This window comes from Rhinolophus ferrumequinum, chromosome 2, assembly GCF_004115265.2.
Source record: "Rhinolophus ferrumequinum isolate MPI-CBG mRhiFer1 chromosome 2, mRhiFer1_v1.p, whole genome shotgun sequence".
In the NCBI taxonomy this organism is placed as follows: domain Eukaryota; kingdom Metazoa; phylum Chordata; class Mammalia; order Chiroptera; family Rhinolophidae; genus Rhinolophus; species Rhinolophus ferrumequinum.
The window spans coordinates 21,714,660-21,858,838 of NC_046285.1; positions in this window are offsets into that span (position 1 = coordinate 21,714,660).

Sequence of the window (144,179 nt, forward strand, 5' to 3'; positions counted from 1 at the left end):
CTGACATTTTCACACAGTCTGCAGTGACATCTGCTTGTTGCGGTGGTAACAGTGGTTCCCGAACTGATCAGTTAAATTGCACAAGCCAGGCATGGCTTTCATTCACTTTCAAGTAACCCAGCGGGAGTCAGGTGGGACTGACGTGAGATTGCTGTTGTTACTACAATTATCATTACCACTATTTTATGCTAAAAGTCGTATCTTTCAAAGGCTATGCACAGAACACGCAAGCTGAATGCCATCTGGACTAGAATAATGCAGCAGGCTTTCATTTTTTTCCTCATATTTTAACCTTGCTTAAGTATTCATATTTCTGACTTAAAGCTTTTCTGAATTATTTGTTTTTACACTTTTTAAAAAATATACATTATGGAGAAATTTGACAAGCCAGAAGCACAGAGGAAGAAAATCATTGCTAATCTCACCACCCAGAGATAGGCACAGCAGTTTTTATTTTATTTCTAGCCTTTCAAATCTTTTAACCAAACATGGTTTTTCAGCTTGGACTTTATTATTATTATTATTATTATTATTATTATTATTTAAAGAAACATATTTGAAACTTCTGTATTATGCAGATAATTTAGTATATTTGGTAAAGAGTGGGAATTTTGGAACATACTAAGTAGGATAATAATTATAATAACATCAGAAGCTTTTCTTAATAAGGCATTTTACCTATAATGCAGCCCCCAGCACTGATAACAATTCTCCATAGCTTTGTAGTTTTGTGAGCTATTTTACTCTATATATGATAAAATGTCCATCTCTTTTTTTCTTCTTTATGATAAGGCTACATACGATTATACTGAATAATCCTTATATCACTACATTAATAACAAGACATAGCCTTCAAACAATCTCACTCCCTTGACAGCTATTTCTATTTCTTTTCTTTGCTTCTCTCCCATAAAAAGGAAGCAGTCTCCACATGTGAAAAGGAGGATTCTACAAGCAACACGGACTCTCATGAACAAGGTGCCTCATCTATTTTTGGTAGTAGGACTTCTGGGCGCTTACAGGGAAATTAAACAACAACAACAAAAATCCAAAAATCCCTGAGGTGTGCTGAAGGAAAGGAAGGGTCCCTGTGTGAGCTCAGGTCTTGCTTGGCAGGTCACCTTCTCCCAGCCTACTGTAAAATCCAAACTGAAGCTTCCAGTACCAGTAAACAGCTATCCACTGAGCTAAGACGATAACAAAGATGGGCAGCTTGGGGACGCCTCTTCCAAAGGCTGCAGACCTACATATATTCTTCAGAAATCATCATCATCCCAACAAATCAGGTCCACAGTCCCTGAAGGTTTAGCATTTGCAGCTCTCTCTTCCTGGAGCACTCCCTGAGATTCACATTTTCCCTCTCTTACTTCCTCCAGGTCTCTATTCGAATGTCACCTTCTCAAGTTTTTCCAGAATCCCTACCTAAATTTTGCTCCCCCCACCTTGCTATGTCATGTCCTATCAATCATCCTTGTTATGTTGTCTCCTAATGACTTAAAAATCTATCTACCCTACACTATATTTATTTATGTCTTTCTTCAAGAAAAATCTCTCAGGGCAAAGATTTTTGTTTATTTTTGTTTAGTGCTGTATGCTCAAAATTTAGAAAAATATCTAACACAAAGTAGCTACTCAATAAATAGTTGTAGAATCAATTAATAAGTAAATTGGATTTTATGCCTCACTCTTCTGAATGCATACCTATAGTTAATTTGGTAACTGCCACAAAAGTGCTATAGCTAAAATTTTTCTTTTCTTTTTAGTTTTTTTTAGTAAAATTAAGATTAACTAAGGAATTAGTAATGAGTGCCATTTGTCATAAGCTCTTTTTATACCATAAATCGTATAAAAAGTTCTAAAACAGTCTCCATTTTTGTTATTGCCTTTCAAGGTCTAAGGCATATATTTGGGTAATTACTCAATAATCCAAAATTACTACTACTTAAAAATAATTTTATTGTGAAATTTCAAGTATTCATCCTAAATATTAATTTTGTATCCCCCCAATACTCATCATTAACTTATCAGAAAAAAAGACTTACTTTTTTCCTCCTAAAACTTAAATATGAACTGCCAATCCAGTCATTTAATCTCATTATTATCAAATAAATCATAGGAATGAAAATAACCTACCAACAATGATTATGGAATAAAAGCTAACCTGAGTTGAGTGTTACGGTGTGCTACTCACTGTGGTTCTCTCTCTCTCTCTCTCTCTCCCTTTAATCCACACCACAAAACACCATATTAGGTGATGTTATTATTAACCCCATTTCACAGCCGAGGAAACTGGAGATGAGAGAGATTAAGTGACTTTCCCCAAATGACCAAATGCACAAGAAGCAGACTGATGATTTGAATCTAAATGTCTCATTCCTGAAATTCACACTGGCTCACTAGGAACTGTATTAAGTGATTAATATTCATTAATTCGTTTAATAAGCCCATCATTCCTAGGATGTAGGTATATTACAGATGAAATTGAGAATTTGGAGACATTTATTAATTTGTACAAAATTACATAAATGACTCTGCTTTAGATCTGTGTTCTTTCCATTGCACCACACTAACTCTAAAGGGAAGAGCAGATTTCTAACACAGTCACAACTTAGTGCCCTTAATTGGGTTTTGCAAAGCTCTCTACCCCTGCCCCACTGGTGTTTCCCTACCATTTTGTTACGTGACACTAGTTCTATCAAAATGTCAGCATGGCACATAATATCTACCTTTCACAATTGTTGTGAAACATCATAGATGTGAGGGTGATGTCCCAGGAACAAGTACTTTGTTTCCCTTCCACAAGAGTTGTGTCCAGAAATCACCATTTTATCCCTAACGTCCAGAGAGAAAAGAAATACTTTTTTCTGACGTAGATGCAATCATACTGTTTTTCACAGGTAGATTTGTATTTATAGAATCATGTATTATGAATGCTTAACTGATCTCAGGTAGTTGTTCAAAATTTTGGTGAGTTAGAAATATTCCATGAGTTCATGCAGCTCTGGGCAGCAGTGAATAATTCATGCTTTGTTTTAAGAATTCTCATTTTAGCACGAATATTCATGATGTATATGATGGAAAAAAAGAATCAGACTAATTCAGACTCTCGGGAGAAGTCGATAAGGTGAATGTTAGAAAGAGGAAGTAAAGTATTAATTTCTCAATTATTTGAAAGAATCACATAGGTTTAAATTTTGGTGAAATTATCAATACTGTAAATCAGGATATCTGTCATTGTCATTGACTGGTTGTACTTTCATTGTTATCAACCTTAACTTTTTTACTTAAAGGGAATACTAAATGTTTTTAAAGTATTTTATCTAGCTCCTTAAAATAATTTCCTGAAATAAAGTGTTGTGAGAATATCATTTTAAATATTTGCAATTTCTATAAATAACAAATAAATAGTAAGGAAATTGTGTATTTATATATTTTTGTAAACACATGCACATGCACACATTCACAGAGAGATACATTCTAAAAACTCTTACTTATAAAGAGTTAAATGTTCACTGGTCACTATCACAAGTGTGGATTTATTGAACAAAATAAAAATTCGCATGTGATTTGATCAGCATTTAATAATGGAACAAATGTTTTGATTCATAACTTGAATAAACAGAAATTCATTGACTACTTACTAACTGTAAAGTATTTTGTGAAACACTAAGGAGAACACATACGTAAATAACAAATACTGCCTATCCCAAAGCAGCTAATATCAATGACTAGTCATTTATTCAGTTGAGAAGATCATTCACTAAAACTGGAAAGGGACATAGATAGATGGATTTACTGCAGTCTAGTTCCAAATAACCAATTCAATATTGGCCACACATTCTATAGTTCTTTTCTTGTAGATTCAAGGAGCTTGCTCGTTTTTTGTCCTTGGGCTTAAAAAGCCCTTCAACTTTTTGCCTTTGTGATGTTTCATCCTCTCCAGAATCACAGGGAAAACTATCTCAGACAAAAGATTTAAGTGACATGGTGACATCTTGGTCTCATAACTCCTTTTATGAAACTTAAATGCTATCTTTTATTTTCATTCAAATACTCTTGCTAACTTTATTCTAGTTTGATTGATCCTTATAAAATTTATTTCAAAGCTCATGTTGTCACTATTGTATCTTTTGTTGCTCTTAAACCAATTTTTTTTACATGAAAACACTTTGATCCCAATGTAGGTTTCTTATCACTCATTATTATGAACATTGCATGATTATAAAAAATATGCATGAGATTCTAAATAAATGCTAAGTAAAATTATAATGAATAGTTACATTTAAACAATGCAGGCCTTAAATAAAACAACAAAATATGACTGTGGTGAATTTTAGATTCTTAAAGATACAATGAAAAGGGTATAATTTCCTTTTGTCTAACAGTAGAATTGCCAGACAGAATTAAGAATACTGAATTCTCTAAAAGTTACAGAAATCACTGTATCTGACAGTATTTATGGAATGACCTTTTTGTACTGAGCACCTAAATATAGTATTCATGTTAAAAAGCATTCAACCAAAACTAATCTGAAAATCTATTCAATGGCGCACAAAGCGTCTGTGCTCATTTTTCATGTTTTGCTTTGAAATTCCGTTGAGGGAAACTTATTTAAGCAACATTGGAACCAGGAGAGACTGAGGAGAAAGCCGGATAAGGATAGATGGATGGGATCCTTATTATTTTTAAGTGGGACCTCCACTCTACATTGTATCTGTGTTCTGAAACATTTGCCTGTGTATCAATTACATAATGTTTTCTTTTCTTTAGTGAATATGTGTAAAATGTATACAACATACTATTCCAAGATTTTTTTTAACCTAAGTATTTTATAAACTCTGCTATCCTGATATCTTATTAGCCTACACCATCTGGTCCCCTGGCAGGTCTGCTCAGGGTTTACCCCATTTCAACCTGAGTAAATCCTCCTCGATTATGTATTGTCAGCTAACTCATCTGGAAACATAGAAACCGAAGTGGCAGACAAGTAAATATTCTTCCACAGAATGGGGGCAAGCTTTGGACATGTTGGATAGAAGACAAGAGAATGAGTAAAGAACAATGAACAAATCCATTAATTATTAAAGGTTCAATAATTCAGGCGGTAGAGTAAACAAGTTGAGATATATAAGCCATTTGATATGTCTACAAAAGTACTCATTGACAGTTTGTTGTTAAAAAAAAAAAAAAAAAAAAAAAACCTCACTTAGCTACAAGGTTTGAAAAGATATATTTCACCAGTGAAAACAATTGAGAAATAAATGGCACCATTGGGAATTCTATACACTCCTTAAAATTTTCTTGCAATTTCTTACCATCTAGACGTGTCATGTATAATCATTTGAAGGACCTCTGGGTGTCAGTCTCCCCAAAGTCCAGTTTCCCAATTGTGTTTTCTCGACTGAGTAATTTGGATGTTTGGTTTTTTTTTTTTTTTCCTCAAAAAGTAAAGCATTTTTTATAAATGCCTCAAAGCTTGGCAAAGAATGATGAGAAAGCTCGTATTCTTCCAGAAATTTATTTCATTTTTCTTTTCACCTGGGTTACTGGCCCAAGGTCTGTAAAAATGATTTTGTTCTTTTGTTTGGATGTAGTTAAAAAAAAATTGACAGAAAGCAAGGATCAGGAAACAAAAATTATATGCATCTAAATGAGCATATAGTGCTATATCAAAACTATATATATGCACATAGTTTCATTCATATTTAATTCATGTAGTCCAGGGAGATTAGAATTTTGATACATGTTTTTAATGTAGTTGTCCCTAATCAGAATATTTATACTAGAACCACTGAATTCAGGTGATTTATTTTCTGGATGACTTTCAACCTGGGTTGTGGGGGGAAAAAAAAAGTCTAGTACCATTTTCTGTACAATTGCCTTTACTAAGAATTAAAATTTCCAAAGAAATTTTTAGTTATAAAATAATATTATGGGGTGGCCGGATGGCTCAGTTGGTTAGAGCGCATGCTCTTGGCAACAGGGTTGCTGGTTCGATTCCCAAATGGGCCAGTGAGCTGTGCCCTCCACAACTAGATTTAAGGACAACGACTTGGAGCTGATGGTCCCTGGAGAAAACACACTGTTCCCCCATATTCCCCAATAAAAAATTTTAAAATACTACTACTACTACTAATATGACATCATTTATGCTTTTATTTTGTCTCACTTTTATGTATTTTGTTTCCCAGGCCTGTGAAACAGTGAATTTAAGGGTATTTTTTTTTATTCTATAATTAGCAAGAAATCACTTCTCTTTGGGGAAAAATCCCAAGTATGTCTTATTTGTTATTGTAGAGCCAAACCTTCTAAATTAAATGTCCTCCACTGGTTTATCTTTCATGCTTAATGTGAAACAATGTCAATGACATCATAGTAGGATGCAAACTCCATACTGGCCAGGAATTCTGTTTCTAAGTTTCTATCCCAACACCAACAACAGACTGTGCACATAGACAACTTATGACAAATACTTGTTATATGATTGAATCAACCTTTAGAACAAAAAGCTGTATTGTTTAGAGGGAAAAAAAATGAAACAAGAATCAATGTGTTGCTCAAATTTTCAAATTTCTTCATTTTTTTTTGTCAAATGGTGTGTGTGTGTGTGTATACTGAGTGTTTTCAATTTCTACTTGCTAGTGAAAGAAATCAGACATCTGCTGTAATCTCACAACTTCCTTCATAATCTTCAGTATTTTTACTTCTTGCACTAGACTCCTTTTACATATCCATTAATTCTATCTACATCAAAATAGTTTAACTACTCTTTCTGACCTTAGAATCTTGCTTCTGTGTGTCAAAACATCTTCCTAAAATAAAAACTTTAAGGACAGAAATTTCCTCATTAAAAACATTTTCTTATTCTCCAATGACCACAGTATTACATCCAAACTGCAGATCATTTTTGGACTGAATATGATCTCTTTTCAGATTGTCCTCCTATCTTTCTCATCCCAGAGTCCAATGAGAGATGACTAATTATAGTTTCTGGATGTGCCATGCACGTTCCAGTGTTTCTGTACTTGACCACATGGAGTTCTACTAGCTAAGCTTTAAATCCTCAGTTCTGACGTCACCTTATCTGTGATGTCGTCTCTGACCATCATTCTTCTGACTTTCTCAAATACTTTTAGATTCTCTCTGCCAGTACACTTCGCAATGCCCTGTGTTGCTCCTTTACAAATCTCTCTGTGTATCAGATTGTGTGGTGGGTCCTCTGGGAAACCTTCCTATTACCAGGTCTCATAGCTTATAGATGCGATATATTTGTGGAATGAATGAAAATATAAATATGTATTATAATATATATTCATAAACATAAAATATACATGAATGAATTATGTGTTTGCATATTACTTATAATGCATCCAATCTATTTATATAAAATATAAACACGTTTTATGAAACCATCATGAATGATTTATAGTGGTGACAGTTTGTTAATTTGGTTAAATAAAGTCATAAAGAGAAGACTAAGAAAAGTCACCCACTCCTTTGTCAATGAGGCAAATTGTGTTATTCCAGACTGCTTCCTTTCAAAAATGTGCATGCTGAGGACTGTTTAAAGTTACCAAAGTAATATTTCCAGTACATCCTCTGGGATGTGTTTTTAAGACCAAAGGTATTACTGTCTTGGTAGCAATAGGGAGAAAATTTATGATTTTAATTTTCCACTTTAAGCAGCAGGCAGGGAAAATGTGCATGGGTCTATAGTGTGTAAGGTGGGGAAACAAGGTAAACAAGTAGGGAAGCAGAGGTATTTGTTGTGAGATATTTGTTTTAAGAAGTTTGTAGTTTTTTTGTTTTTCTTTAAATGCCTACAAATACACACAGGGGTGTACACACACACACACACACACACACACGCACGCACGCGCGCACGAGTTAAATAGCTTTATCTGAAATGGATTGGGAGTTAGATTAAATATTCAGCTCTATTTTCCTTTTGTTTAGAGATACTAAATGCACCATTAGTTACTATTACCCTCTGCCCCTTCTCAACACAGACTGAGCAAAATTATCTTATGCCACAGTGGTTCCTGAGTTGCTAGCCTCCGCGGATTAAAAGGGAGCAGATGCAGGGCATGGTCTGAAACAAAGTGAGGCAAAATAATTACCTTACAACAGCGATGATTCAGTCCTCCTGCATATACACTGAGAGGGGCTAACCCTGAGCATTCATCTATTACAGTAGCCATTCCTTGGAAAGCTCATTCTGTAGCCATCTTAATATTCTTCCCTAAGGGCAGAAGAAGTCTATGCGGCTAAGGAGGAGAAGGAAGCTTTAGGGAGGACAGAATCTGATCAATTCCTCTTTCAAGAAATTGTTCACCATTTCTCTAAAATTACCACCTCATAGACTGTGCTCATTTTAAATAAAGTACTTGACATTTTACTAAAAGACAGATTTCCTAAAGACGTATTATTCGGTATGGATACAAATTTACTTTTCTGTCACCACAATGATATTTATTCATGGAAAGTGGATGAAGTTCCTTAATTTCAATGAGTAAATTCTCCCTGGTAAACCTTGTCCTGTATGTTTAAAGTCCTTGAAAGTATTTTTGGAATATTAATTTCATGTGATTATACTTTAGAGATTACTATAAAAATTCATATAAATTATTTAAAATAATTCAAGAGAACTCAGCTTACATGTAAGCATGCATGAATGGCATGTTAATATACATTCATGTCGATATCTACATGTGGTTATACTCTTAATTATATATATAGACAGATATAGATATAGATTTATATATATTTATGTATATATATGTATGTGTATATATATATGTATGTGTATATATTTATAGCCATATACCCAATTGTTATCTAAATAGTCAGCAGGTCACGACGCTGAGCATGAAAATAAGCAGCCTGAGAGAAGAGGTAAGCGGGGAGCTGGTTGTTAAACACTTGCTGGCATACCACCACTAAGTGTGTCCTATTGAGGCGAGTTCCCAAGTTGAGAATCACTCCATATTATGCTTTATTATATATTGTCATATTTTGTTACATATTATTTTAACTGTGCCGTTTCAAACCACATATTCCCACAGCCTTCTTAAATGTCCTTGATAACCACTTTTTTGAAGGATCCAAGCCAACGGCAACTAACAGGAATTTTTGAAGTACCAGACACAGTCTAGGCCTTGGAGACACAAATTTTTGTACTTGTTCATAAGCACTTGACAGCTTAGTGAGCAACTCCAATTTACTTCAGGATTCTAATAAATTCACCAGGTACCTATTTGGCGAAGGGTGAGATCTCTAAATTCAGAGAGCTGAGAAAAAAATTGATCCACCCAAATCCCAACAATGATGTATAGATCTGATAACTCCATTTCGAGAAGGATTATGTGCTGGCAACTGGGATTTTGACTGAAGACTGAAACTTGGTTTGACAGCTATAAGCCAGTATTTTCTATTTGCTAATTAATAATACAAAGTGTTTTACTTTATAATTACACATACAATATAGAAATAGTGTCTTAAGATGTTTTAAACTCGCCTTTCATGGGTAGCTTTCCAGATAAATATGGAATAAATCGACCTGACATTCAATACAACAGCATCACTTGGACTTCAGCAAAGAATGATTGAAGTACTAATACCAGCTGCATTCTTTAAGTAAGATAAATCACTGACGACATCACACGAATGTTCAACTACTTCTGTTCTAAATCTCTTCAATGTTTTCTAAAAGTATGTCTTTAGTATTGCATTTAATATTTAAAAGCTATATTATTTTTAAACAAATTAGGATTGAAAATCAAAATGCAAACAACTTCTTATAATGTCTAAATACCTCTGTTCTTGTAAATTTTTTTCATATTAAAAGCTTACATTTATTTGGTGTTTATTTTGTTCTTGTAATTTTGGGTCTAATATTTTATTCTATAACTATGTTTTAACTTTATCTTTAAATACATGGACAACAGATCTGTCCTTTGGCATGCTGGCAGAATTGCCTTGGACAAAAGGTTAAAGAATTAGGATCAGCACTTTAAAACCATATTCCTAAGCATTACCAGACCCCTGAGAGCACTGATCTTGGGCACATAAGCCATATATATATATATATATATATATATATATATATATATATATATATATATATATTAAATTGTAAGACTGGCACTTCAGTATAAATGAGGCAAACTGAATTCATTAACGGAAAGCACCAAAATACATTTGAAACCCTGATCCCGTTGTTCTTTTGAACCTGAAACAATAGGAGGAGCATCCTTCAAGTTTCCTAGGTACAATAATGATCTAAAGTACAGGGGCGGGGGGACTCAGTATTTCCATCACAGACAGAACGTATGCATAGGTATTTCCTTATTTTTATTTTTAGGAGAAAAAAATTATAAAAATAAATGCTCAAGATGTCCCTATTAGTTATGGGTCCAACATGGAAAACAGCAGGCGGGGCGGGGGTGGGGAGACGGTCTGGAGGAAGAGAAAACATTTAATTCATGCAAGCTACCCTTGTGAGGATAAAAAGAAAATTGATTGTGGTTTATTAGTCTTTTCCAATAAACACGCAAGAGTTCAACTGACTGAAAGCAATCGAGACCAGTGGAATCAATGGTGCAGTAGAATACCCTAATGGGTATTGTTGGAACTTTTAATTCTCATTAAGCGGTTTATTTTTTCAAGGGTTATTTGATGGAATTCTTGTTGATGAGTATCTCAGAAGCTTTGCTGCTTAAAGAATTGGCTTATTGAATAGCATTGCCCTATTTTAGATCAATTTACAGATATCTGCACTGCAATTAATGCAAAAATATAAGCGTAGAAAAAAATGAAAAAGTCACAGAACCTACAGTGCTTATATTCCTTCCATTCCTTTCTAATTGATGGAATACATCCAAACTCCAATGACCATGTTTCATTTAAAGTGATTATAATGAAGAATTTCAGTAGGTCAACTTATGATTGAATCACTCAATGAGGTGAGTATGTGGCACACAAGATTCAATCCAAACTGTATTTAATCGTACATTTCTTATTTGCATTTGCATTGCCAGTTCTTTAAAATGAATTAGAAACACAGTTACCTTTCATAATTCACATACACATATCCAAACCTGGTCTTTCTGTTTTGAAACAACTGCAATTTTAGGAAAGGATTCTGTGCAGGGGAAAAGCATTTCTGTATCATAGTAGGAAAGAGGATAAATTGCAGGAGCAGCAAACTGCTTGCACTAACCACAGCATGCAAGGGAAAGGGCCAGTCAGCAATCACTGAGTTAGACTAGCCCCTCTTCTTTTCTCTTCTCTTCTCTCCTCTCCTCTCCTCTCCTCTCCTCTCCCCTCCCCTCCCCTCCTCTCCTCTCCTCTCCTTCTCTTGTCTTCCCTTCCCTTCCCTTCCCTTCCTTTCCCTTCTCTCCCCTCCCCTCCCCGCCTTCGCCCTCTTCTCCCTCTTCTCCTTCTCCTTCTCTCTCTCTCTCTCTCTCTCTCTCTCTCTCTCTCTCTCTCTCTCTCTCTCTCTCTCTCTTTCCTGTTTGCTTGTTTGCTTTTCTTTCCTCCCTCCCCTAGACTAGCAATATAATTCTCATGTCGCCTTAGTCTATTTTCAGGAATTATCAAGTCCTAGGCCACTAAGCATTTATTGTATGTGTGACCTGGTCCCTCCCTCCTTGGACTAATGACGCATAATTTCTTTAAACACTACTTTGCACCTACATTAATTTATTTACTTCCCCCCATCTTTCTGACAAACACATATACACACACGCTGACATGTATAGGCATGTATTGCCTCGCTTAAGACAAACTTTTACCCTAAGAACATATTTCTGAACTTACCTCTGTAAAGCAAATAAATACTAAAAGTTCTAATTTTCTGTGCTCATAACTATAGTCTTCATAACTTTAGGGAAATCCAAAGATATGCATAATTTACTCTCTCAATATACTTTTGTATCAAAGTAAATATGTGTATATACCAATGTGTGTGTGTGTGTGTGTGTGTGTATTTTCAAATAAATATTAGAAATATAATCATTTTAACAATTGTTAAGGATATAAGTGACTGTAGCAATTTAATCTCATATATTTGTGCATTCTTACTATGCACCCATTAATTCAAAGATAATCTGAGACTATGCATCCACCTACAGGTATCCTTTGGAGAAGACTAATTAAGTTTGTAGTTTCATTAAGACTGTCCTTTCTGAGATTTATTTTCCACCAAGAAAATGAAGTCCCCTGCGCCTGGCCTAATGTGAAACCAAGGTTCCCATTTCATAGGGAAATTGGAAGTAACATGGCATACAGGAAAGAAACTCAGGAAGGGAATTAGAAGATAGGGGTTCTCATGTGAGCTGCACTGGTTATTGCCTGTTCAACTCTGGGCCACTCACTTACCCGAGAAAGCACCTGAATACTGGGAATCACTGATTTCTTATGAGGATCAAATAAAATAATAAATAAAAGTGTCTTAAAATTATTTAATTTTTATTAAATATTATTTTGTTATTATTAATATTATTAATAATTTACAAGGAGAATAAAAATGAGATTTCTGAAATGTGACTAATGATCTGCTCTTAAAATATAATAACATGAATTCTAATATGTCATCCCTCATTTGGCCTCATTTTATTTTCTGCAAACTTAACTTGTCGTCTAGGTTCCAGTATGTTGTGAATACAATTCACCTAGTTTAAATTAAGAAGATCATATAATGAAGATCACACTTCTAAGAAGCATTTGGGTACATCCAATAATTAAAATAAATATTTCTAATGTGTTAAAACAAGCTCAGTATTTAACAAGAGAGGTATTTATTGATCGTCATAGCTAACATTTACTGAGTAGTGACCACATGCAAAGCACTGTGGTGACCACTTATGTAAATTCTTTCATTTAATTTTCATATCCCGGAGAGGCATGTAGTATCATTGCATATTACCTCATTTAATATTTGCATTAGCTCTATGAATTTGATGGTATTATTAACCCAATTTAATAATTATTCAACTATGACTTAAAGAGGCTAAGTAATTTTCCCAAGGTTATGAGTCAAAGTTTATTTTGTGTGTAAGTATTTATAATCCAAAAACTCCTAATAGCTTCTAGAACTAAGGCCATGGGCACTTGTCATAAAAAACAAGTAACCAGATTTAAGTTAGGATAAACTTGGGAGAAAACATAGATAGATTTCAGATATTTCACCTTATTTTCTGTGACCTCTACATTGCAAGTGTCAATTGACTTTACCATTCAAGAACTCATTTGGGAGAAGGGAAGTAGGATAAAAAGATATTCTTTTTTAAACTTCTAGTATCCTAATATTCAAAAATAGTAATGAGACAAAGTAGCAACATTAAATATGTTAAAATATATCTTTTTAAATGCCTTAGTATAACCAAGCAAATGTGGTATTGGACAAAGAATGGACAGATAGATCATTGAAACAGAAGAGAGAGCCTAGAAATAGACTCACATAAGTATAGTCAACTGACCTTTGACAAAAGAGCAAAAGCAATAGATAAAATGGAGCAAAGGTGTTCTCTTCAACAAATAGTACTGGAACTGGACATCCACATGCAAAAGAATGAATCCAGACACTGACCTTTCACCGTTCACAAAAATTAACTCAAAATGGATTATAGACCTAAATGTAAAATGCAAAACTATAAAACTCCTAGAAGATAATGTGGGAGAAAACCCTGGTTATGATGATGACTTTTTTAGATAGAACACCAAAGATAAAACACCAAAGGGACAATCCATGAAAGCTGAACTTCATCAAAATGTAAAACATCTGCTCTGCAAAAGACACTGTCAATAGAAAGAGAAAACAAGCCACAGATTGGGAGAAAATATTTGCAAAAGATACATCTGATATAGCACTGTTATGTAAAATATACAAGGAACTCTTATAACTCAACAATGAGAAAACAAAAAACCTGATTAAAAAATGGACCACAGACTTTAAGAGATACCTCAGCAAAGATATACAGATGGCAAGTAAACATATGTAAAGATTCTGCACATCTTATGTCATCAGGGAAACACCAATTAAAACAACAAGGAGATATCACTATATATCTATGAGAATGGTTCAAATCCAGAATAGTGACAACATCAAATGCTGACAAGGATGTGGAAGAATAGAAACTCTCGTTCTCTGTTGGTGGGAATGCCTAATGGTGGAGCCACTGTGGAAAATAGTTTATTTTCATAAAACAAAACAAAAAACAAAGAAAACAGAGATTTGGGAGGGATATCTCAGTTGTGGAGGTCCCCACTGAGAAACAAGGAGTCTCAGCCCCACACTTGGATCCCCATCCTGGAGCACCAGTGACAGGAAGAACAACTGGTTGTGAAACTCAGCAGGGACTCAGCCTAGGTGAGAAGGAGGGTTGCTATAGACCTAGGTATCCTCTTAAAGGTCCTCAGCACAGACTCACTCACAAACCCTCACCCTAATCTCCAGAGAAGGGACAGCAGCTCAAAAAGCACCAGGGACTTATGGGAAGAAACCAAATTATTTGGCTTCAGAGCAAGAGCTGGAGAGGCAGCTCTCTCCAGGACTAAAGTGTCAGCAGGCACCATTGTTCTTTTGTTGAGCCTGCTCCCAACTCAGCCTGAAAGTGAATGTGAGCACCAAATCTGAGTTTCCATCAATCTGGCTAACACTGCTCTTGCCCTACCCTGGTGATTCTCTGAGACTCTGCCCAACCCAATTTAACCGCCTGTCCTGAACCTTTCTCAGAGGATAATCCACACAGCAAAAGACCTGGACCCAGACTTTCCTACAACCTCTGAAATGTTCACAAACCACAAACAAGCAGCTGCTGGCCTCAGTGAGCCCTGTACCTCTTGCTAAGTGGCCCGGAGACCACCACTAGTGGAAGTTCACCTCTGTTCACAACATAACAACACCCAGGTGCCTACAAGCTCAGAATAGGCAACTACAAACTGAAGACCATTGTGTAGCTCCTACCAGGTAGACCTGGGCTGGATACAGGCAGTGGCTGACCATGGCCTGCTTTAGAGCCCCTCTCAAGAAACCTTAGAACCAACATACCTGACCAGATTCAGATCACACAAAGCACTAACTAACCACCAAACAACACACCCTCCAAGAAGGGTGGACTTGGCATGCACTAAAGCTCCACTAAATCATATACCAGGTGTCAACCCCTGCATAACAGCTTGTCTGCTTTAGTCACAGCCAGTCCTCAGAGCCAGTTGGTCTGAGGGTCAATCCCACCCACAGACACGCTAACAGCAATCAAAGCTCAACTGCAAGAGGAAAGCACACACAACCCACAGAAGGGACACCCCTGGAGAACTTGGCTCATATGAACAGAGAGACTGTGCCACTGATCCCTGAAGAACACACACTAGATAAGGCCACTCTGTCAAGACTAGAAGACAGAACAGATCTACCTAATACATAGAAACAAACCCAGAGAAACAGGCAAAATGAAGACACAAAGAAAAATATAAAAAAAAAAACAGGACAAAACTTCAGAAAAAGAACTAAACAAAATTGAGGCAAGCAATCTACCAGATATAGAATTCAAAACACTGGCTATAAGGATGTTCAATGCTCTCAATGATAACTTCAACAAAGAGACAGAAAACATAATAAAGACAGTAGAAAACATAAAAAAGAACCAGTCAGAAATAAAGAATATAATAACTGAAAATGAAAAATACATTAGATGAAATCAACAACAGACCAAATGAAGTGGAGGATCAAATCAGTGATTTGGAAGATAAGGTAGTGGAAAATGCCCAAGCAGAACAGCAAAAAGAAAAAAGAATTAAAAAAAAAAAAAAGTAGGATAATTTGAGGGACCTAAGGGCAACATCAATGGTAACAACATTAGCATCATAAGGAGATAACATTAGCACCAGAAGGAGAAGAGCGAGAGCCAGGAATTGGAAAATTATTTGAAGAAATAATAACTAAAAATTTTCATAACCTGCGAAAGGAAACAGACGTACGAGTCCAGGAAGTGCAGAGAATCCCAAACAAGATGAACCCAGCTGCCCACACCAAAACACATCATAATTAAAACACCAAAGGTTAAAGAGAAAGATAATCTTAAAAGCAGCAAGAGAAAAGCAGTTAGTTACCTAGAAGGGAGTTCCCATAAGATTGTCAGCTGACTTCTCCACAGAAACTTTGCAGGCCAGAAGGGGTTTGCAGGAAATATTCAAAGTGATGAAAAGCAATGACCTACAATCAATATTGCTCTACCCAGCAAGGCTATCATTTACAATCAAAAGAAAGATAAAGAGCTTCTCAGAAAAAAAAAGCTAAAGGAGTTCATGACTACCAAGACAGTATTATATAAAATGTTAAAGGAATTCCTTTAAGAAGAAAAAGAAAAACAACCAAAAATATGAATAAGAAAATATCACAAAGAAAAATAATTCTTACTGACAAAGGCAAACACATAATAAAAGCAGTGGATCAATAGACACTAAAGCTAGTACAAAGGTTAAACAGCAAAAGTGGGAAGATCATGTGCTACTAGAACAGTAAATTAAGTGACACACACACACCCACTCCCATACACAAGAAGTAAAAACTAATGACAAATACATAAACATGGAGGGATAAGTAAAAATGGCCGTTATTTTAGAATGTTATTGAATGTAAGTGATCATCAACTTAAAATAGACTGCTATAAACATAGCTTGGTACATATTAAGTACATGGTAACCAAAAACCAAAAATCTACAAGAGATATACAAGAAATAAAGAAAAGGGAATCTAAGCACAACACTACAGAAAGTCATCAACATACAAGAGAACAAGAAAATAAGAGTAGAGAAGAACTACAAAAACAATCAGAAAACAATAAAACTGCAATAGCTACATGCCTATCAATAATTACTTTCAGTGTATGTGGATTAAAGGCTCTAATCAAAAGATGAATAGATAAAGAATAGGTGGTACATATCTACAATGGATTATTACTAGGCCATAAAAAAGCATGAAATCTTACCATCTGCAAAATTATGGATTGACTTCGAAAGTACTATGCTAAATGAAATAACTCAGACAAAGACAAATACCATACAATTTCACTTAGATGTGGAACCTGAAAACCAGAAAAAACACAAAAACAAAACAGAAACAAACTTACAGATGCAACTGAAGCTTTCCAGATGGGAGGGGTGATGGGGGTATGGATGAAGGAATTAAAAAGTAGAAATTGGCAGTTATAAAATGGTCATAGGGATGTAAGTACAGCATAATAAATATAGTCAATAAAGTAATAACTCAAATGGCATGAGGTGGTCGCAAGAATTATTGGGGGGATCACTTCAGGAGTTATTTAAAGGTCTAACCACTATGCTGTACACCTGAAACTAATATAACATTGAATATCAACTATAATTGAAAATTTTAAAAAAGTTTTTAAAAGTAATAACCAAATACTTTGGGAGGTGAGAGGTTTGGGGTTCGGGGAAGCAGTCATACTAGTTGAGTACATACTACAAACTGTGCTAAAAGCTTCTTATCTGTCATGTCATTTTTATCTCTTGCCCATTTATATGGCAGGCCTCATATCTTTATTATAGACGAGGAACCAAACAAATATCTACTCAAGCAATGGCTCTCGTGGCATTTAGCAAAGACGTTGAAAACTTATGTTCAGACAAAAATCTGCACACAGATGTTTATGGCAGCTTTCTTCATAATTGCCCAAACTTGGAAGCAACCAAGATGTCCATCAATAGGTGAATTGATAAACTGTAATACACACAGACAATTGAATATTATTCAGTGCTAAAGAGAAGTGAGCTATCAAGCTATGGTAAGATATGGAGAAAACCTTAAATGCATGTTATTAAATGAAAGAAGCCAATCTGAAAATGCCACATACTGTATGAATTATATGACATTCTAGAAAAGGAAAAACAGTGGAGACAAAAGAAGCAGGGATTGCCAAGGGTTAGGGATGAAGAGGGATGAAACTCAGAATTTCTAGGGCAGTGAAAATACTGTCTGATGCCATAATAGAATGTAGCCATGTTACATACATTTGTCCAAATCCATAGAAATAACAACACCAATGAATGAATGAACCATAATGTAAACTGTGAACTTCAGGTGATTATGATGTGTAAATGTTGGTTATCAATTATAACAAATATACCACTCTGGTGGGGGAGGGGTACTGATGATGGGGGAGGCCATGGATGTGTGTGGGTTGGGGGGAGATAGGAAATCTCTATCTTCCCCTCAAATTTGCTATAAACTTTAAACTGATCTAAAAAACTTAAGTCAATTTAAACATATTTTAGTGAACGTAATTATATAGCATGTATCACATGAGAAAGAAAATCTAAAATTTGACTAGTTGACCCTTTTTCAAGATAGTTTCACACTGAGTAATTTTATTATACTGAACTTCTCAGCAATGTTTGTATCTATGCAAGAAAGGCTTGAAACAATATCAAAGCCAAGTTCTAACATTTTTATTACATCTCAAATTAGATTCCAATTCTCTGCATTTTACCCGATTTTAATCTTCTGGGACTCCATTTTGGATGCACATGTAAAACAAGACAGAATTTGTTGCCAAAACTTTTCTTGTTTATCTAATCAGTAACCAGCTTATCCTGGGAGGCAATGTGCACTTAATCCACTATCTATATCTTACATTTTTTGGTTTATGGCTGGCATCCACAGAATTCTAAAAATTGGTTCAGAAGTGCTACACTGAAATGAAATTATATATAAGTAAAATAATGTTATCCAGATAACAAACAACCCTAAAATCTCCTCTAGGCCAATTCTGAAAACCTGGAAAACAGAAAATTTGGTGATGCCACACCCCTATTTGTTCTGTGTCTCTCAGGTATCAATGCTCCCTTATCAATGGGGAGGTTGGTTGGTTGGTCAGTGGTTATAGATGACAATTATTTCAAGGGAAGAGAAGAGTCCAGAAGAGAAATATGCGTATGTGAAAAGCTGTAATTAATTGATGTCTCTTTGGCCTCATATTCTGTTCTCCCTCTGGCTTCCTCGCTGTAGCCACAATAGCTTTCTTTCGGCCCCTTGAACACACCAGGCCCACTCCTGCCTAAGGGACTTTGTACTTGCTTTCTTCCTAAAATATACTTACCCCAGAAATACATACAAGGAAGGTCTGACAATTAAGTCCACAAGCTCATCCTAGAAAAAGTGCTACATAACTCATTGCTGAATATCACTATGGTCACCTTCAAAGTACTCCCCTTAGGAAGCTATGCACCAACGCCAGTGCCTAGTCCACCCTTCAAAGCAATTTTGGAACTCTTTATGGAATGGCCATCAGAGCTGTCATCGTTTTACACTTGATGTCCTGAATGTCATCAAAATGTCTTCCTTTAAATATTTCCTTTATCTTTGGGTAAAGAAAGAAGTCACTGGGAGCCAGATCAGGTGAGTAGGGAGGGTGTTCCAATACAGTTATTTGTTTACTGGCTAAAAACTCCCTCACAGACAGTGTCGTGTGAGCTGGTGCATTGTTGTGATGCAAGAGCCACGAATTGTTGGTGAAAAGTTCAGGCCATCCAAATTTTTCACACAGCCTTTTCAGCACTTCCAAATAGTAAACTTGGTGAACTGTTTGTCCAGTTGGTACTCTCTCTGATAGCAAAAAGGTTAGCAACATTGTTGCAACAAGTTCATGAACGTAATTGTCAGACCTTGTATGAATCTTACACCTCTTTTAGGTGTTCATCACTATTATCTTGACCATTCTGTTTCAAATATATCTCACATAATTCCTACACTTCCTATACTTTTTCTTCTCCCTAATGTCTCCTCTTATCACCACATTATATATCATACATTCTCCTAATGCATTTGTTTATAGCTGACTTCCTCCACTAGAGTGCAACCTCCATTAGGGCAGGGCTTGTTCCCGGTTGTATTCCCTGAGCTATCCTCCTCACCACCATGAAAGCAACTGGGACTTCTTATGCTTTTATAAACATGTACTGAGTGATTGGATGGTTAATTTTCTAAACATACAGAAGAAAATTTGAATGGATCTTTATTTATTTATTTATTTATTTATTTATTTATTTATTTATTTATTTATTTATTGTAAGTTTGATACCATATTTAATGAACTGGCTCTCTTTGCTATAGATGTGAAACATGATATTCTGAGTTATATCTTCCTTCTCGCTCTCCTTAACTTGTACCTAAAATACAGATTTTAAAAAATAGACAACTCAAATACAATTAAAATCCTAGAAATGTTTATAACAAATTATCAAGCCATCCAATATTTTAAAAATGACTTCTCAATTTCTGGTATCAAGAATATGTCAAATGTTACCAAAAGTTTATACATGTACATATATATACATATACATATATACATACATATATATGTATTTGAAGTTCATAAATATTCTCTTAAAGAGCACTAAAATAATGTTATGTTTTACATAAAAAATATATAAACATTTTATGTATTCAAGTTGATAAATATTCTTTTTAAGAGCACAAAACTTGGAGTCAGTACACTTGTTATCTACTTATGACTTTGCCACAAATTAAATATCCTCTGACAAGTCACTTAGCCTCGCTGGATTTCAATTGTCTCATGTAAAAAATATAGGAGCAGGAGAAGATTAATTTATGAAATCTTCCAGCCTAAGATGCTTTGGGCTATCTGATGATTTGTGAATGACTGTATCTTATAAGCCCTTATTTTTGAGCAAGAAAATAAAATTTAATATAAAGCATTATCGTTTAATACATCTTAAACAAATATATACTAAAATGCAGAATCAAGTATCTATGCTGCTTTTGTTGTTGTTTATTTTGGTTTAATTTATATTTATCATTCTGAAAAGAAACTTTAAGTACTTTATTGATTACATTTTGAAAAGACTTTCCAGAGTAGAAATGATCAAATTGCAATGATCATTGTAGAGTAGGAATTTGGAGCTGGATATGGACCATTTTGTATTCAATATGAAACTGTTCTTTCAATGTGATATAATGTATTTACCTTCCTAAACCATGTTCACAAAGCAAGCAAGAGGATAAGAAGTCTTAAAATACTCATGAGTAAAAAAAAAATAAGCAAAGGCAACAACTAAAACCCAGAAATACTGCTATCTACATAGTTATGGAAAGATAAAATTATTGTTATGGCTTATGTTATGTCTGATCAGGATGTCAAAGGAATGCATGAGTCAATATGACAGACTGTATTTTCTACTACTTTCCAGGTCCCAAACAATCATTTCCAATTCTTTATCTGAATTTTGTTGCTAATTAATAGCTCTCAAACGGTTATATGACAAACTTCTTCATTCATTTGCACAGATAAGTCAATAAATAACTGACTTAAAGTGACAGATTCTGAATCTTTATCAGCTGTTTAACTCAGCTTGAAGTTTTGTAAAAAATAATTATGGAAGAGCACAAATCAACTCAACCTGCAAATTTCAAATATATAAAAAATTACTTTCTTATTAAACCCACAAAAAAATCCCAATTAGTATCAGCAGAAGTTTCATACCCTATACCTGGAAGCAAAATTAAAAAAAAAAACAAAAAACTGGTATCCTGTCAATAATGTTCAGCAGTGTTATAGCCATGGCCCATTTATGTCACAAAACAAACCCGCTCCCCACAGAAACATCAGTGGTTTGAATAGTGGATGTTGAATCTTCAAGGGCATCAGAATCATGTGAAGAGCTTGTTAAAACACAGATCACTGTGCCTTCCCTAGAGTTGCTGTTTCAGAAGCTCTGGAAGAGGGCCCGATGTTTGCTTTCCGAGCCAATTCTTAGGTGATGTTGATGCTGCTGGTCCAGGAATCACACTTAGGTTGTAAATAATGTGCCAGGCAACTATGGCTTTGCAAAGACTTCCAGGTGTTTAATATATGTATCTGATGCACGTTTGAATCATCCTTGATGGTGAATTCATTATTAAATTTGAGCAACTACCATGTGTTAGTCATTGAGCTAGATGTTGGCTATATACTATATATATGGTTAACAATCCCCCTCAGGGGACTCATGGTCTTCCATAGAAAGACATGTGCTAAAATAATGATTATGGAATGTTTTATAGGAGGACACACAGAGAATTTAGACTCTGAAGATCTAAGAACTACATAACAGCAGAGCAACTTGGTCATGACTGAAATTTAAATTTATCTCTCTGGTCTGACAAGAAGCAGGCAAGTGAGTTAGAAGATGATTGCAAAAATCCAAGTCAGTAACAGAACTTAAAAACACATCCAGTTTTCCATATTGCTGTTAGCATAAATTGTCAATGGCTTAAAATTTGAAAAATAATTCTGAATGACTTGGGTACTTAGTTACTTCTACAACCTTGTGTCTTCACTTTTGCCATCCCCATCCCCACTTAAGAAAAATACAGTGTAAAAAATTTAGTCCTGCTGAATTTCTTTTGGTCCTCCAAACTCAACAATGGTTTCTCACACCTGTAAATATTTACACATTCTTTTTTTTTTTCCCCTCAAACAACTCTTCACTGTCTACCTCACCTAGTTAATCCCTACTATTTTTCTCTCATGGCCGTATTACTTTCTCTATCCTTCTTATCTCCCTACCCATCCCCCAGTTTGCGCAACTTGCTCTTTCTCATTTGTGTTCATTTCTCCATATATTTCACCAAAGAAGTGACCTTTCGAGAATGGAGACTGGGATCTTTATCAGTGTATTTATCAGAAAGCCCAGCTCACAGTCAATACAAATGAACATGGGCAGTTTTAGTGAAGCAATGAGAGCCTGTGAAGGAGTAGACGGAGCTATAAGAGAAAAACCAGCAGATTGCAAGGGCATAGTAGCTAACAGTTGGGTGGAATAATTAACAGGTTCAGAAAAATGTGACTTAAACAAGTCCAGTGGTGTTTAGCTGGGAATATTGTTGGTGACTTTACAGACAGTGGTGTCAACAGGGTAATATAGACAGAGCAAATACTAGGAATTGGAGACTCCTATACATTTCCATACAATATTAAATATAATCTTCATAATAGCTGTATGAGATAAAACCATTAGTACCATTTTACAGATGAAGTAACTAAAGCAGATAAATATTAAGTAACTGGACGAAGTTTACAAAGCTAGAAAATGGCAGAGCTCAACCTGGAAAATCTGACTCTGAGAAGCAAATTTCAGTGTAATTTGTATAATCTCCTCTCCCACTTCATAACTGAATAAAGAAAACAAAGGAGAAACTATTAATCCTGAGTCTGCTACCATGTTTCCCAGAAAATAAGCCCTAGCATGATTTTTCAGGGTGACATCCACTGAACATAAGCCCTAATGCATCTTTTGGAGCAAAAATTAATATAAGACCCGGTCTTATTTTCGGGGAAACACGGTATATAGCATGCCTGTGGTATCTACTGGTTCCCATCTTCTGTTTCCTGCTCCTTTTCATGTGCATTGATTTAAACTTATTAAATATTACTTACATTTTTGAAACATAGCCTGTTTTACTGAATTCAATTTTGATTACAACATTTTTGGTTGTTTTTGTTGAAATTTCTATTGTTTTCACCTGTCCGCAATATGACATCATACAAATTTAATGAGGATGCTTTCTTTATCCAAACCACTATTGATTGTATTATACAATAAGGATGAGGTCCAAGAAAAAATCTGACTCATGTTTGATGTCTGCATACATGCTTGTTTGTGGACAAGGAGGTCATTCCACCTTGGATGTGTTCAACATGTGTATTAAGAGGGCTATACTTTAAATTATTAAGTTATTTGATCTCATACTTGAAATTAAATAAAGTGTGATGTATATCACACAACTTTTGTATTATTAGCAAGGTTCTAGAGTCACATGATAAAATAGGATTTCTTAAATAGACCCACATTTTTTAGAAATAAAATGTCCACTGTGGGTGTTAGAATCAGAAGCATGTTCTTTCCTTCTTTCCTCGTTTTTTATGTGGCAGGTAAAACAAGCAAACAAACAAACAAAAAAATCTAAACTTACAAAGTTTTTCAGGCTCTACCTGTTGACATGATTTTAGATAATCCTATTCACACATGAGCGGGAGAGCGTTCAGGAAGAAGTTGGGGGAAAATGTGAGACACCCTGAAGGCCTTTTTGTACTGTGATCTTTCAGCTAGAATTCCAGGGATAATAGAAAATGGAGACTTGTTTAAAAATAATTTTGATAAGAATTTTTTTGTTTTGTTTTATTTTGTTTTGTTTTGTTTTAATAGGTAGATGGGGATAGCTGAGAATAAAATTATAAACCACTTGAAAAACTACTGACTCTTGGTGGAGGTTGGGACAAATATAATCAGTGACCAGAACACAACAGATACCAGTAATATTAAGACCCTGAAAGCAGAGGATGCAGCCCATGGAGCTCTGGAAGATGAAAGATTTACTCTAATCCCCTTCATGAAAGCAGACTTTCTACAGAGAAGAGAATTTAGTCCTAGGAGCATGATACTTATAAAGAAAGGAGGGTGTTATTTCCCTTTATTTTCTTCCATACCATCCTCCCCCACTGTACCCTGAAGATAGATAAGATCTCTGAGAATCCAGTGAGAAGACCGATAATATCTGGCATGATACAGGAGAGTGATAAAGGGAACTAACATCTCTGCTTTACATTTAAAATAAACGTTTTGCAAAGATAGGTTTAATCATGCCACCATTTTATGAGTTGTTGAATAATAAATAAGGCTAGTAAGAGAGAATTGCTAAAAATAGTACATTCCAGCATCTGTTTTTAACAATCCTTTGCAAACTTAATTTCCCACGGCTCTCTATGTGAGCAATATTCACAAGTTAAGACTACACCACTTACTGTCCCTCAGATAAAATTTGGCACAATTTCGTTTGCATAATTTCCTGTTTCTTATATTTTTAATAATACTTTTTTCAAATCAGTCTTTACTCTTCCAATTATTTTTGCAATCACAAAGACTTAGTATTTTCTTTCTCTAAAACTCATGCCATTCACTGCCAAAACCAGTCATTGGGAAAGTAGACCACAGGCGTGGTGTTATAGTTACCTTTCAATGTACATATCGCACATTCTAGTGAAAAATCCTTAACCCCCAACTTACTAGATGGTTAGTAATTTACAATTAAGGATTAATGAACTATTACTTCACTTTTAATTTGAATAAGAAATCTTTCCTTTGCTAAATTTCTTTCTCTTCCTGCCCTAAAGTGAGAATCTGCTATAGACTGAATGTTTGTGTTCCCCTAAACTTTATACATTGAAACCTAATCCCTGATGTGAAGGCATTTGGAGGTGGGGTCTTTGGGAGTGAATAGGTTATAAGGGTGGAGCCCTCATTAATGAGATTAGTGCCTTCATAAAAAAGAAGGGCCCCTGGCCCTTCCATCATATGAGAACAGTCTATGAATTAGGAAGTATGCCCTCACCAGACACTGAATCTACTATCACCTTGATCTTGGACTTCCCAGCTTCCAGAACTGTGAAAAATACATTTTTGTTTTTTATATATAAGCCACCCACTCTGTTGTATTCTGTCATAACAGCCCAAATGGACTATGACAGATTCTAAAGAATGATTTCTTAACTTTATTTATTTATTTATAATTTTTTGTTGTTGTTTTTTTTAATTTTACATTGTCTGCTACAGAAAGCGGGCTTCAGTTCTTATTTTAGTGTTAAGATCCAACAACCTAAAGAACATTTCTTTTTGGTACTAGACTATCACCTTAAACTCAACTTGTTTAAAACCATCTCTTATTTTTTGTAATGTCCTTGCCAAGTATTGTTATTTCTATTATGTTGGCCTCATAAACTAAATTGAAAAACATGCCACATTTTTTATTCCCTGAGAGAATTTGCCTGTATTTTAAGTTATTCTTAATTAAATGATTGGTCAGATTTATTAGCAAAGCCAGTTGATCATGGTTTTACTTGTGAAAGGTTTTAAACTAAAAATTTAATGTCTTGTATAGATTTAAGACTATTTAGATTTTTAAATATCTTCTTGCATCATTTTGGGTGAGTTGAGATTTTTAAAGATTTTTTTGCATTAATTTGTGGCATTAAGTTGCTCGTTATGTCTCATTATTGTATTTTTAGCATGTAGATTATATAGTAATGTTCCTGTTTTTCATTTCCAATATGGCTTTTGTATATTATAGTATGTCTTCTCTTTATTTGTGATCAGTTTTGATAGAATTTATAAATTTTTTAGCTTTTCAAGAATAAAAGTTACTGTTTACCTCTATTTTTATTCTCTGTGTGTTGATTTACGTGCAGTTTTATGAAATAATGCAGAAAGGACCCTTTTATCTTTCACTCAGTTTTCCCTAGTAGTAATAGCTTGCATCATAACAGCATAATACTAAAATTTAGCAACTGATGTTGTTATTGTCTACTGACTTTATTTGGATTTTGTCAAGTTTACATGCACTCATTTACATGTGCATATGCGTATATGTGAGTGTGTGTGCATTTATTTCTATGCAAATTTATCACATATGTAGATTGACTCTATCACTGGAGTCAAGATATAGAACTAACTATTCCAATACCACAAGGACCCTTTTTGATAGTTATATCCTTCCTTCCCTTCTACCCCTCGGCTGTTAATTTCTGGCAACCACTAATCTTTTTAACATCTCTATAATTTTGTCAGTTTGAGAATGTTGTATCAATGGAATCAGTATGACCTTTTAAAATTGGCTTTTTTCTCTCTGCATAATGCTGTTGAGATCACCAGGTCATTGCATGTATTGGTAGTACTCTCACTTATTACCCAAAATTAACTCAGAATTGATCACAGACAAATACAAAATGTCAAACTATATAACTTTGAGGAAAAAAGGTACACAGAAAATTCTGAGGAATTCAGGCTAATTGAAGCGACCTTAGACTTGATAACAAAATTATGATCCATTAAAGGAAAACTAAAAGATAATTTGGTCATCATTAAAATTTTAAACTTCTGCTAAGCAAAAGACCTTATTAAGAGAGTGAAGAGACAAGCTACAGACTGGGAGAAAATATTTACAAAGCACGTAATTGACAAAGATCTTCTATTTAGGAATTATAACGAATTCTCAAAACCCAACAGTAAAGAAACGATCCAATTAGAAAATAGCAAATTACATGAACAGATACTTCAATGACTAGGATACACAGATGGCAAATAAATACATGAAAAGATATTCAAAAGCAGTAATCATTAGGGAAATAAAAATTAAAGCAACAATGAAATATCACTATATACTTAAGAGAAGGCAAAAGTAAAAAATAGTGAAAACACCAAATGCTGACAAGGATGGGAGACACTGAGTCACTCATACACTGATGGTGCGAATATAAAATGGTAAAGCCACTCTTTAAAATAGTGTACTAGCTTGTCATTTAATATTTTTTAAACAACATAAGACATTAATAGTATTCTTTAGCATTGATATTTAGTTAATATTCTTTTATATTTACTCTCTTATTTACTCTATTGCTTTTCATTTATCCCTGTAAATTCCATTTTGCTATGAAATAATTTTCCTTCTGCCCAAAAAACTACATGCATAGAGTATACAGATATCAAATTGTAATGTACACCTGAAATTTATATAATGTTATTCACTGGTGCTACCTCAATAAAATAATTATAGTAACAATAATAATAAAAAATAAACAATTAATAAAATAACTAAAATTAGTATTTCCTTTAGTGCTTATCAACTGGTTAAAAAGTCCTCAGATTTTTAATTTGTTTCTGAATATGTATTTATTATTTTTTTAATTTTTGAAAGCTATTTTTTTAAGCTGGTTGTTACTTTGCTTTTGCACTTTAAGAGATCTAACAAGCTTCTTAAAACTATCAATACTTTAGACAATTTTCCCAAATTCTTAGCCTTTATCTCTTCAAATATTGAGTCTGCCTCTGTCACTTTCTCTGTCTCTCTGTCTTTGTGTGTTTCTCTCTTCAATGGATCCATTTTTGCTTGAGAATTGCAGCCAAGGAAGCTATTTCCTCTGGTGCTCACAGAGTAGCTGCAGTAGTGATGGTTTCCTCAAAGTCCAGTTTTTAGATTTTGCTTCATGAAGCTTTGACTTGGATCTAATTCTTCAGTCCTCCCAACAATTCTGTGAGCTGCACCCTAACATTTTAATAAACTCCTGATTAATCAGCTAGTTTGTTTTGTGGCGTCAAATAAAAACCCTTGTTAATTAGCCTCAAAATTTTATTAGTCTTTTTTTTTCCTCTTGAACTATCTGTTTTCCATCCCTGCCTCTTTAATCTTACCATGCAGCATCTCAGTTAAGACCAACCTGGAGTTCAGAGCATGGTTATGCGACATTCATTTGACGATCCGTCACTTTATTGGTTTTCCTTTCTCCAATGCGTACCATAGTCACCTTTATGGCATTTTAACAGTACTTTGATCAAATTATTTAACCTCTCAATAACTGTCAATATCTCCTTGGTAATTACCAGGTATATTTTCTACCACATGATTTTTTTCCGATATTAAAATTTTCATAATTTCAAGTATGTTGGATTTTTTTTTAACTCCCTAGTATATTTTTCTGGATTTTATTAGGTAATTTGTAGCACTTTTCCTCAAGGCACACTCTGCTTTTTCTCCTGTTATTCTTGTACTTGCTCTAAATTCTATGAGCTCATTACTTCCTCCCTTCTATCTACTGACTATGCAAATGTATCCAAGTTTTAAAGTGGAAGCCTAATCATCAACATTTCTAAAATTTATATTATTGGTTTATACAGTCTAGAGCAAAGAATCTTAAAGGTATCACATCAAACATTAAAAGAGTCTAGAAAAATGACAACATGCTTTCCTGAATCCTTTCTCAATTAATTTCACTTATAATAATTATAAATATTCCTATTTGACTATCAATATCAATACCATTAAGAAGTTTATTAGAGAAACAATTTACGTATAAAAATATAGTAATTATAGAGATTTAATAACAGAAATTATACAATATATTTTGAGTTTATTTTCAAATGATTTGAAATAAGTTCTGCTCTCTTTATGACCCTTATTACTCTACATCTCTGAATTTTTTGTACATAGGCTAACCAATACCACAAAACTTAGCACTTGATTATGTATTGTTTTATTTGTAGTAGTTTTACATGTAATGATCGCATTAGACTAATGATTTGAGGACATAGAAAACAAGCTATTTTCCTTCAGTAACTCCAAAATAACTTGAGCTAAAACCAAATTTGTAGTAGGAGTTCAGTAAATGCTTGCTGATTTCAAAACAAACAAAGAAAAAAAATGATGAGAAAGCTAATTAGGGAAATTTCCTTAAAAGTATCAGTATTCTACAAGTAAGGCTGTATTACTTAATTATAACCTTTGGAACAGTAGGCAAATGAATATAGAAAATGAGTAAACAGTGTTTGAACAGAGAGGCAAAGGATTTATGAAGGAAAATAATTAGAGATCACGAAATTGTTATCTCTAGTAAAAATGCTTGGGATTAGTAGCAAACATTAAAAAAGACCAAGAAGATTAAGGTGGTAAGAACAACGCAAGGCAATTTACAACACAGAAAAGGTACATGAAATAGATGACCAAAAAAGGAAAATTCTGATGAGATGAACAATGTTAGAGAGAGCATACAAAGAGCAGAATTAAAAGAAGCTCATACAAAGAGATACTAGGACAAATTGAAGGTCAAGCACTAAATAATGCTTTACCAATAGATATGCTATGATTTGAAAGGAGATGGAAAAACAACAACGATGAAAGATCACTGCATCCTCAAAGGCAAAGGAGCCAATTAGAAATAAAACAGTAGAAAAGTCATAAGTAATAGACATGTTTTCATATTAATAAAAATTATAGTCAGGAAACAATGAGAAAATATTTCAATATTCCCTTAAGATATTATTAATAAAAAAGTGTGTCTTTGTTATTCAAATAATCACAAAGAACAGAAAATATACCATGATATTCAGTGTTTCTGACTAAATGATTTTTTTCAATTAAAAAAAAAAGTTTAAATGATCCCAACATTGAGATTTTAAAGTAAGAAAAAAGTGTCTATATTTTTATATTCTTAGAAGTACTAAAAGTACTTTTTCAATAGTGGCATATTATTTCATCAACATTATATTTATAGGTAATCTTTTTAATTAAGATGTCTGTTTTCCACTTACAGAATTTTCTAGATACTCTGTAATTTTTATTGTTTTTAAAGCAAATAATTTCACTGCGTATATAGTTTTTTTAGTACATGTTTATAATTCTTACACAAATGTACCACAGGATATGATAAAGAGCTAGGGTGGTTATAGCAGCCTAATCTGTAGTAGCTTCAACTTTTAAAAATGGCATTCTGTGGTAGTCCACTAGATGTCACTCAGGATAAGGTTTCCCTCTTCTACACTGTGGACGACCCTTCAACTTTTAAAGAAATGACTAAGTAGACTCTTAATTAACTCTGGTTCACTATTCTTATTTGGCAAACTATACATATGTTTGTAACCATTTAAATGTCACTATTTCCTGCTGTGAAGCTTCAGATGGATGTTTCCTGCATATAGAATTAAAAACAACTCTAGGATTAATAATAATCTTGATTGCATATGAAGTACTTGAAACATTGTAGAAAAAGTCATGTGGAAGTCTCTGTTAAAGTGAACCTTCTACGAACTATGGAATTATCTGGAGTATAGTTTTTAATTTCCAGGTAGGTTTATGCAATTGGCAGAAATCTGTTTTAAAAAATTATTTTGTATTGATGGACACTTTTATCGTTGCATACTTCAATATTTCATGTGTTAGCTGGTTTGTGTTTTTAGGTAGAGATACCTAACCCCAAGAGAGATATTTTATATTTTGAAGCAAGTACAGAATTGATGTATATTTTTACTCTATTCTTCTAAAATGTACTTATAAGGTTGTTCCGTTCGTGTTACACAAGGTCTTCACTTTCTGATCACAGTAGAGTGTGTGTGTTGGTGTGCAGCAAGGAGGGTTGGAGTAATAGGGAAATTTTGTATTTTATTTTAACTGTCCTCTATACTAAAATTGCATACTTTTTTTTCACTTATAGCTTACAAAAAGTATTTTTATCACTAAGTGTGAACTAGCCCTAGAGCACATCATAATTGATATGTTTGTCACTATTATTCAACAAATATCCCTTACAAAATAAGAAATACTTTGTCTAGACTCTAAACTTTAGAGGGAACATTTTATTTCTGTTTTTCATAAAGTTATTATTTCCCTATTATGCCCTAATACTAAGACTTTTTTTTATTTTATTTTTTATTGAAGTACATTCTCCTAAAACATGACCTAATATCTGAGATTAAATTTGGCTCTTAAGAAACATATTAATTCTTCAAGTCACCAGGGCATCAAGCCAAGTGAGTGTTTCATTGTGTGAAATGGTACTCTGGGGACTCAGTTAGCCCTCCACACTGCATAGCCCAAGGAAAAGCCTGCGGCATTATTATTAATTGTAAATATACAGGGTCAAGTTTTACTAGGGAAATAAAAATTGAGCAAGTATTCTGTTTTTACTTATAAACTTTGGATACACAACTCCAGTGATAAAGCAGCTCAAGAGGAAAGAACAGATCATAGTCAACAGCCAATCTGGGAAAAACACTTTGACACACATGAGACAATAACTCTGTTCAATAAATAAAATCTTCCAAGGCCAATAGTAAAATTATAATATAGAACAGTGAACAAAAGATGAAGAATAAATTGCACTTAAATTTAGGAATAACCATCTAAGGCTTATGGTGCATTAACCTGTCAAAATTTTAAAACTTTTACTGTACCCAGCACTTTTGAATACTAAAGTAAATGTGTTCATGGGCCTCTTTAAAAAAATAAAATAAAATAAAGAGCTGCCACAACCAATAATAATTATTAGCACATTGATTACTGGTCTGAAATAGAGTTTTCCTTAATGCAACACGGAGGCCAAAGGTTGATAATTATGTAAATTAGAGGTTTCATTATCGTGTTACTTTTTGATCTTCCTTCTACTTGTCCTATGGAGTGAGAGTTTTTCTTATATTGGTAAGTTATTGTTTCTGTACTTGATGAGATATAGAGCAGTGGAGTTAGGGATCAATTTTAGAAAAAAAGGTAAGGAGTGTGTCTTTCTGCGCTAGTATTCCTCCCTATTCAGATACCACTGTTCTATGTTTTGTTGTTCGGTTTACTTTGGTTTGGTTTGGTTTCACCTTAGATCCTACCCAGGAAGACATGCACCTCTTTGGCTGCCTGATCCCTTCAGTCACTTAAAGTGATTAATCCAATGAACTCAGGTACACAGAATTGTTGAGGAAAGAGTGTGTCATTATTCTTTTATGTAACCATTCATTTCACAATGGTGGAATTTTGGTTTCCACAGGGGAATATATCTGGGGACAGATGGGTATTCAAAAGCTCTCTAGTACTTCAACATAGGCTATCCTACATCTATTTTTCTTCAAAGGCGTTAAATTATTTATGTCAAGCGCACTTTCAAAAAGGATTTGAGATGGTTTATGTGAAATGGTTTCAAGAGTAAAACTCTTAAAATGTGGATGAGAATATAAGAATCATATAAGAAAAAAGAAAAATTTTATCTTGAAAAAATTCTGATACCTATGTAACTTTACCAACAGTTGTCACCCCAATAAACTGTAATTAAAAAAAGAAAAATCTGAACCGGAAAAGAATGGAGAATACAATTTAGCTTTAGGACACCTCACAGCTGGGTAAAATGGAAGGCAGAACAACATAGCTTCTAATTTATGAAGAGAGTCGATGTGTTTTTCTGGCTCCAAACTTTCAGAGGAATTTTCACTCAGGGACAAGACATACGTGCCAGGCCAGCCATAATGAAGGAAGAGGAACCAATATTTCTGGCTTCAGCACTAGATAGTTCAGGTGAAATGAAGAAACAGCAGAGGATGTTAGAATCGTTAACCCATGGATGACATCACCGCAGTCTACATATGCAAAGGATGAGTTAGAATTGCTTTTACTTTTCCACCTTTACTGAAAAGGTAAAGAATGGCATTGATTAAATATATTTGATTAAAGTGCTAAAAAAAACCTTATTATTGAAGCATACTATCGAAGCATTATATTTTAAAATGAAATTGAAAATAGTCATTTGAATTTCCTTACTCCTGTTTTGTTTTGTTTTGTTTTTCAGTTTAAAGATTTGCTTTCTTCCATTGTAGAGTTAAGTCAGGATTTTTAGGCTTTTCCAATGATTTTGTACATCAAGCAATACAGTATTTGTGAGTTTTGGACTAACATGTTTTAATGAATTTGAGATGCTATTTGAAAGGGTCTGGGAAGGTCCAATATTTTCTGAAAGTATGTATAGCTATCTTCTAAAATTGTTTGATTTTCTCAGATTTTGCAGAATGATACATTGCTGAAGTGCAGTAACACAAATGTTTGAGGAACATTCATCAAGGGGAGGCAAACCCAGGCTCAGCTCTTGGCATTATTAGGATCTTTAAGAAATACATCACTTCCAACTTGTAGCTATAAATGGCCTCAGTAGAGGCAATTTCAGCAACATCAGTCAAGCTTTTGTCTTGACACATAATGGTAGGGGATTAGAAATAATGCATTACCTCAGTAAACCATTCTACTTGGTTTAATTAATGACAACAATTCTCTATAAAGCAATTTCCCAGTGTTACACAAACACCTAAAACCCCCATGAACTAGGATGGGAAAACAAATCTAAGTGACATGAAATCAGATTTACTATGCTAAGCCTTGAAAATAGAGTAAAGGAGAGAATTGGGGGTAAAGCTTTAGAACTATGTATGTGAAAAAGGAATGATCCTATTATAAGCATACTTACAAAAAAAATTAATAGAACTACGAGTAAGTATTAAAGTTCCAAAGTGTTCACTAATGAACTGCAGATATACTATTAATGGAAATAGAATACTACAAGGTTTCCAAGCATGTCAAAAGTGAGTATCAGTCATCATAACCTCATATAACAAGCATAGAGTTAGGGGTTTTGAAGAATTTTAGTTAGTCCTCATGCATGTCTCCTGAAAAAATGCACAAGCATAAAAGATGTGCATAACATATCTCAGAGCATGCATTTTGAATGGCTTCCAGATTTGATAATGAAAAAGAAGTACAAATTTATTGAGTATCTTTCTATTCATTCCACAGAGTAGAATCAAAGGAACTTTATTCTACTAACGCTTTGGTCTTTCAGTTGTGACTCTTTCTTATCCTCTATATTTTGCTAGTAATAGAAAATAAGTGTAATTTATAGATATTTATAAAGGTCAATTTTTAATACGGTTTTAAGGGAAATTTTATAGATGCATTATGTAATGTATTTTTGGTTTATAAATGTTTGCGTATTAATTATGCCAATATACCTTCTGTTAATTTTAAATATCAGCCAAAGCCATATTTAGTTAGCTAATGGTAGGTAATCTTTTAGCCTTTGATAATGAGAATTTTTTTAAAAAAACTTTTTAAATTATTCATTAGGAAAATACCTTAGCATGCTAATGAAAATATGGAAATGAAGTATAATGTCATCCTTATAAATATATAGTTAACTTATGAGTTCATATTTTAATCGTAGGACACATCCATGACAGATTGAAATTTATTGCTAACGAAGGCAAAAAGCAGTATTAACTATTTTATGATCACACTATCGTTTATCCAAGTGAACTTATGGGCCCCAACTACTAAGTGGGTACTGAGGACACAAGATGAATAAAATGAGGACCTTGCTTTAGGCGGCTTATTCTTCAGTCATGGGTACTGAATTGTAACAAATGGTTAGATGAACAAGGGGGGAATGGATGGAATCTAGCGTGAGATCACAAAGGAGGGACTATTGTGTGGGTGTCAGAAAGAAAGTACTTAACACAGGCCTCAGGAAAAAAATTGCCCAGAATGAGCTGGGGAGATAAGACTGTTAACTGGTATTCCAGGGAAAGAGAACGCTGTGATGATGGCATTCTGTTATTCTAGGAAGAAAGGTCAATCTGTATGACAGGAGCCTGGGGAGGGATCAAGGCGAGGCTGAGGAAATATACTGGGGACAAGTTGCGTAAGACCTTCTGTGCTGTGCCAGGAAATTTTGAATTCATCCTCTAAGAAGTGGGAAGTTACTGAAGATTTTAGAGAGGGTGAATCACGTATATCTGTAGTTCTAGAGTAGAGTGTCCAAACTGCGGCCCGCGGGCCAACTGCGGCCCGCAATCCATTGTTAATTGGCCCGCAGCAAATTCCAAAAATATATTTAGTTTACTTAAATAAACCAGGTGAGGCAATACGTACTTCACCTCGAGTGAGTGGCCCGGCTGTTTGTGTATTTTACCGCATATGGCCCTTGGTAAAAAATGTTGAAAAATGTTTGGACACCCCTGGAGGAGACAAATAACTGTGATGCCTTAGGAGGAAACTGGATGAGGTAAAACATTGTTGTGGAATATTCCACTTGGGAGGGAGGCAGTGTAGAAGAAAATGATGGGATTCACAGCTGGGGGGGGTCTGAGTTTGCAAACCGATTTAATAGTTGACCAGCAACATAACCTTGGGCAAGTCCTTAGTGCTTTAGAACCTTACATCCTCATGTATGAAATGGTGATGGATGGGACCTAACCTAAAAGGTTGTTAGACTTATACGAAGGAAGTTAATGTGTGTATGCTAGAGTGGTTGTTAAATATGAATTCCCTTATCCTCCCAAAATGATCTTGACAATTTAACTCCTAATCGCTAACTAAAATAATAAAATTCATTCAAAGTTTTGAAAGATTGCTAAAAAAGGATATCCCATAACCACAGGTATCCAATACTTGATTTTAATATTTATAATCCACTACTGTCAGACATTTTTCCTTTCTAATAGCCAAAACCAAATAATTTATAAGTAGTTTAATTTTATCCCTTCTTTTTTAGTTCCAACAGAGAATGAGGAAAACAATGATGACCTTTCATTGTGAAGAATTATTTATGGATGTGCAGATCTAAAATGTCTTCTTATAAGTGTATATTTCTGGACCTAATCACAGACCTACTAAATCAGAACACCTGAGTCTGAGACCTTGATATGCTTATTGTTTCAATAATGTTATTATTTACCAGTATTTGAAGTCCATAACCATATTTTCCTCTTCCTCGTCCCTCTTCTTCTCCTCATTATTTTTCTTTTAGATCTCAGAACTTAGATCTCAGAATTTAAATTCATAGGATAAAAGTATGGCAGTATGTGAGGAACCTTACAATTTTACATTCTGTGGTCCGGTGCATGCATTAGTAAAAATTCTTCCAGCTTTTCAGTGTTGATGAGAATTATGACATATGATATGTATAATATATAACTTATCATTTAATAATGTATAATATAGAATAATTGAGCACTTACGGGATCCTATGCAAGATTATTAGATGTGGACCTTGCTTATTACATGCTGGCTGCCCTGGGATTGAAAGCCAACAAAATGTGGGATGGAAGATTGGCTCTTAAGGCAATAACTGCATTATAACCTTTCCATTTCCAATTTGAAGATCTCGTTCTATAAATCAGTTACTTATTAGATATATGATATTAGGCACGCTGTCCTACTATAAGATATCTGGCAAATTTCTCTCATTCTCTAACTGTAAAATCAGGATAACAATAGGAATTATATGTTTGGGTTGCTGTTCCCAGTATTAACAATTATTGTTTTTCCTGTTATATTTATCATTATTTAAACTTGTCAGACAATGAGCACAGCCTCTTGCTTCACAAATGTGAAATAAGTATTTATCTAATCTTTCACTGTATAGAACACTCACTCTAAAGAGAATGATTCAGTAGTCAATAACAATGTTTGGGGGAAGGAAAATAAAAAGGGTAACACCTTGACTACCCACTTTTGAAATACTACTAACCTTGTAAGAGATTAATGTCTCATTTTTTTTAAAAAAAACTAATTTATTTCAATTACACTTGGCATTCAATATTATATTAGTTTCAGGTGTACAGCATAGTGGTTAGACATTTATATAACTTATGAAGTGATCACTCCAATAAGTCTAGTACCCACGTGACACCATACATTGTTATTACAATAATATTAATATTGATTATACCCCCTATGCTTCTTAATCCCTTCACCTTTTTCACCCAGCCCCCAAATCTCCCTCCCATCTGAAACCATCAAAATGTTCTCTATATTTGTTTTTAGTGATTTCATATGGTATTTGTCTTTCTTTGTCTGACTTATTTCTCTTAGCATAATACCCTCTTGGTCAATTCATGTTGTCACAAGTGATAAGACTTCATTCTTTTTTATAGCCGAGTAATATTCCATTTTATATAGATAGATAGATAGATAGATAGATAGATAGATAGATAGATAGATAGATAGATACCACCTCTTCTTTATCCTTTCATTATCAATGGACACTTAGGTTGCTTCCATATCTTGGTTACTGTAAATAATGCTGCAATGAACATAAGGATGATGTTTCATTTTTTACTAGTTCTTAAGTCCACCATAGTGTTTAAAATGTCAGCCTTACAACCTGGGTCTCAAATCATATGGAAGCTTGTTTAAAAGACACGGCCCTGGGCACTGTCTCCAAACTATAGAAATTGCATCTTGTGGAGTAGAGCCATATATCAATTTTTTTGTAGGTATTCAAGATGATTCCTGTAAACATAAAATTTGATAATCATTGGTCTAATCCCCATGAATCTTTTCTGCTCTTTTGCATGCTTGTGCAAATGTACTTATATATGGTGTACACACAAAGTAAAAAAATTATCAAATAATAGTACCTCTTTTATTTTCTTAGAACACTTTCCCTTTCAAGTCTGAACTGTATTAAATACTGTAACATCCTTGCTTTCTAAATGGGTCTCATCAAGAAACCTTAACGATGAAATGATGGATGTCATCATCCAAGGACTGACACCAAGATTCTGTATGAGTGAATCAGAACAGACAACTGAGAATTGTGCAACTGTCTTTGGACTGATGATCAACTTGAGAACTGTTTATTGATTGCCAAAATTCTGAATAAACAGTTGAAGTTCACAGTGATATTTATAAATCTCTATATCAGTGGAAAAACTTGAAGCATGCAGGCTACAAGAGGCCCATAAACATGTTTTGTTTGGCTTGCACATGACTTTTTTTTTTTTTTAACGGAATTAGTTGTTGAGACTTAAAAATCACAAGATTGCAAGTAAAATTTCATATTCCTAGTCTCTTATAAAAAATGGTAAATTTTAAAAAGTTGTGCCTGTATAACCATATTGGAGCTGAAAACAGGCTGTCCCTTTTTGGTGAGTACTTGTACTTCGGGGAAGCTCATTCCACACAAGCCCACTTCGCTCATTTATATTACTTGTCCAGCCCCTGTAAGCATGAGAGTCTGCAATTCTTATTCTAGACATTTGGTATAACATCAATTACATCATCTAAAAAAACAACAGTGAATAAATGTCTGTTAGATAGATAAATGAATGAATGAATGAATCTGAAAAACTAGCTAAATTTAAATTTTTAGAATTCCAATTTTTAGATGATAGAGTCACAATTTTTGTTAAGGATGTGTATTGCTGAGTCACTTAATAAAAGTATGTAATCTAGGTCATATATTTTGCATTATTATAGAGATTAATATGAAAATGGAACTCAAATTCTTATTACAATTGTATCTCTAACACTCTTCCAGAAGGAAATTGGGTTAAAAATTTTTTACTTAAAATAAGAATCATCCTGCAATCTTCAAATTGTTATACTAATTATTTTTATTCTACTGTATTTCCCTAATTGGAAGAACTAAACTTGCAAACTTGTATTTTCTAGGTTCATATTGCCTTTGGTTTGGGGAAGAAAAAATTTGATTCTGTAGTAATCATTAGTTATGTCTCTGCCCACTGTCATAATTTGCCCTTTATTCAGGTATAATTTAATATTTATTAGTTTTATTTACAAAATATAAATTTATCATCCAATCTCAATATCCCTCCAAAAGAATTAGTTTGAACTACTATGTTTACCAATATAGAAAAACAGTTTGAAAATGTATTGAAAAAAGTGCTGGGCTTAAGGTACTGAGCTTCTTTCTGCTCATTGGGATTTTCCAGCAGAATATCATAAAACCTGTGTTCTCATCAAAATGAAATAAACAAACAAAAAAAAAACTTGTGATTTATTTTAAGTATAATAGTGTCAGCTTTTTAAAAATATTGTTCAATTTCTGGTGAACCATCTAACATAAAATATTACTGAGTATGTAATTGGCTTAAGTATTTTTTTTTTCAGGAATTGAAGAAGAGAATATTTTTTAAAAGGGGAAAAATTTCAAAAGTAGGTCATATTGCCTTAATCCTGTATTTGTTCTTTTATTAGATGCAGACTGAATCAGAATAAACATAGGGGCAATACAGATACTTGTTCTGTGAATCACAGTCCAGACTCAGAACTGGCACACATTTAAGGAATGTACATGATTCTTATCCAAACTAATGTCTGGTATTTACCCAGATTAAGTTTTTTCTTTCTCTCTCTCTCTCTCTCTCTCTCTCTCTCTCTCTCTCTCTCTCTCTCTCTCTCTCTCTCTCTTTCTCTCTCTCTCTCTCTCTCTCTCTCTTTCTCTCTCTCTCTCTCTCTTTTTTTTTATGTGAGAAGAATTCAATAAGTAATGCATTTATTTTCACCCTCCAGTGTTCTAGTTAGAAGTTCATTTGAATCATATTCATTCATTTTACTTCTTACTTTGTGGGCTTAATATTCCTGGCAGGTTTTAAAAACATGGCTGAATGAATTTATGAATGAAAATTGCCAAATTCTAACTCTGGCCCTTAACATTATTTTTCACAACTTTTAGAAGAAAATGGATTCTAGTTCTTTATAGTTTTCTTATTTTCAAATCCCTGAGTAGTGTTGAATGCAGCATAAAAAGTACAAAACACTACAGAATAATCTTTCGCTCTAATTATTTTAAGGGATTTTTATGAAAGTCTCATAATTGTCCCAAAATATTTAAAATTTATTTTATTAAGAAATAAAGAACAAACAGATTTTTATATGGGCTCTGTGGGTACAGAAGGAAAACTAGAATTGGTACCGTTTAATGTTAAAGACGATGTAAAAAACTAACCGTATGTATGCATTCATTATCTCTTCATAGTTTGAAATACCATTAGATGATTTGAAAACTTTAAAATATTTTTAGTTACCTGTTGCTATGGGCTGAATTGTGTATTTGCCCCCCCCCCACCCTTCCATTCATATATTGAAGCCCTAACTCCCAATGTGACTGTATTTGGAGTTAGGGCACTTAGGGAATAATTAAGGTTTAGTAAGGTCAGTACGAGGGTGTGGGGGAGGAACTCTAATCTGATAGGAAGGTTTTTCTCTCTGCTTGCAGACAGACAGTGCACAGAGAGAAGAGGTCACGTAAGGACACAACAAGAAGGCAGTCATCTACAAGCCGATAAGAGAGTCCTCACCAGAAACCAAACTTGATGTGACTTTGATTTTGCACTTTCAGCACCCAGAACTGTGAGAAAAATACATTTCTGCTGTTTCAGTCACCCAGAGTGTGGTCTTTTGTTGTGACCAGACTTATATACCTCCCCAGAAAGCTGTTATTGAAGGCTCTTCCAATTTTTCCCAGGGTTTAACTGATCCTGATGAGTTTCATTGAGAGTTAAGCTTTTGGGAAAGAATTTGAAGGAGTGGCCAAATTCATACTAGAAGAATGTATAGATGATGCGCTCATTTGAAGATAGGGAAAGAAGAGTGTTAATAACTTAGTAATTCCACTAAATGTTTTCTTTATTGTAACATTTGCCAAATCATAAAATGTATTTACACAATCAACTACTTCTGTTTAATTATCTACAGCAGTCTTCATTATTATAATCACCATTCTGAGGGCCTCTTATGTACCACTCACCAAATACTTAGCATTTTACTAAACATTACAGCAAGTTCTTAATATAGACATTATTAACCCATTTGGCAGATGAGGAGACTGAAGCTCAAAATGTTGTTTTTTGGGTTTTTTTTTTTTTGTTTTTGGATAACATGCAATGGAGAAAGTCTATTTTGAATCAAATTATGGTCCAAAAGTGATGACTCTTAATTATTATGATGGTTTTTAAAGAAGACAAACATACAGGAAAGGCCTGATATGACTCAGATTGTATCTAATAAACATGTGAAAATATTATTTCCTCCTCATTTCATCTTAAATTTGCTTTGTTTTCTGGAGAATCTAGAATTATTTTCTGGATGATTATATATAATTTTGGATCTGTTTTGTCAAAAGGATCTTTGCCCGTAAATGGCCCTATTATAACCACTCCAAATCAAAGAAACATCGTATAATTTTGTATTCTTAGTACAGGCCCCTCCAGAAGTTTCATCTAGCCACACATTCTCATAGACCATTCATAATGAAGTAGAAAGAGCTAGCATTGGTGAGAAGAAAACAACTGATCACTTTGGATGCAGCCAACGAAAATCTGCCAAGTGACATTGTAGTACTAACAGTCTGATGATTAATGACTATTTTCACTGACGTTCTTTGTATCAGCAAGAAAGAACATGGTGAAGTACATTGCCTATTATGATACATTTTACTTTATTTTTATTTCAAATTAGAAAAGCTTTGAAGATAGCATTTGCTCCTTTACTGATTCATTCCCTTAGTTTCCCACAAATTAATTGAATGTATTTTTAAATCACTAACCCAAATAACTCTTTAAGATTCTGCTGAATTTGGTGATAATGCTACATCCCAAATAATTCCTCTCCTTTTTTCCCTGATTTCTATGTTTCTGACTTGGAGCTCTGTTCGTATTCTTTTCCATCAGTTTAAAAGGAAAGAAACCAAGTTCCAACTTTGGCTGTCAACAATTGAAAGGATGGAATTTGAAGTCTCTGGATCAAAGTAGTGTTTCAATATATTTTAATGAATTATTATGCTAGCCTAGAACAGAAAAAAAATAGAAAAAAAATAGGATTTCTACACACATCACAAAATACCACTTATATAATACTAATGATGCTACATCATTTGGTAAATAAAATTTAAAGACAACAAAAAAATTTTGTGTCTCCTTTATAGGACAGAAATGCTTAAAAACTAGACATGGCCCATGATCAAGTGTATTAAACAACAAAGTGACTAAGTTCACATGATAAAGGCAGAGAGATAATGTCTTCTGATGAATGTCAAGATGTGCATACATGTATAGTGTATATGTGTGATTTTACACGGGTGTGTAAATATATCACTTTTTTTAACAATTGAGAAAATGAACAAACAAAAACTTTCTTTGAAACAAAGCCAGGATACAAAGAACAACCAGGTACCCCTACGTCCATATGAAAAAAAATTATCAAAATCAGCAATCAGAGCTCTTATGATCAGAATCACACCACACACACACACACACACACACACACACACACACACACAAATGATGAAGATAGAAAGATAGCTAGATATTCCATAAACTTGGAACAATCTCTTGAGCAATCCCTTAATTATATTAGTATTGAAAATATGCTCAGTAATTTAGCTTGGTTACTATGCCATAACAAAGACAATTCAACTATTTACTATCTTTCATCTGATTGTGAATATTTTGAGTCTAAAAGCAGTCAGAAATGATGTGAAAGGATCGTAGTATAAACATAGCAGAGGACTTAAAAGTCAATGAAAGATCAACTATTCAAATAGAAAACGGAGTATGTATCTGTGGGAGGAAGTAATGCTTCAGACAGATATTTTACTTGATGTAATTGAAGAATTCCCTATGTGACCTAAATCTACCTGACAGGTTGTCACATTTTGAAAACCTTTAAAATATTTATGTTTCTTATTTTCTTATCATTATCCTTATTATAGTTTTGCAAAGATATATACATTTATTTTTTTCCATGTAGTTTTCTCAATGCAGTGATTTCATTTTCTATATCTGAGCTGTATTTGACAGCAAAGAGAAAGGGCAAAGTAAAACAAAATGCCTCTCTTAGTTTGCTTCATGTTGAGAACCACTATTTTGTGAAAAAAGGAGACTGTAGACTAGAGTTTTTAAATTAGTTGCCCAAGATAACATAGCTAGTGAATAGTAAAACCAGGAGTCAAGCCCAGGAACACTGGCTCCTGAATCCATGTTCTTGACCACTTCACTTTACTGTCTTTCTAGAAACATTTAAAGATTTCATAAAGCAAAGGACACAATGCTTGAGAGGAAAATATATGTATATATATATATATATATATATATATATATATATACACACACACACACACACACACACACACACACACACACATATATGTATACACACACACACACACTCACACACACACACACACACACACATAGGATCAATCACCAGAACTCCAAATTGTTTAGGATTACTGGGCTATAGAATAAGCATAAAATAAAAGTATGAGATTTCCGGTCAAGGTGCTCAAGTAGGTAGATGCTGTGCTTGTATCCTCTCATGACCACATCAAAATTACAACTAAATTATAAAAACAACCATCATTGAGAACCACCTTAAGTCTAGCTGAACAAAAGTGCTATAACTAAGGATATGCAAAAGGAGCCACATCAAGACTGGTAGGAGGGGCAGAGACCTGAAACTGGCTGGTCCCACACCCATATGTGGTGGTTAGAAATCAGGAGGGGTATCTCAGCTGTAGATGCACCCCTGAGAAGCAAGGGGTTACCAGTCCCAAACCAAGCTCTCAGACCATGGTTCTAGTCCCAGAAGAGAAGTCCCCACAATTTATGGCTGTGAAAAACAGTGGAGGTTGTGGCTGAGTGAGACAGAGGGCGGCTGGAGTCCCAAGTGCTCCTCTTACAGGGTCTGCACATGGACTTACTTGCTGGTGGACTTACTGGCTCTGAGCTCCAGTACTGGGACAGCAGCTTAAAGGATACCAGGGACATATGAAGAGGAACTGAGTTATCTGGCTACAGGATGAGAGAGGGAGGGGCAGCTTTCTTCTGGATGAAGGTTCTGGAGAAGCCATTGTTTCTTTGCTGGGCCTTCCCACATCCCAGCATGCAGACACAGGTGACCACCATATCAGAGTCTCCATCAATCTGGCTAACACTGTTCCCTGACCCGGTGACTCCCTGAGACTCTGCCATACTCCACTTATGTGCCCACCCAAACTTCCTCCAGTGGCTTTTCCTTACAAATGGCATGTGTTGGCTGAAGAGGAGGACTTTCCTAAAATCTCTTTAAAAATGTACAAACTCTAAATAAGCAGCATCTGCACTTGGCATGTCCCACAACAGCAGTCTTAAGCCCGGCACTAGCAGCAACTGTTCTTGGCTCACCACTTACCTCCACGCCCAGCATGAGTGGCTGCCATCTGTGGATTGCTTTCTGGCTCAGGGCAGGTGGCGCCAGGCCTGACCAGGGGGGAGGCTGAATTTGGCCTGTTACAATGCCCTTCCCAAGTGGCCTTAGGGCCAACAAGCCCTGTGGCCAGCTCCAGAGCACCATCCAGCTGACTCCACAGATGACACACGCAAAGTGAAGACTGACCATGTACCAGAGCCCTGTTAAAATGAATCCAGCTCCTTAGAGTTACCCCTGCACAATACCACTGTAATAATAGCCAGTCCTCATAATCAATCAGCCTGAATGTTAATCCCTCCCATTGATGTGCAAACAGCAACGAGGCTCAACTACAACAGAAGGAATATGTACAACCTACACAAGGGACACAACTGCAGCATCCAGCTCAGGTGACCAGGGAGATTGCACCACTGGGTCCCACAGGACACCTACAACATCAGGCCACTCTGCTAAGACTGGAAGACATAGCACCCCTACCTAGTATATAGAAACAAACACAGGGAGGCACCCAAAATGGGGAGACAAAGAAATATATCCCAAATGAAAGAACAAAAGAAAGCTTTAGAAAAAGAACTAAACAAAATTAGAGACAAGCAATCTACCAGATGCAGAGTCCCAAATACTGGTTACAAGGATGCTCAATGATCTCAGTGAAAATTGCAACAAGGAGATAGGAAACATAAAAATTGACATAGAAAATAAAAGAAAACAGAAATAAAAGATACAATAACAAATGAAGTAACACTATTGGGAATAAGTAGTACATTAGACAAAGTAGAGGTCTGAATCAGCAATTTGGAAGATTAGCAGAAAACACCCAAACAGAACCACAAAAAGAATCCAAAATAATGAGTACAGTTTAAGAGGCCTCTGAGACAACATCAAGTGTACCAACATTCACATCAGAGGAGTACCAGAAAAGAGAGTACAAGGAATTGAAAACCTATCTGAAGAAATTATGATAGAAAACTTCCCTAACCTGGTGAAGGAAATAGACATACAAGCCCACCCAGGAAGCACAGAAAATCCCAAACAAGATGAACCTGAAGAAACCCACATCAAGACACATCATAATTAAAATGCCAAAGGGTAAGGAGAAAGAGAGAATCCTAAAAGCAGCAAGAGAAAAGCAGTTAGTTTCCTACAAGGGAGCTCCCATAAGACTTTCAGCTGATTTCTCAACAGAAACTTTCCAGGCCAGAAGGAATTGACACAAAATATTCAGTAATGAAAAGCAAGGATCTACAATCAAGATTACTCTACCCAGCAAAGCTATCATTTAAAATTGAAGGACAGATAAAGAGCTTCCCAGACAAGAAAAGGCTAAAGAAGTTCATAACCACCAAACCAGTATTACAAGAAATGTTAAGGGGACTTCCTTAAGAGGAAGAAGAAACACACACACACACACACACACACACACACACACACACACATAAAAATGAATAATAAAAGGGAAATAACTAAACAGACTCATAGATACAGAGAACATTTTGATGGTTGCCAGGTGGGAGGGGTTTTGGGGGGTGGATGAAAAAGGTGAAGGGATTAAGAAATACAAATTGGTAATTACGAAGTAGTCATGGGGATGTAAACGATAGCTTAAGGAATATAATCAGTAATATTGTAATAACTATATGGTGTCAGATGACTACTAGATTTATCGGGGTGATCACTTCATAAGTTATATAAACATTAATTATTATGCTGTACACTGGAAATTAATAGAATAGTGTATGTCAACTGTAATTGAAAAATAAAAATTATATATATATACATGTATATTCCTTAAGCTATATATGTAATATACATGTATATATATATATATATATAAGAATTTTTCATACATTCAATGTAATACTGGAATTTTTTTTTTTTGAAGTTTGCCTCTCTTGCTTTGGAAATATTTTATACTGTATTTCAGATTGTAGTGATTAAATCAATTTTAATTCATTGAAAAACTGAAAAAAAAGTGTGAGATGCTGATGAAAATGTTGTTAGCTACAAATTGTGGTATCATGGGCCGTAATAAAGAGCTAAGAATTCAATGTGTAGGTAGTAGGCAACAAACTGAACAGTTGGAAGTGGAGAGAATAGGAGGCTAAAAATAGCATCCACTTTATTAATCTAGGGCAGGTGTCTGCAATATTTTCATCACAGGACCAGGTAGTAAATATTTTAAGTTTTGTGAAAATAAAAGAAGCATAATTAAGGTCATTATGCTGAACTTTGATCTCAAGAATAAAGCTAAAAGCCTGAAATAATGAAATAAGCTGTAAGAGAAGGCAGATATAATTGTGGCTAAGAATCAGATTGGATTCAGAATCTGTTATAAGCCTGAATTTTAACATTTTGTTATTGGTTGGATCTGGAACTTCGAAAAGAAAGAAGCCTGCAGTGCCTCTGAGGTTTCCTGTTAAGGTGATGTATCACTCCTCTCCTATCCACCCACATGCATGCATGCACATACACATTTCAAATAGAAGATTTGAGAAGGTTAATTTTTTTTTTTTCATTGATTTGTCTTTGATACTTGTCAAGGTTTCTCAAAGGCTTCTTCTGGAATCCTCTCTCCTGCTCTGGCCTCAGTGATGCTGGATTTCCAACAGTAACTGACTCTTACCCTAGGTGAGGTTTGAAATACATAGCCATTAAGATCCCTTCCACACTTACTTAAGGCTGAATCAAATCAAAGGTGATAAAAGGTGATAAAAGGTAGAGAGTAGAGACACTACTTTCAAGAAACTTGTCTATGATAAAAGTAATATAAAGAAAATAAGAAGACACACAGAGGCACACACACACATACACACACAATTATTTTCTTTAACTGTATAATGAAGCATCTAAGAAACTAAGAGAAACTCTTAGGGGTCAGAACAAAAACCAGAATTTGCAATTGTGACATTTGTTGATTCTGGGAGACCTGGATAATGGCTTTTAATGGGTCTGGCCTTGTTCATTTGTTGGGGAGTTTCCAAATCTTAAACCCTACGCAGAGTTGAATGTTAAATTGCACACCCCTACATTTAGCATGTATTCTCAAGGGCCAACAACTTCAGGGGGTGAACTGAAAAAAAAAAAAAAAAATCCTGGCCCTATTAGGAATTGAGGAAGATACTTGCTTACCTCTCTTTGACATGATAACTACGCATATTCCTCTCAACTTGAATGTCACGGTGATTAAATCTAGAAAACCCAGGGTCCTCTACTCATGAACGCCTTTCTACACGAATCTACAGAAAGACATTCCATAAGCAGAAAGCAAAAAGCAACACATGAAGCAGTAAATTGGCAAATTACTTACAAAGGCTGAGAGTTTTTAGTGCCTTTGAACATTCCTCACATGGATATACTGCTTCTATTGAGTCCGTCTATGGAAGGTGAAGGACGAAGCGTTTTCCTCACACCAACTCAGCTTTTATTCCCCAAGCCCTCCAGTGTGTGATTGTTTTGCTCAGTCAGTGCTGGGAAAGAGGTTCCTTCCTATCCAGACATCCTCTTCTGACTTCTCCTTACCAGCGTCACCATAACTTATCCAGATCATTTTCAGTTTTTGTTAGCAAATCTTTGGCTTTGCTTTATGCCAGTAATTTTTAATACCAGCATCATTTAACCTTACTATGGGCTTAACTGTGTCCCCCCCAAAACTTCAGAATGTGACTGTATTTAGAGATCAAGCCTTTAAAGAGGTGATTAAGTCAAAATAAAGCTATTTAGAGTGGGCTTTAATTCAATCTGACTGGTTTCCTTAGAAGGAATGGAGATGAGAGACACCAAACAGAGGTGTGTACAGAGGAAAGGCCATGTGAGGGAGTGACAAAAGGCGGCCATCTGAATGCCCAGGAGAGAGGTCTCAGCAGAAACTAGCCCTGCTAACACCTTAATCTTGGACTTCCAGTCTCCAGAACTGTGAGAAAATTAATTTCTGTTGTTGAAGCCACTTCATCTATGGTATCTTGTTGTGGCGGCCCTAGCAAACCAATACACCTGAGAACTTGTTAGAAATGCAAATTCTTGGGCCCATACCAAACCTATTGAATCAGAAACTCTAGAGGTAGGATGCGGCTCTTTTTATTTCATTGAGATTTCCAAATGATCTGACATATACTATAGTTCAAGAATCACTGACTTTCCCTAGATTGTTGAGAAATGAATTAATATGATCCCTAAATGAGTTCATTGCAGCAAAGTTCATAAAGGGTCTCATATTCTTCTCAGTATCATCACCACTTATTTATCTTTCCTGATATATCAACAAGTGTTCACAGGGGATCAAATTCATATTGTATACTCACACTGTTTATGGGGAATAAAAATATATAAAATACTCCAACATCCAAACGTAAGACTTTACTAATGCAAAAAAAAGAGAAAGATTGAGACTATATTATAAAAACTAACGCAACACCTGAACGGTAAGGGATTCATTCATATCATATTAATATTCTTTGTATCTGGACACTGATGCAAGAGAGGAAAGGCTAGGGGATGGAGGTGGTTTAACTTGCTAGGTAGTTTAGGCCTATTTATATTACACAAAATAAGGGAGGAGTAACAGTGCCCCAAAGGAAGGAAAGAATGATGTAGCTTCTTCAAGAAGTGAGATAGAAAGATAAATGAGACAAAGAGCTCCCAGTGGCCAAAGCTGAAACCATTTTAGTGACAAAGTAGTCTGGATAAAAATCCAAAGTATAAAATAAATATTCACGAGTCCATTCTGACATAAATAAATGACTGAATGAATAAATAAGTAAATGGGGAACAATAGACAAATCTCCCCGGCAGAAGAACCCCTAATAATTTATGTAGATACTGCCCTTAAGCACATGCAGCATCGCTCCCACTCCTTAAGTGTGGGTTACACATGGTGACTTGCATTTAGAGAGGACAGAGCAGAAAGGGGAAAACAGGAACATTGTAGTTACTTGACAAACAATGACAAAAACTCAGTCAAGCAATCAAGATGAACATCAACAGTGATAAGTCCCATTGACAGTAGGTACCCTTGCTGTGATGTGATAAAGATGGCGTTTAATCTCTGTGGTCTTCTTCCAAAAAATCATAACTCAAGAATAATCATGAGGAAAATATCAGACAAATCACAACTACTAAATGAAGGGTGTTCTATGAAATACTAGATTAGTATTCCTCAAAACTGTCAAGATTGTCGAAAAGAGAAGTTTCAGACTATCATAGCCAAAAGAAGCCTAAAGAGAAATGAGAACTAAATGTCACAAGGTATCCTGTATCAGATCATAGAAGGACATTAATTTAAAATCTGAGGGATTTAAAAAATAAGAAAATCTAATGCATAGCTTTTGTTAAGAATAATGTATTAATATTGGTTCCTTATGATGAAAACTGTACCATATTAATGTAAGACATTAATAATAAAGGGAACTGGGTGTGGAGCATAAGGAAACTCTATTGTCTTTGCAATTTTTCTTTAAATCTAAAACTATTTTAACATAAAACATGTATTTAAAAATAAATGAGAATTCAGCATGAGAAAATTGTTTTGCAAACAGGAAAACAATATATAAAAGGTAAGGGTTTTTTTTATTAATGAGTGCCATAAAACTTTAGACACAAAATGCCCTGAGCTTTGAGATGAGAGAGAGCTCTACAGAGCAAACTCATGATGAGGGGTGGGAAACCAGGAGGACCATTTAATAGCAGGATGACCTTGTGGAGAAAACAATTTCTCTGAGATGTGGCATCAACTATACGTATTGATCATGATGTCTTCCCTAACGAATTCAAAAGATTGTATTTTGAGAAAGCACTTGGGAATTGTAAATAAGCACATATAATTTAAGGTGATGCAATTATTGTGATTTTTAAAATATTGTTGTTAATATATTAAGAACCCCAATGGAAGAGGAGAGTACTTGACAAGTATATTTTATAGAAAAAAGCATTACAAGTAAGGAAAATCAAACAAGTGTGAAGGAAGGAGGGCTTAAAGGAAAATTACAAGTCCATATTCATTCTGGCTGGTTTGGGGAATTCTGTACACCCATGCTTAATTTTATTCATGCTTAATTTGTTTATTGAAATTTCATACAGGATCCAATGTATAGTGATGGAAGGAGCACTGACTCTGAGTGGTGAACACACAATGTGATATATAAATGATGTATTACGGAATTATACACCTGAAACTTGTGTAACTTTACTAACCATTGTTATGTAACTTTACTAACCAATAAGCTTGAATTAAAAAAAAAAAGATAACAAAATAATTTCATATTTATTATTGACAAAATTAATTTATGCACATCATGAGCTATATACATTTTTGGAGGTCATCCTAGCTTTTCTGTGAAACAGGAGAATCGGGAAGGGCACAACACTGAAGGCAGAGGGAAGAATTTGGAGGCTGAAAGACTGCCACAGTCAAAAACACAAGGGATGAATAAAGCTGCGTCTAAATTTGTGGCAGAGAGACTACTCAGAACATGCTTATCTCCACTCTTCCTTTTAATGTTTCTTTTTATTTATTTATATTATTATTTTCATGTGTGTGCGCACACACGTGCACATGTACACCTTGTCTTTAGGTAGACTGTAATTACCTAACTGGCAGGAACCACTTCCATTTTTCACATTACCTAGTAAAGCAGTTGCCATTAAGCACTTGTCGATTCACTGATTAATTTCCTGACTTAGGGGGGAAAAAAAGCATTTGCGGAGGAAAAGGGAGAAGGATGTGCAAGCTTAAAAGGGGTGTTTGCAAGTAACACGTCTGTTATATTTCCTTTCTTGTACAGTGAATATCTACAGGATGGGTATTTCTTATGTTAATAATGACTAGAAATCAAGTTTGCTTCTATACGGCAAAATATCTCTTCTGTTTTCAGCTTTTAACAATAAAAGTAGTTATAAAGTTAGACATTTTGCAATTGTATTTTTCTCCCATACGAACAATATGTTTAACACTTTTCAGCTGTACGCTTTAAGAGGCTTGTCTGTGTCTGTCTTAATTGCAGGATGCTTTTTCCTTGCCATCAACAGGTATGCAGAGACACGGCCATCAATTTCTAACTTCAGATGATTCACTGCATACTCAAGAAATGCAAATTCATTTTAACAAATAAGAAACTGCCTGACATGGTAGGTGTGCTTCCTCCTCTAAGAACCATTATAAGAGTTTGACCTCCCAAAACTCTTGAGCCCCACTCAGTCCAAGAAATTGTTGACCACAGAAAACCTGCCCCCACAACAGTGAACAATCCTTTTTCTTTTGAAATGTCTCCAAACTGCATCCCTAGCAGTCAATCAAGGACTGAGAAATATACCTGAAGACCAGTTTGAAATCTATCCAACACCCACTTCCAAAAGTCCTACCTTAATAGAAAAAAATTGCTACAATCAGAGGCTTTATCAATATTTCTTTTTTTTATTTTATAAAACATACTCTCCTCTGTCATACCTCTGAACCCCTGAGCATATGGGTTCCCTTGCCATAATTTATAAATAAGTAGTAATTGTTAATTTTGTCTCAAACTTAGTTTCTCTGTAACATAAATACATGATGGAAAATAAAGTGTGCTATATTGCATTCTTAGTATATTATTTCAAATTATCCAAGTTAATATTAATACAAATCATTAAGAAATTGTAATTCTTTCCAGACAAGATTTTGATGTCTCTGTAGGTAGGGAGCAATAAATGTACATTCATTGGTATCTATTCAATGTACATTCAATGTGTCTATTACATATTAGGTTAGGACTAAGTTCATAGTTCTCTAATCATTTGCAACACAGATAAATTATTATGGTGACATTTTTCTTATACTATATCCTGATGCACCTGAGAGTATCTCTGGAGCATTTTCAGCCTTTTGAGGAGCCTTGTTATAGCCTCAGATAATGGTTTTTCTTTTTGTCTAGAGAAAGGTTTCCAGGCTAAACTTTTAATTTTGTAGCAATAGAAAGGTTAATACCTTCTGTTAAACAACGGAAGAACTTTATTGTGGTAATATGAACCCATTGCATCTCTGCTGGGTAATGTCTAAATATAAGGGGCTTGACATGTCAGTTACATTGTGTAGAAGTTAACATGAAAGAGTTTAACACACTTATTCTTTTTTGTTTTTTCTAGCTTTTCAATTGTATCCCAAAGAGCTAACTATTAACCTTTCAGGGCCTAATCTATAATTTCCATCCTGGCCAACAGCTGATTTAGTTGAGTGAAAGTTGCTGATGTAAAGATCAAAAGATCAGGCATTTAATGGATACATAACAAAAAGCTCAACTCCATGAATTTAAACCCACCTTACATTAGAAGAACTTATGATAAGTTTAAAGCAATAAGATGTCAAGATGTTAATAAGAATTGGCAGGTTTCCATGTGATTAGATGACAGAATTACAGCCCAAAATGCCACCTTTTTGTTGGAAATGTAAGAAATACATGGAACAGATGTATCCAGAAAGATAACCATTGTAAAGACATCTGTCTACACTCTAAATTATTTCTTATAAAGTCATCAGTTACTAATCTTTCTACATGAATCTTAGGCCACTTTGGAAATATGGCATCAGAAGAGATGAGAGCATTGAAATAGGCTTCCCATATGCATTTAATGATCCCACTTGGGAAAACAGACAACCTATTTTCAGATACTAATACACTAGTTTTTTGTGTGTTTTTTTTTTTTAAATTAAAGCTATTAAGAAGTAAAATACGAATACCCCTTTATGTGTCTTTCAATAGGGACAGATTGATTTTAAAGGTATAAGTCCTGTTAATTTAAATCAAATTCAAAATTGATTCTTCAGTATCTCCACAAATCAGTCATTTGTTTTTATTTTACTATTTATGTACTCACTATTTCTTTTAAAGCCTATTACTTCTTTAGATTATGAACTCTATGAAGTCAAGAATCTTGATTTACCCTTCATTGCATCTCATAGACCAGAGAATTTATCACATAGTTAAATTTTTAAGTAGAATGAATAAATAATTAGATAAAGAAAAAACATACATATAAGTAAGTCCTTTGGCATTGTTATGTTGTACATGTGTCCTTACTTGTATGTTTATATGCAATGCCTCCTACTATTCATTTATCGGGTTTTACACTCTAGAGTGTTAGTTTTTGAAGGCAATGCTTCCATTCTGCACACATCTATGTTTACTTGATTTCCAGCCAATTGGTTTATTGAAAAAGGCAGAGTCAAAATGCTTGTTTGTTATGCTGTACTCACAACGTAGAAGTAAATGTTTAATTTTTTTCCTACTACTTTTTAATTGACAATTGTGAATTTGTTTGGACACAATCTGACCAACCTTATCAGGTTAACAGAGCCATCAAGAGAGACATAGTTAGGACCCAGAATCCTCCAAGGCCAAGTATGATGATTAGCACAAAACAGTTTGTTGCTGATATTGTCAAGAGTCCTCTCTCCATTCCCTCAACTCAATTTCTTGCTTCATTGCTTTGAACCCCTATGGGGCAGTGGCAGTTTAAGGGATGTCAACAAGAATATTCTTGTTCTCTCAGGAATTCAGTATAAGAGGATAAACAGCTACACAGCTGGCCAAACTAATAGGTACAGAATTGTGTGACTCCAGTGTTCGATAAATGCATGAGTATTCTACCAAGGCCCGGTGCACTTTCCTCAGAATTACTGCACTTGATTAATGTATGTAGAGCTTACTTAGGATAATTTCTCTTTAAAAACAGTGACAGATTCTTTTTATTAGATTGACAAACATCATGTTAAGAACCCAGATATAAGATCATATTTTGTCACATATTTCTGTAATTGTTAAAAAAGAAAAAAAATTCCTAAAACAACATTTAGAAAAATTACTTTATTATCTCTGTTTTTTTGTACTTATAACAGACAAGGTTTATGAGTAGTTTAGGCCCCATAAGTAGATAATCAGAAAGCTCTCCATGTATTTTCTGTACTCTTCTTAATATTCATTTTTATAACTACTGAGTACTGCCTTAGTTAAGTGCTATTCATGCTTTAAATAAGTATTGCCAAAAAAAAAAAAAAAAGAAAGAAAGAAAAAGAAAAGAAAAAGAACAACCTGTAATTTGGACAGTAGAAATGTATGGAACACAAATTTGCTATTTCTACTCTAGAGTATAACTAACTGCAATGTATCTGGCCAGAGCACGCAGCTATAATATCCTGTCATTGGATGGATATTATTTTAATGCCACAGAAATTTCTACTTGAACCCATGAGAGGCTCCAGTGGTGTAAATGAAAATCAGTGTGGTTGAATTCCTACTGCAACAGACCGGCATAGAGCTGATCACAGTCTGTGGTTAAGGTTGGGCATTGAGCTCTGGGTGTTGACATGACCCATACTCATGTCTTTCATTACCCAAATTTCAATCATCATCCATGGCTTTCTCTTTGTACTAGTAATAGGAGTAAAACTGTACCTTGTAAAGAGCAGGATATATGACTTTGAAAAACAGGTATGATGTGCTAAAGTCTACTTGGGAGAATCTGTCTTGGGAAGAACATTAAAATGGGTAAATGAACATGACATCATTTTGCCACTTCCACTTAAACTGCTGAAACTGACTCTCAAAAGCACAGTAACAGGACTGTTGGCACAAATATACGAAAAAGCATCTATTTTATCAATTCAAAAGAACAAATTATTTTCTGAACTACAGCTGGTGCATATTATGTGGGTACTATTTTATGCTAATTAAACCCATTGGCAGCAACAGATTTCTTTTCTCTGGAAACATTGCAAAAATCTATCTAAAGTATTGGAACATTTTATGAGGTCAGGAGGAATTAGACTATATATTTTTAGTTTCCTCATTCACACACACTATAACCATTACCTATAAAATCACATAGACTATGTCTAAAATACTTAAGGCAAGCTACATATGATTTTTGTTTATTAATGTGTAGGGAAAAAAATCCTTTAAGCTTCTTACACTATAGTTCACTCTTCATTTTTAAAACAAGTTTGAATTGCATTGAGTCCTGAATTCAGAAAATCGCCTAGGAGCAGCCTTCAGCAAATTTTTTGATAAATGTAAGACTTTTCTCTAACTCACCTTTCTCTTTTTCTGGTACCCCTTTCAATAATTAGTCATACATTTCTTTAAACAGTTCTATGGCTTCTCCAAACCCAGGTCTAATTTCCCGTGATGTGTTCCATTTTCTAAAAGGACTGCTCCTTCCTTCCTTTAGCTACTTATGACCCCCATTAAAAATGTTCATGTTCTTAAAATATTTTTCAGTGAGTCAGGAAAAAAGTAATTGGATTTTAAAAAGCTGCATAAATAATCTCTTGAAAGTGCATAATTAAAAAAAATTCAGGACAGATTTCTTTGCACATATGATCTCTCATCAGTGTGGGAAATAATTCTTTTGACAAAGAGCTGAACTGAATTACTTTTTAATGCCATTTCCTCCTCAAGAAACTAAAAAATAAAATGAAATGAGCAACTAAAGAGTTTGTGAAGATAGAGTTAGATAGAAGATCAGATAAATCTTAATAGGCACCAATTACAACACTTAGAAAACTACCCAGTTGTCCTGTCATGAAACCATCTTTTCTGGGTGTTGGCATAAATAACAGAATATGAAATATAAAGTGGCCAAATCCTGAACTAGGAAAATGAAAATGAGTAACAAAACTTAGTAAAAATTTCATATGAGCACAAATAGATCACATATAAACACAAAGCATTCTAGTCTTGAATTAGCAAGGCTTTATTTTAGCTAGGCTTTAAATTTGGATTCCAAAGATATGATTTCCTTTTTTAAAATGTTTATATTTAAATGTCCCTCAAAAATGTTAACAGAGCATATTTATCATATTTTTTTCTGCACTATGTTCGAGGTGCAAAAAGTTGTCCAGCATAATCTAGTATTAAAAATAGCTTATTATTATTGATGAAAGTTTTTCATAGTAAAGAACCATACTATGAAAAGATAAAAGATAAATGTTGCTTATTATTTAACTTTGCAGCTGTTGTGACACTTTATATACAAAACAATAGTAAAATTTTATACTAATAAATCTCCTACAGACCAGTGACACAAACAGGACATTATTGCTTTTTAGACATATGAACTAGCAAAACCTTCTGATTACTTATTAATTTGTAACCAGATCATTGAATCTTATATAAAATCCAAAGTTGAATTGCTTTGTTTTTGTATTTTCAAATCCTCCTACCTTACTCCTGCCCATGCTGACTTGCCAGGCAAAACACATACCCACTTGAATTAGCATGTAGAAAAGAACATTTGCAACTTGGAATCATAATTTGCTTTGGATTTCTATTAAACAGTGAAGTTAAAAATAGTTTTCCATTGGTCTGAGTAAATATTTAGTTTATTATTATCTTCTGGTCGTTAGTTTTTACAAAAATTAAAGTCAGATTTAATTCTTTGAATTATAAACAATGACTTAGCTGTGTATAAAAATACTTAGTAATAAATTATTATTATGATGATGATGATTATTTGACTATATATTGCTATTAGTTCAAAATTGTTTTTTTTTAAATACTGTTGATAACTTCCCAGAAAAATTTAACATTTTATTTATTTTAGGATACTATCACATACTGTATGAATTTATTTTCACATATTTTGTTGTCATAAATAGTTTGTCCTATGAGTGCATTGAGTCTTTGACCATTATATTATAAAATAGCAACTAAAACATTAAAGCTGAAACATCTTAAAATAATATCATATGTGAGAGAACACAGCTCTTCAGTTAGACAATTTAGTTTGAATTCTAGTTCTGGATCTTTAGACTACACTTCTCCCATTTCAAATGTTAATATCTTAGTCCCTTTAGTACTACTGGAGGCTTTAAAAATATAATATATAAAAAAAAAATTTGTGAAGTGCTACACAAATAAAGAGTAGCATCAATAATGTCCCAGTAGAAATAGGGTATAGGTGGCTCAGGTGGTTGGAGTGCCCTGCTCCTAATGCAGAGGTCGCTGGGTTCGATTCCGACATGGGCTAGTAAACTGCGCCCTCTACAGCTAACACTGTGAACAACAGCTATCCCTGGAGCTGGGCTGCCATGAGCTACGGTGCGCTGCTGGGTGCTGCTGGGTGCTGTTGGGTGCTGCTGTGAGCTGCTGTGAGCTGCTGTGAGCAGCCTTTGGACAACTGGCGACTGACTGCCTCAGCCAGGGGGAGAGCAAGGCTCATAATAACCAGCATGGGCCAGGGAGCTGTGTCCTACACAACTAGACTGAGAAACTAAGGCTTGAACCGTAGGGTCGGGTCGGGGAGGAGGTGGAAGAAGGGGGAAAAAAAGAAAAAAGAAATACGGTATAATAGGAAGTCACTATCAGTCAGTCCCCAATATTAATTGTTTCCAGTGGGTCAGGCACCGTTCCAACAACTGGAAATACAGTGTTGACCAAAGTACACATAGAGTTCCATCAAAAAGCTTACATCATTGGGTAAATGTCTAGAAATACGGATAATAAACATAAAGGGAAAATGATATTTCAGTGAATGATGAATGCTACGAGCTAGATTAAACAGAGTAATGTGGCTGTTCATCAATACAGAAACAATAAAGGTGTTACTGGTTTGGATACTGCCACCCAAGTTATATTGCTTTATGTTTTGATGACCTGTTTTAGCGTACCTCCCGAATGTTGACTATTAAACTGTATGCTACTTATTTCTTCATCTATTTCTACATACGTCTACATAAAGAAATTGGTGATTCTGCGTGAAATTGTATGCCTATGAATTTCATTTCACCTATTCCCTATCTTCTATATTTAATGAATGATATGACTTAGGACTCATTGTGTCTGAGCCCCAAGACAGCCCCATTTTATTAAATATCTATCATGATTAAAATATTTAAAATAAAGATACTGCCTGTATATAACTTATAAGATTTATTGGCATAGAAGCTGTAGAATAAGGAAGAACCCTCTTTACAGTCTTTGGCCTGAGAGAATGTTGAAAGAATTTTTTTCTCCCTGATTCACCCCTCTGCAGTATTTGTTAAATAGTTGGAAGTCCTCCTAACTAATGGCATGAGGCCAGAAGAAAAAGTGAGGTCTGGACACTGATATTTGGTGTGATTATTTGCTAGTGGCTAAGGAAACAGATTATGAGAAATCCAGTAAGAAAAACATGATTTAAGTTGGCCAGAAATGAGACCACCTATTTTCTGGGAAGGTTCATAGCCTGTTTCTACACCTAAAGAATATGCAGTGGGGACCTGATCAGTTATCCTGGATAATTCATGCAAAATAAATGAATAAAAAAAGGAAAATAAAACTCCATACCGTGTCAGTTAATAAATTGTTCAGCAATCCACCTGGGGAATAGGCACACATATAGATCAATTAGTTACACCTTGTGTTACATATAGATCAACTGGAAATAGTGATACTTTGTCTTTGAATTGTGACATAATACATACACAGTAAGTTATATTATATTAAATATGGCCCATTTGTAAGATTTTTTGTCACAACCTAAAAAATACATCTAATGTTATAGGTTCTCTACAGCTTTTTTTGTTGTAATACATCTTTACAATTACATTTTTTGTTTATAGTTTTTGAAATAATAACATTTTGGGGATAGGCCAAATACACAACATTATCCTCAAATTTCTCATTTTGTTATATTAATTTACCCTTTCCTCACACAGATTTATGGACCATTGAATTCTTATTTGTACAGAAAACTTCCCTGTTAGAATTTTTAGAAACTAATATACAAAAAATTTATCTGTCTAAAATTTTGCCATCCCTCAAGTGTGCTCTCAAAAGTCACTTTGCAGGCTTAGCCCTCCACTTACTGAAAGAGTTATACTATAATAAATCTTATTTTGTGATTATAATGTGACAGAAGTTCAATACAAAGAAAATTTGAGGCTCATAAAAATCAGATCTGTAGTGAGTAGATGAAGATAGCCTTGTAAGTGGATGTACACAAAAAATGTAGAGTGGAGCACTTGTACAGACTCTTGACTCTTTTAAAAATAACATCTTTGCCTAACGCTTCGATCAGTGATAAGAAAATGATTGTTGTAGGGTTGCTTTGTTTTTCCGCTAATCTAAAATCAAGTGCTAAAATGAATTATTTTTCCCCACCTCGTTCCCCTCCTCCACCATTTTAAAGATAAGGATTTTTATTTATATTTGTATAATAATTGTGCTATGAAGCATTGATTCTCAAGGAAAGAAAAATACTGGTTCTTTGTGAAAAACAAAAAACAAAAAACACAAACAAACAAACAAACAAAAAACCTCTAAATAGAGCCAAAGTTTAACAATGTGCAATAAAATCCACTGTTAATTGGAAATCCCCAATCTTATTTTTCAGTTCTTTGATCTTTGTGACTATCTCTGCATTAACAATGAAAATACCTAAAGTTCAACATCTGCAAAATAGACTAGAGTTCTGATTATTTAGATAATATATGTTAAAAGTTATGTTAATTAACATATATTACAATTATAATTATATAACTAGAATTATATAATTAACATATATAATTAACATATGTTAATAGATGTCAAATGTTAAAAGTAAATCTGAAAGGATAAATAGCTAATTTTAAAATCACGAAATGGTAAATGATATTTAAATACATTTTATATTTGTATTCATTTGTAAAATGCATAGTTGTGCTCCAGTTCTTCAATGGAGTGAACCTGAATTGCCACATAGACAATTTACTTAGTACAATGCTGTACACCTACTGAATGTAGGTTCTTGAGTTGGGATGTCTGAGTGATGTGCCCAAGAGATGCTGTAAGACAGGTTCCTCTTCCTGCAGGAGTCTTGAACAAATCTTTTGCACACTGATAAGGCTGAGATACTCTATTCAAAATTAACATTGTCCTGCCACCACATAATGTACCTGTGTCTTTAACAACCTCCGTAATATGTGATGATCTGTCCCAAAGAGGACAAATTGGAGCGCTTGATTTTAAACACCCATGGGAGGAGGGGGTGGTGGCAAGAAAATAAACTCAAAGCATCTACTCTATACTTTATGAGAGTTAATGTAAAACATCAGGGATAAGATAAGTAGTTTGAGTTTACTTATCTGCCTTTCATGAAATAATTGAAGCCTCATATTTCATACTGCGACCTTGTAAGTTATACTGATGGGGTGATGTGGTAACAAAATGTCAATGAAAAAGAAAAAACAAATTAAAAATCGGAATGTTAAAGATGGGAATATTCTTAGCAATTACATAGTCCAAGCTGTTCATTTAAAAGATGCATAACCTGAAGCCAACAAAGGAAAATGGGATCTCATCGTCCCCTCAAAAATAGTTACCTTTATATTGAACACTGGTTATATACTAGCCACGGCACTAAATAAATACGAAACACAATCCTGAAAAAATAGGAATTTTGCAGAAGAAAAAATAAAGGCCTGTTAAAGTTAATGTAAGCTGTCCAAGGTACACGGTGCAGCTAGGACACAAATCTGGCCCTGCTTGACTCCAAATTCCATGTTCCTTTTATAATGCGATTATAATGCTAACTTCTGCTACATTATAATAACATAGCTCCTTAGTCATAATGCTCAGTGATACATGTGGGTTCTGTGTGGCTGAGCCTCCTAACTTGTACTTTGGCTTGTACACCGATATGCATAATTTCCCTGGAAAGCCAGAGTTATGCAAGGGGTATTAATCAGAAGAAGAAGAAGGAGAAGGAGGAAAAGGAGAAGGGAAGGAGAAGGAGAAGGACAAAAGGAGGAGGAGGAGGGGGGAAAAGAAGAAAGAAATTGAACACAGACATTGATGCAGTAAGCAGTTATAATGTTACTTGTTGCAAACATATTTTAACCAAAAGTTGCCATTATGTATTGATTTTTAAATTGTACCCACGTAGAAGTTAAATACAGTACCATTTCCATCTCTACTTCCCATCATATAAACCTTCATATTTTACTTCACTGATGGATGCTGACAGAAGATTGTTTTCTTTTAAAACTATGAGCTCTGCTTTTGTTTTGTTTTGTAATTTTCCTGTGGAGAAATCTTCATAGAATCATAACATATTTAGAAAGAATAAAGTCTATTTCTGTCATACAGGTAGAAATGGTTTAGTAATTACTCATCATAGTTGAGTAAGATCCAGTCAGATTGCCTCCCATTTGCTGACAAGGAAAGTGAGCCATTGAAATTCAAAGAATCTTAATAAGATTTCAAAGAATCTTATTGCTTAAGAATTCCCAGAGACTACAAGTTTAGTCAACCATCTTATTTTTTGGATGAAGAAATAAGTCCAGAGTTATTAACTAATTAATTTCAAGGTCACAATTCTTGTTAGTGACTTGTTAGTGATAAGACAACCAGTCTCATCCTATTTTCACTGAGTCGTGTCATCTCTCCATAGTATTATAATTTCTATAAAGCACGGTCTGTAGTTGGTTTAAATAGTGAAGTGAATAATAGTGATGATCAGAAATCAGAGAACCCAGTCCAACTGCAAGCAACACCATTTTGTCAAGTTTAGAATATGGCCATTTGAAGACTTGTAGGCAGACCTTCCAGGGTGCAATGAAAAGCTCTAGGTAGAAATATACTAGGAGGCTGCAGTACTGCAATGCCATTCTGACAAGGACCACCCAAAGCGAGTTCAGGTTCCACAAGTTAATGGTACAGTCCCCGACAAGATTGCCCTCCCTGCAGATGTCAGCTGCAAGTTTGGCGATCTCCAGTGTACCTGCGCTACTGATCAACTGGCTACAAATTCAGGTTTCCCACGACGCCCTCAGGTTTGGTTATTCACTAGAATGACTCGTAGAACTCAGTACCACAGTATATTTATGAGTACGATTTTATTATAAAGGATACAAATCAGGACCAGTCAAATGAAGAGACACATAAGGTAAGGTTTGGTAAGGTCGGAACACTGAGCTTTCATGTCCTCCTGATGGAATTCAGATGTGTCATCCTTCTGGTACATCAAACCCTGTTTGTGTTCACAAACCCTGAAGCTAACCTGATCCTCAATGTCTAGAGCTTTTATTGAGGTTTCATTACTTAGGAATGATTGACTGAATCCTTGGACATATGATTGAACTCAATATAGCCCTTCTCTCCTCCCCAGATGTCAGGATGTCAGGCTGATGTTATGTGGCTTAAGTGCCCAAACATCTAACCCATGGGTAGGCTTTCTGTTGTGACCAGTCCCCGTCCTGAGTCACCTCATTAGCAGAAAGTCATGTGTGGTACAAGGGCCCACCATAAATAACAAAGGCACACCTATCTCTTAGGCATTCCCAAGGGTTTAGAAATTCTGTACCAGGTACTTTGGACAGAGACCAGACACATTCGTTTTTTTACAACAAAAGTGTACATGTTGAATTAAGGAGATATGATTTTCTTCTCCTAAAACCTACTATGCTGAGAAAATAAACTATTTGATCCTTTGTACCATAAAGGAAGAGTGAGTACTGCTCTATGGACCATGTGCAATTAGTTATGCACACAATACTTTTCCATCATTGCTAACCAAAATTGCAAAAAACTCAGTAAATTTTTGAGTTTCAATCACTAAAAAATAAGCTATAAAGGAATGGATAAGTATTATTTAGTAATAATCACACACATCGCTGAAATAATCAAGCATTTACTTCAAACACACAACAGCCTTTCAACCACCACCAAATTTAAAGCTTGAATCTGACAGACTATATTAACTGAGAATATTGCAATAATCCTACTAATTAATGGACTGTAAAATGCTTCCAGATGGCATAGACAAATACACTTAATTATAGTCCATCATTCTTACTTGTACTTAGAACCTCCAGTGCTGTAGGATAATCCTGAAATTGATATAGTCATGAAATATTGGTGTAGCCATATGAAAATCCAATTTTGATATAATTACACATTTTAAAATGTACTTATTCAACAAACACATAGCTTCCAAAAAAATGTGCTTATAAAAATTTAAAGTTATAAATTTCTTAGCCAGAATGTTAATGGAATTTTTAATATCCTTGCACAAATTATTTATTCAAGAATCATGTCATACTTAGTAAATAAAGACCAAGCAGAAGATTCATTTAAAAAACTCAACAGCCCACACACACACACACACAAGCAAAACAAAACAAGACTAAAAGCCAAAGCAATCTATTTGAATGTGCTTTGAGTGATCAAGTAAATGTGTTTTTTCCTTGATAACACCTGTTTCTCGTGATACATCAATTGCCATTGTCATTAATACACCAAAACGATTCTTCCCCAAGAAGAGCTGTGGATTTCTTTGAGGGCCAACCATCTGTTAAATACATTTATTTAAGATGTTTTAGTAGCATCTGTGGGAATAGAATATAGTGATATGAAATAAAATTCCAACTTTTTGTTTATTTCTATTCATTTCTGTATAACCCATCAGTCCATTAAAATGCTAGATGAGGAAAGATAGGTTCTATTCTATCTACTTAGAAATACCTTATATGCTATTGTTATGGGGCCACCTAATTAGAATAAAACAAATGACAGCACATCCTCCAGTAACATCTGATCCTGCCACCACTGGTAGACATGTCCACAGGCAGAGGGCCTGCAGAGAAGTCTAAGTGGGAATAAGCCATGAGAATCATCCTGTATGTACAGATACTTTCCCAGTGGCATTTTGATACTGTCTATTATTACTTAGGCTTAGTATTTTAAATGGTGTTTGAAATAAATTTAATGCCTATTTAAAATAAAACACTTTAAATTCTTTATGCAGTAAAATTTGAGATCATTAAAAACTTGAGATAGCCATAAGGGAAAAGCAAATCAAAACAACTTCACATCCACTAGAATGGATATAATTTTACAAAGACAAATAATAACAAGTATTGGAGAGGATGCAGAGAAATTAGAACCCTCATATAATATTACTGGAAATACAAAATGGTACAGAGCTTTGGAAAATAGTATAGCAATTCTACAAAATCTTAAACAAAGAGTTATCACTCTAATCCAATGATTCTATTCCTAGCTATATATGCAAGAGAAATGAAATTATATGTCTACATAAAAACTCATACACATTCATTATTATTTGTAATAGCCAAAAAGTGGAAAACCCCAAATATTCATTAATTGATGAATAGCTAAATAAAATGTACTATAGCTATACAATGGAATATTATTTGGTAATAAAAATGAAGTACTGATACATGTTACAATATGGACAAGCCTTAAAAATCTATGCTATGTGGAATGAAGCAACACACACACACACACACAAACACACACACAAAACCCAACACATTGTAAGATTCCATTACATGAAATGTTCAGAATAAGCAAATCTATAAAGGCAGAAAGTAGTTGCCAAGGGCTAAGAGAAGGTTGTAGGAATTAGATAACTATCAGTGGGTACTGGGTTTCTTTTTGTAGTAATAAAATGTTTCTAATATTGATAGCAGTGATGACGGTTACACAAATATTAATATACTAAAAACTATAGAATTGTATATTTTATCTGGGTATATGGTATGTGATTCACATTTCAATAAGAATTTTTAAAAATCATTGGAAATATTTCTTACAATTTTATCTTAGAATTAATTGGTAGCGTATTCTGTGTCATCTTCTCAGAATACATTTTAATGTAAGAGGTAGAGTATATAATGAATCAAAAGGAGAAAAGCAGTGACAGTTAAGGTGATACTAAATAACTAAATCTTAAAATAGTAGGGGAATAATGGTTAGAAGAACCATCTCAAATGAAAAATTGCCGTTGTGTAGAGGCTGATGGGGATAAAAGGTGAAGTTACAGGAGGAAGCAAATGTGGCTCCAATTGTGTTAATCTAATATTCTGTGGCTCTGTTGACCAAAAATGGAAAATCAAATTAATTTGAACGCATGTGTGGATTGGTGATATAGTGAGGGAAGTTGGCATATACTAGGAAGCTATTCCATTTATATAGGTAATTTTTTTTCTTAATGTTTTTCCTTCTATAACTTAAAACCTTAATCAAACTTTCTCTTTTTAAGTACTCTCAACTATACATTTTTTTAAATCAGTCATACTTACTGAGATGCACACTAATATGCTTACATATAAAATGAATATTTTGTATATAATTATTTACGCATCTTATGCATGACTCTGGTTAAGTGAAGAGACCCTTTTGAGATCCAGATGCAAAGAGAGGGAGTAACAAATACAAGGAAAGGAGATTCTCTTGGAAGATGAAAGGAAGAGACTACCGATTTAGGGAAATCAATAGAAAATAAAAATGAAAAAGTACAAAGAAATACTGATAGGCTAGGTAGACACCATAGAAAGGAGAAAAATTGGGAGTTTTGGGTTTGTCGATCCCTTAAATGCACAGTATTTGTTTCTGAGTTAGTCATTTCCAGATGTAATTGAAAGCTGAGAAAATGTTGCCTTAGGGTGGGGTGGGAAACATGAGGTTCTAGTGGTCATATCAGGAACCATGGCAATTCCAAATATTACTTGGGAGGAGAAAATTGATATGCCTCTTTGAGCACTCTTAAAATTGTGTTGGGCTTTGTTTGAAAGATTTGACAAAGAGAGAAGTAAAGTGAACAATGGGGAGAGAATATCTAAATTAGTGGTTATTTATTTTGTACAAGTTATTTTGAAAAACTGTTTTATCGAAAAGACTTCTCAGACATATTCATTGGATGTTAAAGCTTAGAACAATCAGATCAGTTCTTACCATCACACCTGTCACATTTCAAATGACCTTTGGCCTCTGACACAGGAATGATACTTGGCACAATGTCTTCAGCATCCCCATCACTTGCTAGTTCCTGCTTAAATTTGGTATCTAACCAGTCATTGACCAGCTCCTCAGCTACCAATAAAACCGAAACATCTTTTTTTAATATTTCAATTACTTAAGGACCTTTCTTCTTTACTGTTTCCAATCATACAATAAATATTAATCAAACACCAAAAAAGAAGAAAACATGTTTTAAGATAATATATTTTCACCATAAAATATCAAATGTTTTATATTTTATAAATGCTTAGCAACAGTTAGATAGTCATACAATGATTAATAACAGGGAGAGACAGATCTTTTCTAAATCTTTAGCCTCCATATCATTAATGGGTGAGACTCTTTAACCTTCTACAATTCTTTATACTTCTATATTTTAGGAACAAGGAAAGATATAAAATATAATATTCCACTTATTTAACCTAAGATCTAAGAAGTCATTTGCTTTTAGTTATTATTTATAAACCAAAGTGTGAAACATGCTATATTAATTAATGAGTAGTGCTTTTTAAAGATTGAATAAAACAAATAGTTTTGGATAATTTACTAAAAGTGTATACAATTAAGAGAAATTCTTCTGATATTTCTAACAGATTTGACTCTTACAAGTTTGTAAAATAAAAGGCATCTTAATATTGTATGTCAACTATACTTCAAATTAAAAAAATACATCTTAATTTTAATATGCTTAGTTCAAAAAGAGTTAAAAGATAGATTTAAAGAGATAGTATATGCAAAATATATGAGACATATTTCTATATAAATATGAGAAATGCACAGAAAATATTACCAAACTTTATACTTTCTTATATATCTTTTCTAACATACAGATTTTATATGATTAGCTTGCTCTAATCTTTACTCTTAGTGGTGTAAATAACATATATATAATTTTTATTTTATAATCTTCATTAACATATAAACACATATAATTATAGTTAGTCTATGAACAGACTTAGTTTGGGGTTAATTATTTATTTTGTTTTTAAGAGGAATACAAAATAAAATTATCTTCAAGACCTTTGATGTTTTCATTTATTCTTTTCTTATTTAAATATTTTAACATACAAGCAAAACTTTACTATTTTCAAACACTTTTGCAATATTTTAATGCATGTAATAAACATGCATTGTGCTTTGTCCATAAGCAATGCACCTTCCTGGGTATTAGAAAATTGAAAATGTACTAGACAATAAATTTAATACAAAGTGTATTATACAAAGTGTTTTTTTCTTTCCAACCTCTAACTTAATTTCTTCAACTTCCATATTCAATTCTGTATTTCCTCTGTCTCTACTCTAAAAATACAGGCAGAAGTTACACATTTCTTGCCAACTAATACAAGCTGCAATTACACCTGTGCAAATTACTGGAATCACCTTCGACACTTTATATCATATGTATCCCAATAATAATGATTTTTAAATATTATTTTTAAATGTGTATTAGTTACATAACACTATTTTTCTCAGTCTTCCAACTACTTCCCATGATTTCAAATATCTATGTTTTATATTAATTTCTCTTTCAATCTTCTAGTTATTTTTGAAGTGAAAATGTCACAATTATGATATTGAATTTTATTCTAAAGTATTTTAGAATAAATACTTTTATTCTAAAGAATTTTATTCTTTAAGTATTTAAAGGCAAACTCTGTTAGAAATATCAGACAAATCCAGATTTCTGGTAAAGCTGGCAGAGGAGGTAAACACTGTGCTTGCATCCTCTCACAACCACATCAAAATTACAACTACAGAACAGTCACTATTGGGAATCATCTGAAGTCTAGCTGAACAAAAGTCCTATAACTAAGGATATACAGAAGAAGCCACACTGAAACTGGTAGGAGGGTAGAGATGCGGAACAGACCTGTACCCAAACCAATGTGTGGCAGTCAAAAACTGGGAGAAATATATAAGCTGTGGGGGTCCCCTCTGAGAAGCAAGTGGTCCTAGCCCCAAACCAGGATCCCCAGCCCAGAGTTCCAGTGCTAGAAAGAGAATTCACCACAACTTCTGGCTGTAAAAACTATTGGAGATTGTAGCTGAGTGAGACAGAGGATGGCTGGAGTCTCAGTCATTCCTCTCAAAGGGCCCATACACAGATTTATTTGTGGACAGACTCACTCGCTGGAGCAACAGCCTGAAGGGTGCTGGGGACATGCGGGGAATAACTAAGTTGTCTGACCTCAGGGTGAAGGCCAGAGGGGTAGCTTTCTTCCAGAAAGATGTGCTGGCAGAATCCATTGTTCCTTTGTTGAGCTCTCCCTCATCCCAGACTACAAGTGCAAGTGGGTGCTATTTCTGAGTCTCCATCAACCAGGCTCACACCATTAGCCCTGCCCTGCTGATTCCCTGACCCAATTTGCGAGCCACCCAAGAAACTTACAGTGGCTTTTCCATACAAATGACCTGTCTTGGCTTCTGCTACAGACATTCCTAAAATATCTCAAAGACTCACAAGCCTTAAACAAGCAGCATCTGACCTTGGCATGCACCATACCTCTTGCTATTCAGCTCCAAGCCCAGCACTAGTAGCAACTGAGCTCAGTTTGCAGGTTAGCATCTCCCAGGCACCTCCAGGTCCAGCATGGGTGGACTACATCTGCGGATGTCTTTGTAGCTCATACCAAGTGGCCCTGGGCAGGACACAGATGAAGGCTGAACTTGACCTGTGGGGACTCTCCCAGGAGGCCCCAGGATCAGATTTCCTGTGGCTGGATTTGGATCACAAGGGAACACCAAAAGGGACCACCACCAGACTACCTCCACAGACGACACACCCAAAGAGCAGTCTGGGCAGGCACCAGAGCCCTGCTAAAGCAAATCTTTCTCCATCGGGTCACCCTTGTACAAAAGCTCCTTCACTGTACTCATGGCCAGCTCTCACAACCAATTAGCCTGATGGTCAATCCCTCCCACTGATATGCAAACACCATCAAGGCTCAAATATAATAGGAGGGCAAAACCCACTTAAGGGACACACCTGGAGAACCCAGCTCAGTTGACAAGGAAGATTCTGCCACTGGACCCCACAGCACACCTACTACATAAGGCCACTCTTCCAAGAATGAAAGAAATACGAGCTCTACCTAATACATAAAAACAAACACAGGGAGGCAGCCAAAATAGGGAGACAAAGAAACATGTACCAAATAAATAAATAAATAAATAAATAAATAAATAAATAAATAAATAAATAAAATTAAAAACAAATTCCAGGAAAAGAACTAAACAAAATGTAGACAAGCAATCTACCAGATGCAGAGTTCTAAACACTGATTATAAGGATGCTCATTGATCTCAGGGATAACTTCAACAACGAGGTAGGAAACATAAAAATGGACATAGGAAACAAGAACCAGTCAGAAATGAGGACCACATGAAATGAAATAAAAAATACATTATAGAGAATCAACAGTATTTAGATGAAACAGAGGATTAACTTAATAATTTGGAAAACAAGACAGCAGAAAACACCCAATCAGAACAGCAAAAAGAAAAAAGAATCCACAAATGAGGATATTTTAAGCGGCCTGTGGGACAGCATTAAGCCCACCATCATAGGAGTACCAGAAGATGGAGAGAGAGAGCAAAGAATTGAAAATATCTGAAAAAATAGTGGCAGAAAACTTCCCTAACCTGGTAAAGGAAATAGACATAAAAGCCCAGGAAGTGCAGAGAGTCCCAAACAAGATGAACCCAAACAGGCCCATGCTAAGACACATCATAATTAAAATGCCAAAGGTTAAAGAGAAAGAGAGAATCTTAAAAGCAGCAAGAGAAACGCAGTTAGTTACCTACCTACAAGGAAGCTCCCAAGAGACAGTTAGTTAATTTCTCAACAGAAAATTTGTAGGCCAGAAGGGATTGGTACAAAACATTCAAAGTGATGAAAAGCAAGCCCCCATAGCCAAGAGTACTCCACCCAGCAAAGCTATCATTTAAAATTGAAGGATAGATAAAGAGATTCCCAGACAAGAAAAAGCTAAAGGATATAATCAACACCAAACCAGTATTACAAGAAATGTTAAGGGGACTTCTTTATGAAGAAGAAAAAATAAAAAAATCTGAATGATAAAATAGCAATGACTTTACATCTATCAACAATTACTTTCAATGTAAATGGATTAAATCAAAACATTGGTGGTGAGGGCTGATTGGATAAGAAAACACGACTCTTGCATATGCTTCCACAAGAAACTCACTTTACATTGAAAGACACATACACAGATAGAAAGGGATAGAAAAAGACAGTCTATGAAGATAGAAATGAAAAAAAAAAGTTGTGGTAGCAATGTATATACCAAACAAAATAGACTTTAAAGCAAAGGCTATAACAAGAGATAAAGAAGGACCCAGTAATCCTAATTCTGGGTATTATCCAAGGAAACATAAAACACTACTTCAAAGGGACATGTGAATCCATATATTCTTTGCAGCATTATTTACAGTAGCCAAGATATGGAGGCAGCCTGGGTGTCCCTCAATGGATGAATCGATAAAGAAGAGGTGGGACATATATACAATGGAATATTACTGACACATAAAAAACTAAAGAAATCTTGCCATCTGCAAAAACATGGATGGACCTAGATGGTATTGTGCTGAGTGCAGTAAGTCAGACAGAAAAAGACAAATGATTTCACTTATATGTGGAATTTAAGGAACAAAATAAACAAATAAAACAGAAACAGACTCGGAGATACTACAGTGAACATTTTGATGGTTGCCAGATGGGCGAGGGGTTGAGGGGATGGGTGGGAAATGTGAAGGGATTAGGAAATACAAATCGGTAGTTACAAAATAGTCACGGGGATATAAAGTATAGCATAAGGAATATAGTCAATAATATTGATATAACGATGTATGATGTCAGATGTGTACTAGATTAATCAGGGTGATTATTTTGTAAGTTATATAAATGTCTAATCACTGTGTTGTACGCCTGAAAATAATATAATATTGTACATCAACTGTAATTGAAAAATAAAAATAAATAAATAAATAAATAAATAATATGCTTTAACATGATTTTTAATAGCAAAAACTGTGTCTAATTAAATATTTGTTTTCAATATAAATACATTTAGAATCTAAAATAAGTCAGCAGTAAATTTTTCAGCATGTATTCAATAAGCATTTATCAAATTTCTATATTAAAAAAAAAAGACCATGACTCTGTTATTGGTGTTTGACCTCTGAAACCTTTTTTGCACACTCTCCCTTTCTTTTTGACCCCCACATGTGACCAAGGCAATAACCATTTTTTCCCAAAAATAAGATCTAGCTGGACAATCAGCTCTAATGTGTATTTTGGAGCAAAAATTAATATAAGACCCGGTCATATTTACTATAATAAAATAAGACCAGGTATAATATAATATAATATAATATAATATAATAAATATATGTCCTTTCTTATTTCACAATATTTTGACCCATGTTGGGATTACCCAATAAAGAAAAAAGTTAAAATAAAAATATAATATAATATAATATAATGTAATGTAATTAATATAATATAATATAACATAATATAATTAATATAATATAATATAATATAATATAATATAATACCAGATCTTATATTAATTTTTGCTCCAAAAGATGCATTAGAGCAGATTGTCCGGTTAAGTCTTATTTTCAGGGAAACACAGAAGAAAGCCTCCCCTGGTTACACAGGGGAAATTCAAACCAAGAAAACTCTTTCCTGTAGTTCTCACCTTCTGACCTCAATAAAAACCAGAGCCACCTGCTTGCAAGCCCACTCCCCCTATCTCCTTTTTTTCACTCTGTACCAAACTTGAGCTTTTCTTGTTAAATAATTATTTGGTTGTTTATTATTTTTCTTCCTATTTCCTGTCCACTGATGGTGCCTATGTGTCTGTCACTCATTAGTTCCAACTTCCACAAATTTTGGAAAGACACTGGCCAACATCCACCAGAGGATGCTATGTGCCCTAATAAAAACAGTTGGCACGGAAAGCAGGATACGTCAGCAATGATCACAAATAAGAGGTATCTTCAATATTTCCCTCCTGATTTACTACCTGGGGTTGCTGCACACAGTTCAGTAGATCAGAAAGGGATCCACTGATTGCTGAGCTTTTGTGCTGGTGTTCTGGGCTGTGCTTCTTTATGTTGGTCTGGCTAGATTTTACCAGTCTTAAATTTGTCCGTCCTGAGTTGACCCCTCTGAGTGAAGAAAAGTAGGAAAGAGCCTGACTTTTGCTCTTCCCTAGAGTTGGAAAAGCAAAAAAGGAATAGACATTGAGTTGCTTAGAGAGCACAGAGCCATTGTGGGGTGTCTGTCTAAGCACTGATACCTGTATTTCCAGAACACTGCATTAAGGAACAGCCAGCCACTCCCCAGGTGGTCAGTACTTACTAGGTGGTATTTGGACCCCAATGGTATGGACTTACAAGGTCAAATATTGGGGTTGCTGTCCTTTCTTATTTCACAATATTTTGACCCATGTTGGGATTACCCAATAAAGAAAAAAGTTAAAATAAAAATTCCCCTAAAATATAATGAACTACAAAGGTGTACATCAAATTTCTATAAGAAAAAAAAATTGTGATAAAGATTCAAATTTGTTTCTGACAAATAAAAATCCTGGAGTGAAATTCAAAGTTTAGAATAAGGTTGCATAATAAAGACAAAGGGGAATAATTGGCTTTATACCTAGGATTCAAATCAGATACAATAAATTACCTATAATTAAATTTTCAGCCCTAAGGGTGTGTCTATTTAAATGGAACTCTGAAGTTTCCATAGCAACCCAACAATATTAATTAATAAAAGCTACCAAATTATAACCCCGGATATAAAACCTCCTAAAGGAAGGGATAATTAGTCCAATGGTTTTTCTCTAAATAGTCCAATTAAGATAAAATAAAAATGAATAGTACCCGACTATGAATTATTATAATTCTATGGTATTCTTATAAACCTCTAATTCCAAACATTATTAAAATAACAAAGTCCATTCAATTGACTATTGGAAAATACTTTGCTGTCACATTTGGCTAATGTGTTCTGTTCACTGTCTCTTTCAACAGCCTACCAGTAGCAATTGCTTTCACCTTTGAAGGGAAACGGTACACCATGATAACTGAATAGTCCAAACAACATACATAAACTATATAGACAAGATGTCCATCACATCCAGTTGTCCCTCGGAATCCAGGTATGGCATTTATTAAGGATGCTCTTTCTATATACAAAATCACAGATATTTAGAAATGTATATACCCTGTTTCCTCGAAAATAAGACCTAACCAGACAATCAACTCTAATGCATCTTTTGGAACAAAAATTAATATAAGACCCGTTCTTATTTTACAATAATATAAGACCAGATATAATATAATATAATAATATAATATAACACCGGGTCTTATATTAATATTTGCTCCAAAGGCGCATTAGAGCTGATTGTCCAGCTAGGTCTTATTTTTGGGGTAACACGGTATCCACAACATATTTTAAAAACATTTATAAAAGTAAAAGAATATAAATTATTTTTCTCCCATGGTACCCTTGTCAAATCAATGAAGTAAAAAGCAAATTTTAGATTTGGTATTTCTTTAATTTTGGATTGAAACAGTTTTCATTTAGTTTCATGGAAATGAGCATAGTTTTCCTTCAAAATAATGACTATGCTGCAATGAGTTTTCCGGAGTTGACAGATGTTTACAATATCCATAACCAAATGCATACATAAACATTTAAGACTTCTATAGAAGTACAATTGGAGCAGGGAGAGGAAAGAAAATGAAAAATAGCAGATTATTTCTTATTAAACTCAACCAGAAAGGGCATGAATTATACAACTCTAGGGTGCATTTGCCACTAGATTAATGGAAATTTATTCACGAAACTCCCTAGGAACAGAGAGGAGCATATACTATTTACATTTCTCATTTTACATATTACAAATTTATACATGTCAATAAGTTATATACTTAAAAGACCAGCAGGCAAATATTTAATAAGAAATGATCTTTTGATATTCGTTTGATGTTTAGTTACATGTGGAAAAACACAGGAGTTTAAAATGTTTAAATTCAAACCCAAAAAATTACCTTCCATGAGGACAATAGAAACTATACTTATCTCTTGATGCTACAACTCTAATTTAGGATAAACAATATTAATTTTGTGTCTGTTGCAAATACTGCCTATATTATTCCTCTGGATACTCAAAGAGTCTTTCATACTAGTTTTTCTGGATGTGATACAATTTCTCCTAAGAATTTTAAAAACAACTATAGCTTTTCTTCTACCTTTAGTATTTTCTATAATATGTCAATTATTGTTTTCTTACAGAAAAGTTATCAGATGAATAGAAATATATTCTAAATGAACTTTCAGATTCCAATGCTATTGCAATCAAAGGAGTACTTGATTACAAAAAGACTGGACATGAGGCTAACATATAACAAAAGATTTTTATAAGTACATTTTTGTTTTGTCAAGAGATGTGCAATTCTTTAACTTCAAAACTAAGCACATCAAGAAGGTGAAGGGATTAAAAAGAGCAAATTGGTAGACAAAATATAGTCATGGGGATATGAAATACAGTGTGGGGAATATAATCAACAATGTTGTAAAGATTATGTAAGGTGCCAGAAGGGCACTGGACTTATCAAGGGAATCACTTCATACACTGTGTAGATGCCTGACCAATGAGCTGTACAACTGAAGTTGAAGTAGAATGATATTGTATGTCAACTATAATTAAAAATATATATATGTATATGTCTTGGATGTGGAGTATAGCAGGTGGAAGATAGTCAATGGTATTGTAATAGGTATATAAGATGTCAGAGGGGTAATAGCTTGGGGAGGGTTATAACTTTGTGAGGGGTGTAAATATCTATTACGTTTCTTTGTACACCTGAAACTAACATATATATATTTATTTATTTATTTATTTATATAATATAAAAAATCTCTCAATGATTATGAGATCAACTTCTTGAGGTGCTTAGTATATATATATTTGCTTGGATTATATACAATAATAAAAGTGGTTAAATAACCAAGATCTGAATATGTCTGAGTTCAAAGATTATAAGCATTACTGTATTTCAGCTGAGTGTAGAAAGTATGTATTTGTAATACTGAGACATAGTGCCTTTTGTTTGGATTTATGGAAGTCAATTGTCCATGGATGTCCCTTGCACATCCAAAACTGAAGAGTTTAACCAATTTACTCTTAAGAACTGAAATACTTTACCATTGGCCCCTGCCGTGAGTGAAATTGACTTAGATTATAAAATCTACAGTCACAGCAAGCGTCAAGGGCAAATCACATCCTTGCTTTAGAGTCTCCTGCTACAAGCCAGTCTGAGAAGAAAATAGAGAAGACATGAGGACAGAAAATAAACAACAACAGAAACCTCAAAAACAATAACTACAAAAAAAGTGTTACATGTCTGTAGAGTTTCAATTCTGCCTCCCTTGAAAGGTTGCTGGCATTCAGTTACAACCGACACCTTTGTTCGTCTAAGATTATATTTGAGCAGTTTTACAGAGATGGTTATATTTTAAAATTTCAAGAATTTTTTAAAACACTAATCACTCAGCTTTCAATACTTATTTACTTCTCATAGTAAATTAAGAACAGACACACACAAAGTACGCACACAATGCGGTTAGTGCCATCTTGCTGACAACACGACAAGCAAAAACAGAAACAATTGCAATAATTTATTTTCAAAAACCCCAAGGGTAATTTGTTACGCATGCTTGTGTATTCACACACATCTGTGCATACATATACACGCATACACACAGGGCTTATTTTTATAAATGATATTAGCCCTCTGGACATTAGTTCTTATTGCTAAATTAAATTAGACTTCTTATAGTTTTTAATGACAACTTCCTGCTTTGAACATCCTCTTACTAATAGGCTGGAAATGCTTGTCATTGGGCCAAAATGGCACTGCTCCTTCTTTAGTGAAGAACCTCATTATATCTTGAAAATGTCTCATTGTTCCCAGAATGTAAGTGCTGTTCAAAAGCAAGGCCCAAAGATGGCATGCATCAGAATCCTCTACAACACTTAGTATCAATGCATTTTCCCCCCAAAACTTCCATATCACAATCTTTGGGATTAGGCAGTGAACTCTTTATTGTGAACACCCACATAATCCCTTATGGACATTATAGTTGGATAATCATGTTTTTTTATTATAAAACTGTATTGTAATATTAACTATAAATATTAGACCTCTTAATGATTATAGTTGTAATTCTACCATTCATTAATTGAAAAATACATAATAAATTTACACTTTCAAGTAAAATGTTTATGTTAATTTGTTACAAAACTTTCATTCATTCATTTATTCATACTATTGTAATGCTGATACTGGTCCCGTCATTGAGATATAAAGAATATTCCCATTACCATAGTTTGCTTCAACATTCGGCATTTTTAAGTATTTACTTGGTTTCCAATGTTTCAAATAATAAATGACAGTGAAGGAATTTCAGGCTTAAAGCACTGTATAAATTTTGGATTGTTTCCTTTGGGCAAATTTTTAGGAGTGGAAATATGTATTCAAGGGGCATAAAATATTAAGACTTTTGATACCTGCTTGGATATTGTTTCTCAGAGTTTTTATTGGCTTTCTGGATGGCCATATGAAAATACATATCAAAATCTTTAAAATGACCTTGTTATTTATTTTGACTATTAGGCATTTATAATAGTAATACTACAAAAGCTAAAATATTTGGAGCTACTTATTAATTTTATAGGAAAAATCCAACAATAAGAGTTGGCTACCTGAAGTTTAAAAGTGAAACTATATATTTTATATCCAATAAAATAATCTTGAAGCAAAAAATATATAAAAACTATTTTTGATAGATGGTCAGGTTAAAAACTTGACTATCATATATATTATATATGGTTATATGTGTATATAGTTTTATATATATGTATATATATAAACATATATATATAGTTACAAATATACATATATATGGTTTGCACTTACAAAAAATATATATTATATATACATATATACTTGATAGGAATTCATGTATTTTTAAATGTTATTTCTAGCTCTTTGTGTGTATGTGGCAAAAACAGATCTGGAATCAGAAAAAAACAAATACGTAAAGTTGTACCAATTTTATTTACACCAGCCTTAGATGAGAATATTCTTTTCCATAGCTTTGCAAGCCATCATTCCATTTTTAAAGCTAAATGTACTTTTCAATAATTGTACATTATGTGTGACGAAAATTATGTGCTTTAAATTTAAGAAAGTATTGATGTGTATATATATTTTCAATTTAGAAATCTTGCTGCTAGAAAGTTCATTGCATAAAATAATACAATGCTTTATCTAAAAGGTCAAAATCAGTGACTTTGCTTCTGCAAAACATATTTATAAGAGTGACTACTATTGCAAGAATGGTAAAGGCTGCTTCCTGAGGAGTAGATGGCATTGGTTGAGATGTTCATTAACCAGTCTGATGTCTGACAAGATGATATTTTTGCCTCACTGGGTTTGAAAATAGACAGAAATGTGTTATCTTGGGGGGCGGTTTCACTTGTTCTCTCCTTGTAATGCGCTTAATAAGTTTATATTTATTAACAACTAAATTTTGACATGTAGAACAATCTATACGTAGAATAATTCTTTGTTCCTTTTCAAATGATTTGACAATTGCTACAACTTTGAAATAAAGATACCATAAAAATAAGATACTAAGTACACACTACAAATTAAGAATACAATTTTGAAAATCATCTCTGCAAAAGATTTTTAGAAACACCTGTTATATTTTAAGTACTTGATAATTATTATTTCAAATAAAGAGATGACATACTAGGTGGCATTAATTTCTATGCTTAATTACTAACATCCATTAGACATTTCCAATATAAATTAAAACCACCTGACCTAATATCTACTTTAAATAGGTACAAGCCTAACCTAGAGACTATGAATAAGATTTTATGCTTTAACCATGAATTAGATCATGGCAAATCAGTGCTTTCATTTCTCATTTTGAACTTTCCAGTGATTATAATTATTTTCACTATGTTTTTAAGGTAAATATTGCACAATTTTTAATAATCTATCTGCAGTCTCACTTTTAGGATTCTTATAAGCACCAGTAGAGCACTCCACAGAAAATGCTGAATTCATTTTTCCTATCCAAATGAACATTTCATTCATTTTTATGTTGTTTTATAAAGACTGCTTTTCTTTCAGGATGTTATATAAGGATGCAAAAAATGAGATCATTAATGCTAATTAGGTATAAATAAAAAGTCATTTTCCAAATGAAAAGTAGAGAAACTAATGGCCTCAACCTGAACTTTCCCGAGGAAATGCAAAATAATCCATAAGTTTGCTTCTCTTTTCTACTGATATTAAAACAAAGAAATCATGTGTTTATGTTCTTTTTATAATGAAGTCCTTTGTTGTGCACAATATGTGTTTAGTGGTCTCCACATTCCAGGAAATTTTAATATTTGTATGAGTCAATTCTCATAGTAAGAAAAGTTCCTCCTCTTAGTTACAGATGACAGTAAAGACCCAGGGAGTTTTTCACGTTCACCAAACTTTGTTCACAAAAAGAGTATGTATTTAGCAGGGCAGGGTGAGTGACAACAAGCTCTTTTTACTGGGCAAACTTTTCAAAGGAAGACTATTAACTTGTAATATTGTCCTTGAATACAATGAGCATTTTAAGTAGTAAACACCACTAAACTTTTCATTTTGATGTGTTTGATTGTAGAAATGCATGGAATTCTCTGTTTATGTCATTTATATTGAAACAGTTTCTACCTGCCTTTGCTTGTGGCTTCCCCTTCACTAAAGAATGCAAACTCTATCTCAGAGAGAAGAGATTAAATGCGCAGCCAATAGTCTTTCTATCCTTCTAAATTGTAGGCTTATAAGTCACTTCAAATATTTTTTCTGCTTTTAGAGGCAATTAAATTCTAAAGTTAGTGTTAAGACAACGAATATTCAGTGATGCCATATAGATTTTTATTCAAGATATGTACCATAAAGAACCAGTGCATGTACAACTGCTTGAAAAACAGCCACATGGCAATTGCTGTACAGTTATAGATACTGAAACTATATGTGAGAGCCAGCCAGAATTTTAAAACATCACATTACAATATTTTAATTTAGTTCCCTTGGTGCTTCATTTGGGAGATTGACTTTAGGGCACCAGCCATATCCAGCTCATTCTAACCCTGAAGTTTTACATTTGTAAGTAGTGAGAGGAGCCTTAAAACCCTTGCGATTGACTAGGTAATATATAAGTACCATGTAATGAATACACTGAATTTCTAGTTTTGTTCAATCACAACTTTATATTTGTTAAATGACCTAAATCCGTGACTCCAATTCAGTAAAAGTTTTACACTGGTCTTTTAAAAAGGACAAACTCTTGAGTACACCACTAGATGGCAGAAAAACATAATAAATTTCTATTACATACTCATTAAAATGCCTGCATAAAACACTGTCTTACTTGAATTATACAAATGTAAAAACATGATTTAATTATGCTTTAATTATTAATCAACCATGCTTTATAAATTTTGGTCAAATATATCTTTTAATGTGCAGAATTTCATACTTAATTTGGTATGTGTATACACACGTATATGTGATATATAGTATTAATACATTTCAGATGCATTTACACTGTGTGTGCGTGTGTGTGTACTAGCAAGTTGTGTATCTTATATATAAGAATACTTGAGAATAAAGCAAAATGTAAAGCAACCTTATGACACTATATATAGTCACATGTTCTCTTGTGCCTAAGTCCTATATTAATTTAAACTTTTATCTTTCTAACTCGGCATATTTCAATATTAACTATTAATATATTCATAAACCCTAATATTGTACTTTTATATTATATATGAATGCACTTCAACTTCATCATCATAAATTACTAAAAATAATATTTATGATTCATAGATGACTTCTAAATTCTTGATGTATATTTACATAGGGTTACTGATTTATCAAAAATTCCAAACAGCTACTGATATTTGAAGGAATGTTCCTACTTTCATATTAGAAGAATTTGGGGAAAAAATAGAATATTCTCTATTTATTTGACCTAAAAGAGGCAATTTTTTGTCTATACAGAAAACACACAGTATATACCATGTTTCCCCGAAAATAAGACCTAGCTGGACAATCAGCTCTAATGCGTCTTTTGGAGCAAAAATTAATATAAGACCCGGTCTTATTTTATTATAATATGAGATCAGGTGTTTAATATAATATAATATAAGGTAATATAATATAACATAATAATATAATATCAGGTCTTATATTAATTTTTGCTCCAAAAGACGCATTAGAGCTGATTGTCTGGCTATGTCTTATTTTTGGGGAAACAGGGTAGATAATATTCTGAAGTCTTACAGCTCTTATTGTCTGTTATTTGCTTTCGATGTTTCTAGTAATATGTTAACAAATAAGTATTTAGAAGCATTTTCTCACCCACTGTGAGTTCAAGCACTTTGTGGGCTGGGGCAGTGTCTAAGACATTTTCAATGTTTAGACATACTTATCACATAGGCATTTAATACATTTTGATGGATTAATTACTTTCTTATTATATAACCTCGAAAAATCAAATCCTTCTGATGAATCTTTTGGAAAATATAATGATCCATACCCATTTATATTTTCCAACCAAATGTTTTCTCTGACTTCAGAAGCTTCCATTGTTTTCAGCATTTTATATATTATCACTCACTGTCTTTTGGCTCTTTAAGTATAGTTTTGCATAAATGGCATTTGAGAAACACCAAGAGTTCATCTTCTGACTTAAGGCTGTGTAGTGGATGACCATAAAAGAGGGCCCATAGTCACAGTGAGGCCGTCTGACGTGAACCCTCAATTCCTTTCATGATTTCCAAAGATTCTTGGGGTTTCTAGTTGAACTTTCAGCAATTTCGACCACTTATTCTTAGGCTAGAAGAGGCCAATTGCATAAAAAAGATCACCTATGGGTCATCTCAGTGGCCTCTGATTTCTAAACTTAATTGGAATTCCCCTAAAATGAAAAACAAGATTCAGATTATTTATCTATGCCCACCAAACTGCGTCTGATTACTTTTTTAAACAGGTTACTTGTTCATCCCCCTTGGGGATTGTTTCCTGCCTGGTAGTATTCAACGTAAGCACAATTTTCCCAAATCTGTGTAATTACTGTCTTAATAAGTACAGTTCTGGGGTCCAACAATTCCATTTCTCAGAATTCAGGATACTTAACAATCTAGCAATTTTGAATAACAGCAAAAATGATGATGAGAAGAAGAACTTCACCAGCATGGATTGATCTCTTGTAATAGATCAAACCCTGTCCTAGGAGCTTAAACGGATGAATTAGCTTTTGCTAGATTTGACTGAGATAACCTCAAAAGCTCAACAACAGAAGTTTTTCTCACTATGTCACCTCTAGGCTGAAATTATCCACAGTTCTGCTGCACAGATCTTTTTACATTTGGGTGCCAATCTCAGTCTAAAGAAACAAATCCTATCTCAGTCTCACTGAGAAGATAAAAGTGGAAAACCTCACATTTTAATGGGGGCATATTTTTCTTGATTTAATAACCTCTTCTATATAATCTATTTTTCTTAATATTTTGGATTCTCTCCATTAATGTGTTTAGATTGCTCCTGTAATCATCCTAGGAAAATTAATCTTTACCGCATATCAATTTACCAACAGCTGAAAAAATTCCCCACTCATTCTTTCATCTCAAAGGAAGAGTTTTCGGTGAAGAAAAACAATAGATATAATCTAGTTAATCATTTCCTAAAAGACCCATCCACAATATCACTTTAATGAGAAGAATAACCACATCCCTCTATAAACAATTTTTACCTTTTTCCCAGATAAAATGAATGTTGAAAAATTTGAACAAAGTAGAAAGGAAAATTCACCAATTAAAGACACTAATTTTTAATACTATCCTACTAAACTTTAAATATGTGCCTGATCTCTTTTGTTTGAAGTTAGAAGAAACTTAGCAACTACAATGTCATCATTTAAAAAAGCTTTTCTATTTGGGTAGCTTCCTAATTTCTTTTGCATTGATAAGACTATCAAGTTAGAAAAGTAAATTCTTATCAGTTAAACGTATGTTCTACCTATAAAGTTTCATTTGATGTTCTCTGAGCTTTCCACATCTGCTTATACTAAGAGTGAAACGTATGCAAGGATTTACTAAGTAAGACTCTAATAAATGTTTAGGAGAAAGAAGCATGATTTTTCTCCACATTTTATATTTTCTATTAGGATCTTCCATTTTTTACAACACAAGCCATTGTTAAGAAACATACTGCTTACGGCCCACGATGTTCTCAATGTCATTCTTAATTGATTGTTCCACAGTGGACTCCTCACTTGAGTCTCATTTTATGAACAGTAAATATGGTAAATATTGTCCCTGAATGTTTTGTCTTTTATATCTCTATTAGATTTTATGTTTATTAATACTTCAAATCTCTTGACTTTCAAGGAAACGTCAAATTACATTGAAAGTTAAGGTAGTTGTAGTGCTAATCAAAAGGTATTCCCTGCTTATTAAAAGACACACACACACACACACACACACACACACACACACACACACAGAGTATCCTAATGGCTTAAATATTTAACCTATTTTGAGAGTTTATCAATCTAGGAGTTACCTAACTCTTATGAAATATTACCAATCTGCTTATAATTCTTCCAGATGCTGGAGAGAATATAAAGGAGTTACAGACAATGTCCTCATCCACAAGAAGTTTAGAGTTCAACCATCTATATAATATCTCAACAGAGCAAAGTTATTTCTTCCTCTTATTTCCTGCCAAGTTTTTCTCAGCTGCTGAGAGTTTCTATGGCTTCTGTCCAAGAAGTTTTTGGTACATAATCAGCACAAAGTGTTTTCTGAAGAGTATTGGTATACATACCCCTATGAGAACAGCTTCTGGACGCATTGGTCAACAGTTTCTTGAATTGTCTTCCCCTTCAAGAAAGAACACTGAAGGCAATATGTGGAAAGGATCGTCAACCTCAAGCTAAGCATCACACTTACACATGAAGTAAATGTGTCTGGCTGTTATCAGATTATGATATTTGTTGTTACTTAATTGGATTATCCAGGAAAGACTAGTCTTCTAGACTTTGTAGTTCTTACAGTAATTCATCTGATATTTGCCATAAGGTAAAAGGAGAAGCTTGCAAAATTTTAATTATGCAAATTAGGACAGCTCTTCAGTCTTTTTCAAGGGCACTACGGGATTCTGGGAAGGGCAATCCTTTGTTGTGAGGGGCTGTCTTGTGCATTACAGAATATTTAGCCTCCGTGCCTCCAAGCAATGTCAGTAGCTCCCTCCTCTCAGTGATCGTTACCATTAAAGCATCTCAACTATTTTACTCAAATGTCTTGGAAGTAGAAGAGGCATCACAGGCTCTGAAAACCACTGTTATACTTAAATTATTTTTTTTTCTATTGGTATTATAAATTCCTACATTTGAAATATATATATATATATATATATATATATATATATATATATATGAATGACATTAAGCAGAAGGTTTCAGCAAATATAAATTTCTAACGATTACTGTTACAATGCTCAGATTAAACCTTCAGCATTATCATTACTCATTCTTTAATTAGCCTGAGTGGTCTTCTAGAAATAAAGACATTCATACTCTTTGTAGAGATGCAAAGAATCTTGGAAATGATTGCAGTCCATTCCCTTTATTTCATAGAAAAAACATTTTCAAGATAAAATAGTAGATACGGTCACACTTGGATTCTGAGTGTCTGAAAAAAGGGATTCTAAGCCATGTTCATTTTAATAAAATGACTTAAACATTTGAAGAAGGAAGAAGTGAAAGATAGGCATACCAAGAAATGGTTTTTAGTCAAGTGCCCAACTTAATCTGTCAAATTGGGGCTATCTCCATGTTGCATACAGCTCTCAGTCTAGCACAATTAGAGGATCTTAGGGCAAAGTTTATTTTCACAGAGAAAACATTTCTTTGTCCTCCATTGCATTGTAATTGATATAAATGAAGCCCACACAGAACTTTCATACCTAAGTGGTTTTCTCAATGATTGATTCAATCAAAATGTCTGGTTGATGACACTGTCTCCCACCTGTGGTGTTCTGAAGTGTAAATATTCCTCTAAAAATTGTATTTTTAATGGGCCACTGTTCTTAAATGAGGTTGTCAGCTCCTTTAAACACATATGAACATAAAAATAATAGGTATTACGTGATTAAATCAGATTATTTATGAAGTAACAATGACTCTAGATTGAAGCCCATGGAACATGACATATGTGTCCCACAGGTTAATTTTTAGTTCTTCCTTGTGATAGAATGCCATCTTGGATGGAAAATAGATCTTTTGTGAAGTTCAAAGATTCCATTACTGTTATTTCTTCTCTTATCTTGAAGCTTGTCATTCTGTCACAGAGAGAATAAAATTAATTGGGCCCAATTTATCATTCACAGAGGCTGGGCTGTTTATATTATCTTCGTGTTTCTAGGTAATATCAAATTAATTATTGAATGAGTCTTCCCATTATCTTCCAAGGAATCAAAGTAAAAATGTCCAGGATAAAATCATATATTCTTCTTTTTTTATTATTTTTTAAAGAGAGAAAGTGCACATGCAACTTTTCTATTTTTTATAAATTTTATGCTTTTTCTTTTCAAAATCCTAGCTCTAAAAATCTTAACTGTTTTACTGTTTCCATTTTACCTATAACCTCTTTCTACTAGCTTCCATTACTTTTGTCCAAATTGTATTTGGAAATTAACTATAAATTTGTCTCAGAGCCCCTCACTTGTGATACCACCATTCCTTTTCTACTTCTCATGTGAAAGGAAAAAGAAAAAATGAGAGATTGGGAAACTCCCCTAATACATTCTAAGTTTTTTTATTCCCGTTCCTTTTTTTCTCTCCTAGCATTAATTCACATTTACACTACCCTCATTTCATCCTGTATCCTCAGTCTCTTAAGATTAATATGGCCCTAGTAATAGGTTGGTTGCTGAAGGAGTCAACAGACGGATCATCATTCTGCACATAAAGCTTGAGTTAACCAAGGTGCAAAATCTTTCCCAAACATGTCTGAAAGTATGAAATGTGTGCTTGAATAACTAACAAGTAGCCAAACTACTTCTATTAAACTTAAAAAAAATAAAATCAGACTGAGAATAGCAGATAAATTTTGACAAAAGTCAGTCTATTCAAAAGGTTACAGAGTCCTTGACATCAGGGAATTTAAATAGCAAATACCTTTTAACCATTTGGAGTATTATGAGAAAGCAGATCAGATAAGTGGATATATAGAAGTATCTCTTAGCTCCTTGCAACTGCATAAGACTCTCATTCCTCCAAAAGAGTATTTTGAAATGGATCATCAAATGTCCTTTTCAATTCCCTCACTGGTATAATTTTCCCAGTGTATTTATTAGGTGATAAAAATGACAACATTTTAAGTCCCTGTGGTGAGTTTTTAGAAATACTTTTTTCTTTTTCTCATGTTGATTTATTTGGAGAAAGATGGAGCATTCCATATTGGTTGTCTCAGTAGACATTTTCACGCTCTGTTACCACTCAGGAAGAAGTAAGCAAGAGTTTCTCGTTGTGTCAATAATTCAAAATTTCAAAAGATTATAAAATTGGTGTAGTGTAATTTCACAGAGAAATTTTATATATTTACTTGACATCCTGTACAAATACATGGAAATATTTATATTTCCATTGATTGTGGAAAATGGATTTTTTTTCTGCAACTCATTGTTATTTATTCCTTCATATGCTTACATATGCTGAAATAATATGCATACAGAGCTGAATGGAAAATAAAACAATCAATTTAACATTGCAAATATGTGCCAAATAAATGGCTCTTGCTGAAGAAATAAGTGAATTTCCAGACCTCAGATTCTGAGGTTAGGTACTTATACAGCACAAGTGGGGTCTTGGGAAAAACCTAATTGCTAAGGTTGCATTGCTCTTTCACCTGTTATTTCCTTCTCATTACAAAATAGACTCGAATTGATCGTGCAAACACATACTTGAAGTTTCAGTTTTATATCATGATAAATTGTCCAAAATTTGTGATGAAATGATTTTCAACATAAAAGAATGAATAGAAAATATAGACACAAAGATTAAACCTGTTTATGCCTCAGGCTTAGATTGATTACTGAAACATGTGTGAAGACTCAAGAGTCTTGTAAATGTTGTCGCGTCCACCTCATAAACTCCATCTCTTTGTCCTCAAAGAAAAATGTATCGTAATGCTTCTCATTGTTAACCAGTTAACATTTTGATGGTTAAAACATTAAAGTAATAAAATATCAATGGTAAAGTTAGAAAAAAAGAACACTATAATAGAGATATTTCCTTTTCTTTTTGTTTCTATTTGAGATATTGGAATTTTTCTTTAAAAGAAAACAAGCTCAGCATGACTTGTCTTTGTCTGTGTGTGTTATTTCACTTTAATAAGTGGGTACGATTACTTCCCAGAAAAATCCCCCATCTCAGAACAGCAGTGGTACAGATCTTAAGGTGTAAAATTTACAGTAACTTCAGGATGAAACTGTAATAAAGTGTTAATAAGTGTTATCTGCCTAAATAAAATTAAAGTTTAATACCATAACAATATGTTATATTAAGAATATTCAAATGTGAAATTGTAGACTGCTTTCATGTTAATTTAGCTTTCCCATTTTTATTTCAACTATGACGTCACTGACAGAATTTTTATTTTCTAATGAGGATGGCACCTGTGATGATTGACAGAAGTACTGTAAATATTATGACCATGTTGTCTGAATTTCTATATTCTTTCTCTATTTTTTGGAGCTATAACTACTATTGCATAACCACATACCTATTTTATATTTAATTTTTAATACATACTCAATATTACAAATAACATTAAATACATATGTATATAACTCCCTCCATGAATTTCTGACTATGTCTTAGGTATTAAATCCCAGAAGAAAAATTATTGAATTAAAGCACGTTAACAATGTCCCCAAAAGTTGTACCAATTGCCCTGCCATAGACTAGCTTCCCCGTAATCTTTATCAGAAGGCATCACCACTTCTTAAAGATATTAATTTTAAAATGGATTGGGAAAATAATAATAACGCATTTTGTTCACAATGTTGTTCAAAGAGAAATCTAAACCTGTATGTCACTGAAAACCAAAAATGATAAAAGCCTACTTCTAACCACTTTAATTTATTTAAATAAAAATTTAAACAAATGATTTCTACATTTTCTTTAACTTAAATAAATTCTTAATTTACACTTTAAAATCTGCTTCAAAAAGGAAAGTTTTCCAACATAATGAATCAGGAAACCTGTGCCACAAGTTAATAAAATCTAATGATTACACAGCTTAAGGAGGTATATAATTATAATTTTAAAAAAAATTATTTTGTGGCTTACTTACACATGCATTTAATTATAATGTATTGAGTAACTTCTGTGCCCCTAAAAGATACACTTTATGGGCAATGGCTTCTATGTTTTATATCAGAGGAACTTGTATGTCTCTAAGAGTAAAACTAAAAGTATGGTAAACTGTTAAATGGGACAATTCTACTCATATATGCAAGTTATAAAGTTTGCAAAACATTAAAACTTAAAGGAACTGATGCATCACTGCTATCTCTATCATACTTTTTATGTGTATATATATATATATATATATATATATATATAGAGAGAGAGAGAGAGAGAGAGAGAGAAGGAAACTGGGACCTAAGGAAATGAAATAATGTGTGCAAGGTGACACGGCACGTTATAGAAAGCTGGGCCAGGATTCATGATTTCCTGACTTCTCATCTGATATCCTTTCTGTTACCGAGCTAATGGCACAGACGCAGTGAGCCCACTTTTTCTGTGGGTAAATTAGGATATTTTGGTATCGTGAAATGTCGTTATGCAACAAGACATTCTTATGAAAAGATGCCTGTATAACTTGCCCTCAGAGCATGACTTTTCTGATATTCTTACACTGTGGTTGTTTCACCAATAGATGGCATACTTACTGCTTATAGTTTTATGATTTAACAGTGGTTACCTACATAAAGTCTCCATTTATTTGGACTTTAAAAATGCGCTATTATTTTTAATCAAGCTGTGCTTAATAAAAAGGACTATGTAAGTTTCCTCATTGGTTGTTTAAAAATATAATCAACTATCAATGATTATAGCAATGCGTTATAAGTCAAATCAATATTTATGCCAATCACGTAGAGAAATTTCCTTCTGAATATGATCTACACACATCTTCTATTCCTTTAGAGAGGGAATGCTATATGATGGCATATACAATACAGTTCTGCATATTTGATCCTTCATATGGCAGAGTAGGTATTCCTTTTCATACCAATCCTAGCTTTATCTCTGGGCCTACCTTTTTACTACTCTGCTATATGTTGTTAGACCAAAGAATAAACTGTTAATTAAGTAATTGGGATTTACTCCTCAATGTAAGATGTGTTCTAATCTGCTTTCTCAATTTTCATAACATAACTAAATCAACTATATTGTAGAGCTATTTCTTAACTTATTGTCCACTTTCCTAAAATAGGAGATCTTTGTATTCTACACTGAAATTACTCTAACTTTTAAAACTACTACTTGAAATTTTGTTATGAAATAGAAAAAAAATGCAAGTAACATGCAAATGCTAGATTTCTGAGAAATACTCTTTTATTAAATACACTAAATTAGAATAATCCATAAATGTACACATGGGCCAATAATTCTCAGGTTTTATCAGAAGCATTTTCTAGTCATTCTGATTTCACATACAAAGTCACTGCATGTTAATAGCTCATGTGCACTGCTTAGTGGTGTGAAAAACAGAATTTATTCTTCCCTAAAAACTAGGTCAGTAGCCTGCAGTTTCTGGAAAGGCAGAAAAAAAACAGTACTTTATTAAGATACAAAGAATCTCTCACCCTTTAACATTCTGAGTGAAAATACACAGTAACACGCTCATTTGCTGTCATCGTGGCGCTTGGCTCACTGATTTCTCCTTCGTTACTCCAGTTATCATTCTTGAGAGTTCCAAGTTGATCCATCCAAAATCTTTGGCTCTTCCACTTCTAAGCTTATTCCCTCCTGGATCTTATCTTCATCTCTATCAATCGCACTTCAAAAATCTGCATTTTAAATATCCCATTTCACTACCACCTTCTAACTTTCTTGTTCAGGTACTGAAGTCATAACACTCCAGCTCCGGTTCCACCTTTCATAGTCCTCCAGTACTTGCCTCTACCTTTTCATTCTCCAAATTCATCTTTGTTACCTCCCTCCACACTTCTGTCCTCACTGCTCTCTTTACCCAACCGAGATTCCTTAGATTCCTTGGATGACTGGGCAGCAAGATGACCCATGCTTTGCTAATGTCCTTGTACTTCTCTCCCTCTGACCTACTTGCTGGCAACCCCTTCACCTGTGGTTAAATCCAACAACTGGTCTCAGTAACTATGTATGGCTGGAGAGAAAAAAAATCCCTCCACTGTTTGGACTGACCTCACTTTAAATTTATATTTATGAATTTCAAATGGGCACTCAGCACACAAACAATTCTACTACACTTCCCCCAAACTCTTAAGTTATTATTTCACACCTTTTCTTCTCTCTCCAAACACACCAATGTCTCACATTGTGCACTGAAGATACTATATCAAATGTCATTGAAAATAATTTGTTACTATAAAAGTGAATCTTACCCTCCCCCAATCAAATGCACTCATTTATTTGTGTCTGTACTCTCACAGTCTCTTTCTTCCTGCTACAAAGAGATATCTTTGCAGTTATCTAAGACCCGTTTCTTCATATATACAGTCTGAAGATCCCCATTCCCTCTTGCACATTTATTGGCTTTGCTTTGTACAATTACACGTACAATTAGCTCCTTTCTCTCTGAATCATCCAGTTTTTGTCATTCCTAAGTTATTTCCAACAGCAAAACAACTAACAATAAAGTCTTAACATCACTCCATATTAAAAACAAAAAAATAAGAAAAACCATTCACATTTCCCAGCTACCATCTTCTGTTCATGTTCTCTCTGCTCACTTTCTGTTAAAACACCTCAGAACATTTACTTACTGAACCCTTTCTGTCACCTATAGTCCTCTCCTCAAACCACTCCATGTGGGTTTCAATACCCCCTCCATTTTACTACAATTATTTTTTTAAATGGCTTTGTTGCAATTTCCATGTTGCAATACCTAATCTAAATAAACCCATAGCATAACTGTTTATTCTTTCCTTCTTGACAGACTGCGATTTACTAAATGGCTGTAGTGATCTCTATGTTGCGATATTTTAGTAAACCGTTTTCACAGTTGTCTATTTCCTCCTTCATAGTCTTTTTCTCTAAGTTCCCATGACACCATAAACTTCTGATTGTCTTTTTAACTCAAGATGGTAAATAACAAAACCACCTCAAAGAATTGTTGTGAACATTAAAGAGAAAAAAATTAATAGATCATCATATGTGCTTGTCACAATATGTGATAATGTTGTATGATAAATCAGTACTGTTCCCGTTTGTTTGTCTTTTTTTTTTCTATTGTGCTGTGTGTATGTGTGTTGTTGTGTTTTTGGTTTTGGATTCTTTCTTTAATCGTATGTTTAAATTCTCTCCGTATAAAGAATGAAGGTAGAATAAGTAGAATAATTAATTATACAGAGCATTTGCTCAATGTGCAGCCACTCTGTCTGGAATACCAGGAGTACTGCTCACGTGTTACGAAATCCCTCTAGGCCACACAGTCTCTGTTAACAAGTGGAGCTGATGACCGTTTTGAATCAGCAGTCACGCTGGAATGTGCAACAGTGGACAGTCACTGAGTACCTGCCTCCTCTGTTTTCTTTAATCTAAAGGATATTGGAAATGTACAAAATATAGTCTCTGACCCTAAAGAGTAAATCATCCACTTCAGGAGTGCGTAGGCAAGCTTTTTGCTTTTTTCATTTTTCCAATAAAGGGCCTGATAGTAATTATTTGAGCGTTTGTAAGCCAAACAGTCTCTGTGGCAGCTACTCACCTCTGCAGCTGTAGTGCAAAAGCAGTCATGAACAATGCATAAATAAATGAGTGTGGCCGTGTTCCAATGCACATTTATTTATGGAAACTAAAATTTGAATTTCATATAATTTTCACATGCCATGATATATTATTCTTCCTTTGATTCTTTTCAATGACTTAAAAATCATTTTGTAGCCTGTGGGCCTACAAAAGACAGAGAGTAGGCCTCATTCGGCCTGTCGTTTATAGTTTGTCAACCCCTGACCGTTTAAAAAATGAGAAAATACTTAGGAAATGTTTTGTGGCTAATGCATGATATTGAGTGGTATGTTTTATGGCATAGTCTTTATGTGATTTCAGTGACCTAGGGTTGTCAATGTGACTATGAATATTAATTCCCTCAAAAGAATGTCAAAAGGCGATGAGATAAATCCTTCTATCCCCACCTGTTAGAGATAACTATCTAATTAGTTATGACTATCATCTAGATCTTTACTCTTCTCTTCATATCAGGCCAGTCTCTCATTCCCAGCTTGGATAATTGGGTTTACTGCACGTTATGGGAACCTGGAAAACGGCAATTCTCAGAGTCAATTCCTTTCTGGCAATCATTCAAGAATCCCAAGTTTAAGCCACTTCTTGTCCCAGGAGGGAGCAACCAAGTATTCAAACCTAGAGAGAAAGTGGAGTGGGTGAAGCACAGTTGTAATTCCTGAAGAAGTAAATCTCAACCCATAGCCCATCTGATAGATGACGTGTCAACTAATCTCTTTGGGTGACTGCAGTTGTGAAAGACAACCATAACATAGAGATACCTTCTTACTTTCATTTATCTCACTCGCCAAGACTTCACAATGCCAGGGTTGAGACCTATGGTATAAAAGAAGTACTATAGATGTTTAGACAAGTCAACATCCCCATGAGGTCATGAAAGGAAGCAATTAAATCATATTGAAATAGTTTCTAGTGGAAAGGTTACCTGGGTAAAAGGAATGCTGGAGTAGGTGGATTTATGAAATATTTTAGAAAGTCCACAAATCTGTTCTATTTTAGAGACTAACAATGTTTAAAAATAAGCTGGCAGAGCAAGATGTGTTTGCCTTTTATTAATGGAATGCAGCCTTCATTCACAGTTATGAATTAAAGATCACTCGTTACAGCATGAAAAAGTCCTGTATTTGATGATATTATCCCTTTCAAAGTTATGATAGTTAAGAAGTATAACTGTATTCTCTAGGTTGGGAGTCTGTTTCAGTTTTCCATCTCACAAAGTGAATGTCTGCTAAATTCACTGCGCTAATTTATATACGAAGGTTGCATCTAATCTATGATCATTAACTGTAGACTACAATTCTAGAGTTTAAACACAAGTTCAATAAATAAATTACTGTTGGAAGTGTACATATGTTATAAGAGTATTTACTGAACCTTGAGTGGGTAAACACTTTAATTCATAATTGTCCTCACATGCTATGCAAGAAATAATGTCATGTAATATTTAATCTTTTTAACAAGTTTTCCATACTTTTTAAAAAATGATGCTATCTTAATTTTGTAAACTAACTCAAGTCTTTTTGGCAGTAAACAAGAAATATAACAATGAATGAAGCACATAAATTTAATTTTGTACTTCTATGCTATTGATCTATAACGTCAGATACGAATATGTGGAAAAAAACGTAAGTCCTGTAACAATGGTAATGTGATCATTCCAAAAAGCAAAGTCAAATGCACATGAATTTCCTGTTTAACAAGTTTGCAGGCAAAAACCTTTTCCTGACCAAATGTCATTTATTTGAATATAATTTTTATTTTATTTTCAGTCCCCAATGTAATTGCTTTTGCACATAGCAGAATCGCTAGTGCCATCACTTGTTTTACATTTGTTTTGCTTCCTGCTGTTGAATGAACAATCAGTGTTTACAGATTAGCAGCAGTTGTAGTCTTCTGACTTTTACTCCTTTCAAACTGGCAAATGAGAAGCATTTTATATTTGTTGCTCTGGCATTTTTAGAGTAGCGAGGACATTCACAGTGCAAACCACTGTTATTCATACTGTTATAATTCCTTTGCAGTTAAGTCATTACTAGCAATCATAGCAGGCTTGTAGTACAATACCTTATTTGGGAATGTCATGTGAGATGCCTACAGCAATACAAAAAATAAAGGCCAACTTGTCTGGCTGAGGAGGAATTTATCGTGAGCCCCCTGGCAGAGAGAGCTTTTGGAAAGTATTATGTGCTTCTGTGGGGTGGATCATATGAACCTGAAATGGAGCAGGTGCCCTGAGCCTCTAAGGAAAGGTGCTATAAAAACCCAACCACATGGCATTGCTTTTAGATTTCACCAAAATTCCAGTAGTATTTCTTCTACACAAAGAGCCTTAAGCAGAAACTACTTTGACAATTAAAATATTAACCAAATCGAGCAAAGATAAGCAAAACCCACAAAGACATGAAGGCACTATGAACATTGAGTGAGCTCCACTTCCCTTCACCTTGCTCAGAAGAAAACTGGAAAGACAAGTTCACTTTCTTAACTGCAGACCAGTCTCTTTGAGTGCCTGTAATTTGCTGTGAGATATTTGATTTTGAAACAGTTGTTTCAAAGTAAAAGTGGAATGAGGACCTTAATTTATCAACCCCAAAGGCCACCGGAATGTAATTTATGCCACCCCAGGGGAATTTAACTCCCATGCCCCACCTCAAGAGATGATATGCAGGTTTTAAAACTATGTTTCCATATAAAGAAAAACACCAAAAGGAAAGATAACAAACGTGGAAGTTCTGGAATTATTTCTTGAACTACCTGGTTAATCGACTCACTTATCTTGCCTATGCATGAGCATGTGATTTGCTATTTGAATTAGTGTGAAAATAATACCGTATCCAAGTTTGTGATGAGATTAATTATTAATAACATTTGTATAGCATTGTACTGCTTATAAATCTAACATCAGTACATTTGACCCTCACATCTACATGATGATGTATGGTAAAAATATATTCAAATGAGACAACAAAGCATGAGAGAGATCAAGTGAATTGGCTAAGTTCAGGAAATATGTAAAAACATCATCACGAGGAGATTTTACTAAAGAGTCACTCCTCTTTTTAATATTCTTATCCTACAATACAAAATGTTTATTTCAAAAACAAAAGGCTTGTCTAAGTACAAAGCTGAAAATCGTTCTAAGTGCAAAATCATGTTTTCTGAATTCTCTTAGTTGCGAGAATTCTCGTGCATTTCGAAGAGCATCCTCCAAAATGTCGGCTGTCCAGAACAAATCAGAAAATTCTGCAGACATTTTGCAGAACTCAAAAGGAACAGGCTATTTTCACACCCTGTGTCAGATGCCAGATTTTTTGACCTAGATCTTTTTAAAATTTCTGAATAAACTGAATAAACATGAAAGTAAAGACCCAATCAATAATGCTGAGAATAAGTGGAGCAAAGATGCCAACTACCATCAATTGTAACTGCAGTTTAACATGCTTTATCCTTGTGCTGCATTTCTGCTGTGATAGTCAACTCAATGACCTCCAAAAAATGGCCATACCCCAATCCCTGCAACCTGTGAATATGTTACTTTACATAGCAAACGGGGTGCTGTGTCTTCAGATGGGAACATCATCCTGGTTGGCCCAATCTAATCACGAGTACTTAAAAGCAGAGAACCTTTCTAGGCTGAATCAGGGATAGAGATGCGACAACTAAAGCATCAGAGAGATGTGAATTTCCTGGCTTTTAAGATGGAAGAAAGGGGCTATGAGCCAAGGAATAGAGTCTACGAGCTATAAAGTCTGGGACAAAGAAGGAAAGGAGTCTTTCCTAGAACCTCTAGAAAGAACATAGCCTTGCCCACACCTTGATTAGAGCACCATGAGACCTCTGTAGAGCTTTTGAATGACAAAACTGCAAGATAACAAGTATTTTTTGGTAATTGGTTATAGCAGCAATAAAAACAACAAGAACACTAACATATGCTCTTTTTTAAAACCTGACTTTACTGTATAATATACCTCTGATGTGAAACTATATAATATTCAAAGTTACATCTTATTATTTTGAGCGGAATCCAGACATTGCATCTAAAAAATAATACTGAAAGTGTTTACATGGTAGATAGGCAGAAGAATGTCACAATAAGGCTACAAACAATTATCTTTGCTTCATACTGCTTATTCCTTTAATTGCTTTTTTTTAACTGAATTTTTTATACCATCCTGTGCTGAAGTTGTGCATTCATGGGCAATTTTGTATCATGTCTTCTCTAAGAACAATAACAAAAAAAAAATTGATTAAATGAGTGTTTTATTCATTTAATGACGAACATTGGTTTAATTCTTTTTTTTTTCTTTTCATCGAATTGAATGAATATATTTTCTTGACTAAGCAATGCTTTTGACATCAGACATATTGTTTCTATAGAAGTACATCATATATACTGTTTCTATAGAAGTGTCAAGATTGATCATTTCTCACAATAACATGATATACAGATATGCGGAGTAGCATGGCTGGCCATTTCATTAGTTTGAGTTAAATCTGCCTTCTCTAATATAATGGACTGCTATTTTTAAATTCTATTAGAGCAATGCCTCTCATATGAGGATTTTGGTAAAGAAGGTTTATCTGTCATCTGACTTTTCTGTCAGAATTTTTGATGGATTATACTTACACAACACTTGAGAAAAATACTGAAAATCATCAATGAAATGGGAGGCCACGGTTACATTTATAGTTAATGTTGTGTATCACACTTAGGGAGGATTTTTATCTCTATATATGTTTGCCTTGGCTGACTCACTGGTTATATACAGTTCTTGATCCATTTCAATCCTGCTTCGAGACTATAATGAACTCAGTATTTAACATGACGCTTTTCAACAATAAAGACAAACACAGAAAAGGTTTTGTTCCAGGACACTGAAATATCACTTGTATCCTTTTTATGTACTTCTTACACTGATGAAATTCAAAAATATGTAGAACAACCAACTGCCCCTGGCAAATTTATATGTATTTAGAATACTATCATTTAACAAATTCTTAAAAACAAAACTAGGAACACTATGGAATGACCTATAGCCTCAATTTAAAGAGAGTTCAGTTATTCCACTGGTACACTTGTCTTTTGTGTTGCAAAAACTCAGTTTTGTTTTCGTTTACCAAAAGTTCCCATACTTTAGGGAATTATTTCATAGTAAGTAAATTAACAGAATATGCATTTATAAAGTAAGATGTCAAAGAATAAATTCTCATTGAGAAATGTGCTATATTCTGTTGACCAGCAAAAAATAACTCTCCAGAAAATCCACCAAAAGAATGGTTTATTCGGGAAAAGAAAAAAGAAACAAACCCACCAAGGAGTGTGTATACACACACTCGCCAGCCCGTGTCCCAACCGGTCACCCACGTGGAAAAAGAAAGAAAGGGGCCGAGACCAACATGGCTTCCCCCTTTATTCACATCCCACCCCCACCCCTCACCCCCAAAGTTACCACAAATTTCAACACGAAGTCAAGATTAGAGAGTTAACAAGGGGCCGAGCTCCACCCATAGTCCTCCCAGCTCTATGGTTAAGCATTGTAAGATGCCAGTTCACTTTGATCACTTCCAATCTGCAATAATGAAATTGACTAGTTAGAGAATTCTCATCTTTAAAGAATGGAGTGCTGTGAATGGGAGTCCAATGAATAAGCGTAGACTTTTTCAGTGAAGACAGTGGAGTCTCTTTCACTAACAAGATCCCTTTTTCTGGTCTAATTCTCCACCATGGAGAAAATCAGTCTAAAGATGTTGAACCCAGAGTATCTAGGAAGGCCCGAGTTAATCAACATCAGCATTAAATATTTGTGGTAGCTGACTTTTTACAAATAACCGAGTAAATAATCCATTTAGAGTTAATTAAGAGTTAAATGAGAATGAACTATGCAAGAGCTTAACAGCGAAACAGATTTAAATGATCTCTAATGGGTAATTCACTGAGCAAGTCATGGACCTAGTGTATTTTTTATAGATCTTTTCTCAGAGGAAAATTTATTAAAATCCAGACTTGTGATCATATTGACGATATAAGTCATTAAAACATTGACATCTCTATGTTGAATTGTCCAGGAATACACACCAGTTAATCTAAATTTGCGCATGTTGCTCCCTCAACTACACATAAAACAAAATTGAACTGTTTTATCTTAATATCTTATATCAGTACACCTGATGTCCTGGCATGTCTATCTCCACCATGAGAACATCTTAAAGGTAGATCAGAACATTTTCTTGAAGAACATTGTATAAACTTAACTCTGGTTATTTTTCCATGTTCTAAATTCCAAGAATATGTATTTGATATACTAACTTTTTTCTTGAAGGATTTTTGACATTCCATATTATTGTATATTAATTTCAGGTGTACAGCATAGTGGTTAGACATTTAGATAATTTAAGAAGTGACACCCTGACTAGTCTAATACCCACCTGGCACTATACATAGTTATACAATATTATTGACTATGTTCCCTATGCTTTACTTTACATCCTCATGACTATTTTGTAACTACCAATTTGTACCTCTTAATCCCTTCACTATTTTCACCCTGTCCCCAACCTTATTTCCATCTATCACCCTGATAAATCTAGTACCCATCTGACACCATATATAGTTATTAAAATTAATACACTAACTTTTAAATGCAATATGTTGCAATCAATTAGCTAATAGCTTATATCATATTAGTTTTGTATTATTCTTGCTGACATGAGATTTCAAAGAAAGCTTAACCAGTTTTCTTAATCTTAACCAGTTTTCTCAATCTAATATCCATATGCTCCCTTATGATTTAAAAATTCTCATGTTCCTGTTGCCTTCAAAGACACTGATAGGCCAAATTCTGTCTCCACTCCCCTGCCTTTATTCACAAAACATGTCCCCAATGCCCATAAAGCTATTTCAAAGCTTTAATTTTTCTAAAGTTGAATTTCCAGAATACACATTTTGTAAATATAAAATCACAAGATGATGCTACATGTATATTTTGCCCTCTGCCTGCACCCGCAGGGAGGATTCTTCTCTTTGGAATCTCTGCAATCTTTTGATGGAATTTGTAAAATGGTTTTGTCTTACCAGCAACACATTTGCCACTAACAGTGATAGCTAACCTGTATGAGTATTTATCATGCTCTTACTATACATTTATAGTATGTACAAACTTCACATATATGTGTTTATTTATTTTATAGATGAGGACTACAAGGTTTAGCAAAGTTAGGTAGTACGCCCAAGCTACTATGTAGTACAGTCAATTTGGAACTCAGAGGGGCATATTCCAGTTTGGGGCTCTAATGTTTACTACCACCATGAGGGGACGCTACAAAGGATACAAAGAAGCCAGTTATAAATCAACTCAGCTAAATTAAGGCAATGGCCTCCTAACATAGCTCAGGGATCTACCCTTACTCTTCTATAATTTAATCTCAATAATTCTAGAGATCCTCTTCAAACATAAATCTGGCAGTGTGAGTCCACTGCTCCAAATCGTCCAATGGCTCCCCATGTCACTCAGAGAGGGTCTGTCCACATGCACTAATCTTCAAAGTCTTCTGCCATCTGGCCCCTTTACCACGTTGACATCACCTCCTACTAAACTCCACTCTTTTGTTCACTACACACCAGCCATGATGGTCTCCATGCTTTTCCTTCAAGACAATAGGCATTGTCCTGCCTCTTCACTGGCTGTCCGTTTTGCCTGGAATGCTCTTTCCCTGACACTAGCATCACCATTTGTCCTATATAGGCTTATCTCCTCCTCAAAATCCTTGCTCAAATATTACCTTTTTGGTGATGCTAATAATCCTATTTAAATTTGCAACCTCTACCCTCCAGCCCCCAGATCCCTGGCATATCCCAATATCATCTTTCCTATTCCTTTTGATTCTTAGCATTCATCACTACATACTTTAAAATATGTATTTACTTCTTATAATCCACATTGCTCTACTGGATTGTAATCTCCATAAGGATAGTTTTCTGGTTTGTTTTTTTTTTTTTTTTTTTTTTTTTGGACAACAACCTGGTTTGTTTCTTTTTTGTATACCAAATGCCTACGGCAACGTAGTAGTTCCTCAGTAAATGTTTGTTGAATTGAGTAAATAAATGATCTCTGCTCCTTCACTCCATATACTTTCTGATTTCCCATAGTGCAGTCAAAAGCTTTGCAGCATTTATTTATACTGTGTTTTCTAAAGTCTTCATAAAGAGATCTTCACAGATACAAATTTTTATCATATCACCATTCAGGAATTATTAGATACAACGATGCCATCTAATTGAATGGCAATTGGAGTTTCTGCACTAACCTCCATGATTTGGGATTTTGTGAATTTTGCCTTGCTATATTTTTAGGGGGAGAGAGATCAAATGTGATTCATATAGGGGTATTGAAAAAGAACATATAGATTGTACCAACACTATAAAAAACAAAGTTGATTGCACTATTTCACAGTCACGGATTGAACTTGACAACTTCAAGAAGAATTTTGCTAAAATCGTTGAAAGAATTTTACAAAAAATTTAAATACTGTCAAAACCTGTACATGAAGGGTATAGAATGGACTCTATATATCCATAACAAATATGGAAACTCAAAGCTTCTATTTTTTCTAAAGAGAGTAACTATTTTTCATGTGAATTGTAAGATTTTAGTATGAAGCTATTTGAGACCAAGTAGGGTTTATATTTCTTACTAACACCAAGACATATGGAATACTTCTCTGAATCCTATTTAATACTCATTACTAGTAGATCATTTGAGATCATACAGACATGAAGGTAATCATTTTTTTTTTTTTGAAGGTAATCATTTTTAATTCTGGGTACGGTTAATCAATATCAGTGTTGCTAAATATTTTCTCTGAGATGAATTCATTCATAACTTTTTCAAGATTATTTTCATTCCACAGTATTACATTTCTTATTTCATAATGATAATAGACATCTCTGACTTTATTGGATGCCCAGCTTCTGAATCGTTTTTTTAGGATTGGTATATTCACTCTCCACAGAAGAATTTGAAGATGTAAACAACAACAACAACAACAACAAATGTCATTCGCAGCCTCTCCTGCTATGAAGATACAGGTACATGATCTAGATTTTGCCAATCAGATACCTCTATGCCAGGCTTTGACCTTGAAGCAATGAGAAAGAGATGCAACAGTCACACAGAGTCCTGCTTGGTGATGAGAAGCTTGGTGATGGTGGCAGTGGCAGCAGCCACATTTAGTTTCCAGAGTCAGTAGTAGTGACAGGCTGAGCACCAGAGTCTTGTGTTGGTGAGGTAGGCAATGTGAGTGGCAATGTCCAAAACCCAGTGGCAGAGACTGGTGTCATCAACAATCTCTGAATGATGGGTGGATGACCTTCAGACTTGTTCTCTGGTCTTCCCCGAGATGTTCAAAGTCACTCCATGCTCTCAATAAAGTTTTTGTTTTCTTCATTTAAATAAACTAGAATCAGTTTCCATTTCTTGCTTCTAAAAATCTAGTTTGCTATACTAATAAATGTATAGCATAAGTATAATCATTAACAGGGATTGATTCATATTTCTATGTACTAAAATGTTTGTAAGCTATATTTATGTCACATCTAAGATTATACGCATGTTCTAGCATAATCTAGTAAAATTAACTAAAGCAATACACAAAGGATATAATGTGTGATTATCAATCTGAATGTGCTCACCAATATAATTTTGGAGCAAGCAGTCTTCATAAAAAGTTTTATAAACACGCACATCGACTGTATAACTAGAATTTAATTTCTCAAAAGCAAGGTCACTCTTAATAGTGTAGATAACTAGCTCCTATTGTCATCAAAAAAAAATTTTTTTTTTGCTCTTGAGTTGTATGAGTTCCTTATATATTTTGGATTTTAATCCCTTATCAGATATATGATTAGCAAATATTTTCTCCTATTTTATAGATTGTCTTACATAATAATTAATATTACATATTAATTATAAATTAAATATATTCTTAACTCTTTATATATCCTAAAGGTAATACTTTGTTAAAATCAGTTTTGTTAACTGTTAAGATGTATCAGTATTGAGCATAGAGTACATAAAGTTTAGTTAACCGTGTTACATCTGATTTACATTGGATATTTTCATAGAACAAGTTTGTCCATTTTGTTTGCCCAACAGACCACATCTATAGGGCAAACCAGCAACGCTAATAGTGCCGTTTCACAGCCAAATAATTTAAGTGGCCTTTCCATGTTGTTTTTAAAAATGTTCTTTTTTCCTTATTTGTGTTTTTTCAATCCCTTTACCTTTTTTACAAATTGGTAGTAACCAAATAGTCATAGGGATGTAAAGTACAGCAGAGAATATAGTCAATAATGTTGCAACAATTATGTGCTAGGTGGGTACTAGACTAATGGGGAGATCACTGCATAAATTATATAAAAGTCTAACCACTATGCTGTACACCGCAAACCAATATAAAATAACACTGAATGTCAAATGTAACTGGAAATTAATTAATTAATTAATTAATTTAAAAATCTTTTAATGATTTGACAATATCTGAGCAACATGTTCTGTATTGAATCAATCATAGAAATGTTGTCCCAAGATTCAAAAAGTCAGTTAACTTCATGGGTTCAGTTTCCTTGAAGTTAAAATGATAAAATTAGATTTATTGATCTTTAACTTTCCTTTTAGCTCCAGAATTTTGTAAATTAAAAGTAGAATTACTTTATGCCTCTCTTCTTTCCACCCAAAATTAAAACTAATCTTACACATAGTGAAATGTTGAATAGACAGATTAAATAAACAGATAATATTAGTACAACACAAATAATGTATTTAGAATATAAGCCAGCTCAATATTTTCTCATTTGCATCTATGATTCACAAATAAAATGTACATCTTATTATTATAACATAACAATTTGAAATGCGATAAAGCTATTCTTCAAAGAAATCAAACATGGTTGAAAGGATCAATGAATCAATGAATATTCCTTTGGGAAAAAAAAGTAACATATTTTCCTGCCACCTGCCATTAAAAGATAATGCTCAATGTTCTTATCGTGAAAATATAATTTGTATATTTCATAATTTTAGTTTTAACACAGTGAAAAATGTTATTGATCTCTGGTCAAATCAATTTTTAATGATGACTATAATAAATGAAATATATAGGTTTGCATCTTTATTCAAATGCTTTGTATGTATTTGCTCATTTAGAAATAACAGTTTGTGGTAACTGCTAAAATGAGAAAATAAAATAAATGACTCAATGCATAGAGCGAATGAGTGAAATTTAAATAGGAATTTTACCTTGGACATTTGGGAAATCCATTTTGCATATATATATATATATATATATATATATATATATATATATATATATATTTGTTTATTTGTTTTCCTAATGGTTTAATTCTAATTGGCCAGAAAACTAAGTTTAAATACATTTAAGCAAGAAAAGAATAATCTAAGTGATATAATCCACAACACGAGTGCTGAGAATTTTCTGTTGCTTTCTAGGTTGTTCTTTATTTTTATGCTCACTGCCACACAAGGTTTCAAAACTCCTCATCTCTGGTTGTACATGGTATCGATTGACTCAGTTCACGAGAATAATCTATATATACATCAAAAAGTCAAATTTTAGCCCAGGAGTGTAAAATCAGCTTATACTAAGATCATCACAAAGTTAATAAGTGACTAGATGCATTTTGTATTAGTGTTACTAGAGTAAAATACTTCAAAATATCTTTTAGCCAAAGAATATTTTCCAAACTAGTTCACATTTTGATTTATGATGTGATGATGACGGGTTTCCAACATTATGCACTGTGCTTGGGTTAGGGTAGGTACAGTGGGTTTTCATACACCAGTTCCCTAGGTCAGTTTGAAAGATTCTTAGGACAGATCTTGGCAATGTGACATAAAAGAGAATGTTAGTTATGCAAGGCATTCACAAATGTATGTAGTGCCACTCACTGACATCTACAAAGAGTCCATTTTATAAATTGTCAAAGAAGCCATTGTGACAGAGTGACACCAGAAGAGAGCTGTCAATTCTATTATTAAATTGACATTCCGCACATGCTGCTTTCAGATGGAGTCCCTTAATGAACTCAGTCCCCCTCTTTTTGCCCCTGCACCATTTAATGCCTTCTTTCTTATCTGCTCTTCAAATAGATATCAGTTGATGATAAAGCATTGGACAAGTGAGTCCTACAAGAGGCCATCCTTCTGATTTGTTGACAAAACACCTGGGAGAGAGTCTTTCCAGCATCTCTGTTACTCAAGAATACTACAATGATTGCTACAGAAACTGTGACACCTCCCAGGGTATTGTCAATCAAGCATTTGAGGGTAAAAAAAAGGGAAAAAAAAAGTGTTTTAAGCAAGACAAAAAAATAGCACTGTAATCCCATTTGTGAAAAAGAAGAAGAACAAGGCATTGTCTTTATCTATGGAACACAACACCCAGCTCTTGGATGTTTTTGACAATGAAATGCAAAGAGCACATGCCTTAACCAAAACTGAGTGTGTGGTACAAGCTGGTTGTTAATTCTCTTGGGATCTCCATTATTCTCCTAGCCAGTGGAGTCATGTGTGCTAAACAGGCATCCAATGAAAAGTAACCTACCATCCTTGTTCATTTGTTTAATGTCATTCTTTTGTTATATACCCCCCAAGCTTGGATTTCCCAAGTAGCCATCTTGCTATCATGCCTGCTGTGAATCTTCTATGAAGATGACAAACTTGAAGAGATGGCTAACTTTTGTTCTCAGAGGTGTCTTGTCGTGGATAGTCTGTGACTGACAGCTGTTGGGAAGCAGGACAAGCAGATTTTTACATCTGTTTACTGCTTTGAAGTTTCCCCATTCCTTCCCATATTGACTATTGTCATTCGTGGAAGAGCTAGAATTCCTACCCTCCCAATGCAGATACCACAGGGCCATGGATGTAGGGCTATGGAGTGATCACTATATGAGAAATAAGAAGTGGATCAGGGTCACTGATAGTGGAATGCTGAGAGAGTCTGGCTATTAGAACATAAACATTCCTAACATTCTTAACAAGACATTTCATCTTACATTATTCTTTGTATAAAGCAGAAAGCTTCAATACTATATATTTTCAATATGATATCAGTAGAATGAAGTCTAATATAAAAATTGTTTTATTGTGTCCCAACTGTTTTGATTTAAACTTTTTGGCTTATTACAGCTGGTATTCCTTATTTCTTATTATAGTCAATAAACTGGCTGAGTGGAGTTAAGATCTCTCTGGCAGTTAAAATCCAAAATATATAAAGAATTCACACAACTCAACATCAAATCAACAAACAATCCAATTAAAAAATGGGCAGAGGACCAGAAAAGACATTATTTCCAAGGAAGATATACTGATGGCCAACGGGCACACTAAAAGATGCTCAACATCACTAATCATCAGAGAAATGCAAATTGAAACCAGAATGAGATATCAGCTCACACCTGTCAGATTGGCTATTATCAAAAAGACAACAAATAACAAGTGTTGGTGAGGATGTGGAGTAAAGAGAACCCACATTCCCAACTGGTCGTTTTGCAAAGTGGTGCAGCCACTGTGGAAAATGTCAACTTTCCACAGAAAATGAAATGTATACTTTCATTAAAAAGAAATATATTCTCTGGCAGTAAGATGACAGATTCACCTATGGCTTTGCATTTTCAAATAGTAATTTTTTTATTTGTTTATCTTTACTCGTTCGATGCATAATTGCTATAACTTAAAATTTCATAATTTGTTGCTTGCCTATAATCTATTTTCACTTCAAATCTGATAATGGAATAAAATCTTATGTAAAAGTTCAGCACAGAAATTACATTACAGAACTTCCCTGAATGAAGAAACCAAAATGATGGAATCCCCATGCCCATTATGTTGTCTAAATCTTTCTGAAAAGTGTTTTACTGTGGTATATAATTTACACAACTTAAGTGGTTTCTATAGAGCTATTGAAAGTCTTTCTGTCACTTACTTGCTTTAGGATAATGAGATTTTAAGCCCTTTGATCCAGAGCCTGTATTTCACAGTCAAGACTAAAAGCAAAGACTAAAATACAATTGAACATCCTAACTTAAAAAAATAAAAAGATTGAGTTATGTACAGCCTGAAGGTGGTGGAAGGGGAAAATCCGTATGTCTTGATACAGAGAAGTATACACTAAGTGATTATGAAATCTTGGAGTATAAGTTAGCTAAAAAGAATTAAATTTCAAATTTCAAACATCTACTTTTTTTCTTTCAAATGAACTAGCCATAGGCCTGACAATTAAGTTTGCGAACTTGTTACAATGATGTTACTAAACTTTTTTGATATCAGAGGGATTATTCATTATGAGTTTGTACCAATCAGACAAACAGTTAACCAAGTTTCCTATTTAGAAGTGCTCAAAAGGCTGTGTGAAAAAGTTAGATGAAAATGACATGAACTTTTTGCCAACAATTCATGGCTCTGACCTCACAACAATGTACCAGCTCACAGGACACTGTCTGTGAGGTTGATTTTAGCTAGTAAATAAATAACTCTATTGGAACACCCTCTCTACTCACCTGATACGACCCCCAATGATTTCTTTACCCAAAAATATAGGAAATATTGAAAGGAAGACATTTTAATGACATTCAGGACGTCAAGGTTAATACGACAGCTCTGATGGCCATTCCAGAAAAAGAGTTCCAAAATTGCTCTGAAGCAGGTGCTGGCAACAGTGCATAGCTTCCCAGGGGGAGTACTTTGAAGGTGACTGTAGTGATATTCAGCAACCAGGTATGAAGCAATTTTTCAAGGATGAGTTCACAAACTTAATTGTCCAAACTCATACACACACACACACACACACACACACACACACACAGGGTGCCAAAAAAAGTATACACATTTTAGAAAAGGAAAAAAAAACTCTATTAAAATTGTAAACTCAATATATACCAATAACAAAAGATGAATACAAGTCATGTTTAACTTCTACAGTTACAAGAGGTGTTCAATGTGGTTACCATCAGCGCAATTTTAAAACAGTTTTTTTCTTTCTTAAAATGTGTATATGTATTTTTGGCTCCCTCTGTATATATTCGTATATATACACAAAAGTTATATATTTAATTAAATAGATATTCATAAGATATTCATATATCATTCATATGTATATATATATCATTAATATATATATGTATATATATATATCATTTCATATATATATATATATATATATACACACACACACACACACACAACAAAATATTCTCTTTTATGTTCTTTTACAACAATATTATGTAAAACATGTTATTGTGCCTCAGGATAAAAAAAGTTTTAATACTTTGGTAGGGGAAAAAAATTCATTTTTCTACTACCTTTCTGGTTTTCTAGTTAGGGCCCTGTAAATTAGACTGTTAAAAGACAGATCAGCTAAAGAAAAGAATACAAACCTGTTTAATAGGAGTTTTATGTGACACAGAGCCTTCGTAAGGACATGAAGACCTACATAAATGGTTCAACCTAGGGCTGATGAGGAGTGGAAAGTCATGAAAAAATATAAGACTAAAGGATATGAGCTAAGGGTAGTAAACTGGGGGAAACAGCAATGCCTGTTGCTTCAGATTTTTCTTGGCATCTCTTTATCTTCAGAGATAAAGGTGATCCTTTCCTCTGGATATACAGAGCACACCTCTCACGTGAAGGTCTTATGCCCTACTTCAACGGAGAGGGGGGAGGTCAGAGAGTCCTTCCCACACCTGACATTTCTCAAGCTCCTTCAGCTTAAAATGTTCAATATGCCAAGTTGCCAAGTTTTGGAGTAGTGTGTTCTGCACCCCATCACTCTCAATATAATAATTTTCAGTATTTTGAACTTTTTAACAACTTTGATTTCTCCCTTCTCTTTTTCTTTCACCTCTCAATCTCACATGACTTGGAGCAAAATATGTAATTGACATCAAGACACACTGCAAAAATATCCAATGTGATTGGAGTGTCATCTTATTATACAAGAATAATAATCTATAGAAAAATCAGAATCTTATGCTTATTGTCTAAATGAATCAAGAATCATCTCTAATGCTGTACCGGCTGTAAAATTTTATGATTTCATCACTATAAACACAGTGAATTTGTGAGTTGAATAAAGAATCCAAAATTATTCAGTTCAGAGAAAACCTATTAATGTAGGTAAAGCATAAGATGGATGCAATTATAAAGTTACATGCCAGACACTATTTTTATATTATATTTTGAATGCTAAAATTATATAAATCTTTTATTCAGTCATCTATTTCTTCAGCAAAAATATAATGACATGGGAGTGTTGTATTACTAAGGACATGGTAAAATACAAAAAGGAAAACATCCCACCCTCATGGAGCTTACATTGCAATACAAAGAGGTATTAACAAATTAATAAGTTGTATGATTAGTTGATGATAATAATAAATAAAATGCAGCATAAAAGGAGGCAGTGATTTTAAATAGGAAAGTCCGAAAAGCCTTCTCTGTTACCTTCTCTGAAAAGGCAACATTAACAAAACGAAACGAAACAAAACAAAACAAAACAGTATTACATAAGAGACTGAGTCGTGTAGGTATTGGGTAGCATACTCAGCAGAGGGAAGAGCATATAAAAGTTCCTGAGGCAAGAGTATGTCTGGATTATTTCCAGAAGAGTGGGGGTAGAGCTGAAATAACAAAGGCAAAAATAGAAGAGTAGAGAATAAGGTCAGCAATAGGAAGGAGGTAAGGCTATGTAAGGGTTTGTAGAACATTCTATAAACTTTGAACTTTACTCTGAATGACATGGAAAACCTTTAGAGAGATTTGAGCAGAGGAATGAAATGATCTAATGTGCATTTTTAAACCACAATGTGTGTTAAATAAACTGGAGGGTTAGTACAGAGTCTGAAGCATAGAGACAAGTTAGTAGACTTACAATGCTATAGACTGAGTTGGTGGTGGTTTCATGTCATGGCAGTGGAAATGGTGAGAAACGTCTAATTCTGGATATATTTTAAATTACAGCCATATTACTGCTGATTCTATATCTATATCTATATCTATATCTATATATCTATATATATCTGTATCTATATATCTATATATCTATATCTATATCTATATCTATATCTATATCTATATCTATCTATCTATCTATCTCTCTCTCTCTCTATATATATATATATATATAGAGAGAGAGAGAGAGAGAGAGAGAGAGAGAATATTTCTCCCAAAATTCTTTACCTAGGGAGGTAAAATGATGGAGCTGTCATTAAACGAGATTGGACAACTATATCAGGAGAAGGTATGATGAGTAAGAGGAGGAAATTTATTTGGGACATGTTACATTAGAAATGCTATTGGAAGATTAGAGATACAATATTGGAAGATTAGAGACTGGTGTTTTGGGAAAACGGCTGGGCTAGAAAAATACATTTGGGAATGTATATATAATATAAGCTATATAATTGATATATAAAGTCCAAAGACTAAGTTAAATTACCTAGAGAATATGTATATGGAGGGTGCCAAACAAAAATTTATACAGATTTTAAGAAAGGAAAACTGTATTAAAATTGTCATACTCAATATACACCGATAACAAAAGATGAATACAAGTCACATTTGACTTCTGCAGTGACAAAAGGTGCTCAAAGTGGTTACCATCAGTGTAATTTTAATACAGTTTGTCTTCTTTCTTAAAATGTGTATATATATATATATATATATATATATTTTTTTTTTTTTTTTTTTTTTTTTTTGACACCCTCTGTATATATAAAGTCCAATGAGTGAGCCGGGGGCATCCCAATTGTGGATGAAAAAGGGGTTCTACAGAAAGTAACCTCACAAGGTGATCTGATCATATATTCCTGACTGGGAAGGTAATGGTGGGTAGTCACAGTCCCAGCATATAACTTCTTTAGTGAAAGGTTTATTTATGCTTTATACCTTAAGCAAGCCCTGTCCATTGTTTCTGTACATATAGGGTAACACACCTTTGAAATGCTTTTTTTCAGACCCTTAAAGTAAAACCACCTTCAACAGAACCCATAACTCGTTGATTATCCTGTTATCTAATCCCCACCTTGCTTTCTCCCACCTTCATGTAATCTGCCTTATATTTCCTCCTTAGCTTCAAATGCATAAAAGAAGATGGAAAGTATCATTCTAATGAAGCATCTTTTCTCAGCCTGCTTCCAGGTATATCCTCTGTTTGGCTCAATTACAGTTTTATACAAGTTCTCTACAGGTTCAGATGTTCTTACATTGACACAAAGCTCAGAAGCCTAGAGTTGGGGACCAGCAAAGAAGACTCAAATGCATATGCAATGAAGGAGAAGAAAAATATCACAAGATTGGGTGTCCCAGTAGATAAGCGATAACAGTGTTTCGAGGAATAGTAATTGGAACTGAAAGCACTGAGAGATCCAAGATGGTGGAGTAGATAAACACTATGCCTGCTTCCTTCCGTGAACACATTAAAATCACAACAAAGTTATAGAACAATCAGCTTGGAGAACCATCTGAAGTCTGGCTGAACGGTTTTATAGCTAAGGATATAAAGAAGAAGCCGTGCCAGGACAAGTAGGAGTATGGAGATGTGAAATGAGCTGGCCCCAAACCTCTGAGTGGTGGTTGAGAATCAGGAGGGATATCTAGGCCACAGAGGGTCCTCCTACCCTCCGGAGGAGCAAAGGATCCTGGCCCCAACCATGTTCCCAGCCCAGAGTACTGGTGCTGGGAAGAGGAACACCCAATATATCTGACTGTGAAAAATATTGGGGATTCCAATCATCCAGGTGGGACAGAAGGCTGCAGGAAACCTAGACATCCTCTTAAAAAGCCCACACACAGACTGTCTCACAGGCACTCACCCTGGGTTTCAGCAAAGGGACAGTGACTCAGGGGGTGTCAAATGCATGGAGTGGGGGGGCAGACTGAGATGTGTAGCTTTTGGGTGAGGGCTGGAGGACAGTCAACATTTCCCTGTGTGGGGTCCTGCTCCCATGCAACTGAACAGGTGGGCACCATCTTTTCCATGTTGAACCTTCCCAAAAGTGGCCAAATTTGAATCTGAATTGGTCTGGTGAGCTCTGCTGCTCCACCCTGCTGAATCTCTGGGAGTTGAACCCCTACCCAACTCCCTCAATGCTGGAGGCACCTTCACAGTGAGCAGGCAGTCCAGCCCACCTTGAACTCTTTCTTGAAAAACATCAGAGTCCACGGGCCCCAGGTCAGTGGCGACTTGCCTCAATATGCTCTGAGACTTTTGCTGAGTAGTTCCAAGCTCAGCACTGTCACCAAACTGGAATCTACACTAACCTGGTGAACACTACTTTTCCCATTCTAGTGACTCCCTGAGACTCTGCCTCACTCAACCTGCATACTGCATGAGGCTTTATTAGTGGCTGAATATTAAGGGAATCAGCAGGTGGCAGCAGGACTTGGGGTGTCCTAGTTTTTTGTGGGGCTACCCTAGGCCTGGTACTGGAGGCAGCCATCCTTCGGTCACAGTGTGGCCTCTTCCACATGGCTCCAGCTTAACACATGGAGCGAACAACCGCGGATCACTTTGTAGCTCCTATCAGGTAGTGCCTGGCTGATCACGGGCAGTGAGTGTCCTTGGCCTGCACCCAAGAGGCCCCAGAATGAACATACTTGGAGGTTGGCTTCAGACCACAGCAGAGCACCACCCAATAAGCTCCACAACCAACACAGACAAAGGGTGGTCTCAACAGGTCTGAGAGCCCACTGGGGCAAATCCCACTCAATGGGGCAAATCCCCCTGCATTGTTCCCCATAAGCTATGGACAGGGTCAAACATTACAGCCAATCAGCTTGAGAGCCAATCCAACACACGGATATGCCATTAGCAATCAAGGCTCAAATATAAGAAGGGCACACACAACCTAGACAAGGGATACTCCTGGAGCACCCGTAGCAGGTGAAAAGAGAGATTGTGCCTGGGCCCCACAGGATACCTACAACATAAGGCCAGCTGGAAAGACTGGGAGACATAGCGGATCTACCTAATACATAAAAACAAACACAGAGAGGCAGCCAAAAGGAGGACACAAAGAAATACATCCCAAGTAAAAGAACAGGAGAAAATGCCAGAAAAAGAACTAAATGAAATGACGGCAAGCAACCTACCAGATAAAGAGTTCAAAACAATGGTTAAAAGGATGCTCTAGGAACTTAGTGGGAACTTCAACAAAAAGATAGCAAGCATAAAAAAGGACATAGAAACCATAAAAAAGAACCAGTCAGAATGAAGAATACAATAACTGAAATGAAGAATGCACTAGAATAAAATCACTAGCAGACTAGATGAAACAGAGTATCAAAATCAGTGATTTGGAAAACAAGGGAGCATAAAACACATTATGAGAACAACAAAAAAGAAAACAGAATTAAAACAATGAGTATAGTTTAAGAGACCTCTGGAACAACATCAAGCATAACAATATTCACATTATTGGAGTACCAAAGGAGAAAAGAGAAAGAAGGGATTGAGAATGTATTTGAAGAAATAATGACTGAAAACTTTCCTAATCTGGTGAAAGAAATAGATATACAAGGCCAAGAAGTGCAGAGAGTCCCAAACAAGATGAACTCAAACAGGCCCACAGCTAGACACATTGCTGTGTTTCCCAAAAAATTAGACCTAACCGGAAAATGAGCCCTAGGATATTATTCAGGATGACATCCCCTGAACATTAAGCCCAAATGTGTTTTTTGGAGCAAACCTTAATATAAGGCCTGGTCTTATATTCGGGGAAACACAGTATAATTAAGATGGCAAAGGTTAAAGACAAAGAAGGAATCTTAAAACCAGCAAGAGAAAGGCAACTAGTAACTTATAAGGGAACTCCCATAAGATTGTCAGCTGATTTCTCAACAAAAACTTTGCAGGACAGAAGGGATTGGCACAAAATATTCAAAGTGATGAAAAGCCAGAACATACAAGCAAGATTACTCTACCCAGTAAAGTTATCATTTAAAATCAAAGACAGATAAAGAACTTCCCAGACAAGAAAAAGCTAAAGGAGTTCATCACCTCCAAATCAGTATTACAAGGGATGTTAGAGGGACTTCTTTAAAACAGAAAAAGAAAAAAAAATCAAAATTATGAATAATAAAATGGCAATAGCTACATATCTATCAACAATTACTTTCAATATAAATATTCCAATCAAAAGACATAGGAGGGCTGAATGAATAAGAAAACAAAACCCTTACATATGCTGCCAACAAAAGAATCACTTCAGATTGAAAGATACACACAGATGGAAAGTAAAAGAATGGAAAAAGTTATTTCACGAAAATAGAAAAAAAACAAAGAAAAAAGCTGGGATAGCAATAGTTATACCAGATAAAACAGACTTTAAAACAAAGGCTATAAAAGTAACAAAGAAGGACCCAGGATTCCCACTTCAGGGTATTTATCTGAAGAAACCAAAAACTCAATTCAGGGGAATGTGTGCATCCATATGTTTATTGCAACATTGTTTACAATAGCCAAGACGTGGAGGCAGCCTGGGTGTCTGTCAATGGATGAATTGATAAAGAGGAGGTGGTACATATATACAATGGACTATTGCTCTGCCATGGAAGGGAATAGGTTCTTGCTGTCTGCGGCGGCATGGATTGACCTGGAATGTATCGTGTTGAGTGGAGTATGTCAGACAGCGAAAGATCAATGCAATGTGATTTTGTTTATATGTGGAATCTAAAGAACAAAATAAACAAACAAAAGGGAAACAAACTCATAGATAGAGAAAACATTTTGATGTTTGCCAGATGGGAGGAGGTTTGGGGAGGTGTATGAAAACAGGTGAAGGGATTAAGAAGTACAAATTAGTTGTTACAAAGTATTTATGAGTGTGTAGCGTATAGCATAAGGAGTATAGTCAATAATATTGTAATAACTAAAAAATAATAATAATGATAAAGGAGGAAGAATTGATCAACCATACCAAATGATTCTGATAGGTCAAAGATGAAGGTGACTAAGAATTTAATATTGCTTTCAACAACACGGAGGAGCCATCTTGACAATTTATTACAGTAAAAGGAACACTGCCATTAATTGCCCTTAAAATACTCCTTCTCACTTCAAACACACTTATCCCATCATTCTTGCCACTTTCTGAAGCAGTTCATGTCTTTAGTTGCACTATTGTGGCTGTCTCAATGTCCTGAACTGATTCAAAACATTTACCTTTCATGGTCATTTTGTCTTTGGGGAAGAGCCAGCGATCTCATGGTGCCAGATCTGGTGAATAAGGTGGATGAGGACACACCATAATGCTTTTATTTGACAAAAATTGCCGTATACCAGAAGCGATGTGTGACACGGAGCATTGTCATGATGGAGGATGAAGTAAAGACAGTCATGAACGAGGACTTCCAGAACTGCTTCAGAAAGTTCCTTAGAACAATGGAATAAGTGTGTTTGAAATGAGGGGGAACTACTTTGAGGGGGATTAATGACAATGTGTCTTTTACTGTATTTTTTTTTAATTTAGACATTCATGTTGTATTTTTATCACACCTCGTATATTAATAAAAAAACACTAATTGCAAAAACTATGCAATCTTAATTTAGTACACAAAAAATATAAACTAAAATATAGTAAATTAAATAGCAAGCTAAATATTAATAAACTAAAAATATAGATATTATAGAAGGATGGGCCTGTTGATACAGAAAGGAATGTTAATGGCAGTTATCTCAGGATAATGGTTAAGAAGTAAATATTTTTAATCTTATTTACTTTTCTTTTTTTCTGAATTTTCTGTACTACATACATACCGGTTTTCTTAGTGAAAAAAAAAAATGAAGAAAATAATTTCAGAGGATTCCCGTTGCTCTACAATGAACTATATTTTTTTTTCTCAGGAGACCTACCCCTCCAGCATCATCTTTGCCTCCCTGGCACTTGAACTCTATGTTCCTGCATTAATGAACTATTTTTAACTTCCTGAACAAAGTATGCTATCTCATGCTATTGCAGATATTAGTCTTTCTAGCAGAAATGTCTTTCTCTCCCTTATTTACCTAATAAACTCACCCAGTGAGTCACCTGTTACAATTCCCTTCAAATACTTCTTCCTCTAAGAAACATTCCAAGACAGATCTCTAACAATGTGTTTTTTTTCCCTCTATCTTTGAGTCCATTGTTTCTTACTGTTCTAGAACTTATAACAGCTTATTTCTAGTTACCTTGTCCTAACTACATATGCCAATCAAAATAAAAACAAGAAAATAGGAGGAAAAGGCCTCTTTGTCAAGTTTATTGTAGAAAGTAGTGATATCTGTTGCTACCTTTTGTTTTCTTCTGGTGGGCTCTTCACGTTGGATAGGATATGGCTGACCAACAGATAGAGACCATTTTTGAAACATGACTTAGTTCTACTTAGTCTGTGTCAAAAGAATTAATTTCAAGACATTTCAAAAGTTAAGAAGTTAAGATACCCTCTTTACAAATAGCCATTTATTATAGTGGTGCCGTCTCCTGACCAAATCTCCTATCAGAAGCAAGATGTAATTCACAAAGGTTCATCTCCACCAAACTTGTTATATCAAAAGTGCAGTCTTACTTTGCATTGGTTTACTAACAATCAGGACCTATTATAAGAAGTATATAAAATAAATAAATAAATAAATAAATAAATAAATAAATAAATAAATAAATAAGTATTTAGTTATTATTTGCCCAATTTTTTTAACTTGGTTACAGAGTAAATATTTAGGTACATATTCAGAGAAAATAATCTAGAGTTCAATTTTGACTCACATTTAAGAGGCTATTTTGCTTGTTTTCTTACCCTATTACTTGTTCTGCAATAACAAACCAGCTAAAGAGGAAGAAAGGGAAAATGAAAACTTGTAGCTTGCTCTACTTTTTCATGCTCTAAAACTAGAGAAACATAAAATAAAAAGACATGCCCTATTATGTACATATACCTCTATGACAGCAGTTATCAATTTGCATTTTCTAATTTATTTCCATGCCTTTCTCTACTTTTTACTTGAGCTGCTGAGGATAGGAACTGTGTCTTACTCATTTCTGTATTATTAGTATATAGAAAACTACAGGCATGAGAGAAGGGCTTAATAAATATATTTTTCAATAAATAAATGAATGTGTGGATAACTATTGGAATATCTAAGGGACAGCTCATGTCTTTAAAAAGCTCACAATTACAGAACCCAAAACGCATGCACAAATTACTATAAAACAATGGAAAAAAAACATTAAGAGCCACAGGTAAAAGTACAAATTTATCTAACAAATTACTTTTACTTCATATTACTCATAATGTAAGAGAGACATTGTGATCTAAACCAAATCTCTATTACCCTGTTCTTAAATGCTAAATACAGTAACATATATGAGATGTAAATGTAGAAAAGTAGAGATAACCAGGTGAAATAAAAGGGGGCAGAGATAAAAGCAAACTGAAAAATTTAGAGACATGAGTTACTGTTTAGAGCATAGATTGACTCAGGTATTCTGAAAATAACTGGCAATACTTCGTAACATTAAGTACGAGTATGCTTTCTGACCCAGGAATCACAGTTCTGGATGCATATGTCAGAGAAATTCTCACATGGCCCATGTGAGAGCACACATTTATCGTGGCTTTTTTTTTGTAAGGGCAGAAAGCCACAGGCAACTGGAAAAAATGGGTGAGTAAAATGTACACGCACACTTGTGAAATATTATGTACCATTTAGAAACAACTAGATATACATATGAAAAATAGACAGCAGTGTGGCGTAAAAAAAAAAAAAAAAAAGAAAAAGATAAAAAACAGAACAAGATTTATAACCAAACACTATGTATGAGAATTAAAAACACATATACAAATAATTCTACATAGTTTATAAGATTACATGCAAATTTAAAGACATATCACACAAAATAGAATGTGTTTCAACTGCATGATGAGAAAGTAGAGATGAGGCGTGAAGGAAAAATAGAACAAGAGATGAGGTTTGCACACTCTAATGAGCAGTATAATGGACTCAACTTCCTGTGTATGATACAAAATTATGTTTTTATAAGTGATGGGCAGTAACATGAGAAAGTTTTAATAGATAATTTACAAACAAAATGTAATTTCAGCAGTCAAATGATGTTTAAAATTATTGCTAATTTGAGACAAATTTTCTGTGTTTGTGTGTGTATTTATACTTATACCTATTTCTGAAAATTACATGTTATATGACCATTCCTATGAGGTTAGAAAGATTCACCACTATCTAATTTAAAATCTTTGCATTTATTTGGTTTTAAATATTTTATAGTTTTGTGAAATTCCAACTATTATTTTTAGACATCATTGATATTGTGATATAAACTGGATGCACAGATATTTCAAAAGATATCTTAAGATAGAAATAGTGCAAAATTCTGAGATGCTCATATCTTGATATTTCTAAAATTACTCTATATGGACATAAGAACCATACTGTTGGGGAGACCAGAATTGTGACAAACATTTACAATATAGACTACATAAAGTACAGCATAACAACCCATATGGCAGTGTCATTAGTAATTATATTGGATTTTAATATTTTACTATTAAAAATAATTATACTCAAATGAGCATGAATTAAAGAAGGAACTATCTAACTGGAAAAATATGTATAACCTATTCCTAAGTGTCTATCTGTGACCAATAATGTGATATTTTTCATGATTGAGTGAGAATACCAGGAGCCCGTAGAGCACAAAGGAAAGGGTATTGATTTAAAGAAGATGCCTTTGCTATCTATGTAGCTCAGTGACTGTGTTATTCTGGACATTTTATTTGATATCTGTGGATAATAATAAAGTTCTTACGATGATTAAAGGAGTTAATATATGTAAAGAGCATAGAATCCCATATCTACAAAGTAACTGTAGATATTCATTGTTCTTTGTGAGCTTTGGTTTCTTCCTTTTTACTATGGGGATGATATTTTGTAAACTGTTTTCTTCAACTTTAATATGGAATAATATCTATAATAACTCACAAGATTGCAAAGAGAATAAAAATGTATATTTAGGGTGGTTCAGAATGACTTCAGTTAGAAAGAAATGTTTGAGCAGATATCCAAAGGCAGAGAAAGAACTAGATCTGCAGACATCTTGGGGAAAGAGATTCAAGATGGAGGGAGTGGCACCTATGAAAATCCTGAAGGTGGAGCTTTCCTGGCTTGTTATAGTGTCAGCAGGAGACCTGCACTGCTAGAGCAGAGTGAATGAAGAGGATAAAAAGGATAAAATCAGAGAGATATTGGAAACCAGAAAACACAAGTCTTTAGAGATCATTTTAAGGACTCCACTTTGAAAAAGATAGAAATTCATTATAGTTCTGACTATTCTGTCTTTGACTTCAGAGACGAAACCAAAGGGGCCAAGCACTGAATTAGGGAGAGATGTTAGGAAACTCAATAAACCAGCAAATGCTGATGGCAGAGATGGAGAGAGGCAAAATTGTGTGTGTGTGTGTGTGTGTGTGTGTGTGTGTGTGTGTGTGCAGTATCAAAAGAAAAAGGGGAGGGAAACAATTTGATTTTTGAAGTCTGGAGATGAGAAAATCAATCCAGGATATGAAAAAAAAAAAAGCAAGAATTGAACGTGGTCAGGAAATCTGAGACACTGTGGTGTTTAACAACATGAATGTTATTGGAGACATTGACAAAAAGGGTTTCAGCTGAGTGATAGTGAAAAGCTAATTGGACTGCATTAAGAAAGAATAGAAAGAGGTAAGTTAGATAGAAATAGTATAGATAAACCTTTGAGGAGATTTTCTGTCAAGAAAGCCAAGGTAGGGGTAATAACAGAAAGGATATGTAGGGTCAAAAAAAATATTGAAAGTTGATGTAATATCTTGACATTGTTGGCAAGCATGACTCAATAGAGAGGGAAAATTTGATTATTTCAGAGAACTGGGAGAATTTCTGGAATCATATTCATGAATAGGTAAGAAGGGTTGAAATCAAGTGCAAAAGTGGAGAAGGTAGCAGAAGGATTACAGATACTTATTCACAGTTACTAATAGAAGGCAGAGTATGGCACCATGTAAGTGGTACATGTAGTTATAGCTTGAGAAGGGTCTTTTCTGATTGTAAATCAATTTTCCTAGAAAAATAGGAAGCCAGGTAATCATCTATGAGTGACTTCAGTGATGTGGTGACAAAGATTTAAGAACAAAGGACGAGGTTTAAAGTACTAATTAAAAGTTGTAGGAGGGTTATTGCACAAGGGAAACATATATTTAGATGTCAGGAATTTAAAGTACGTGTAGTCAGCATGTTAGGTTGCTTTTTGTTTGTTCGTTTGTTTTCATTTACACTCATTTTCAAAGGTTCAGGTTCAGAGATGGCAGAGTTTAATTCAGCTAGATTTGAAGTTTTCCCAGGGGAGCATTAAAAACCAGAAAGGAATAAATGAGTTAATGAAATTTTCAAGGAAGTAATTATAATGATGGCCTTAGGATCTAGAGTGATAAGATAGTAGGGACATAGGGGAGTGAGGGATGGTAAAAATTTGGATCAATACATCATAAGTACCATTGAACTTGAAGAATAGTATGAGTTGGGATATCACATGGACTTGGCTAGAAAGACAGAAGGTAAGAGTCAGTGAAAGATGCTCCAAATGGAATTTTTTGGTGATCATAAAAAATTAGTGTACAATCATAAGAATGAATGGCTTAGGCTGAGTTGCAGAAAAATATAGTTTGGCAAGCAGAAGACAAGGAAAAAAACCTCTGGAATATTGGAAATGCCATCAGCATAGGTATTAAAATTGCAAAGAACCATGACACACCTAATGTTGCAAAGTGGCAGGAACTTTTCAAAGAATAAAGGAAGTGACCAGAATGTATTTGGCATGTTAAGTTAAACTATGTTTCAAGAACAATTTTTTTTTTTCAACTAACAGTGTAACTCACCTACTTAAGTGGATGGAGGGTGGAAGAGAGTGTTAAGTAGTCTCTGATCCACACAGTCATTCAGGGAGTCAGGCTAACAGGCTGTACCACACAGAGCATGGTGTTCTACATTTGCATCAAAGGGGAGAAGGAAAACTGGAGGAGCCATTACCAAGTCTTATTATCCTTTGGCCCAGACCATAAGCCAGAACTTGTCACATGGCCAGCCTAACTGAAAGAGGGTGGGACAAATATGGGAGCACATAGATATCTGATGAGCAACAAATGTCTCTGAGACACCTGGTATATTAAAGATGACTGCTGTGAAAACAGGTGGTGAATTGTTTGTTCTCCATACTGCTGCCAAAGTTATCTTTCTAAAATGCAAATCTCACTATATATCCTTGGTCTACTAAGAAGTCTACAGCGAATATATTTCACTACATGTAAATGTCAATTTAAAGGAGAAAGAAACCTCCCAATGGCTCCTCATAAATTTTAGGTTAAATTTCAAACTCCTTATCCTGGCAAATAGGACCTTTTGTTGTCTAGCCCTTCCTTACTTCTCCAGTTCCTGCTATTTCTCTCCGTTACTAGATTGCACCTGGACTGCCTTTGACCCCTTTACATTAACTGTCTCCTATTGCCTCAAAATTCAGTGTAAATATAACAGTTTCTGGAGAAACTTCCTTTCTCCACCTCCACTCCCACGTGTACCTCTGTTTGGAATTCTCCAGAACACCAAGACTTTATGGCACTATCCTGTTAGTGTTGATTATCATCTCTCCACCTCCACTAATTCCTCAAGGGCAAGACCATGTATAATTTGACTTTGTATAGCTGGTGATTAAAAGTTACTGGTGCACAAAGCAGGCAATTAATAAACATTTGTTAAATGAACGAAAGAATGAATATGTATTTGTCTTTTGTTATGGTTTTATTTATTCCTTTGGCTTTTCATGAAATGCAGATTTTTTTTAATCCAACTGATTTCCTTTTTAAATGATCAGCATGGGTTGTTATCTTTTATTCCTCAGCATGTCCAACCCTCTGAGCAACCATTTTTCTTTTCTGTAGAGCTTAATCTATCTTTGAATAATCAGTATTTAAACCATTGAAGTCCTTCTCTTGGCAAATTACCATGATAATAATAAAACCACAAAAATGTCTTTTTTTTCAGTGTCTTAATAAAATACAATTAAAATTTAATAAAAACTTTGAATTTTCATTTATCCAATTCTGCACTTCCTGAGGGAGGTAACAGTGGTGTTACAACCAGACCAATTAAATAGCCAGTCATAGTTAAACTCTTTAATACACATAAAGGTGAGTGTAATTCTGTACTTATCATTCCAGGGTTGCTCGTGGCTTTTTTGAATAGAACATCCATTTTTATTCAGTCCCGTCCATATTTCACTATGTTACAAAGAGTTATTACTTTATTATATTTGTTAATATTACAAAGATGTTTCCATCGTGTTTCCTTAGTTGCCCATTTTCTTCCAACACATTGCTAAGTCTAAACATCATCATTTATGTATTTCCCCTCACATCATTTATCACCATTGTCATCAGAGGGAAAAAAAAAAAACACAAAAAAGAAAAATTAGAAGTGGAATATACATTCTTAAGTGACTAGATTTCATTTAAAAAATACAAGAAGCGATATTTTCCAAATACCTAAAAAATACACGAAGCATTTTTGCAGAAGGATGCAAACATTTTCCCTTTTATAAGATTTGAAAAATGCATTTTGAAACATTAGTGAAAATCAAGTTAACACATGCTACCTGCATTTTGGCATCTCTCCCTCCGCACCCCCCACCCCACACACAAATAATGGAGACCCACGCTCTTGATTTTATTGGACAATTATAGGCTACTTTGTCAGATACAGTTTATGATATACATCTATGCTCTAAAAGTTGCTATTGTAAACATATATATTTGCGTAAATCTTAATGTTTGCTAGGTGTGCAAATCCAGAGACAGTAGTTTTGGAAATACTGCTGGAAAGACAAACAAGGCAATTCGAGAATGTGAAAATATTTCCTTCCTCCATCTCCATTAGTGGGTGGTTCCTGCGAGAGGGTGAAGTACCACACATACTTATTTTGTGGTTTGTTTTGATTAAGTACTGAATAGACCTTACCGTTGCTTAATAAGATATTTAAAATTCCAACATGAAAGATATGCTTCGTATTTCAAGCCCAATAAATCACAGTTACAGCTTTCAATTCAAACATTTATCTGGCAAACTTAGAAAAGTCAGCAGAAACCTAGTGGTAGCTTGCTTTCTTTCTTTTTTTTACTTTTTGCTGCCAGAAAAAACAAAACTAGCATTTTTGAAATGTAATCTTCATAGAATTATAGTGATGATCAGGTTTGATTTTTTTAAAAATAGAGGTCCATATATTTTGGGGAAGTTCTGTATTTAAACTTTTTTTTTCTTTTCTAATATTATCAATCACCAATGATCTTATTCCCTGAAAAAGTTAGATCCCAATATGTTTTTAAAAACTAATTATAGGGCATGTAACATGTATTTTTTCATCTTTGATAACTCTATGAATTTTATTTCTTATAAGTGCAGTTATTATATAAGAGATGTTGTTGACAGATGAATACATTGGAGAAGAATTACAAATTATTTAGAAATTAATTAAACATTGCCATTCCTTTGATAGCCAATAGAGTAATTAAAACAGATTCACTTGCTTTCATTTTTAAAATATGCTATTGAAACTTTTAATGTTAATTCCACAGAAAGGAAAATATTATGACATGCATTTTACTGCCTTTCCATCTGACTAGAATTATGTTAGAGCTGGTTTAACTATACCGACTAAATAATACCAGCTTGTGTCTCAGGCATTTGTATTTAGTTATGAATGCTTAATATTTTATATACACTACATACTAAAGTTTTACTTTGGTTGTGCTTACATGTATACCTAGTCTAACTTTCAACTATATTATCAGAATGCCTAAATTAATATGTCAGTTTACTCAAAATGGCTTCACTAATATTATTTTAGGACCTGGAACTCCTACTTTGGAAGGAGTAGGAAAGGTAATGGAATGGCTGCATTTTCAGGATCATCTTGAATGAGCACTTTGCTGCATACTGAAACAACTTACATTTTTCTTACTATTATTTCAAAAACTGTCATTATGCACCTTTTTGCCATTTTCCAATGTAACAATTTCATGATGAGGCAGATTTTTCTTTTTTCTTTTTTTTTTTTTTTTCGTTTGCATTTTGTAGGAGTTAGGCAATTTGAAATTTTCCAACTGGCTAATTTTTACTGCAATCTGGTTGTTCTCAATCTTGGCTGGGGAGCTTTGAAAGCAAATTAAAACGGAGGCCTAACCCTACACCAGATGAGTCAGAGTATCTGTGGTTGGGGACAAAAGAGAGGTACTAAACAAAGCAGGGACCTTTTAATGTACCATGAGCTAGAGAACCACAGCTACATAACCTTTGTGATTTTTTTTGGAAATAACAGTTCCATCCGTATGTTTCTATGAATAGTTCTTGATAAATATTTTAGTTTCCAGGAAGAGAACTAAGCCATCTCTATCACTGATTAATATGAACAAAACAATCATGAAAAAAAAGCAATAACCACAATAAACTGGGATATTTTGTTAAAGGGAAAGGTTTCAAGCGGGCATACAATGCCCACTTTTTTATTTTGCAAACTCATTGCTCTAATCTGCAGAGTTTAAGAAGTACCTGTAATTCTATTAAACGTCTTGTTGATAGGAGTTCACAATGTAGTTGGAAAGAAAATAAGTGTATTGGTCACTTTTGGTGTCATAGCCAGGTCCCCTTGCATGCCTCTTACTGGTTTCGCAGTACTTTGCTGGCGACACCTTACACCTGAGACAACCTGCTTCAGAGGATGGTCCACGGACTTCCTGATTGTGCCTGAGATCATACACTCCCTACCCTCCCCTCCACAGCCGATAGCCAGTGAGGGACCAGTATAACGTGCAAAAGTTCAGCTCTTCAACCATTAGGTGGAACAATCTTGGCAGAGCAATTTTCACTCCAGAACTCTCCATGAGATCAGGTTGAGGCTCAGCTTCACCTGATCATACTTTCGCTCACCTTTTCTTTCCTGTCCTACCTGCCTTAAACCCTAATCTCTTCCAGATTAATCTGTCTCAGACTTGTCTTCTAGGAAACCCAACCTAAAATATACGACTATCTCACATAAACAAATATGAAAGTAAAAAGCACAATAATGGTATTAATAATGACAACACAAAGACCGTACCTACTCTGCACCAGGTACCACACAAAGAACTCTCATCAATCATCAAGTCTTTAATCCTTACAATAACTATTATTATCCTTCTTACTTCCACTGCGCCCTCCACCCCCAATTTATAGCTACAGAATCAAAAGCTGTGAGTGGGTAAGCAGTTTTCCAAAGGCTCTCAGGGAGCCAAGGGACCCAGGCCTATAGTTTTAACTTCTTCTCTATAACTGCAGTGCTTAGACAAGCTGTAAATGACATAGATTCATACAGCATAGAGTTCACTGGAAACTCTGGGTATAAAGGACCGAGGTTGGAATCAGACAGGCCTGTGCTCTTACCATATACCACTTATTAGTTGAGCTGATTAGCAAAGCTTCTTAGGTCCACAATTGCAATGACCTCTACCTTATTAGGTTGTTTTCAAGGATTCCACAAGATTCATATTTAAAGGTTTTAGCATAGGAGTTACTGAAAACAAAATAATGAATTCCAAAATCACATCCATTTCTTAGTCCTAGAATAACTTAAAATCTGTTACATAGCCAAAATAGTTTGATATCTATTATGCTTCTTGTAGAACTAAAGCTACTACAGTGGATCACAATTATGTGAAGAAAATAATATAAGTACGTTCCAATAGGTTTATGACTAGGATTGCATGAATGCATACTACATATCCTTAACACGGGTCCTAGGACATAGTAAACACTGAAGTACGTAATCCCCTTCCCTAAAAATGGCTTTATCCATACTGATATAAATAAATGGTTGCTAAAAAGCAAATCAAAGTGGAAGAATTGATAAATCTCTTGTATAGAAGAATTACAAGTAAATTATATAGATAATCCTCCCTCAAGTGTAAATGTTGGTTACACTTAAGGACTTGCTCCCAAGGAGTACCCTATGGAAAGAGGGGGAAAGTAATTTTACAATGGAGAAACCTGGTGAACACTCCCCAGGGTGTTTACATTGGAAATACCTGGGAAGCACCACCTCAACGGGTGATTAAGGTTAATATCATCAGTGACAAGATACGTTGCCAGTCTGTGACTTTGAGATATGGCATGATGAAACGGGCACTTTACTTCTGTGGTTTCCCCCCAAAAATCCATAACTCCAGTCTAACCATGAAAGACACATCAGACAAATTCAAAATACCTAACCATACTCCCCCAAACTGCCAAGGTCTTTAACAATAAGGAGCATCTAAGAAAGAATCGATCTAAAAGAGCCTAAGGACACATGACAACTAAAGGTAATGTGGTATCCTAAATGGGATGTTGGGACAGAAAGTGGAAATTAAGCAAACATTGAGGAAACCTAAGTAAAATGTAGACTTGAGCTAATAACAATGTGTTAATGTTGGTTCATTAATTGTAACAAATGAACCATACTAATGTAAGATGTTAACAATGGGAAAAATTGTGGGGCATATAGAAACTGTACTCTGCAACGTTTTTGTAAATCTGAAACTATTCTATAATACAAGGTTTATTTCTTTAAATAAAAGACTCAATGGCATAGACCTTAAAACATAGAATTTTCTAAAAGGAAGTCATTGGCAACCATGAGAATGGAGAGGCACTTACTGTCATATATACAGTATAATACTCTTATTCAGCCTTAAAAAGCAAGGAAGTTTGGGCACATGCTATAACATGGGTAAACCTTGAAGATATAACAAGTAAAATAAACACGTCGTAAAAGGACATCCCTGGAGTAGTCATATTCACAGAGGCAGAAAGTAGAATGGTGGTTGCTAGGGTGAAGGGCGGGGAGAATGGAGAGCCACTGTTCAATGGGTATTGCGTTTCAGTTTGGTAACAGGGAAAGTTCTGGAGATGGGTGGTGGGGATGCTAGCACAACATTGTGAATGTGCTTAATGCCACCAAACTGTACCCTTAAAAATGGTTAAAATGGTAAATTTTATGTTATGTACATTTTACCACAATACATATAGGTGCCTAATATCAAAATAAACTCATGCTATATAGGACTGTAAGTTTCTTAAAAGGAGGTATCCTACATGTTTATTCATGTTACCTTTTAATACCTCTTAGTTCCTAGAATGGCACCTAAAATGTATCAGGCATTTCATGGTGGAACATCAGGAGGTGATATACTAAAGGTTTAAACAAGAGAGAAAAGGTGTGATTTCATGGAGAAACAGAACTTACATGATCCTGTCACAACTATTTCATCTGATGACCCCAACTTTTAATCAATGTAATGGATGTGGGTGGGTTCACACCTCGGGAAGAGTAGAACTGTAATTGGTATATTTTTCTTTAAAAGTTATACTGGCAAACATTAAAGGCATTCTTTAAAGAGTTGCCCTTGAAAAAATTTTAAAATAGAAAATGTAGTCTCTATGCATTTGGGAATTTAAAATTTACTCATGTTTAACATGTGTTACCTTACGAGTAAGCTAAGGCAACTGAAGTAAGTACTTCTCCCCATTATGGAGGAAAAGCAACATTTTGAGTGAAATTTGAAATTCTTACATGCCCTCGTTACTTACTAAATATTATGTCGAAGCATGGATTATCACTTTTAAAAATCAACAAGACATATTCCAAGGACTTTTTGAACTAGTCTAGGCCTAGGTGCCCATTTTCTATTTGGGATACAACATCCCTGGCACGCTCCACCATCCATTGTGTCTGTATTTTCACTGAACTAAAATGTACAATGGACATGGAGCTCTATGCATACATTCCCAGAGGGCCTTCCCTGACAAAATCAAAGTCACTGGGGTGCAATTATCCATAGCTTTCACCATTTTATGTGACGTTGTGATATCCACTTTTACATTAAATACTCCCAAATGGCAAATATTTAAAGCACCTTTAGGATTGTTAGCACAGTGACAAGTTGGCATATATATCTTGAGGGCAGCATTTAACTGACCAGTAATGAGAATGAATAAATCATAGTGCCAGTAGCTAAAATTAATAAACTCCTCAAATGTTAAAATTGATTTAAAAATATCTAATGTAATCATTTTAATTGATAAAATGGATTGACGAAACCATGTGCCAGTCATTTCATTAAATTCTTTAGAAGCATTAGCCGATTTAACCTCAAAATAACCATATGAATGAAGGTGATTATGCCAATTAAATAAACAGATGAGGAAACCAATAGTTAAGAAATTAAACATCTGGATCAAGATCCATGTAGCCAGTAAGTCAAGAAGCTTGATTTCATCCCAGGTATTGTCTCCAGTAATTGTTCACTTAACTCTTTCTAAGAAAAATGCTAAGCATGAAATACGAGTCCCTCAGGGTTCTTATTTTACTTAGGTTTATAGTCAACAGTTAAAGTCATTATATGACATTGTTAAACTATAGACATTTCTACGTTCACACTTGTAGTTTACTTCTGAATTGAAATTAGAGACAGAGATTTGTGTTACGCTAAATGACCAGAAAAAAATTAAAACCTAGTGACACCTGTTTCAACATTTCTTTTAACCATACCATATCCCTAGATACTTCACTTTTTTACCAATAGAAAAGCCATCCATTAAGATAATGCAAAGGACAAATGAAAGATTTGGGCCAGTTGCCAGGTTGCTTTTGGTGGAAGGATTTGCATCTGCATATTGCATTGAAGACATTATAAAGTCTTATGATCATGCTCTGATACCCTGTCTCATTTTCTCCTTTGCTATTTTCTTTTCTCCCTCTCTTTTATACTTTTTGTTGCTAGGTCCTTCTTCTATTCTTTTGTTTCAGATTTCTGTTTCCCCCATACTCTTATTCCCTATTCTTTTTCTCTTCCTTCCCCATTACATTTCCCTTGGCTATTAGTTCTGCTCTCCCTTAGAGGAGAAGGATTTTTCAGAATAAAGCACCCTAAAATGCACCTCGATGTTCTCTTCCTCTTTCCACTTACAATTACTCAATCCTTCAGTGAAAGCTATTCCTTCTAAATATTCTTTTGGCTCTAAAGTTTAAACGAGTACAAAATTCCATTTTAGTTTTTCTCACCTCATCTCCTCCTCCATTATCTGCCAAAAATAATGAATATATAGCAATAACACCTATATTTGTCATTGCATCAGAATTTGTATTATTTTATCAGTTTTTGATAGTTATTATACCTTTCAGTTTATATTTACCAGCCAATGACAACATCAGCTAATATTTAGCCATTAAACAAGACCATTTTAACTTAACAAAATAAATCTTAGGTGAAATTATTTGTGCATAACTCTGGGTAGGCTGTAGTTTATCTTTCCCATTCAAAATATTTTCCTAATTGTTTTTCATTCTGAAATTTTTCATTTCACAAAGAATGGTTATTACTTTTGAAGTTGTATAAAATAGTGAATATATAGACAAAATAGAAAATTAATAACCTGTCAATATAGAATATAAAAGTTTCACTGATTAGACATTAAAGTTCATAATTAAGTTTTATAAAATTTTTCAACAGCATCTATTAAGACATCTTTATTCACATCTGCTCAGGAAGATAAAGATACATTTACACATATATATTGTATGAAACACATAAATACTTACCCGGTGATGTAGCATCCAGATACTTCTTCAGTGAAGCGCTTGCTACCCTAGCTGCTGGAGGTATGTCCACAGCTAGTCTTTATCGTGGTCTTCGGACATAACCTCAGGAGCAAAGCACTGCTGCTTAAGGTCACCTTTCCCTAAGGTCATGTTTCCTGGGTGGTGCACATTGCCCAATGACTGGTAGAATTGGGAATTTAAAGGTCTGCTTGTTGTGACCCAACTGAGGGCAACTCTGAAAGACATTCAAGCTCCAAAACAACCTGGGGGTCAGCTGAGATGTGTTAGGTCTGCCCGGCAGCTTTTCGTCCTGCCCAGCCCAAGCTCGCTTCCTCAGGCCTGGCCACTGTTATTGGTGTTGGGGCGCTTCCTAATAAACATTCTGCAAGCTCAACAACTCCTCAGAGTCTTCGGTTTTCTGGGAAACCGATAAAACATTTCCTAATGCCTTTACTTTTTATATTTAAAATTATTTAAGTAAATTATTTTTAAAAGGTTACACGTATCTTTTTTAAAAATTAAATTCCCCTTAGTCGCAATCAATTTTGTGGCCTTCACATCAAAGTAGTTAAAGTGAAGAGACGTCTTAATACTTTATAAAAGTCAACAGTCAAATGTCATTGTGTGCACACACCCACACACAAAAAATATTTTACCCATGAGGGTAATAATTCTGTGAACATAAAATCTGAAAATGAATAAAATAAAGAAAAAACCCTATAGTAAATATACAACTCATAATTAAATGTTTCCATTAAAATGAAAGTTATGTTAGCCAGTAGAAATTGGAAATACATTATAGCTTCACTCTTTCAAGAAAAAAAAAAAATGGAGAAAGAATAAAGATGAAATGTGAGCTGAAAGAAAGGAAAACAAGTGAAACCCGTATGGCAGGAACTCTCTGACCTATGGTCCTTGACCTTCAGATTCAAATGGGTAAAATACCTTAACACTCTCAGCACACCTGAGGCAGGCAGCAGCTGGTCCTAAATAACTGCAATTTGCTACAACACAGAAGATAATATTAATTTCTCTTCAAAGACATTTTCAGAACCAACTAATTAAAATTGCTTATATCAGTTAATGCATCTAGAAATGAAGAGCAAGAAATAGAAAATACAAGCATGACAAGAGTAGAGACAGGGTGGGAAAAAGATCTCTCCTCAAGACGGAGAACTAAAACAGTCTTTTCTCTGCCTTTGGAACACTTTTCCCAATTATTATTATATGACCTAACAAAAGCGTTCCTGGATTGAAATCCATGTACACCTTTATGTTGTTTCATCCATTTTAACTCTTAAGTTCAACTGGGGTTTGTTTCTACAGCTACTTGGAATTACAAAATAATAAAAATAACTCTTGAAAAAAACATTAAGATATTGCATAATCCTTCCAACATTTTTTTTTTTTTTTTTTTTTTTGCATTTGAAGTCCATGTTTGTCGCTGACTTTCTCATTACTGATACTATAATGGGAACTATGTGAAAATATATCTTCACTCTGAACAGTCATCACCCCAACCCCAACCCCCAAAGTTGCCCTGGCTGCCTGTGAGAGATTCTGATTGTAGGTGTGGCCTGGGCCACATTATAAATTAGAAATGCAATCTAGTAACTTTAATCTTAAAATATAGACTGGACCATGGAGTTTGATAGATGGTGGCAAATTAGAAATAATTTATTGATGCATCTCATTATTTAGTAACAGAACTGGTATCAGACTAAAAAGCTCACTAAAGCCATTTCAGATTTTCACAGGCTTTTTCTATACCAAGTTTTCTCTGACTCATTCTCTTTGTGTTTCTCCCTTGATCTGCTTCTAATGCTCAGGCTCCACTTTTTAGCTCAATTAACGAGGACTGGGAAGGGGGCACTGATGGATCGAGTGCTGATCACATTGGAGAGAGGAGAGAATTACGAGCGGTAGTATTTTGGTGTGGGGGGCGGGGAGATTTTCATATAGAGAAAAAAAGACCACTGTTTTCTTTCTACCTGGAATTCAATTCGCCATGGTCTCCTGTTTCCATCTTATACCATTAATTGAGAAAAGAAGATTTACTACCCCTTTTCATGCTCTGTAAACATTTTGGTGGAAAAAAATGAGGAGGAGAAAACCAGAAAGAGAAACAGAGATATAGATAAAGAGAGTGAGACAACAAAGCAAGCCTACGATCGGCTGGGGTAACAAATGTTAGGAGTTTAAACAAGAAAGGTTTATTGTTCTGTTAGTACTAAATGTCCACCACAAACAGGGCCTGGGGAGCTTCTCACGTCATTTTATTCAGGGACCCAACCTCACCGTTTGGAGGAGGAATAAAGTGAACTGCATCCCAGCTCTTCAGTGCTTTGGCTCACATTTCACTGGTCAGAGCAATTCATGTGGCATACCTAATTTCACGGGGCAAGAAGCAAGCTTCTGATGTATACAGAAAAAGGAAAACCTAAAATCTTCAGGGAAAAATTTAATGTCTACTGTAGCTTGATTGTTTTCAAATAAGAGTATGAGATTATGTAGATAGATAGATGATAGATAGATAGATAGATAGATAGATAGATAGATAGATAGATAGATGATAGATAGAGAATCACATACAAAGATAAGGTTAGATAGATAGACAAATGGATAAATTGATTTTGGTTGGAGATAATCTAAACCTCTAAATCCAGTGCCTTGCACACTAGGAATACACTTGCTCTAGGATTATTTTCTAACAGGGAATTTAAAAAGTATGTGTTTTATTTTTTCTGTGGAGTATAGACTTTCAAGGAGATTAGAGAGGAGTGACTTGAGTTAATCACCTTATCAAGATTTGATATTGACTTTTACAGAAAATACCCTGGCAGCCTTTTTTCTTCTTAAATCAAAAGTGAATGTGTGTGAAGAAGTATATTTGAAGAGATTCAGTCTAAAAGTAGCAATCCTACCGCTCTCTCCTTTAATGCAAATAGCAGTTTTGAAACTCTTCAGCAGTGTAAACATTATTTTTTAATACTGCTATGAACATTCTCTGAAAATTTGCTAATACTACATATCTGCAATATTTAAAAACTTGTTATTTGGAGATATATATTTTTAAACTTTTGCTGTGTTGGAATTTATCTACAATATATTGCTTAATTGGAGCTCCCAACATTGATAGAAATGATAAAGTGGAATTTGAAGACAAATTTGTTAATGGGGAAGCAGGGAATCGTGCACATTTTTAGATAATTGACAGAATCGAATGGCTGGTTCAAGCTGGCACATGTGCCGAACTCTAATTTTGGCAATGTAATCTCAAGTTTAATTATGTCAAGAGTAAGGCTTTATATTTTAAAAATAAATATGTTTACCCCAAGCATCTGGTAGAATAAAGAAAAGGTTTTATAATTTTAACAAAAATAGATGTAGACTAGGTAAAGTTAATAAAATGTTCCTGAGAGTATGATAACAGAATGAAAAATGTCAGTAAGATCTTTTTTAGGATCAATTTATTTTGAATTAATCTAGATATGAATAGTTGAATCATAGATTTGAGACATTAAAATGTATACCCATTATTCACTTACTACTCATTGCTAAGTGACAAGAAGTATGGTGAGTTAGCACTGCTTTAGTTTTTAAAGATTAACAATGAAAAGATTCTTCACAATAGTTTTTCCTTATATTATCGATATGTTATTTAAAAAAAAACTACACATAAAATTTATTCAGATTACAGACCCTAAACTGATTGGGTTTAGGGATGATTATTTCATGGTAATATCATCTATGTTTCATCGAAGCAGTCATAAAAGAAAATTTGGAGTTTTTGTGTCAGGCATCTCAAAATCATTCCATATTTTCCTGAAGTCAAGAAATAAAAAGTGTGACCAGGAAGAAACCTACCCACTCTGACCAAATAAGTATTCTGAATCTTTAACTTGATAGTAGCTATGTCTTATGTGTTATATAATTTATATGCTAACAACACACATTCCCAAGCTTTCCGTGCTTTAGAATGCTGAAACAATGTACATTTTTTCTCCTGTAACCCACTCTCCCTCTATGCTGACCGTAAGGTTTTGAAATCCAGTCCTTTCTTTTGAGCATCTGGCATAAATCTCCATCAGACACGAAGAAGGAGGGCAAATTCTGTGGTCTGCATGCGAACAGCCTGACAGCTGCCAGTTTAATCCCCTGACTATGCAAAAATTTCTTCAAGGAGGGAATCCCACTTAACATGCATACAGTCAAGCCGGATACATTTGGTTTCTTTCCATTTTAGTGATATTAATTAGAATAAAACAGAACAGCATCCCTTTTAAAATATTTTTTCTGAAAAAATAAAATTATAGAAAAGGAATTTTGTTATGCCATCATCCAGGTGACTAAGATTAACATAGTAAGTTTGAAATTCCATTGCATATTGACAGAATGTCAATATCTTACATACTGATAACTTGAAAATACTATACTGCAATAAATAGTTTGCTAAAAACTTTGAGGAAATTTAACTTGAGACCTTAAATTTAAGATGGGGATAGAAAAAAAAAAAAGGTGCTATGGGTGGACAAAGATAAATTTTATGCTTTTACTTTGCGCTTTTTTTTTCCTTGAAACATCCATAGCTTTCACCAGATCATCCTCACCACCAGGGGACTAATCTGGTCCACCCTAGTGATTCTAGGAAGAACTCCATCTACCAGAAACTTTCTATGCTTTGCTCCCTCAAAGTTAGAGCTGTTTGTCCTTTCATGGCATATTCTGTGACTCCATTTTTTTTTTCTTTTCTTTTTTTCCAGTAATGGATTCCAGCAACTCACAAGCGGAGATACTAGAAGAGATTGTACTAAACGGAGACTTCCAGAGAGAAATTCAAATACTGTTCCCCTTTTATTGTTCTAGCATCCACTCCAAAATCACGGCAGAATTATTTTACTCTCCTCCATGACCAGCACTCCTGGGTGTGTTGGCCATCATTCAAATTAGAGCTGAGCCTATTCTGAAATCACTCTCTATGTCTTTGTTGGGAGAAAATTTGGAAGAATTGACAATTTCTAACCTCCTCTTTCTGTTTCTCAGCTATTAAACCCATTGCATCAAAGACAGTCTTGGGACATTTAGGATCTCAGAATCACTATCAAGTGCAACCCTTTACTTACAAGTTTCATTGTTATTTTATATTCCCCTCAGCCTCTCTCAGATTAATAATAACTAGCACTCATATTATTTACCATCATTGGGTACTCTTCTAAGTGCTCTACAAATACTAATCTATTGTGTTAAGCACTTGGACACTTTCTCAGATATCCATGTGGCCTCCTCTCCCCTACTTGTGCTGGGTCTCCTTTCCACTTTCAGACTAGGATAAACTTCTCTGGCAGTTTCTTGAGGAAACACCAAGGGCTGGATAACAAGCTGGAATTGCATGAGAGCCAGCTCTTCATTGGGGTGAACTTTGACCAATAGGAAACAACAGATGAGGAGTCACAAAGATAACTTCCCCCAACCCTTCTCTTTTCTGGGGCTGTTCCTTATTGCAACCCTTCCTGGTAATTTCCAGAATAAACATGCCTGCCAAGGGACCGGCTTTGTGTGTAGGCCTCTGACTGTGAAATAATACCCAGACTGGTAAATTTCACCACATCACCTGACATCATTGGACCTCCTTTGTTACTGCATTTTCCTTTTTCTCTCACTATTACCACCCTTGGTTGGAACTGTTGCCAAAAAACAGGTTCTTGGTATACACCACAGGAAAGAATGTGAGGAGGCACCTAATAAGCCAAGCAATGAACAGATGTGTTAAAGAAGGACAGCACACTCTCAACAAGGTGAGCGTGGGCAGGCTTGGAGAAGAGCAGCTGCTCCGAAAAACAATGAGACAATTTATTTCACTAAAAATGAAAGTGCAAAATATTCAAGATTTAGGGGTGGCGTTACAGGCATTCCCAGGCAGGTCCTCGCTGACCATTCCTTTCCTTCAGGAGGTGAGATTTTTGTCCTTATTTGACTCGGTTGGAACTGTCATGGTGGTACAGGGTGTAGAGATTTCCCCTAACTGCAATGCTAATAATATAATCCATTATAATTAGCCAAATTAACCTTGAGGGACAAGATGGTGTCCTGGATTTGCCTTCAGTCAGCAAAATCTAGTTCTGGCCAGTCTGGTAACTGTACTTTTTCTTAAGGATGGTGATTTCATCTCCTCCCTCATTTGTCTCTCTTTACCTTCCCTTCTTCCTCATTTCTCCCTATTCTTCCTGCCGATGTAACAGAACCACTAAAATAAAGGGTTAGCCTCTTGAATCTTCCCTCACGTTCTGCTTTCTAGAAGACCTGGACTAAATGCTCATTTAATTTTCATAAATATTCTATGAGGTAAATACTATGATGTTGCCCAATGTACAGATGGGAATGCTGAAACATAACATGATTAAATAACTTACTCAAGTTAACACAGTTACTAAACAGCAGGCCTGGATATAAATACCGGTAGTTTGGGTCCAGAGTACATGCTATTAAATCAATGCCATATGAAGTTGTCTGGATCAAGAAGCCAGCATGGAGCTAAATCTCTATGTCAGCTTCATCTCCATAATCACAAAGAATGATTAGGAGGATTAAAAATATAGGAGATAGTTGTCTTGGGTCCTGGACGATGACACAGCATGTTTGCTAACTCACTGCTTCCATTAATATATAGCAGGGTAGTTTTTGTTTTTTGTTTTTTTTAGCACGATCAGTGCCAAAATATTCTAGAGTACCAGAAATCCATGTGAGTAAGTGTACTCTAAATTACTAGAGTCTTTTGAATAAACCTCTGGAAGAAATCCTACAAATATATTCCTTCCTCTGTATATTCCTCATATAATAACTTATGGCAAAATATACCTTTATTTGATTTTAAATAATGAATTTATTCATAATTTAACACTGAGCATTTATTAATGATTATTCCTGTCAATTTTCAACTGTATATCTTTTTATACCAAAACGTCCCTTGTCGAAATCGAACCTAATAAATCCTCAAATTAATGTAGCAGTATAGGCTCCCATCAGCCAAACCTAAAAAGCAGTTTATTATTTTATAATAAAATTATGAAACAGGGAAATCAATACCAGGCTGGGAAAGTATAAAATTAATATTTGGTTTAGAACTTGAAATGTCAACATAAAGAAGTTGGGAAATCCAAGCATTAATCCCTAGCAATATTTTCTCACTTATATATGATAATAAATCTGACAACCTCCTTATTATTGAAGAATGGACTGTGGTCTGCATCAAATACGTATGAACCATTCCATTCATTCCAATAAATTAGTTACAGTTCTTCCAGGAAATTGTGGAGGAGTCTCAAAACCCAGTTGAATTTTTGGGGACTTTAAACCCCATCTTCTATGTTCTTCAGGCCCATAACCTAAATATTATTATCTTTTTGAATCCTCAGTCATCTACTTCCCACATTCAAATCAGCAGATTTTACCAATTCTTCCTTTACAGCATTTTTTCAGCTTTAATATGTCTAGTCTGCTCTCCGAGCTACAGCACACTCTCTTTTCAGGTTGTAATGCAACAAATGTGGCCCTGAACATTGTAGACACTACTGCATCCCACTGCTCTAGGGAGAAACATTTCCCTAAGTTACTGTGTAAATTGTATCCCATCCCCCACGGTGTAATGCAGTTCATGTCCCCTTACAATCACAATGCTCCATTTGATCAATAATAGCTCTTCATACACAGCTAGCTTCAAATTTTTTAATCATTTTCATGTGTTCCCCTTCCCATTTGGGACCTCCAATACTATTCTGTTGATCTTCACAACCATTCACTCAAATTCTTCAATTAATGATGACATGCATAGACAAAGTGATATCATTATTACATGTATTTGTATATTTCCCTTTTGGGTATTATGTTAGAACTTCTTTAGGTGTATTTGATTATTTTTCCACCCAAATCTCAGTAAGTGTATTAGTCAGGGTTCTAAAGAAACTGATGCATGGTCTATTGTATCGTGTGTGTGTGTGTGTGTGTGTGTGTGTGTGTGTGTGTATACTCGCATATATATATATGCTGTTTGTATATATCATATATATATATCATACACACACACACACACACACGAAAGAAACATGCATACACAAAGAGATTTATTTATTATAAGGAATTGGCTCACGTAATGATGGAGGGTTGTGAGTCCAACAACTGTTGTGTGGACAAGCAGACTGGGGACACAGGAAAGCAAATGGTGCAGATGAGGTTCAAAGGCAGTCTGGCAGTCTTCTAGAGAATTCTCTTGCTCAGGGCAGCTGTAGTCTTTTTCTAATCAGGTTTTCAACTGATTAGATGAGGCCCACCCGCATCATGAAGGGCAATCTGCTTACTCAAAGTTCACCCATTTAAATGTTAATTTCATCCAGCAAATACCCTCCAATTTGATAAGTAAAACTATCACATAATGCCTGTGCCTATTACTGCCTTTTTATTTATTACCAGGTAACAGCAGCCAGCTAAAGAGAGCACTCATGCTCTCTTTAGCAGTGGATAATTTACAATTTAGGTGACAAGATCACAGTATGTGTTGCAGATGTTTTAGAAATAAGGCTTGCAAACATAATTTTGCATGGCATAATAAAAATATAATGGTTAATACAAATTGTTGTTTAAATCATGATGATTATGATGTTTTTATATGCTATGGCCTTAAAAATGAATGGAACTTACAAATAATATATGTTACAAAAGCAAATTTCATTTTCTGAGCTCTATATAACATTTTTGGGATAAAGTTTTGGTAACTTGAAACACAAGGTACAGGTGAAGCTCAGACTAGAGTCAGACTGCTTGAGATTTAAATCTTGGTTCTATCCACTAGAAGCTGTGCTACTTTGAACAAGGAGCTTGATCTCTCTGTCCCACAATTTACTCACCCACACAGTACTATTAATAGAGTTTTCTTTACAGGCTGTGCTATGAACTATGTGTTTGTGTCCCTTCAAAATGCATTTGTTGAAACACTACTTCCCAATGTATAACATTTGAAAGTGGAGCCTCTGGGAGGTAATTAAAGTTAGATTAGGTCATGGGGATACGGCCCTTATGATGAGAGTAATGCCCTTGTGTTTCAAGAGAGGACGAGACTGATTTCTTTCTCTCTCCTCCATGTGGAGAAAGCAGGAGGAAGCTCTCACCAGAACCTGACCGTGTTGACACCCTGGTGTTGGCCTCCCAGCCTCCAGAACTCTGAGAAATAAATGTTTGTTGTTTAAGCCACCCAGTCGATGGTATTTTTATTTTAACATCCCAGGCTAACTAAGACAGGCCGTTAGAAAATTAAATTAGTTAATATTTGTAAAATCCTTAGAAGAACACTTGACTGTTATTAAGTGTTATTTGTATTTGATAAATAAAAGGAAATAAATAAAATAATTGTTCTGCATTAAGCAGAGGTCTTTTCACCGGCTGTGAATTGACTTTGGAAAACTTCAACATCAATATGACTCTTTGTAGCTAATTAAATTCTTCAAATTGACTTAAGTAAACATTTTTATGTAAGTCAAAACAGCGCACTTGAAAGTGTTTCCATGAGATGTCTTCTTCCGTGGTCAGATTCATTGGTGTGAGAAGGATAACATAACACTAGCTCACTCTAGCAGAGAAAATCATCTGTGTCTTTAAGACACACTAGCACACACTAACACACACGCAGGTGAGCTGTTTAATCTCTTTGGTGAGGAAAGGTTCAGCAAATTCAGGAAAGTGGGCCTGGTGGAATGTTTGGCATTGTATATATACAATCATTTATTAACCAATTTTCTTTTTTTTAGTTTTCATCTAGTGGATGCTATGATACTTAAGCACATATTCAAGGAAAGTATTCCAGAGGAGAGGTGGCAGAAAAGTAGGGTAACATTGTCTTTTCCTGTGTTTGATATTCAATTATAATATTTAATCTCCATTTTACTAAAGATCATCCATGCCATTTTTATGTGCTAGGGCAGGTAATAAATCAGGCCATGGTCAAATATTAATACTTATAATTGTTATTAGGCTGCCCTAAAATCTTTTGAGATGTTTCAAAAATTTGAAATGTTTTTTTGGATTTCTAATATCAAATGTACTCTCTAAAGCAGCTCCTACAGATAAATGATATCTTCTCTACTGGGTCAAAAGACAAGAGAGCACATATCAATCTCCTTAGGCTTAGGTGGGCAGGCACAAGTTGACTAAGCAAGGAGATTTATATGGCTTCTGTACTGCACTTGCATTCAACCTCTGCTTGATCAGCAATAGATGTTGATATCCATTTCTAATTGCTGACTGGCTCTCCAGTTCTTGTACTACAAGAGATTGGGTCACAATGACCCAGAAGAGTAAAAACCTGACAGTGAGGTAGCTCAACATTTCTACACAAGTATATCCTCTCCTGTTTAGGTCAGACATGGGGCCTGATTCCACACCAAGTAGAGCAATTAGGGGTGTCTCAACACAGAGAAATAGGAAAAAAGATCATGAGAGCATGGTGTTGGAATTGAAGAACTTTATTATTCTTAACTGCAGTGGGGGAAAATATAAAGAAGCTATCCTTCCATACTCACCTCAATGGACTATAAGAAGCTGCTGTAATCCCAATATATTTCCAGCCAAGCAATACATGTCCACGAGAATGGAGGATCGTTCAAGCAACAGAAAATGACAATGATCATACTCTTTCCTTATTATTGAGAGAAATTGTCAACATATTTTTCATATTGCATAATTTTTTTATATATTTGATATTACTCTTTTAACTTATATGTTGCAAATGTAGGCTTACAGAATTTCTACCTTGTTTGGGGGACATGTAGATGTTAAATGCATCTTTATTTTAAGTTTAATTTGTGGTTAAAAAGGCCATCTCTACCCCAAGATTATAAACTATGCAGGATTTTTGCAAATACTTACATGATTTCATATTTTACATTTAAATCTATTACTTATTTTATGTAAGTAGTGGGGTAAAAAATCCATACTTATTTTTAACATCATTTATTGAATAATCCAATTTATCTTTACTAATTTTAAATATGACATTTATAAGGCACTAAATTTCCATTATGCTTGAGTCTAATGTAGTCCATTAATCTATTCCTATGTCCATACTGCTTTTAATTTATAAAACTTTATAGTATGTAAAACAAGGCCCCATACTTTTATTTTTTCTGTTATTTTCCCATCCTATCTATTTCCTTATGCTTATTCCTACAGATGTCCTTTTGAGTTTTATTTTTCATGTTAAATTTTTTTTAAATAATTTGATTATGATTGATTACATAGCACTAATAAATTAATTTAGGGAGAATTGACAAATTTCAGCATTTTCCTATTCTAGAACAAAATACATATTTTTATCTTTAGTAATCTTCTGTTGTATAATAGGTTTCAGAGTTTTTATTATATGTTTCCTATATTGTTCTATTATATTTTTTGTTAAGATATTCCTAGATTTTCCTTTACTTTTTCATAATATTTTTATTGTGTTTTTAGATAGAAAAGCTACAGAATTTATTTCTGAAAGTTGTTAAATGAATTCTTTAATAATAGAAAGCATCTTCATAGATCTGTGAAACAGTAGTAGACATATATTACTTCCTTTGTGGATTATGTCTGGGGAACATGTACAAAAAGAGTTCTCGGGTTCACTGCAATATTTCCAAACTCCCCCAGCACTTAGAGGTCCACAGGTTTGTGAGCAACTGGATCATATGACTATATAAACTTGTTATTCCTAAATGAGTCTGTATTACACATTGATGAGTCTTTGTAAAGTTTATTAAAGCACAATTCATATCATAGAATTTGAGAACTAGATGAAGCTACAAACATTGTGAAGTCCAATCTATTAAATGTATTCCATATTTCCAATATATCGAAGCCTTTAAAAATACTGAAGTTTTTTGTTTGTTTGTTTTGTTTTCAGTGTTTTTTATGAATTATAACCATTGTTATTTTATTGTTCCAATTACTGGGCTTCAGTTGATTGTATGGTATCAGATACTCATTTGATCAGATGACCAGGGACCAACTAGAGCAGGGACCCTCATTTTACAGAAACTATAAAACTGATACCAGGAAAAAGATAAAAAGGTTGGTGTCTGCAAGGTAATTGATCTCCTCAACAGTAGATCAGTGTTTCTGATTCCTAGAAGGTTGGGCACAGCACAGGAGAACCATTTGTCAGGGTCAAAAAAGAGTTTGCTTGGAAAGGCCTGGATAACAGACTGACCGTCTATGATTCAGCAAACTTTATCACATTTCCTAGTAGCAAAAATCATAAATCCTTCGTGTTAAAGCAACAAATGGATCGTTATTGTTTTTTTTTTCTTTTTTTCCTTTTTGAGTTCATGATCGTAATTTATTTTATCATAATAGTCTATTTCCATAGTTATTCTCCATAACATTTATTTTTTAAAAATTATGTATTTTTAATTTTATTTTGAATTATAGTTGACATACAATGTTTAGGTGTATAACATAGTGATTAGACATTTTAAATACCTTACAAAGCAATTCCCATGAAAATTCTAGTATCCATCTGTCATCCAATATTATTATATTATTGACTATAAGAACTACGCTGTACATTATATCCCTTTGACTTATTCTATAACTGGCAGTTTGTATTTCTTAATCCACTTCACCCTTTTCACCCATTCCCCCCACAAAACAAAACAGAAATAAACTCACAGACACAGAGAACAAACTGAAGGTTGTCAGAGTAGAAGGGGGTGGGAAGATCATTATTTTTTATATTTGTCAGGCCGTGAGCAAGTCAATCCCTGTAGTTTTATGGCCAAGAAACAGGTCACGTACCAAAGATAAGATCTAATCCCTTTGTAGCAGGTTGGGGATTGAAAGAAAGGGCTCCTGTTTTTGGTACAGACTGCTTAATGGGATACAGGATTCAAGTGTATTAAAAAACTAGACATATGAAAATAGTCATGACACCTGTGAAGAAGCTTAAACTTGTAGAATTTCCTTTCAACTGAAAAAGGTGTATTATCTCTTATCAATATTCTAAATGGCTAAAGTCTATTAAAGCAGTTTGTCTTATCCTTACTATGGTCTTCTCTATCAGAATAGCTTTATATTAGGAATTATTTAATTTATAATAAGAATCACATGGCGTTAAAATCAACTATGCTTTTAATGTTGTCAATACAGTATTGTGATATTAATCTCAGCACCAACTATTTACTCATTCACTTGAGCTGCCTAGTTCCCCCTAATAATATGTGTTGACTTCCAATCACTTCAATTATTTCCTGTTGGCCAAAGTGATAACGCAAAGTTTGCATATACTAAACCCTCCATTATCTGGCAATTGCCTTGTTCGGGCTCAACACTTGCCTGAAGTGTGGCAGTATTTCTCACTGAGTATCAGGAAAACGGATGACCTAGAGAGACAGAATCGAGCACAGTTTAAGAACTCAGATTACGTTCAACAAACTTGCAAATTGCTTATTAATAAATGCCATATAAAGGCTTATTCTACACATGTAGGAAGGTGGGTGAAACCAAGGGTGAGAATAGCAATCAGTTTTATTTATATCTCTGACTATACCTCCAGTCTGATTTTTGACCATTCATTTGTGGATCCTGCAAAAAAAGATACCTATCAAGAAAAAAACAAAAAAAAAAAACCAAGAAACAAAACAAAAAAAAAACCACACCAGGGCCTAGCAGCCATTCACAGGAGCCTCTCAAGCAAACTGATTCAGGGAGAAGCCTGCACTAAACTGCCTGCCCCTGGCACTGTGTTTCTGCCATCTGATAAAGGAGCTCCTGGAATTGTATTTCAACCAATAGGACTGAAGTTTTCCCCATCCAATCAGAGCTTCACAGCTATATCCGCCCCACCAGCATCTTCACCATCCAATTAGAGCAGTTCCATTGGACCAATCAAACGGGGAGGATTTGGAGTCCTCATTTGTGTGAGGGCAGACCAATCAGAAACCAGGGTGGGGATTTCTGTCTATAGTCAGCTCTCCTCTGGCTCAGAGAGTGCACTTTCCCTTTCCACCAAAGACTGCATTTCCCTGGCTAGAGCAAAACCACCAGCTGGAGCTGAAACACCTAAGACAAAACACTGAAGATGTCTTGCTGGAGAAGAGTGGAGAAGAGCAAGTGGAACAGAGCAGGGCAGAGAGGATCTGTCTAACCCGAAAGGGGCTTTGCCTCAGGGACACCTAATAACCATGCTGTTCCACAGCCATTCTGTCTCTTAATTGAATTGTAACATGACTGAGCTGTTGTCACAGCCTCTGTTGTATCACAGTTGACCTGTTTACACTAAATGAAGTTTCCTTCTTCACTACACCCTAAATTGTAGATTCCTATTGGCATTGAATTGGCCCCAATGACCATCAGTTGACACATACGCACTTCATGCCCTAGCATGCTATTTTTATGACTTCATATCTTTGTTGAGGTGGCTTCCTCCTAGAAGGCTTTTGTCATCTGGCCACCACAGAGAACTCCTACTGATCCTTTAAAATGAAGCATTGATAAAACCTTTGCTAATTCTTCTATTAGTCCTCACACCAGAAATCCTGACACACGCTTCCGGACACCACTAATACCTACAGACAGTAGGAGACTGAGGAATGACTCTAGGAACCTGGATATAAGGAAAATAAGATTTTCCCTAAAGGATTTAAACTAAAATATGTTGTTGATAGTGGTTCAGAGTGGGAATAGTCAGGAAGGAATTCGAATGGAAAGGAATGTGATTCACTCTCTGTCAAATTCGTCACTGGATGAGGAGGATTGACCAAGAGATCAAGAGAAGAAAAAGAGGATGCAAAAGATAATTGAATATAAGAGTGTGAATATTAATGGAGAACATTTTATTCAACTACGCAATAATCATTATGGAGCTGCAATGGAGAGGGAAAAAAAGACACATTCTTACTTCCTGAATATCAGGAAAGTGAGTTCAAAATTGAAAGATGCAGAGAAAGTAATATACTCAAGGAAGAGCTAGGTTTCAGCTAAGAGCAATGTAGGAAAACTAACTGACATATAATCTGTGACTCTTGGTTAAACTTAGTCCCAATAGTTTCTTGGACATGAGTGAATACTGAGCCAATGGACACAGGACATGTTTCAATCTGTTTGGGATGGTGTTTGCCAAGCAATAGAAGTCCTATGCAAGACTTATCCTTCTGGGATTACAGCAGCATCTTGTCCATCAGGTTTTGTGGAAATGGATAAAATAGACACACACAAATGAGGCTCAAACAGCAATAGTATCTTGATCTGATACTGTGCTCACAAATCAATGTTTTAATAATTTGGTTTTTAATACATCTTGCATACAGAGAGGATACACCTGGAAAATGGATATAAACATCTATCTTCCTATAGTATTTCTTACTGTAAATTAAATAATTTAGCTATATATAGTTTATATATATATATATATATATATATATATATATATATATATATATATATATGGTTTTATACATCAGTTCTATTGTAAACATTGTCAGAATAAATTGGAAACCCTAGAGGATCATTTTTGGAACACTGAAAAGATCTGTCTTCAGGCATGGCCAGATTATGAGCCAACTATGGATTTACTTCTATTACTAAAAATAATGGTATTATCACTGAACATATCTATACACTAAGAAACTCTACCAGAGAAATACCTCTGTACCCTGAAAATAAATTGTATTTTTCGTATGTGTCATGCCTACTGATCTTTGAAGTTTGGAGATTAGAAATGGTATCTTATTCTCTTTTATATCCACAGCATCTAGTGCACTTCCTGGTGTGTATTAGGCAAACATTTAATAGTTTATGAAAGGAATCAAACAGTATTATGGACTGATTATTTGTATCTCCCCTAAATTCATATTGAAACCTAATCCCCAGTGAAATGGTGTTTGCAGGTTGAGCCTTTGGGAAGTGATTAGTTCATGAGTCAGAGCCCTTATTAATGGGATAATGCCCTTATAAAAGAGACCCCCAGAGTGTTCCCCACCTCCTCCTGTAGTGTGATTACATTGAAAAGATATCTCTCGAGATATCAGACACTGAATCTGCTAGCACATTGATCCTGTACTTCCTAGGTTCTAGAACTGTGAGAGATAAACATCTGTTGTTTATAAGCTACTTGGT